Raw genomic sequence first — 117,590 nt, forward strand, 5'->3', positions numbered from 1 at the left:
TCATAGCTTTTCTTTCAAGGAGCAAGCGTCTTTTAATTTCATGGCTGCAGTCACCATCTGCAGTGATTTTGGAGCCCCAAAATTAAAAGTCTCTCACTGTTTCCATTGTTTCCCCATCTATTTGCCATGAAGTGATGGGACCAGATGCCATGATCTTAATTTTCTGAATGTTGAGTTTTAAGCCAACTTTTTCACTCTCCTCTTTCACCTTCATCAAGAGGCTCTTTGGTTTTCTTCATTTAACTGCTCACTTATAAATAAAATGAGGGCTTCCCTGGTGGCTCAGCTGGTAAAGAATCTGCCTCCAATGTGGGTTACCTGGGTTGGGAAGACCCCCTAAAAAACAGAACGGCTACCCATTCCAGTATTCTGGCTTGGAGAATTCCATGGACTGTATAGTCCATGGGGTCACAAAGAGTCGGACATTACTGAGTGACGTTCACTTTCACAACCTCCTGGGGACTGGAGATTAAGTTGAGTCACAGTGGCCAGTAAGCCAGTCAACCATGACTGTGTAATCAAGTAAAAACCAGACAGCAGGACTGAACAGAACGTCCTGGGCTGAGAACACAATGTGCTCGGAGGGAGACGTGCTGACGTCACAGAGCGGCAATACGGGAACTCTCTGCTCCCTCCCAGGCCTCACCTGTTATCCTTTGTAGTAAAACGGAAATCCGAAGTGGAGTGCTTTCCTGAGTTCCATGAATGGTTCTAGAGAATTATAAAATTTGAGGGGGCTGTGGAAACCTCATTATGTAACCAGCCAGAAGTGTGGGTGGCACGGGGGTCTCCCTTGAAGCTGACCTCTAATGTAAGGGCAGCTCTGGGGACACCAAGGCTTCTCTGGTGGCTCAGATGGTAAAGAATCTGCCTGCAATGCAGGAGACCTGGGTTCGACCCCTGGGTCGGGAAGATCCCCTAGAGGAGGGCAGGGCAACCCACTCCAGTATTCTTGCCTGGAGAATCCCATGGACAGAGGAACCTGGTGGGCTACAGTCCATGGAGTTGCAAAGAGTCAGACACGACTGAGTGACTAACACTGCTTTCTGGGAGACTGAGCCCTTAAACCTGTGGTGTCTGATGCCAGGTCCTGGGGGTTATCCTCAGAATTGAACTGCTCAAGACATGCCCAGTTGGAATTGATTGTTGACCTAAAACTAATATTCTGCCCCGTTATTTTTCCAGCAAAGATGAGTTTATTCTGAAGCATCAGAGAATTGGCAATACAGGATCTTGCAACTTGGGCAAGCCACATGCAGGTTCCCTCAGGGCAAGGGAAGTAGCTGCTTTTGTTGAGGGGGTGGGGCTGTGCTGGGTCTTTGTTGCAACACAAGGGATCTTAAGTGGTCCCGCGTAGGATCTAGTTCCCTGACCAGGATGGAACCCAGGCCCACTGCATTGGGAGAGCAGAGTTTCAACCACCGGGCCACCAGGAAGACCCCTCAGCTGCTTTTCTAAAGGAGTTGGGAGGACTATAGTAAATAAAGAGCACAGGGCTTTTCACTGGCTGAGTCCTTACCAGGAAGGAAGAGGAATCTTCTTCCTATTGGGATATCATCACAGGGTGTGAGAGCTTCCTGTCCTGCTCTCTCTACTTAATTGAGATTTGTTTATAAATTTTTTTATATAATAAAACTTAGATGAATAAACACACACAACCTTAAAACTTTATTCTATGCTTCTGAAGCTGGGCTGGCTGAAGCACAAGCTGGAATCAAGACTGCTGGGAGAAATATCAATAACCTCAGATATGCAGATGACACCACCCTTATGACAGAAAGTGAACAGCTAAAGAGCCTCTTGATGAAAGTGAAAGAGGGGGAAAAAAAAGAAAGTGAAAGAGGAGAGTGAAAAAGTTGGCTTAAAATTCAACATTCAGAAAACTAAGATCATGGCATCCAGTCACATCCCTTCATGGCAAATAGATGGGGACACAATGGAAACAATGAGAGACTTTATTTTGGGGGGCTCCAAAATCACTGCAGTCATAAAATTAAAAGGTGCTTGCTCCTTGGAAGAAAAGCTATAACCAACCTAGACAGCATATTAAAAAGCAGAGACATTATTTTGCCAACAAAGGTCCATCTAGTCAAAGCTATGGTTTTCCCAGTAGTCGTGTATGGATATGAGAGTTGGACTATAAAGCTGAGTGCCGAAGAATTGATGCTTTTTTTTTTTTACTTTTATTTGCATTTATTTTCTGCGGCATTTATTCCCGGGCCATAAGTTTTTGTTTCTTCAGTTTCTTCTGGGATATCTTTTTCTTCTGTGCAACTTCCTCTTCTGGTTTAGGAACAATCTGTTCTTTTTCAGTAAGGATCATCTCAATGTGGCAGGGAGAGCTCATGTAGGGGTTGATCCAACCGTGAGCTCTGTAAGTCCTGCGCCGCATCTTGGGGAATTTGTTCACTTGGATGTGCTCAGTGACCAGAGAATCTACATCTAAGCCCTTAAGTTCAGCATTACTCTCTGCATTTTTGAGCATATGTAGTAAAAATTCAGCGCTCTTTTTGGGCCACCGACCCTGCGTCCAGCCCCACTGTTTGGCCTGTGCACACCTACCAACTCCACCATTGTAACGACGGAATGGCACACATTGCTTCTTTAAAGTGACATCCTTCAGATACTTGGTGGCTTTTCGGATATGCATACCCTTTATGGCCTGGGCAGTCTCACGAGTGTTCTTAAAGTGAACACGAAGATTTGAACCTCTTGATTTGCATGATTTTGTGGGGTTTTCTGGGTCGAGTGAATAGCGCACCATTTTCAAGGGTCAGCTCAGGCCGCTTACCGGAAAGGGAGAATTGATGCTTTTGAGCTGTGGTGTTGGAGAAGGCTCTTGAGAGTCACTAGGACTGCAAGGAGATCCAACCAGTCCACCCTAAAGGAAATAAGTCATGAATACTCGTTGGATATTCATTGGATATTCCTGAATATTCATTGGATATTCATTGGAATATTCATTTAGCTGAAGCTGAAACTCCAATACTTTGGCCACCTGATGGGAAGAACTGACTCATTTGAAAAGACCCTGATGCTGGGAAAGATTGAAGGTGGGAGAAGAGGACGACAGAGGATGGGATGATTGGATGGCATCACTGACTTGATGGACATGAGTTTGAGTAAGCTCCTGGAGTTGGTGATGGACAGGGAAGCCTGGCGTGCTGCAGTCCATGGCGTCGCAAAGAGTCGGACACGACTGAGCGACTGAACTGAAATGAAATGAACTGAAGCTCAAGTCAGTGTATGACAAAAACCACTACAATATTGTGAAGTAATTAGCCTCCAACTAATAAAAAAAAAGAAAGAAATGAACTGAAGCTGGGACACCTCTCTGCACAGTCCCTCTCTGCAGCATACCTCTTGTGGAAGTTCCAACAGCTAGAGTTTTAATATGGATTAGGAAGGTCAGCTTTTGAAATTAAATCAGGGGCTTCCCTGGTGGCACAGTGGAAAGAATCTACCAATGCAGGGGACATGGGTTCAATCCCTGTTCCGGGAAGATCCCACGGGCCACGGAGCAATTAAGCCTGTACACCACAACTATTGAGCCACAACCACTGAAGCCTCTGTGCCCTAGAGCCTGTGCTCTGCAACGAGAGGCCACTGCCGTGAGAACTCCCTGCACCACAATGAAGAGCAGCCCCTGCTCACAGCAACGGGAGAAAGCCCATATGCAGCAACGAAGACCCAGTGCAGACCACATTTTTTTTAATTATTAATCAAAAAGAAATAACATCAAATACAGAGTAAGGAATCGCCCACCAATTGTGATAATGGGTATTTTACTTGTCAAATGTAAATCTTGATAATTTGATTTTACTGAAACAATATCATCACCACAACCAAAACATCCTCCGTAATTCCTGAGGTGGTTAGGCCCTTGGAGATCAAGGATCAGGCCTGATTTTTCTTTAAAGGGAGTAACTCTGTTTATGCACTCTGTGTGGGGACATATCAAACCTTCCTGTAAAAAGCCAGATAATAAGTAGTTTAGGATTTGTGGTCCACACAGGTCTCTTTCACATATTCTTGTTTGTTTAACCCTTTAAAAACTAAACCTGATTTAGCATGGTTCGCCCATCCCTAGTTCAGATCCTGATACCTTCATGAGTGCCTGCCTACTAAGTCGCTTCAGTCGCGTCCCATTCTTTGTAACCCTACCGACTATAGCCTGCCAGGCTCCTCTGTCCATGGGATTCTCCAGGCAAGAATACTGGAGTGGGTTGTCATCTTCCTGACCAAAGCCTTGAACCCACACCTCTCATACCTGCATGGGCAGGTGGGTTCTTTACACCACCAGGGAACCCCCTCTCCCCCTCCGAATACCACCTCTGAGGCCCAAAACAGCAAAATATGTCTCTAAAACCAGTGGTTCTCAACCCTGGTTAAGCATTCAAATTATCTAAAGAGATTTTTAAAGGAAAATTGGTATCAGCCCTGCATTTCCACCACTGATCCAGATTCTTACGTTGCTTTAATGTTCTCTGGATCAGGGATCCCCAGCCTCCAGGTCACAGGCCTGTCTGGGTCTGTGGACTGTGAGGAACCAGGCCGCACAGCCAGGGGCGACTAGCCAGGGAGTAAAAGCGGCTTCATCTGTATCTGCAGCCACGGCCTCCTATGGCTATTACCACCTGAGCTCTGCCTCCCGGCAGATCAGCAGCAGCATTCAGATTCTCATAGGAACACGAATCATACTGCCCTTGAATCATCCTAAACCATCCCCACCACCCTCTTCCTTGAAAAAATTGCTGCTGTTCCAGATGGTTCTCTGGACAGGCAGGGTTAAGAGCCCTAGTTACAAACAGTAACAGCTACCTCCACAAGTGGGAATTTCCCCCAAGGAAAACCGCCTTTCACTTTTCTATGCATTGTGGTTTAATTCATAATCTCAGTCTGGTTCCAGCTAGTTTTATAATAGGATCTGGACTTTTGTATAAACAAAATTACCTCATTAATGTTAACAACAGCTACCAGAGGGCCTCCCTGACGGCCCAGTGGTGGGGAGTCTGCCTGCCAACACAGGAGACAAAGATTCAATCCTTGGTCTGGGAGGACCCCACGTGCAGCCGGGCCCGCCTGTCCACAGCTACCGAAGCCCGCCTGCCCTAGAACCGGCACTCCACAAGAAGTCATTGCAATGAGAAGCACATGCCTGCAACTAGAGAGTAACCCCCTACTTGTCACAACTAAAGAAAGCTCGCATGCAGTATGGAAGATCCGGGGCAGCCAAAGATAATTAATTAAAAAATAATAATATTAGCTACTATATAATAATTGCTTATTTTGTTCCTGGACCAATGCAAGGAGCTTAAAATTATGATTAACAACCCTATGGGTACGAACACATTTTAACAGTTACAAAAGCAACTTTAGGGATGCTAAGAAAAGTCTAGCAATTATATCTGGAAGGTGCTACATCCAAATGTTTGGCTTCAAAACTCCTATGTACAACTACCACATTTCACTGTTTCTCTTAAGAAATAAATGAGAAATAAACCAGAAAATTGGTGGCAGGGACTTCCCCGGCAGTCCAGCAGCTAAGGCTCTGCGCCCCCAATTCAGGGGTCACAGGTTCGATCCCTGGTCAGGGAACTAAAATTCCACACACCACAACGAAGCCCTCACTCCACAATGAAGAGCCTTGCAGGTGCGATGAAGATCCAGTGCAGCCAAAATAATAATAATAATAAACTTTGGTGATAGCTTCAAAACAGCATATTCCCCTGCTTCTAGCTGTTAATTTTTCAGAAGTTTTGGGAGTCTAACTTCAAGACACTCTAATCCAGTTATTCCTCCCATAGGCAAGGGGAAAAAAAGTGCTACTTATGTCAAGTTTGCATATATTCATGTGCTATATTCATTCAAAAACTCTGAGTGCTTATGTTCCAGAAAGTACATTTCAACCCAGGGAACAAAACATACAAGTCACTGCTTTCATGGCTTTTGTACTCAACAACCAATCCAAGGGTTCATCTATAACTGAGAAATATGATCTAGAAATTAGAAATAACCATATAGATATCTATCCTATACAGTTATTGTGAAAATCAAACGTTAATTCTACACATAAACTGGTTACACGGTACGTCACACATAGTAAGTGTTCGATGTTACAATTAGTGTATCCAGCAAGAACTGAGTGACTTTGGGCTTCCTTGGTGGCTCAGAGGGTAAAGCGTCTGCCTGCAATGCGGGAGACCCAAGTTTGATCCCTGGGTCAGGAAGATCCCCTGGAGAAGGAAATGGCAACCCACTCCAGTATTCTTGCCTGGAGAATCCATGGATGGAGGAGCCTGGTAGGCTACAGTCCACGGGGTCGCAGAGTTGGACACGACTGAGAGACTTCACTAGGGATATAAAAACAAATACCACTGTAATTCTTCAGTTCCGTTCAGTCGTGTTGGACTCTTTGTGACTCCATGGACTGCAGCACACCAGGCTTCCATGACCAACTCCCAGAGCTTGCTCAAACTCATGTCCATCAAGTCTGTGATGCCATCCAACCATCTCATTCTCTGTCATCCCCTTCTCCTCCTGCCTTCAATCTTGCCCAGCATCGGGGGCTTTTCCAATGAGTCAGTTCTCCACATCAAGTGAGCAAAGTATACCAGCTTCGGCTTCAGCATCAGCCCTTCCAATGACTATTCAGTGTTGATTTCCTTTAAGACTGACAGGTTTGATCTTGCTGTCCAAGGGACTCTCAAGAGTCTCCTTTGATCTCCTTGCTGTCCAAAGGGCTCTCAAGAGTCTTCTCTAATTTGTAACAATGAGGACTTATTATCTTTGAGGTACCATATAAGCAGTTCATATGTAGAACTGCATTTGATTTTCACAACCTTACAGGATAGATATCTATACCATTATTTCTAATTTATAGATCTTATTCCTCTTTTATAGATGAACCCTGGATTTCTTAAACTCAATGGTAGGTTAAGTGCTGGTGAGGAACTCAGCATTGAGATAAAAAGATTCAGAGATGTAACCCCTGCAATGGGTCTTAAGGAAGGAAAACAATTTTGCCTCGTGATGCAGTAGTTATTCCAGCTAGCCCCGGCAGGGGAGAAGAGAGTGCTAAAGAAAGATTAAACCTAATAAAGCGACTAGATTGGGAAAGTTCCTGGAATCCATCGCAAAAATTTAGGCTCTTTCCTCCTATGCAGTACAAGTGATTTTTTTTCAGTTGCTTATCATATTGATAAGCAACAATATGAGGCATCATCTTTGTGCTCCAAGAAAAATTTTACAAAACCATAAGAGACCCACTATTCTACTTAGTGTTCAATGTTAGACCCAAAGTAAACCCCAATAAACAAGGCGAAACTACGGGAAAGACCAGGAAAGCAGCATAGCATCCTAGATGACAAACGATAAGAAACAGCCAAGAACGGGCTCAAAATGGAGGACAAGGCGGCGGAGAAAAGACTCCGCAAAAAACGCAGGGGTGGAGCGTGACGTAATTTGGAAGCCCCTCTAAACTCACACTCTTCCGTACTATTGGCTTGACGCTAACCCTTTTTCCTTTTCCATTGGCTCCCGGCACCGTCAATGTGTCAAAATAACCAGTCGCCTAGCCCCATGGGTAAAGTCCGCCCTCCCTTCCTGGGGGCGGGGCCATAAGAGCACACCAGGTCCAGTGCGCTTGCGCGAGCGCGCGCTCCGCCGGTTAAAAGCGGATCCCTGCTGGAGGCGGTGTCGCAGCGTATGAATATTGATTACGCATCGCCGCGCCGAGCGCCCGCCCCTCTCGGCTGTCCGACGCTCGCGGCTCGCGCTCGGGCTCGCGATGGGGAAGAAGTCCCGGGCGGTACCCGGCCGAAGGCCCATCCTGCAGCTCTCTCCGCCAGGTCCCCGGAGCAGCACGCCGAGCAGGGACCCAGAGCCGGAACCCGACGCCGAACCGGACTCGACGGCGGCAGCGGCGGCGTCCAGCCAGCCGGCCCCGGCAGCGGTGTCGACGACAACCGCGGTGACTGCCGCCGCGGCGGCCTCAGAGGACTCGCCCTCAGAAGGTAAAGCGTGCGCGAGGGCCCTGGCGCCGAGGTAGGGCCAGTCCGAAACTCGAGCTCGGGGGTTGCGGCCTAAGTCTGTCAGACTGGGCCTGCGAGGAACGAGAAGCCCGGGCGGGCGGCGTCCTCTGAGGCCTGCTGCGCGGAGCCTGCGGGCAGGACGGCTGTGGGCCCGGAGGGGCGGAAGAGGCCGCGGAGCCTTGTGCGCTCGGCTGAAGTCGACCCAGAGGCGCCATCTCGGGTGCAGGGCTTGGCCTGGGCCGCCCAGTCTCCTTCCTTACCGTCTGCTCTCGGTTTTGAATAACTTCACGGGGTAAATGGAGACGGTGCGTTTCCGCGTCCTAGCCTCGGTGACCGTGGAACCTGCCGTTTGCTACACGTCGTGTGCTTTTCGTTTCGTTTTTGTTGAAATTGAGAGAGACGCTTTAGAAGTCACTACTTCTGTTACGCCAGCTCAAGTGTAAGTCCCTCCAGGTTTCCGTAGCATTCCTGGAGAGGTGGAGCTCGTGGGTTCCTATTCACTGGTGTTTATTCCCAGAATGATACTTGGTTTAAGATGAACCAGACAGAATTACTTTAGGGGTCAGATGCCAGAAAAGCCCCGACCATTTCAGGTGCTAAAAAAGAATAATAATAAAGATCACTTTGGGGGAAAAAATGCTCTAGTTATGCCGTATGGTTAACCTGGAGAGAACTTAACGTGTGTGTGTATGTGTTTTAACTTTGGATTCAGATACTTTTTATATATGATGTTCACATTCTTAATGTTAACGCCACTGGGCAAAGTGAAGATTCTAGCTATGTTTCTCGCCTCTCAGTTATTTGGGTCAGTAGTGGGTTAGATCCACGTTGTTTGATGAAATCTAGACTTAGAGAAGTCAAGTCAGAGATTGTTTTGTCACCTGTGTAGTTTTTTCTCTGTTCGGTCATCTGTCTGTCGTTTGCTTTTGTTCGCTGTTTTAGATCCCGATGAACAGGAGGTGGTGGTGGAGGTTCCCAGAGTTGTTCAGAATCCTCCCAAACCAGTCATGACCACCAGGCCCACTGCTGTTAAAGCAACAGGTATAGTTGTGTTTTTTTTTCTATTCATTTTCTACAATATCTTTCTTTAGGATCAAATTGTGTTTGTATATGGTGTTTTGATGAATGTTTCAATGTTACAAATTTATACTCCCATTAAATGGAAATTTAACATCTTTGTGAGGGCTTGTAGTTGTATGTATACACTTTAACCACTGTAAAATTTGCTGTTCTTGTCTCTGTACCCAAATTAATTTCTACTACTTTTTCTACTAATGCTGTTTTCTTGACTTATTTTTTATTGAAGGATAATTGCTTTACAGAATTTTGCTGTTTTCTGTTAAACCTCAACATGAAACAGCCATAGGTTCACATATATGCCCTCCCTTTTGAACTTCCCTCCCATCTGCCTTCCCATCCCACCCCTCTAGGTTGGTGCAGAGCCCCTGTTTGGGTTTCCTGAGCCACACAGCAAATTTCTGTTTGCTGTCCATTTTACAGATGGTCATGTAAGTTTCCATGTTACTCTTTCCATACATCTCACCCTCTCCTCCCCTCTCATGTCCATAAGTCTATTTTGTATGTCTGTTTCTCCATTGTTGCCCTGTAAATAAATTCTTCAGTACCATTTTTCTAGAGTCCGTATATATGTGTTAGAATACTGTACGTATCTTTCTCTTTCTGACTCACTTCACTCTGTATAATAGGTTCTAGGTTCATCCACCTCATTAGAACTAACTCAAATGTGTTCCTTTTTTATAGCTGAGTAACATTCCATTGTGTGTGTATATATATATACCACAACTTCTTTATGCTATTTTCTAACTTGTTTTCTGGTTTCCCCAGTATTTTGGCACTCTTTAGGGAATGCTAACAATGTCTTTTTGTCCTTTTCTTTAACAGACTGCTTTGATTGGTACCTAGCAAATGTTTGCACAGCTGAAAATTGCTCTTACTGAATATTTTTTAAGCATGAAAGAATATGTGCAACAGTGGTTTTGTAGACAAACCTGGGTTCAAATCACCACTCTAGCAGTCATACTAAGACCTCATGACATCATTCATCTGTAAAACAGATCTTTCAGCCCTAAGTTGTTTTGATGATTAAATTGAATACCGTATAAATTTCTAACCCACAAGTGCTGAAAATGTTTGTTTTCTCTACTGTTTGTATATCTTGAGACATTAAAGTGTGTTTTCATACTAAATACTCTGTAATTGGTAATAACTTTGGTCTTCTGAATTTGAGGGACTTTTTGTACTATGTACCTGAAGTAATAGATGCTTGTTCCTCCCCATGCCCCATTTACCACTTAAAAAAAAAAGTGTGAATTAGAAAAGGTAACCTGGAAAAGGGAATGGCAGTCCCCTCCAGTATTCTTGCGTGGCGAATCCTGTGGACCCTGGGAGCCTGGTGGGCTACAGTCCATTGGGTCGCAAAGAGTTAGACATGACTGAGTGACTAGCACACACACAGGAAAGGTAAAACAGGTTGTGAAAGAAATTTCAGAACTAGGAGATACCATTACGTTTTCAAGAGTTTGGAAGAGGTTTTATGTATATAGTATGAAAAACTCTGAACTGAAGAGAAAAGACTAGATGGAGCCTTGGGTGAACCTATTGCTTATAAGACCCACTTTAAGCCTGGGTAATTACCCTGGCTGAATTTTGTTATCCAAATTCCCCTCAGCTCACCTGGCTGGAACCTTTTACCAAAGTATATAGAATTAAAGCCAATGTTTATTATTGTCTCTAAACTAAGAAGGGTTTCTATGTAAAAATATAAATTTCCCATCCTCTGCTTTCCCCCAGAAACCCATCAGTGCTGAATTCTAAGGTGCAGATTTTTTCTGTACAGAAATGTCTTAGGTAGTTTTTGCCCTTACCTGTTGTTCAGGAAGTGTGGAAAATTGACTGGTATCTACGCCTTCCCCCCCCCCCCCCATCACCAAATGAGATATAACATATTTAGAAACCGGAAAGGGGAGATGCTGTCTAATAAATATCCACTTAAAAATCTACCTAATCAGTTTAAAATAATATTTTGGAAATTGGTAGTGTAACAACTTAGCTATATACTGAAAAATAATGAAGGCATGATTTATGTGACTAAAGTATTGAATGTGAACTTTTGTATATAAATAAAGCAATTTTTATTCACACCTAGGTGAATCTATGAATTTGTTTATGGAATTATAACAAAGAAAATTAGATTTTATCTCCTGATAAATCTTTTCAGTTTCCAAAACACTGGAAAATTTAGTCCTGTTATTAACTGAAAAGTCAAGTTAAACTTAGTTCATGTGCCTATTATGATAAAATATATAAGGAGTATATGTGCTCACTTAATTGTAACATTAGAATAATATCAATCAACTAATAAAGTTTTAGGTTTTTTTTTTAAGAAGGGAATTGCATTGCCACATTACAGAGGCCATACTTGATATTTTCAGTTTTAGCTGTGATTTTTGTTTTCTTTGTTTTGGTTGTAGCATATTATGTCCTGTTTCAATTCATCACTTGTTTGAGAGGAGAAAGTCATTGAAAAGAGCTTTGTTTTCCACTTTGAAAAATCTCCTTGTTTCATTTACTAAACTCTAGTTGATTTACTTGTTTGAGATAGAGACCTAAATCAACAGATTCTAAAATCAGGATACATATTATGTGTTACTTTGACAGAGGGAGTACGTAGTTGAATAATTGAGCACATATTTTGAAAAGGATTAAAAAAAAAAGAAAAGGATGTCAAATTGCTATGCAGGTTGATTTTATTAGTTCTAAGTGCATAATTATTTTGTACCTCTCTTGGTTAACTGCAGATTTCTTAAGGTTCTATAAGTAAACTAAATATCTAAATAACCCTATTTTCTGTTGGATACTTCCTAGGACTTTGGCTTGTTACAAATGTTTTACCTTTTTGTTCCCAGGAGGTCTGTGCTTGCTTGGTGCCTATGCTGACAGTGATGATGAAGAGAATGATATTTCAGAAAAACCAGCACAGTCTAAGGAAGCAAATGGAAACCAGTCAACCGATATTGATAGTACATTGGCCAACTTCCTAGCGGTTAGAAGTGCTCTTTTTTTTTTTTCCATTTATTTTTATTAGTTGGAGGCTAATTACTTTACAGTATTGTGGTTTTTGCCATACATTGACATGAATCAGCCATGGATTTACATGTGTTCCCCATCCCGATCCCCCCTCCCACCTCCTTCCCCATCCCATCCCTCTGGGTCTTTTGTGTTTGAGTTTTTAGTTATTGAAGCCACTTTAGGATTTGTCAGTCTGCATCTCCCACTCCACTCTTCTTCCTTAGTCCCTCCCCATCTGTCTCACTTCTCCTTTTGTGCCAGTTGTAAGGAGGAAAATGGAGGAGAGGAGAGTTTTGACTTGAGAAGCCGAGACTCAAGCTTCTTGAGTCAAAACCGTGTACGCTGGAGGGTTGGTTTGTTTGTTTTCATTATTGCCATTTTTTGGGTTTCACGTCATTAATGCTTGTTGTTTTCACCCTGAAGGAAATTGATGCAATAACAGCTCCTCAGCCTGTGGCTCCCGGAGCAGCTTCTGCTCCACCCCCAACCCCACCCCGGCCAGAGCCAAAGGAGTCGTCACCTGCCCTTTCTTCCACTACGCCTAATGGGACGGACTCAACCCAGACAGCAGGGTGGCAGTATGATACCCAGTGTTCACTGGCAGGAGGTAAGCTTGTGTCTTTGAGTTTTAAAGAAACCTAAAGTGTGGTTCTTAAAGTTGTTAATAGGTATTGAGGTTCCCAAAGGTGAAAGCCTGTATACCTTAGCCCCAGACTTTAGAATTCTGGCTTTTTAAATACAGTACTTGGAAAATAACTAACTGCTCGATTATATTTTTATCAGAAGATGATTGTTTGCCTTTTAACTAGTGGCAGATTATACTCCGTAAATAATAAAAGTCTTCTGGGGTTTGTGATACATCTTTCAGCTGTCAAACTGCCTCTTAAATCATGTTTGCAGAGACAGCCCAGGAGGGAGCAGTCACCCCCAGGGGCCACTGGACAGCATCTGGGGGGGCTTGGTGGTCACAGTGGAGGGTGGCGGGAGGAGCATCGCTGCATCCAGCGGTAGGGCCGGGATGCTGCTGAGTGCTGCTCCGGACTGCCCGGTAACAGGGCTGAGGCTGAGAGACCCTGGGTGGATGGCTATGACTTGAGATACAAGGTCAGAATTGTGCCGAAGTACCTACTGCTCAACGTTTGTTTCACTTTCTTCCAGTTGGAATTGAGATGGGAGATTGGCAGGAGGTCTGGGATGAGAACACAGGATGCTATTATTATTGGAACACACAAACAAATGAAGTGACTTGGGAATTACCCCAGTATCTTGCCACTCAGGTACAAGGATTACAACATTACCAGCCCAGGTAAGAACAGATTTGAAAAAGAAGTTAACCTAGAAGGAAATCAGAGCCTTATCTTTTGCTGATTTTTGCCTTCTGTTGTTTTTGCTAAGTACATGTTTCTTTTAGTTCTGTAACAGGTGCTGAAGCTAGTTTTGTGGTAAATACTGACATGTATGCTAAGGAGAAGAATACTTCTGTTTCCAGTAGTAAAAGTGGACCAGTCATAGCCAAGCGAGAAGTTAAAAAGGTCAGTGTTACAGCTCACCTCTGATACTTATTTTCAAATCTGAAGAGCTTGAATTCTACTTTGTCACAGGTGTATTACCCTTCTGTTAATATTTTGCAACATAGATGCGAAACAGGATACATTTTGTTTCTTGATGTTTTACTTAATCTGTTTATGTTTATTGTGTGGTATTTATAGCAGTTCCCCAGTTCAGTGGTGGTTCTGGAGCTTTAGGGTGCATAGAGGTCCCTTGGGTCATTGTGAAGGAAATGGGAGCAGCTAAGCAGGCAGGGAGGGCTTCAGGGATTTGGGGATTCTACTTTTTTTTTTTTCCCCTACTTTTTTTTTTTAACTTTAATACAAAGATTGGCTACCTTAAAAATGGCTGATAGTGAAACGAGAATTTTTATAGCCTCATCAATAAGAAAAGTAAGTTGTATTATGCTGAGAGAGAGAGAGAAAGTGTGTGTGTGTGTTGAATTTTAATTTATCTTGAATTTTTAAATGATGGGAGGTGTATCCAAAAAAAATGCTTTTATAAAATAATCTGTACAACTCTAGAGGGAGGGAGGTACAGAAAATATCCCAGTGGAGGAAGTAAACACTTGAAATATAATCACACAGTTCATTTTTGAAATATTTCACTTACCTCTCAATCACCTTCACAGCATATTTGTGAAGTTATTTCATCATACAGAAGAGGAAGATGAAGATATATCCACTTATGTGTTGAACTAACAAAGTTAGGATTTTATTTTAATCTGCTTCTGTTTTTCAGTAGTCCTTTGACATACAGAGGAAAAAAGATATGTTTGAGTTCCACCCAGAACAATAATGCTGCCTTCCTAAAGTAACATTATTTCCATTACACACATGTAAGGAAAATGGTACAAACATGTACTAATCTGAGGGAAGTCAGTGGTTTTGAAGAATATCCAATGACTGAAAATTACAGTCATTTTTAGCATCAACAGTTAAAGTGTATATTCAGGTGAAATTTCTTTGAAAGTTAAGCGAGATTTTATTCTTTATAGGAAGTAAATGAAGGAATTCAGGCTCTCTCAAATAATGAGGAGGAAAAGAAAGGGGTGGCAGCATCACTGCTTGCTCCTCTGCTGCCTGAGGGAATAAAAGAGGAGGAAGAGAGGTGGAGAAGAAAGGTCATTTGTAAAGAAGCAGAGCCAGCTTCAGAAGAGCAAGAAGCCAGCGCAGCAGCAGAGCCGCAGGAAGCCCTGCTGGACAGTGCGGAGGACCCTGCCCAGGAGGATCTTTGCAGCGTCGTTCAGTCGGGAGAGAGTGAAGAGGAGGAAGAGCAAGACACCCTTGAGCTGGAGCTGGTTTTGGAAAGGAAAAAAGTAAGTCTTTGGTGTTTCTGTTAAATATTTTCTTCCTTGAGAACTGGCGTACTCTGGGAATATTGGCTCCATTTGTGCCATTGGCGGGGCAGGGGGGCTGTTTTTCTTGTCCTTTCATGTGGAGGTGTTTAAGCCTATGAAACTGAAACCTGAACCCTGGAGTCGATCTACTGATGCCCTGAGTGTGAAGCAGAGTCTCAACAGGTGGTGTAACAGTAATACAACTTCGAAGCGTCCCCGTTTTGAAAAATTTGAAGCTGTGGCGAGCGGCTGGGCTTCCCAGGTGGCCCGGTGGTAAAGAGTCTGCCTGCCAGTTCAGGAGACTCGGGTTTGATCCCTGGGTCGGGAGAATCGCCTGAAGTAGGACATGGCAACCCACTCCAGTATTCTTCCCTGGAAAATGCCATGGGCAAGAGGAGCGAGAGAATGTGGAGCTTAATGCTCAATCCTAATGGAGAGATGTATTAAGAGACACTTCTTGTCCACAGAGTACTTAAATTCCCAAAACTCATGGCTGTCATTCTTGCTACTCACAGAGAAATGTTGGTAAACAGTTGATGACACTCTGTTTTCATGTTCGTTGTAGGCAGAATTGCGAGCCTTGGAGGAAGGAGATGGTAGTGTGTCAGGGTCTAGTCCATGTTCTGACATAAGCCAGCCAGCATCTCAAGATGGAATGCGTAGACTTATGTCTAAAAGAGGAAAATGGAAGATGTTTGTTCGTGCAACCAGTCCAGAGTCTACCAGCCGGAGTTCTAGCAAAACTGGACGAGAGACTCCAGAAAATGGAGAAACTGGTAATTGGTGCTTTAATTAAACTGGAGAGTTGAAAGATTTAGAGGAGCAATCCTTCTTACCTTTTTTTGTTCCCTCTGGAGCAAATAGAAGGGTATAGCACTTCTACCCTTCTAGGGAAATATGGGGAAGGAAACTTCTGCGTTTTCCTGCTCCACCTCTAATGGAGCAGTAAGAATTCAAGAGGCTGGAATTCATTGGGTTGTGCAGTCACCGTTGATTGGAGATAACTTCTCCCTCAAAAACAAAAAAAATAAGATTGGGTCCCTCCTTCCCTTTTGTTTTAATCACTTGATACAGTTGTCTTTCTTTTAATTTTGTTTGTTTGTTTGTTTGTTTTTTGACTGCTTCCGGTCTCTGTCACATTATAGAGATCTTTCATTGTGGCACATGGGTGGTCTAGTTGCAGCCTGAGGACTTGGTCGCCCCCGGGGCATGTGAGATCCCAGTTCCCTGACCAGGGATGGAACTTCCCCCGAACCACTGGGGGTGTTCCCAGGCTGGCCAGTCTTTGGTTGGATGTGCAGGTCGTTTGGAACTATCCTGAGGACCCAAGTTATCTCCAGGGCAAGAGAGGAGAGAACCTGCTGCTTTCTTCAGTCTGTTACCAGAACTGACTAGTTTTAATCACCAGAATCTTAGTTGAGCATACCAAGCAGAAGATACCTTATAGGTTATGATTTTAAAATTATAAGAAACAAAAATATAGATAATAAATAAATGCAAACATCCTTGTTTGAATTTTTCTTTCCAGTGAATCATACAGAAGAATATAAAGCAGAATTCTAAAGGCCCCGTCTCCCTCCTTCGTCTTTTGACTATTCTCATTCTCTACTCTGAGGTCCATTTTCTGTATTATATTTTGTCTCCATATATTCTAGACTTTCTCTTTTATTTTTTATGTGCGTTTGTGATTGTGTGTGTACAGTGGGCATATGTAAATTTTGACATAGATGAGATTAACTATATTGTTAAACAACATGAAAATTGTTTTTCACTACTGAGTATTATAGATGTGTTCATTTAACTCTTCCCGCATTGATCGCCATTTGTATCCTCGTTTCACTGTTAAAAGTAATACTGCATTTATATTATCCCTAAAAAGTATAAGCCATTCAAATGTCCATCTAAAGAGTAGTGGATGAATTGTGATATATTTGAAATTGAATACAGAATAGCAGTCAAAAGTGAATGATCCATTGTTACATGCATCAACATGAATTATCATCAGAAACAATAATGTTGGATTTAAAAAGCCACAGAAGAATACATATGTTAGAATTTCCATGTGTGTAAATTGGAAAAGAAGCAAAACTATTGTGCTTCAGGATCTATCCATGATGAAAGTACAGGCGCTTATTAACATCATCAGGGAGTGTCTGGTGTGAGCATGATGGGAGAGGGCACAGGGAGCTTCACGGTGTCCTAATGGTCTTCTGTTAAGCTGGGTTATGGTGCTGGAGTGCTCATGTTCTTTATATTATACACTTTAGTGACGATACTTCACAATTAAAATCAAGCTTAGCAGACATCTTAGGACGTCTGTCTTTATGCAGTGCTAGGTTAAGGGGTATGTGCATTTTAATTTGATAAATCCTGCCCAATTGCCCTCCAAAATAATCATATCTTAGAGCTCTAGCAATTCTTTGAAATTGTTAAATTCATAAACCTGTCATCAAATGTAAGATATCTGATATATAAATAAACTAGAAACTAGTCAATGGGAGAGTAGAAAGATTTAGTTTTAGACAATTTGAAAATGCAGAAGGAATGTTAATGGTCAAATAAAAAGAACAAGGCCATTGTATCATAAGGTTTAGTACATGATACAAAATTTCAGACTTTTTATGAAAGCTGTTGAGAGTGGTGTTAAAGTCACATTTCTTCTTTAGATCAAAGATTAACCAAAGTTAAGAAAGGGTACTCAAATTTGTTCTTTTTCTTTTTATCTGTGATCCTCATGAGAGATTGATTTATACTGAGTATATGGATTAGTTTAATAACCAGGTGTTAAGCAAACATAACAGAGTTCATATCTTTTATGAACTTTTAGTCAATTTAAATATGTGGTAAACCTGTTCTCTTTTGGAGATTCCCACTGCCAACAGACTACACCAACCAAAGGAATAAGTAGGTCTAATAAAGGTTGTCTACAGGTGTTAACCAAGAAGGGAGTTACTTGGTAACTTAATATGCTGCTCTGATTTTGAAAGCCTATTTATCAAAACCCCCTTGATAAAGAATCCTCACATATTCCAGGTTTGATATCTAGCTTTCATAAGTAATTGAAGCCATGAGTTTTTGAAAGAGATGAGAAAAGGCGTTTGCCTGGTGATCCAGTGGTTAGCACTCTGCACTTCTGCTGCAGGGGCCGCCGGTTTGATCCTTGGTCAGGAAATTAACATGCCCCAGGCCACTAGGTGTGACCAAAAAATAAAAAGTTTAGGAAAGGTTAGTAGATGGAGAAAGGAAATGCAGAAACTTCTGGGTAATGTGATGAAACACATAAACCCTAAATGTAGATATATTTTAAGAAATGTGATTATAAAGCAGTGGTCCCCAACTCTTTTGGCCCCAGGGACTGGTTTGTGGAAGACAATTTTTTCTTGTACCCAGTTGGGGGCGGGGAGGGCAGGGAATGGTTTTGGGATGATTCAAACAAGTTATATTTATTGTGTACTTTATTACTATTAGCATCAGCTCCACCTCAGCTCGTCAGGCATTAGACCCTCAAGATAGGGGACCCCTGCTATAAAGGAATAATTTTTTTTTTGGCTTTATAAAGAGTAGGTTGGTAAGTCGTTAGGGCTTCCTTAACATGTGAGGAAACAGGCAAAGGAGATCACTAATAACCTTCAGACGTCTCTGCTTTAGGGGCAACACAGTATATTTGGGACTCAGTACTGGTCTGGTGGTTGGTTTGTTTTTGGTTTTTTTTTTACATTTTTTTTAAATATAGTTGATGTACAGTTTTGTGTCAGCCTCTCCTATTCAGGAAAGTGACTCAGTTATATACATGTAGATGTTCTTTTTTTTTTTCTTAATATTTTCCATTATGGTTTATCACAGGATATGGAATATAATCCCCTGCACTGTAGAGTAAGACCTTTTTGTTTATGGTCCTTTTTATTTATTTTCATTTATTTTTATTAGTTGGAGGCTAATTACTTTACAATATTGTAGTGGTTTTTGTCACACATTGACATGAATCAGCCATGGATTTACATGTATTCCCCATCCCAATCCCCCCTCCCGGTCCTTTTGATTTAATTTCACATATTTTCTCTTGCAGCAGTTGGTGTTGAAAATTCAGAAAAAATAGATGAAAACTCAGACAAAGAGATGGAAGCAGAAGAATCTCCAGAAAAATTAAAAGTACAGACAGTACCTAAAGTAGAAGAAGAACAGGACTTGAAAGTATGTACATTACTTAATGCAACTTGACAAATAATATTTTTAATTGGCCAACAATTTTAAAGAGGCTGACCACTTTTTTTTCTAGAAAGTAGTAAACTTTTCTTCTGGGAAGTAGTAAAAAAGTAATCTTTGCTGTCTTTAAATAGAAATCATGTATTTGGTTGAGTGAAAAGTTATATTTAAGGCTGAAATAAGGAGACTGACTTGATGTAGGGAAATCTAAAAATAAATTCTGAATGCTTAACTACTTATAAGTAAGTCTCCATTGGAAAGCAGTGGCTTATCAAATATAGGCCTGCATAGTTTGGAAGCATTAAAAGAAACTAAAGTCACAAATTTAAATAACAGATTTAACCTGCGTGAACTATTGGATTGGCCAAAAAATTCATTCAGATTTTTCTATAATAGCTTATGGAAAAACCAGAACGAACTTTGTGACCAACCCAATACTTGCCCTTACACGAAAGGCATGTTTGGTTCCATTTTCATTTCTGTTCCTAATGTCATGAGAAGAATTGGACCAAGTAAGTATGTGGCTCTTTAAGTATAGTCTTTTGGAAAAACCACTTTGCCTGTTGTTTTGACTTTAAAAAGTTTATCTAGTCACCAGCTAGTGTACAACTGTGCAAGTAGAATTGGGAGAATTGGTTTTGTTCAGTGTATGGCTAGTATAAAGCAGTAATGGATGAGTGATGGTTTGGATGATATGGAGGAGTTACGTCATTTAGGATCTCTTTTCAAATTCCATATTGTTTCAGGGTAGGTAGTGCATCCAGCTTCTCTAGACCTTGCATCATTATTTATCCTTTCTTTCTTCACATAATTTTTATGTGAATTATTTTACTATAAGTTAGGATTTTATGTTCTACATAACTAGTTGCACTATGTGAGAAAGGCCTAGTAGGCAGATCCATTTTTCTAGTATCAGTAATGAACAATGAAAGACTTTACTTAAAATATTCTGACTCTTGATTTTTCCTTTCTTTCTTTCCTGCATTACAGTTTCAGATTGGAGAACTGGCAAATACCCTGACAAGTAAATTTGAGTTTTTAGGCATTAATAGACAGTCCATCTCCAACTTTCATGTGCTGCTTTTACAAACTGAGGTAATTAAGCCATTCTTAATATTTAACAGTCAGGAAAAAAAAAAATAAACAGTGCTTGAATGAAATGCTTTTTGTGTGAGGAATCTGTCTTATTTATGTTTCAGTCCTAAATTTAAGTTATTAATCTTGATATATATTTGAACAGCTAACACAGGAAGCAAAACTGTCTTAGCCAAAGAAAAACATAATCATGGAAATAAATAACTGAGAGTTTGTGTGTAAGGATGACACTTAACTCCCTTCAATAGGCGTATATTCTAATTTTTTTTATAAGAAACTAAAATTCTATTCGTAATGATGAGACCCCCATAATATTTAGTGTACTTTTTAAGTATTAAAGCATTATAGACTTTTTCTTAATTTGGCCTCTCCCTGAGGCCTGTGGGATCTTAGTTCCCCGTCCATTGATCAAACCCAGGCCGAGGGGTCATAGCTGCTGAATTGCCGGGGAATTCCCGTAGACTTACTTAAAAAGCTCCGAATCCTGTGTGTGACCTGTGTACTTTACAGTAAGTAGCAGGTTAGGATTAGGCAAGGAATTCCTATAGGAAGTTGACTGATTTCCCTAAGAACTACATCTTTAATTCTGATTAATCATACGTGCATTCTCGGTTGTGTCTGACTCTCTGTGGCTCCATGGACTGTAGCCCGCCACCAGTCTCCTTTGGCCATGGACTTTTCCAGACAAGAATACTGCAGTGGGTTGCCATTTGCCTCTCCAGGGGAGCTTCCCGACCCAGGGATCAAACCCACGTTTTTTAAGTCTCCTGTGTTACCCTGCAGAACTTTTTTTTTCTTTTAACCACCAGCACCACCTGGGAAGCCCAGTTTATTTATTTATTACATTACTTGACTGAATCAAGTATCTACCCCAAACATAAAGTTACTGGGGAACCATTTTAATATAGTTCACAGGGAAAAACAAAACTACTGCTACTCATTTTCACAGATGTTGGAGCTTTGGCTGTATTGGGTCCCAGTCTCATTTTCCAGAACTCTACAGAGCAAACAAGACTTTTTATGAAATCAGGATGGGATTTCTCCTCCTCTTTGGTCCGTTCTCCTGCCAGAGTATATAGTCATGAACCAGAAGACTTAAGTCCCTTTTCCTCTTCCTTTTGACGTAAGAATAAGTCTCTAACCTACGCTGCTCTTTGATTTTAGACTCGGATTGCGGACTGGCGGGAAGGGGCTCTTAATGGAAACTACCTTAAACGAAAACTGCAGGATGCCGCAGAACAGCTAAAACAATATGAAATAAACGCCACTCCTAAAGGCTGGTCCTGCCACTGGGACAGGTACGCACTCTTCTCCCCTTTTCACCTTTCACCTTTGACATCTCAGACTTGATTTGTGATCACCACCACCTGACGACCTGACAGCCTGTCTGGAGCCTTGAGAGCAGCGGCCTTAGCGGCGCTGGGCAGGCAGAGCTCCGCGAGCACGCACAGAGCGTGGGCCAGCCACACGGCGGAGAGACAAACGCAGTGTTCACAGTGTGCCGTGTAACGGATTTTTTCCCAAGATCGGACCACGCTGGTTTTTACTCCAGAGCGTTGTTGCACGGAGTAGGGCGGGCTTGGGGGTTAAGCGCATGCGAGAGCTCTGTGCGCTTTACAGGACCTCTGGAAGCAACTACTCCTGATTAACCTCGGTGAAGTTAAGGAAAGCTTCGTGGCTGAAGATGTGAATGAAGAACAAGATTACTATCTTCTGCCAGCAGGTCAGATGAAAACATTTCTTTTTATATTTGGCTTTTCTTGATTTTTTTTTTTCGTTATTTGAAATCTTTGCTCTTTTATTTTTCAGCTCCCAGATCCTCTCCCTCTCTTTAGCTTTCACTGTGTTTGATATCAAGAGTATGAAATGTGAATTCCACGGTTCAAGAGGGGAAGAGTCACCTTTCGCAAACTTCGTTGTTCTCTTCTTTGGAAGGGAACTTAGTGTTCTAGGAGATTGAGTCCCTTCACTAATGAAACTTGAAAACCCTGTTAAGCATTGGCAAAAAAAAAAAAAAAAAAAAAAACAACATGTGAGAGGTGTTTTTCTAAGTCATCTGTTGGAGTAAGAGGGTTCAGGGCTGTATTCACAGAGCTGCTGGCAGTGCAAATAGCTTTGAATTATCCTTGGTTCTCCATCCTCAGTTGTCAAAGCTCTTTGTTGCCTTTGTGAATAGCAGTCCATTAAGAAGCGGTTCGTCCCTGTGAGAGCAGACTGCTGTCCTGGGACAGGACCAAATGGAAGTGTCTTTGTAGGAAAATGGGTCTTAAAACATGTGTTTTCTTTCTTGTAATTTAGGGATCATAGACGATATTTCTATGTAAACGAACAGTCGGGCGAGTCTCAGTGGGAGTTCCCAGATGGTGAGGAGGAAGAGGAAGAAAGCCAAGCCCAAGAAAGTAGAGACGAGACTCTTCCTAAGCAGAGCTTGAAAGACAAAACTGGCACTGATTCAAATTCTGCAGAATCTTCTGAGAATTCCACAGGTGGGACCATGTACCTGGTATTAACTGGAAAGAGATGATTGTAGAGGAGGAAAAAAAAGACTTGTATTAACATATAAAAGAAGAAAATATAGTCATGAATTTCCAGCTAAAAAAATTAGCACAGGGTTTATACTGAGAAACTAAAGGTAGTGTTAGTCGGAAATAAGCATATTATTGATACCATACTCTGCTACAAAATAAAATTATGAGCCAGTATATTGTGACTTTAAAATTCTATCCTATAACTATTCTGTCATGCCACAGACAGCTGTGGATTTCCAATAACAAGAATTCTGATTAATGGTAAGGAATTGGATATTTAAATTGTCAGTGTTTATGTGGAGTAATAAGGGATATGTTCTGCTTTTTTATAAAATATTTAGTCTGTTGACTTCGCAACCTCATGTTTCTACTCCACTAGTCTCCTAGGAAGTATGTTTGTTACAAACCAAAATGATGTGAATAAACACTGTGAAACTTAAGACCATTCTTGTTTCAGAGAAGCAAAATAATTGATCGTTGCAAGTCATCTATTCTAGTATAAAATAATCAAGATGGCTCAGTCCAGTTAAAGTACTCTTAAGGAACTTCAGTTTGGTTATACAAATTTTAAAAAGAAAGATTTAATAGTTTCTCGGTTACTCTGAGAATCTGAGGAGCCATCACTTGATTTACACATTATGGGAGAAGACACTTTTTTTTTCCTCTAAGTCCATCTTTCTTGGAATGACAAAACTAAGTAGAAAATGAAGCGTAGTCAGGTCAAGACTGTGGTGAACAAACAATCTTTTGATCTGAAAAACTTAGATATTTGTTTAAATGCTATCACATTAAGGTAAGAGTGTATGGAATGGTTTCTAAAGTCATAAACTTTGGGGAACTATATTTGCTATTATGTAATAACCTATGATGGAAAAGTATGAAAAATATGTATATAACTGATTAAGTCTTAAACCTTTGAGGATAAAAAGAAATTTTTTGTAAGATGGGGAATAAAGAGCCGTATTCTCATGTCCTCTGCCTATCAGAAATGATGTTTTTATAGTCTGCTGGCTCCCCAGTCCCAGTAGAAGAGTTCTGATTGTATGCCAGATGAAAACTGGGCATGTACCAGTGGTTTTGTTAACTTAAGTAACCTAAGAATCCTGAGAATCCCTATCAAGTCACTCAAGGTAAAAAGACATGAATGACAGCAGTGATAATTTTAGAACATAGGAAAAAAAGCAGTATTCTACTTCATATTTCAGGGGATATCTTGTAACAAGGTATACCTTTTCATGAAGAGATTTTCTTTAGATTACTTCTTCATTCTTTGGGTAGCAATGATAGATACATCTAGTAACTTGGTTTTCTTTTTTTACTTTTTAGTAGTTAGTGAACTGAAGAGATTTGATGGTGTTTCTGGCTTGGTGATTATTTTCTTGACCACTGTTTAATGTCCTTTTGTATGTATTCCAAAGCTGAATATTCCAGAATTGCCAGTGCTGAGTGTTGTGTGAATACATTAGAGTTAAATACTTTTTTCTCACTTTGTTGATGACACACACAGTTGGCTACTATATGGTCAAGGAAAATGCCACTGGTAAAATAGCTTATATTATTCTGTTGAATATATTCTCAGTCTCTTGATTAGGAACTACTAAAACCATATGAAAAACGTGATCTAAATAAAATCCAAGTCTTGTACTGAGGTCTTTGGAATTGGAGAGCAATGCCAATCGTTATTTTAAGCCTATAAACAAAGTTGATAATGTATGCTTTCTGTCAACCCAACAATGGTTAAAATCATCTTTTAATGTAGAAAAACTCCACTGAGGAGTAAGGAAGTTCACAGTTCTGCTAATTTTTAATCCTTGTTCATTGTTCTATGTTTGAACTTGACATTATATATCTAAGATAAGCCAATTTCAGGGTATCCAATATATTTGAGTGTTGGGCTTTTGTCAGGTTAAAGCAGGTTTCTGCTGCTTAACCAAAAAGTCTCCATGGACCTATTATTTGTATAATAGCTTCTTGATTTAAACTGATAAACTGCCCTCTTGCCTCAAAATACTAAGCAGTAATACTTTTGAGGGAAATATAGGAAAACAATAAAGGAAGCCTGCCTTTGTAAGAGAGCAAGATTGCCTTTCTGTTGATATAGAAATGAAGATGCATAGAAAAACATATGTTCTTGGGGAATTAAAAATTTGTATCCCCACAGGATTCTGTCTTTTAGCTTAATACTTTAAAAGTTTAGTGAAGTGTTAGTTGCTCAGTCTTGTCCGACTCTTCACGACCCCATGGATTGTATCCCGCCAGGCTTCTCTATCCATGGAATTCTCCAGGCAAGAATACTGGAGTGGGTTGCCATTCCCTTCTCCAGGGTCCTTCCTGATCCAGGGCTTGAACCTAGGTCTCCTGCACTGCAGGCCGATTCTGAGCTATCAGGGAAGCCTGAAAGCTATGTACGTACCATTTCAGTCTCTCCTTGGACTTCAGACTTGATGTTCTTGTAAATGGCAACTGCACCTACTGGGTTAGATTTAAAAATGAAGAGAGGCATTATGTAATACGACATCCATGGAGATTCAAACTAGCATTTCTTGGAAGTTTTTATATTTAAGCTAAAGAAGATAATTATCAATGTTAAAACACAGTTTTTATGTTTTGAATAAACTTAGTTTAGGATTCAAACATTAACTGTAAAAGTGCTCCTTGTGTGATCTAAATTTATCCAGTCTAGTGTGTTTCATATTTACGCAGAGTTCAGTTATTGCTGATTAAAACTTTGTTGAAGGTTGTAAACCACGTTGTTAATCTTAAACATACTGTATTTCCTTGATTTCCTCTACATAGCACTTTCACCATCATAAAAGTATCAGTGCTGCATTATGCTTCTACATGAGAAACCTACTAATATATAAATCTGACACATTTATTTACCTACCACATATTGTGGTTGGTTTAGTAAAAGGAAGTTTAATAAGCTATAACCCCCAGTGTTTATTACCTTAGTTCTTATGTAATCTTGATGTACTATAATGTAGTAGATTGCTTGCCCATACTCAGACTGTCTAAAAGTTAGTGTAAATATTTGTGTTAGATATGGCACAATGTAAAGGTTAATGAGACCTTTGAAGTCTTGTAGCTAGAAAACTGCAGTCTTGTTTTCTGGTGAATTTTTTCAGTTCCCTTTTCCTTGGTAGTAAGCAATTTCTTAATAATTAGAATAGTCATGTGAATCATGTTCTTGAAGTCTTTTACATAATGTATCTGTTCCATAAAAACTGAAGCTGGTCTAAAAGCCTAGTGGTTCACATTTGCTTTAGTTTTACATTGTTGAGTGCCAGTGTGGTGTATTTTGTGCAAAGTAAGGTAAAAGGCCTTATCTTTATTCTGGAGCCTTTTATGATAAGAGTCCTTATTTAATCTGCTGCTTTGACCATGACATTTGACAGGTGACAGCTTCTGGCCTCCGCTCCACGAGAGCAGTAGGGAGTTCCCTGGTGGCCCAGTGTTCAGGGTACTGGGCTCTTAACGGCTGCGGCCTGGGTTCAGTTCCTGGTGGAGAAACTGAGATCCTGCACGTAAGCCTTACAACGTTAGCAGAAAAAGTAACACTAGACTAGGGGGCAGACCTGGCCACAGAGAGGTATATTCTTGGGCAAGTCATTTCCCTCCTGGGTTTCATTACCTTTAAAGAGAGAGGGTTAAACTAGATGATTTCTCATGTCTCTTCTACTCCTAAATTCTATGATTTTTAGGGAGAAAATCCCCTTCAGCATTCCTGGGATATATATCTAATAGTCCCAAATAATGTGAAACTTCCCTATTGACGATAAAGAGGGATGGGGAAGGCTACAAGTAAGTATATCTTCCTATTTTCTCTAATCTTTAAAGCTTTTCCCGGCAGAGAAGGGACAGTAATTAACTATGACTTTTGCAGCTTTTGAGGAAAGCAAACCTTGCAACTCCTTAGCTCTCATTTATTCAGCAGCAATTTCAAATTCTCCACATCTTCACACAACTCTTTTCTGGGTTATATTTATTATTAATCATCATTTACCTTGCGGATTCATTCTAATTTCCCCTTTATCATCACTGAAATAAAAAATTACCCTTCCGGATTTGTTGCTGTGATTTAGCAAATGAGTAGTTCACACAAAGATGTGAAGGAATGATAGGGTTGACAGTATCACCTTGCAAATGGATTTTTTTAGGCTTAGTATAAACCCAGATTAATTGAAATGGGTAGAATTTGTGTGAGTGTTTTGAATGGGTGCTTCTCTAGGTAATCGTTAATCACTTACCTAGCTCACTAAAAGTAAAACATGTGGAATTAATATTGCAAATGCACATCATTCACTCACTTTTTCACTTTTGAGATAAAGAAGACCCAGAATACTGCCTTCTCTAGTTGTGTATCTTTGAAATAAAAAAAAAAACTTCCGGTTCAGATGATTTGAGTTTCTCTTTGAGTTAATGTGATGTGCCTCATTTACTCAGCCATAAATCTGGACCCAGAAAACAAGACTAGTGTAACACAGCTCGGGCAAGTGCTAACTGTAAAGTCTATGAATTTATCTTTCCTTAGAAGTCATTTTTTGAAGTGAGTTTAATATTTCAGTGACGTCAGTATAGAACAGATGTCTGGGGGACATGTGTCAGCGTCAGTTCATGGGAGATTTAGTCTTGCTGTTTCCCTGATTCCTGTTTGTTTTCATAGGTTCTCTTTGTAAAGAGTCCTTTTCCGGCCAAGTATCTTCTTCATCACTCATGCCACTCACTCCGTTCTGGACTGTCCTTCAGTCAAATGTGCCTGTGCTGCAGCCTCCGTTACCTCTGGAGATGCCGCCCCCTCCGCCGCCACCCCCCGAGTCCCCTCCTCCCCCCCCTCCTCCCCCTCCTCCGCCCGTGGAAGATGGTGAGATCCAGGAGGTGGAGATGGAAGACGAGGGGAGTGAGGAGCCGCCTGCTCCAGGCACGGAGGAGGACACTCCACTGAAACCCGCGGCACAGGCCACAGTCATCACCAGCCAGGTGAGTACCGCCGCTTGGCATTCAGAAGAGTTTGGGGCACTGGGGCATGCTTGATACGTTTTCTTTCAGAAGGAGTTACTTAACCAGAGCCTTTAGCCACTGACTCGAATCTCTTCATTTCAGAGTTCAGCCGATTCTACCATCTCTAGCTCTCCTTGCACTAAAGCGGTAAAGAGGAAAGCCGCAGAGATGAGCACCGTAGTGGTTCAACGGTCAGCTACCATTGGTAGCTCTCCAGTCCTGTACAGCCAGCCAGCTGTGGCTGCAGGTCAGCACTGTGCTTCAAGTGTGTTTCATCAGCATGTTTGTTTCCAGAACTAGATGTCATAAATTAAAGACTTCTCGTTGCAAAGACTGTTTATATGCCATTTCTTTCAGTTACTGAAAACCACTGTTAACAGTTTGACATACATCCTTCCAGATTATTTTCTGTGCATTTACATAACAGTGATTTTGATGTTAAGTACCTTAATGCTAAAACATTCAGAAATTGATGTTTTGCCACCAGAAAATGTGACTAGTTTTTGTTTTGGTTTTTCTGAAGGGGGAAGGTACATTAGAATCATTTTATAGATAATCTAACTCCCACTTTCCTTTTCCTTCTTTTGCTTGTTTTTGGCTTTGTCACAATATCCTTTTTATAAAAGTTTCATTTTATATTTTCTGTGTTAGGTCAACAGGCGGCAGGGGTTGGACACCAGACTGCAGGAGCTGGACACCAAGCAATAGCAGTTAGCCATCCAGCAACAGGAGTGGGCCATCAGGCCAGAGGAGTGAACCTGCAGTCAAATTACCTAGGCCTGGCGTCGGCTTCTGCACTGATGGGCTATGCTGAATGTTCTGTGCCGATGGCAGTGACCGCTCCCGCATTGCAGCCGGTCCAGGCCCGAGCTGCTGTGCCCACCACTGCCCTTATCGAACCACCTCCCCCTCCTCCTCCACCTCCTCCTCCACCTCCACCTCCACCAGCTCCCAAAATGCCACCACCGGAGAAGACGAAGAAAGGAAAGAAAGATAAGGTGGAGTACATAACTCTTAAAATTTTTATTTAAAAGTTTTGTTCTATTGAGGTGGTATTTAAAGTTTAAATTCAGTAGTGGCATTTAGTATGTCCACATTGTGGTGCAGCCACCCCCCTCCTGGTTACATAACATTTCCATCACTCCAGAAGAGAGCGCCTGTGCCCATCAGGCAGCCGCACCGCAGTGCCCCTCCCCTGGCCTCGGGGCTGCTGGGCGGCTTCCCACCTCCGCCGGGCTACCCGCTCTGCAGTGGTCAGTGTGCGGGCTCCAGCGTCCGGCTCCTTCACTCAGCACAGTGTCTTCCGGGCTCACCCGCGTTGTGACTTTTATCAGTGCTTTGTTCTTTTTATGGCTGAATAATGTTCTGCTGTGTGTGTGTACCACAGTTTGCTTATCCATCCATCCTTTGATGGACATTTGGGTTGTTTTATACCTCTTTGTTGTGTAAATATGTGTGTGAGTACATGCATTTTGAGTGCTTGTTCCGTTTCTTTTGGGTGGGGGCAGGGGTGTGTGTGTGTGTGTTTAGTAGAAGTGAAATTGCTGGAGCACATGGTAATTCTGTTGATAACTCTTGGAGGAACCATTCTCCTGCACTGACTGAGCCATTTTACATTACCACCAGCAGTGTTCAGGGACACTAATATCTCCAGGGACTCACCAACACTAGTTGCTTGCCATTTTCTGAAAGTTACCATACCAATCCTGGCAGGTATGAAGTGGTATCTCATAGTGGTTTTGATTTCTGTTTCTCTAGTGAGTAAGTATGTTCAGCCTCTTTCATTTGCATCCTTCATCAATGCACTCAGCATGAAGGTACAAAATCTTTTCGGGCCTTTTCTAGGCATATATGTTCCCTGGATATGGACTTGTATGTGGTTGTTTTCCTTTTTTTTCCCCCTCCATTCCTCTTGTTTATTTACTTTTAATTTCCCTAAGGATTTCACACTTCTTCTATGAGCTTTTTATGTTCTGTTGTATTCCTCTGCACAGAAGCTTTCGCCCCAACTGTCCAGATGACTTCTGTCCCCTGTGGTTTTTCACAGGCCGCAGCTCCTGCTACTGCCTTTCGTGGGTTCTAACCCGACATCCAAAATATACCACCATTCCTGGCTGACCTTGAAGTTGGACAACACTGAAACCAGTCCCTAAGGCAACCACAGTCTAGAACATTTCAGACATCCCACTTCCTTCCTTCCACCTGGAGGGAGGGAACTGAGAATTGGGCCATTTTGCTCCAGCCACACTGGGGAGAGCGTGGAACAAGGGCAAGCAAACATGCCACAAAGCTTCCTGCTGTTCTTACTGCAGGTTTTTCTCAACTGGCTGTTCTCTTAGTTGCTGCAGATCTTTGACTGGTTTCTAGAGTTCCCACAAAAACATTTTAGTCCGTTTCTTATTTGTTTATATAATATTTCCATGGGATAAGCAAGAGCTTGGCGCCTCATAGTCTGCCAGCTTTCTGACATCACCCTCTCGGACCCTCTGAATTCCCTAAATCACCTAAAGAAACTTTCTCATCAGCTTTTTCCTTCCCAGTGCTGCTGCTCCACTGTCTCAGCTGTCGTCTTTTGCTCCAGGGGTCAGTGGGGCAAAGTCTTTGCTTTACATGGTTCAAGGGACCTTCTTGAAGAAGTTTGACTTACACAAAAAATAAGAGTATTTCTGGATTGACCCACTTATCCAAGCCTGTACATGGTTCCAGAAATTATCTGAAAATGAAGTGTTAAAAAAATCAACAGTGACAGGGTAATGTCTTGAATAGATTGTTGTCCAACTAACTGTACCACATGCAGTTCTCCCAAGCCAGCATACTGTTGACCACCTACATGTCTTGTCTTTGTTTACCAGTCCCACTACTGTTCATTCTTTACGTAATCAAGGTTAGAATGTTCAGTGCTCAGGAATCATTTCTCTTGTGAAGCCTTCCTTACCGCTCATCCTTCCGTCTTCCAAGAGAGATAATCATCTCCACCTCCATTCATTCAGGTAATTTTTTAGACAGTCATGCTCTTACGGTCATATAAATAATAGCTTTTAAAATATATATTTACTTACTTATTTGGCTGCGTTGGTCTCAGTTGCAGCACATGAGATCTCCATTGTGGCGTGTGAGATCACTAGTTGTGGCACGCGGGCCCAGTTGCTCCACAGCATGTGGGATCAAACCTGTGTCCCCTGCATTGCACAGCAGATTCCCAACCACTGGACCATCAGGGAAGTCCCTAAATAATAGTTTTGAAAATCTGGTATTCTGCGTTAACATGTCGTTTTTATGGACTTACTTGAAAGCAGTGATTCATCTCTTTGGTGTTACAGGCAATTTTTTAAAATGCAAGATATGTACTTACTTGAAATACCTGATTTCAAGAATATCTGAGGCCTATATATTTTCTCAATCTTTTTGCTCAGGTTTTGTGTACCTTTTACTAGAGAAAAAGGACTTCTAGCCGTTTAATCTTTTCCTCTGACTTCAAGTTTCCCCTATTAAAAATGTGTTCAAACAGCCAGTGCAGCTCTGGATCCATGGTTTTGGACATGACAATGAATGCTTGACTTCTAAAACATAACTTACTTTCCCATGACAGATAGGAATCAAATACACTTCGAATTTACAAAATCGTATGGAAGTCAAAATGAAACCACAATGACTCTACCTAGATCTGTGTTGTTTCTAATCATATTTGCAGAAATATGGTGAGAGGTTGTACTGCAGTGAGCCCTCTATGCATAGTGACCATTATTCTCATTACTTTTTACTCAGTTGGTTGCATTCTAACCCAGAATAGGTTGTGTTTGGAGCTTACTGGAAGGGTGTGTATGCAGTGAGTCAGATTGAACCACAGGTGAAATAACAGAATGGAATGTGGGAAGGTGTGTGGAGCAGAAGGCTTAAGCATTTTACATGGGCATTTCCCAAAAGGTTAAAAACCTGTTATTGATAGTCAGAATAGGGTATTGATCCAGGGAGCCAAGTAATTTTAAAAGACTGAAAAGATTAAGCTTGTTTTCCTAACTCTTTTGGGTGGTTAATCACGGAGTGTGTTTGTTTTAACTGCAGGCTGGGAAAACAGCTTGGGCCACTGTCCGTAGACCTCTAAGAGCGCAGCACTCCCTCCTACCTGCCACTCGAGGGCCTGCTTGCCATACTTAGAGTGTGACTCGGCCAAGTCTTCAGAAACGCAGGGGGGACAATTAGTTTTTATCAGTGTCTAATATAATGTTCCTCTAAATTCAAAGAACTAATCACAAATATTAGGTTTATTTTGAATACATACTATCTGTCAAGTATTCTCTCAAGAGCTTCATATTCAGTAACTAACAAAATCTCTGCTTTTGTGGAGCTTTTCTGGTGGGCTTGGAGAGGGTAGGGGGTAACTGGGTTGTAGAAACAGATAAGCAAATATATGTTCAATGTTTAAAAATGTAATGAAGAAAAAGTGTCAGGACTGAAAGTGAGTGGGCTTTGGGAGGCGGTAGTGTTTCATATAGTGTGGTCAGAGAAGGCATCTTTGCTAGAGTGCCATTGATCAGAACTCTGAAGGTAGTGATAGAGCAAGCCATATTGTATATGTATCAAATATCACAAGGCTTTTTTCTTAACTGTGAGATTCTGTATTTATTATAGGCAATTTAGAAACTGAAGGTAAGCTAATAGGACAAAACTGAACTGTACATAGTATCTTCTCTTAGAACTGATCTGATAATTAATGTTTTAATATTCCTCTTTGCTTTTTTTCATATTTAGTAGTCACGTTTGACTCTGTTGCTGTTTCCAGAAAAGCTGATCATTTGTTTCTCAGCACTATGTTTCACTTGATGCCTACACTACGTCCATTTAAACTCGTAAAAGGGTACATTGTAATTCTGAGCAGATAAGAGCAAGAGTTTTTAATTCCATAGAAGAAGGCTAAAGAAAATTTTTCTGACCTGATTTCATAAAATACCCCATTTACAGAAGGAGGGGACACGTGTATACCTATGGCCAGTTCATGTTGACGTATGGCAGAAACCATCACAATGTAATTATCCTCTGACTAAAATAGTTTCTGCCTTGTTTTCTTAAGAAAAAAATATCCCATTTACAGTTATTTTTGGCAAAAATTTAGAATGGTATTTGTGTTTGGTTAATTTTGAAGTTCACGTACTCCTTAGAACTAAGGAAGAGATCTTGATCTCATGTGAGGGACTTGTTCTCTTGTTTTATGTATTATATTCCTTCTGACCTTTAACCTTTGTTACAGGCAAAGAAAAGTAAAACCAAAATGCCATCTCTGGTAAAGAAGTGGCAGAGCATCCAGCGTGAGTTAGATGAGGAGGAAAACTCTAGTTCCAGCGAAGAGGACCGAGAATCCACCGCACAGAAGCGCATTGAAGAGTGGAAACAGCAGCAGCTGGTCAGGTGAAGGGAGCGAGATCCCCGGTGGGCAGGTTGTGGTGCTCGTCGCTGCGACTTCAGAACCAGTGTGTTCTCCGAGTGTCGCTTCTGTTTTATTTCTTCCCGGTGCTGGGCCTCCTGCTGCAGCAGCGTTTCTGCAGCTGCGGGGCGTGCGGGCTCCTCGCGGCGGGTGCTCTGGTTGCAGCGCACGGGCTGCGGGGCGCGCAGGGCTTCTCCGCGGCAGGTGCTCTGGTTGCAGCGCACGGGCTGCGGGGCGTGCGGGCTCCTCGCGGCGGGTGCTCTGGTTGCAGCGCACGGGCTGCGGGGCGCGCAGGGCTTCTCCGCGGCAGGTGCTCTGGTTGCAGCGCACGGGCTGCGGGGCGTGCGGGCTCCTCGCGGCGGGTGCTCTGGTTGCAGCGCACGGGCTGCGGGGCGTGCGGGCTTCTCCGCGGCGGGTGCTCTGGTTGCAGCGCACGGGCTGCGGGGCGCGCAGGGCTCGGGCTGCAGCCCCGGGTCCAGAGCACAGCTCAGGGGCTGCGGTGCACAGGCCTACTTGCTCTGCACCGTGTGGGGTCTGCCCGGATCAGGGACTTGAGCTCCTGTCTTCTGCACTGGCAGGCAGATTCTTCATCACTGAGCAGCCACAGAAGCCCCCATGTTCTTAAAGTCATAGCCCTGGTTCCTTTACAGACTTACCCCAAGCAGTTTTTAATTCATAGAAATGTTTTTTTCCTATAAAAATTATAGTCTAGCTTTTTTAAAGACATCACAGTTGTAATACTTGGCACTAACTGTTCATCTTAGGCAAAAAACTGTCTTAACCCTGAGCACACAGGGGAAAATAGTCATCCCCATTTACCATGTTGCTCCAAGAGACCAACTTTTAATTTAATAAGAATTTAAATATAGCTGACCTAAGTTTCTATTCTTTATTTTCATGATTTTTGAAGGTGCACACACTGAATGAGCAACGTTCTTTTTTAGTGTGACCAGTCGCATCACCTGGAACACACTGATAGTGACGCCAGATTTCAGGTTCATCTCCGACAGGTTCCAGCGTATCATTACTTCTGCTTCTCGCACTTGCAACATCCATAAATGCAATACTTATAGAAATGTTTGAGGGAATTCCCTGGCAGTCCACTGGTCAGGATTTTGCACTTTCACTGCTGAGGGTCCAAGTTCAGTCCCTGGTCATGGAATGATCTCGCATGGTGTGGCAAAACAAGAAAAATTGAGAGACAGTAGCCATCTTTGCTTCATAATTCAAAACATTTTCATTTTTAGATCCATAAACACCAGTTGGAATAGCCATCCAGTGAAATTTTTGTTCCTAAGATATGTTTCTCTCTAGCCACTGCACACCTGTTTTTAGCATTTGTCCCGCTTATGAACTTGATCAAATAAGTTTTAGCATCAGTTCAGTCGCTCAGTCATGTCCGACTCTTTACAACCCCATGCGTTGCAGCACACCAGGCCTCCCTGTCCAACACCAACTCCTGGAGCTTACTCAAACTCATGTCCATCGAGTCAGTGATGTGATCAGCCATCTCATCCTCTGTCATCCCCTTCTCCTCCTGCCCCCAATCCCTCCCAGCATCAGGGTCTTTTCCAATGAATCAGCTCTTCGCATCAGGTGGCCAAAGTATTGGAGTTTCAGCTTCTGCATCAGTCCTTCCAATGAACACCCAGGACTGATCTCCTTTAGGATGGACAGGTTGGATCTCTTTGCAGTCCAAGGGACTCTCAAGAGTCTTCTACAATACCACAGTTCTAAAGCATCAATTCTTCGGCACTCAGCTTTCTTCACAGTCCAACTCTCACATCCATACATGACCACTGGAAAAACCATAGCCTTGAGTAGATGGACCTTTGTTGGCAAAGTAATGTCTCTGCTTTTTAATATGCTACCTAGGTTGGTAATAACTTTCCTTCCAAGGAGTAAGCATCTTTTAATTTCATGGCTGCAGTCACCATCTGCAGTGATTTTGGAGCCCAAAAAAATAAAGTCTGACACTGTTTCCACTGTTTCTCATGAAGTGATGGGACCAGATGCCGTGATCTTAGTTTTCTGAATGTTGAGCTTTAAGCCAACTTTTTCACTCTCCTCTTTCACTTTCATCAAGAGGCTTTTTAGTTCCTCTTCACTTTCTGCCATAACGGTGGTGTCATCTGCATATCTGAGGTTATTGATGTTTCTCCCAGCAATCTTGATTCCAGCTTGTGCTTCCTCCAGCCCAGCGTTTCTCATGATGTACTCTGCATATAAGTTAAATAAGTAGGGTGACAATATATAGCCTTGACGTACTCCTTTTCCTATTTGGAACCAGTCTGTTGGTTCATGTCCAGTTCTGTTGCTTCCTGACCTGCATACAGGTTTCTCAAGAGGCAGGTCAGGTGGTCTGGTATTCTCATCTCTTTCAGAATTTTCCACAGTTTATTGTGATCCACATAGTCAGAGGCTTTGGTATAGTCAATAAAGCAGAAATAGATGTTTTTCTGGAACTCTGTTGTTTTTTCGATGATCGAGCGGATGTTGGCAATTTGATCTCTGGTTCCTCTGCCTTTTCTAAAACCAACTTGAACATCTGTAAGTTCACGGTTCACGTATTGCTGAAACCTGGCTTGGAGAATTTTGAGCATTACTTTGCTAGCGTGTGAGATGAGTGCAATTGTGCGGTAGTTTGAGCATTCTTTGGGATTGCCTTTCTTAGGGATTGGAATGAAAACTGACTTTTCCAGTCCTGTGGCCACTGCTGAGTTTTCCAGATTTGCTGCATATTGAGTGCAGCACTTTCACAGCATCATCTTTCAGGATTTGAAACAGCTCAATTGGTTTTAGCATACAGCAGCATAAAATGTGAAAACTTACACAAACTTACACAAATACTGTATTTCCTTTTTGACCTATATATTGTTCACTCATTAATCTTGAATTTAAGAAAATTCATCTCGATTATGGTCTTCTTAACACTTGTAGCCTGAGATTTTACTTATCCAGGCAGTTTTTTTTTTTTTATCCAGTCAGTTTTATCATCACAATTTGAATGTACAGTGCTGCTATCTCTTTGTATTCATCTGAATTATATAATATTGGGAGCTGTCCAGGAGGAGACTATGAAGATGTTGTCTCCAGACTTTACTTCCTTGAAAGGTGATGTACATGATTTGGGGCAACACAGGAAGAAAACTGCAGGATGGTATTGATGATAATTTAGTTTTACTTTTGTATCATCTGTGTAGATGACTCCATTATTCTTGAGTTTTCTTACTATTTTAGTCCTTTTTAGTATTGCTGGGAATTGATTAATGATTAATTCCTACAGTGATGAAATAGCAAACTATTTCAAATGATGGGAAGTCACAAAGATCTTGTAATTTATCTTATTTTAGATTTATAAAAGGGTCTCATGCACTCATTTTGGTTATTGCAAGAGAGAATCTGAGTTTTGTTTTGTTTTTGCTGCTCCGCACAGCTGGCCGGCTTTTGGTTTCCTGACTGGGCCCTCCACAGGAAAGCGCAGAGAGTCCTGACTACTGTACAGCCAGGGAATTCCCAAGAATCTTGAGTTTGGTTTTTTTTTGTTTGTTTGTTTAAATCATAGCATACTATGTGGTTTACCTATGAACAGATAGCATATTGTTGTTTAATCCCTAAGTCGTGTCCAACTCTTACTACCCCATAGACTGTAGCCCGCCAGGTGAATCTTGAGTTCTAATCAGTTTTTTAAATAATTGAATTTTAATAAGCCGTGAGAGATCAATGGTAGGTAGAACTAATGAAAAGAGGATCTCAGAAACATTAGGTCTGCCCATCCCTGGTGGTATGTTGAGGGTTAAATATAATCTTCTTAGAGGTTAAGTAAATAAATCTAGGATAAAGACTCCTAACTCCTTGGAGCCAAGAAATACTTCTACAAGCATGTGTTATTTTCCTTCAGTGTAGCTTTAATGGTTACTGGGGAGACATAAAAATAAATATGCACTTACATATAAATAGAACTGTAGAGCAGAGTATTTTGATTGTGTTTGGTTGACCTATCAATTAAGAAATTTGATGAAAACTATTCTGGTACTCAGCTGAGAAATTTGAAACTTTTTCATGAAGATAGATATGATAGATCCAATTTTCAGGTTTAGTTAGTTTTTGTTTGCTAGGAAATGAACAGTTCCATCCTTTTTTTTTTTTCAGTGACATAATCTGTATGTTGTTTTCACAGTGGCATGGCAGAGAGAAATGCTAATTTTGAAGCTCTTCCTGAAGATTGGCGAGCAAGACTGAAGAGACGAAAAATGGCTCCAAACACATAGTTTTCTACTTTTTTGTTACTGTGTACTGGTTTTTTGTTTTTTTTTTTTTAATGTTCAGTTCAGAGTCTTAACCAGTTTTACTGTTGTCAGTAAACTATAAATGTTATGAGGGAGAGCATATGAATTTCCTGGGCAAGAGCATACAAAATTCCCACATTTGTGAAGTGTAGTTTTTCTGTTTTGCCAAAAGGTAAGGTGGTTGAACCATTTGACCTGGCTGCCTGTTTTCTTACACTGGCAACCTCAGCATGTTAGGTACATTATCCTCATCAGTCTGGATGTGTGGCTCAATGACACTTGTGTAGAGGACTCACTGATGAAAAGGGAAGGATTTTCCTGCCTAATAGAGGCTCTTGTAGTTCCTAGTGTGGCGCGCTCTCTCTCATTAACTTCTTCAGAACAAGTGCAATTAAGAAGGCAGCTCTGTACTCTACCTTGCTTAACTGGGATTATAGGAATTTCCTTCTGACCTCTTCCTCTTAGTCTGCCACCCCCGAAGTGCTGAGGTATACAAACTCGTTCATGTCGTGCTAACAGACAGCCACACTCTATAATTATAGAGTGTTTCTCACAAATTCTAGAACTGATAAAGATAGCTCAGTCATTGCACATACTAGGTGACATATATAAATTTCAGTATATAGCAGCAGCAGCAAGTGTTCCTGTCTCTGAGACTTCCCCCTCACACGTGGAAGTAAATGTAACGAGCCACTGTATGTATTGCTGTGTCTCCATTGCCGTACCTTGGTCCAAAGTTCACCTCCCATTTATATGTGAATGTATTCTCCATAAAATTCCAGTATTTAAAAAAGCAGTTTACTGTCCTGTACTTTCTATTATATCACAATCAGGTAAAAGTCACTTTAAACTGAAGAAAAAGCAAATTGTGTTTTAAAGCTGTTTGTATTTCTCCAGTTTCTGACCTTGTAAATTTGTATATATGCACTAATAAAGCCTTTTTTATACTTCTGATTGGTTATCCTTTTGCTCCTGTTTTGCCTGTTACTCCATGAAGATGTCACCAAGACTTTAAATCAGTCGTTTTTTCTAATCAAGTACGGTGTAAGGCAAACATTGAAGAAGCTCTCAGAAGAAAGAGTGTCAGGATCTTGAGCCCATTGCAGGGTGGGAGGATGGAGTTAGAAAAACAGGACTCTAGTACCAGAAAATACAGTGTGACTTAAGTTTTGAGCTTGTGGTCTATGATATTAGCTAGTATTTAGCCTACTTAAATCCTGGAAATGACAAAATGTGGTTAATATTCTGGGGGAAAAAAAAGGTGCTTTATACTCTCACTAGCTACAAGAGTTACATATACTCATAGTCCTGTATACTCATAGTCTGTCAAGTTAACCAAAGACAACAGTAGTTAAAGTTTTATTCCAGTATATTTATATGCAGCTAACTGCCTAATCAGTGTCATGTATACTTGTGTGTTGGTTTTTATTTATACAAAAATCGGGGTGACCATTTTGTATATAAATTGTTTTTCTTGTCATTTGCATAGAGCACATTTCTGGGAAAAAAAAGGCTATTGACCAGACGTTAAAGCTTTTGCTTTTAACTGCCCCAGATTTCTAGGAATTGTTGACAGGGACTAAGTGCTTTTGTCCCTATCCTGCCAGACCAGAAGCATTTTTTTGAATCTGACAATTTGATAGTCAAGGTGTGGGTTTTACTTTGTTTTCTTGTATTTTTCAACGCAGAAGGTAATTTTTCAATTCTAGCTATGGGATGGAGGAAATATATGGTGAAAGAGGAGAAGCAGCTCCTTTTGAGCAATACCCAACAGTTCTTAGAGCTGAGAAACAGCTTTTTTTTTTTTTTTTTTCCCTTTTTGGCTGCCCCATGGAGCATGCCTTAGCTACCAGGGATCCCACCTGTGCCCTGCAATGTAAGCGCGGTCTCTTATTAAATCACTGGACCGCCAAGGAAAGGAACAGTGAAGTATTAGTTGCTCAGTCGTGTCTGACTCTTGAGCCCCCATGGACTGCAGCATGCCAGGCTCCTCTCCATGGAATTCTATAGGCAAGAATGCTGGAGTGGGTTGCCATTTCCTTCCCAGGATCGCCAAGGAAGCCCCCATCAATGCAATTTCTAATCCCCAGAATCCGGGCTGCAATACTGTAATGAAAAGAGTAAGAATTCGGACTGCGATACTGTCATGAAAGAGTAACAAAGTAACAATCCGGGCTGCAATACTGTAATGAAAAGAGTAACAACAAACCTTTGGTACTGCAGTCTTCCACTTTCCCCTGGTTCCCCACTCCCTTCCTCGAAGGCGGGGCCTCGCTCCCGGAAGCGCCAAGCCGCCCCGCCTTCCCGCTTCCGGCTCGCGGTTGCTATGCTACCGGCGTCCCAGCTGAAAGCTGTGGCTCGGCGAGAGCTCCGCGAGCGCGTCCTCGGCCGGGTGCCCGGCGGGGCCTCTGCCTGCGGGTGGTGACCCCCCCGCCTCACTCAGGCTCCTCCGTCGCGGCCGGCTCCGCGCCCAACCCCTGCTGCCCCGGACAGTCCGGGGCGCCGAGGCGGTGGCAACCTTCCCTCTGGCCTCCCAGGAAATTGGGCCCCATCCCTCGACTCTCCGGGAAACTGCCCTCCACCACCTTCTCCCTGACTCGGAAACCCGGAAACCCTGAATTCCGTTTTCTGAGCCCCTGACCTTTCTTTTCCCACCCGCCCCGAGACGACTCCGCCGGACTCCCCTCCCCTTTTCTTTCACTCTCCAGCGGCGTTCTGGTGGTGGGCATCCCCCTCAATCCGGAGAAGAAGCATGGAGCCGGCAGGGGTCCTGGCGCCTCGGGAGGAGGAGGTCGGAAGACTGACCGCCCTCCCAGATTCCTCAGGTGCCCACCCGGGCCTCATGGCGGGCCCTGGTTTACCTGATAAGAGGTTGGGTTGGCAGGGAAGAGGGAGCGGTGCCGCGTGGGAGCTGCGGAGCGGAGGGAGGGGACGGGGGTGACTGTCGATAGGTGATTCCAGTTGTCCTGCTCTGGTTTATTTTAGCTCCTCCTATGTAATCAACTGCCCTTTTGGAAATTGGGCAGGGGCTGTTGCTGGATGCGGGTGTCACTGACTGTCTTCAGCATACCATGCAGAAGTAACATGTTCCCAGCATTGGACACAGAGCTAAAGCAGGAGGTCGGTAGCCACCCCTCTCCAGAAACCCAGTACTAGCTCAGAAGGCATATTCTGGTGGCACCTTTTTCTGGCTAGAGATCTTGATCCCAAAGGTAGAATAATTTGCACAAATGTCTTTCACATGGTTTGTTTTTAGAAGTTCTCAGGTGTGGCGTCTTCTGAGACCATGCTTGTGTACCTTTGTTAAGAGTCAGTATTACTCTTACAGGCTGTTATAATAATGATTATTATGAAAACATTTTCCTGATTGAGATGGTCTGTCCTTTCACAGACTCTTCCTGATCCCTATGAAGACTTTATGCGCTATCACCTCCAGTACTATGGCTACTATAAAGGTAATACCTCGTTCTGATCCAGCATCACCTTTCCTGGGTCATTGAAGTAAATTGTTGGGTCAACTTAGAGTTGTGCTTGGATAAACTGATGTCGAATTTTTTGAGCAGCGTTAATGAAAAGTACTTCCTTTCCCCACTGATATGCTCTGTCACTTCTGTTGAGTGTCCATTTATACAGAGGTCTGTCTGTCTGTCCTTGAACCAGTACCACCCTTTCTTAATGACATGACATGGCATTGAAACAGTCTTGATATGTGGAAAGAAATGTCCTCCCATATTGTCGTTTTCAGAAGTGTCTTGGCTAACCTTACCTTTTTATATAATTTTAGAATTGGCATGTGATGCTTTTAAATATATGGTATTGCATTTAATCTATAGATCAAACTTGACAAGAAATGAGAATTTTCCAATAGCACATTCTCCGATCTATTAATAGTATTTTCTAATTCTCTTAATTCGCTTAGGTCCTTCTTAATGTCTTCCAATAAGATTTATAAATTGTTTTCATGGAACTGTTTATGTGTATGCTTTTATAAGTGGTATCTTAAAATTTTGATGTTCTAACTTTGTTCTTGGTATTTAGAAATAAAATTTAGGTTTTTGTACTGGTTTTATTTCTGTCTTGTTAAACTTTCTTGTTACCTGTTTCATTTGGTAAGTGATCACTGACTTGTCGAAAACCGAATTCTCGGGCTGCCAGATTCAGCAGAGCCCTCAGACGAAGCACCCCCCGCTCTGAGTGCTTCACTCCCACTCCGAGGACTTGCCCTGACTCAGCCGTAGAACTGCTGATTTCTTTCTGCCTCCCCTGGCCCTTCCTTTCTGCTTCACCATATGCCTCTCCAGTCTTCTGAACATGAAATGGAGAAAATTATACATTTAACTCACATAAGTTGAAACGTGAAAGCTCTTTGGAAAATGGGTTGTAAAGGCCTGTGGTGTGGCAGGTGGTGACTAGAAGGAAGTTTCCTAGCAGTAATTGTTTGGTTGTTGACCTCGATGTTGGATGTGACGAACTAGCCTTCAGCATCTTTCACTAAACTGCCTGTTCTTAGCTCAGAGAGGCAGTTTACCAAACTCTGCTACACACCAGCATGTTTGGAAGAATAATCCTCGATACCTGTTGAGTGGCTCTTTTGGAAAAAGAGAGGATTTGACACCGAACCGCTTGCAAAAGGAGAAGCGTCTATGTGAGTAGTACTCAGTGTCATATGGCCCTGGAGCCCTTGGTGCCTTGAGCAGCTGCTCCCGGGGTGGGGGAGAACGTGGCCTAACATGGGAGAAGCCGGGGAGCATCCTTGGACACTGTTTCTGACATCACTCAGGAGTGTTCTATCTTAAAAAAAAAGAAAGTTTTTAAATGAAAAGAAAAACAACAAAACAAAATATTCTGTAGATGTGCTTTGGATTGTAGGTTTAAACTACTGTGCATTCTGCATGGTCTTCCTCCAAATTGTTGGAAAATTTGTTAAAACTGTTTGGTCAAGAGTAACATGTTGATTTTTTTCATGCAGTTTTGATGGATATATTTATTAAGGCTCTTTGCATAGGAGTGGTGGAAACCAATCCAAGCTAACTTAAGCAAAAACAATTTTTTACAGGGATTCCACAAGTTTTTTCTAGAATCCAAGGATAGGAACGCAGTTGAATTTCTCCCTCAATACATATCCAACCAAACATCAATTCACTTCCCTTTACTGCACGTCCTTCTCCCATGCCCCTTCCGCCCCTTCCGCACCCCAGCCACCATCATCTCACTATTGAAACAGCCTCATCATTGGTCTCTGGTTCCATGATGCCCTCTTCCAATCCACTTTCCACACAGCGGTGGTTTTTTTTTTTTTTTCCTGTTTATGTGCAAATCTGATTGTATCCCTTTTCTAGTTAAAAATCTTTGAATGATACAAGACCCAAAAGCCATAAAATAAAACACTGATAATTTTTACAGCAAAACCTTATGTTTAGAAAAAAGTTCCATTAGTAAAGGAAAATAACTGAAAAAAATGTTTGTGAGAAATATGTCAAAGGATTAATTTCCTTAACAAAATAACTTACAAGTCAATAAGCAAAAGATGACCAAATAGAAAAATGGACAAAGAGCACGAGCAAGGAGTTCGTAGAAAAGCAAACAGTCAATGCAACATGCACTCCCCACGTTGGGGGGTGGCTCAGTGGTCAAGAATCCCCCCGCAGTGCAGGAGACGCAGGAGATGCCGGTTTGATCCCTGGATCAGATCCCCTAGAGGAGGAAATGGCAGCCCACTGCAGTGTTCTTGCCTGGGACGCCCCATGGACACGGGAGTCTGGTGGGCTACAGCCCTAGGGTTGCAGAGGTGGACACGACTGAGCACACAGGCATGTCCAAGGATTCATTTCCTTAACAAAGTAACTCTTACAAGTCAATATAGAAAAGACGGCCAAAGGACATGAGCAAGGAGCTCATAGAGAAGCAAACACAGTCAGGAAGCTTTGTGAAAAGCTTCACCCCTAATTAAAGATACAAATCAGTATGTCAAAGTATCACTGTGTAAATTATGAGGCTTGGGCAAAAATATTTTTATGATTATACCTAGTAGAAGTCAGGAGATGGTAGAACACCCTCCCACACTGCTGTTAGGAATGTGAGTAGATAGACTTTAAAATTTTTATTTATTATTATTAATTTTTTTTGACTGTGCTGGATCTTCATTGCCTCACGGGCTTTTCTCTAGTTGCGGCAAGCGGGGGGTACTCTCAAGTTGCGGTGCATGAGCCTCTCCCTGTGGGGGTTTCTCTTGTTTCGGAGCGTGGGCTCCAGGGCGGGAGGTCACTGTGGCTTGCGGGCTCCGGAGCCCTGGCTCAACAGTTGCGGCCCACAGGCTTGCTTGTTCTGCAGCGTGTGGGGTCTCCCCAGAGCAGGGACGGAAGTGTGTCTCCTGCCTTTCCAGGCAGATCCTTTACCGGAGCGAGCAGGGAGGCCCCAGATGGACTATTTTAGGATGGCGGTTTGGCAATAGGAGGGAAAGGTGACGGTACTTAACCTTTGATCCGGCAGTTCCATTTTCAGGTTCAAATGTGTATCTTACATCTTTGTTCATCCTTCTGCTCGGAAGGCTCTTCCATTCTGTGTCCCAGAGCTCCTGGCAGGGAGTAGAAAGGCAAAGGTTGAGCAAAGAAGACTGTCAGGGCGGGGTGGTTCAGAAGCCAGCCAACCACCTACCTTCAGTTTCCTCCTGTCCCATCTACTGATGCTTGGAATAGCATTGATAAGAAACGGATGCCTGTCTTCATATAGTAAAAAACAAAACAAAACAAAAAACCATAAAATGCAAAGCCAGCTACAGAAGTAACACAACAATGCAAACGAATTTTAGTTACAGTAGAATTGGTAACCTGACACCTTGCCACCCCCACCCCTGTTTTGGTCATTGGAGTGAGGAAGATATTTTTTTTTTTTGTCTTTGTAGCAGAGCATTTATTGTGTTGTTTTTTAAACCAGAAAAGTACAAAGGAAGTAAAAAAGAAATGAGTTACAATATACTTGTTTCAAAAAGGAAAAAAGAAGGAAAGAAAGGAGAGAGAGAAAGAAAGAAAATATACATAAAGGTTAGAAAATTCAAACAGTAGAAAAAACACAAAAGGAAATTAAGAGCTCTCCCAGCCCCACCCTTAATATAGCCACTACTGTAATCATTTTTTTCAGGAAAAAATTTATACCCTCAAGTATCTATATATTTTTTTCTTTCTGATTGCTCATAGAGGATCCTTTATACTATCTTTACTTTGGCTTTTTTTTTTGTTTAATAATAGACGCTTTCCCTAGGAGAACAAAAAATATCTACCTCATTCTTTTTGAGAGCACCTACCTATTAATTAATACCTATTAATGAGTTTTCCATCTCATTAATATGTCATAATTATTTTAACTTCCCTTTTGATGGATGCTTTGGTTGTTTGCACATTTTTACTATTTGAGCATTACTGCAGGGAGTATCTCTACATATGTATTCTGGTATCAGAATATGTATTCTGAGCTTTTGTAAGAAAATCTATAAGGTAATTCCTAGCAGTGGGATTGCTGAATCAAGGGTTAGTGTGTTTTAAGTCTTACTGGACACTGCCAAATTTGCTTTCCAGAAAAATTCCACCAAATTTGCCTTGTTGTCCTCAAGTTCTGAGGGTAGTTGTTTACTTACACCCTTGGCAGGGTGAGTGTAAAACAGGTAAATGTTGTTCCTCTCTATTAGCTAAATAACTGATATCTTTGTGTCATTTTGATTTACATTTCTTTGAGTGAGATTGAGTAGCTTTACCATCTTTTCTAATGTTTGTTGCCTCCCCCAACTGCCACCATTAAACAGTGGGGGAAATGTTTAGACATAGAAACCGCAGGGACCCAAAGGTGGGGGGATGGAAAGGGATAGGGGAAAAAGGACAGAGGAAAGAAAGATCCCTAGGACAAACCAGGCCTCTTCCTTCCTCTTTCTAGGGCCTACCTGTCTACCTTCAACTGTGCACAGACAGATAGGAGCCGTGAGCAGAGGTATCGCACGTGCTTCCACACCAGGAAACGGAAACTCTTCTCCCTGCTCTCCCCACCAGAGCTGGGAGTTACCACCCCTGGAGCCTTTCCTTCCCCCTGCCCTTCCTCTGCATGCTTTCCCCCACTTCCTTCCCCTGCCCCTTCTCCTTGAAACCTTTCTCTTCCTCCCTTTTTTCCTCTTCTTTATCTCCTAAGAGCTCTTCTCCCTCTTCTACTCCTTCTTACTCCTCTTTCCATCCTCTCTGTTTCCTAAGTCTCTCTCTGTCCTTTGAATGGTTATAGCAAGAACTTGAAATTTAATTTGTAGATTGTTACACTGTAGTTATTAAAGCTTTATGTCCTCTTTTCCTAAAATGCTGGTGGTCTAATTGAAAGTTGGGTGTTTTTTTTTTTTGCTTCTCTCTAGATAAAAATAACATACATTAAGTAACTTTTATTTGTAACCCACTGTTGAAATGTCTTCAACCCATTAACTTTGATTTAAAAAGCAAAACAAAACAACAACAAAAACCAGTTTCTTCTGACTTACTCTAAAGCTTTACATGTAAGTACTTAATAGACGAGCAGAATTTTAGCTAAAGTGTTAGTGTTAGTGGCTCTGTCCTGTCCGACTCTTTGCGACCCCATGGACTGCAGCTCACCAGGCTCCTCTGTCCATGAGATTTTCCAGGCAAGGACACTGGAGTGGGGTGCCATTCCCTCCTCCAGGGGATCTTCCCAACCCAGGGATCAAACCCAGGCCTCCTACTCTGCAGGCAGATTCTTTACTGACTGAGCTACAAGGGAATTTTAGCTCAACATTTTATAACTTTGATGTTGTCAGCCTAAACTAAATCTCTTTGAAGGAGAAAGATGTCATAGGATTGCATATCTGATATGATATTTTAATACAATGCTTAAAATTCCTTAATTGTTACAGTTGAGCAGTAAAAGTTCCTCAAAAGGAAAAGGAAACGTTCACTCTTTACCTTTCCCTTTGGCAGATTCTCTTATGCTGAGGTCACCGTTTGTTAAGAGCAGACAGCTTCTTTACGATGACATTGGCAAAGTAAACCCGCGTCTTAGAGAACCCCAAGATCTCTTTGCTTTTTTCTCTGGAAACGCGCTGCTGCAGGCTCCAAGGTGGCCAATAGAATGTGAGGTCATCAAGGAGAGCATTCATCATATTGGTAATGTGACTTAAGTGTCATGACCTTGCTGTTCTGATAGTCTGTATTATAGTTTTAAGTTCTATGCATACTAAAGTACAAGGCAGGACAGATTCACTATCTGTTAGCTCACTCTGAAATGTTTAAGCTCTGAGAAACTGATCCACACTCCCCAAAGTCAAAAGTTACACTAATGTTTAAATTTATCCATAGGTATTTTACTCTTTTTGATGCAGTTGTAAATGAGAATGTTGTCTTAATTTTTCTTTCATTATTCGTGTATAGAAATGCAATGGAATTTTGTGTATTGATTTTGTATTTTGCAAAATACAAAATTTGTTAATAGTTCTAACAAGTTTTCTGAATTTGTTACTAGTTCTAACAGTTTTCTGATAGAGTCTTTAGGGCTTTCTATATATAATATATGTCAGTGATAGTTTTACTTCTTACCTTTGTAATTTAAAGAACTTTTATTTCTTTTTCTTGCCTGATTGCTCTGGCTAGGATTTCCAGTACTATGTTGAATAAAGTGGTCAGAGTAGGCATACTTGTTGTGCTCTTGATCTTAAAGGAAAAGCTTTCAGCTTTTCACTGTTGAGTATGATGTTAGCTGTGGGCTTGACATTCATGGCTTTTATTATTTTGAGGTGATCTGTCTATACCACCTTTCCTGAGAATTTTTGTCATAAAGGATGTTGAATTTTCTTCAGATGCTTTTTCTTCACATGTTGAAATAATCATATGATTTTTTTTCCATTTATTTTTATTAGTTGGAGGCTAATTACTTTACATCATTGCAGTGGTTTTTGTCATACACTGAAATGAATTAGCCATGGATTTACATGTATTCCCCATCCCGGTCCCCCCTCCCACCTCCCTCTCCACCCCATCCCTCTGGGTCTTCCCAGTGCACCAGGCCTGAGCACTTGTCTTATGCACCCAACCTGGGCTGGTGATCTGTTTCACCCTAGATAATATACATGTTTCGATGCTGTTCTCTTGAAACATCCCACCCTCACCTTCTCCCAGAGTCCACAAGTCTGTTCTATACATCGGAGTCTCTTCTTCTGTTTTGCATGTAGGGTTATCGTTACCATCTTTCTAAATTCCATATATATATGTGTTAGTATACTGTAATGATCTTTATCTTTCTGGCTTACTTCGCTCTGTATAATGGGCTCCAGTTTCATCCATCTCATTAGAAGTGATTCAAATGAATTCTTTTTAATGGCTGAGTAATATTCCATGGTGTATATGTACCACAGCTTCCTCATCCATTCGTCTGCTGATGGGCATCTAGGTTGCTTCCATAATCATATGATTTTTATCCTTTATTTTGTTACTGTGATTTGATCACACTGGCTGATTTGTGAATGTTGAACCATCCTTGCAACCCTGGAATAAATCCCACCTGATCATGGTGTGTGATTCTTTTATGTATTGTTGAATTCAATTGTGTCTTTATAGGCCCTTGGCTTTCATCAGTGGCTTCCTGTACTTAAAATGGCAGGAAGTTGCCCAAGTCCCATATGAGAAATCTTTCAGAGCTGAGTGTTAATGAAGAAACCTTGTTTCCTCTGAAGAAATTGGTATACTTGTTCCTTTATAGTAATAAGAAAAATGTAGCTGATCGTATTGTCCTGACTTGGAAGTTCAGGGACACATTTTGTAGAGTTGTTGCACCAACTTTCTGGCTTATTTTTAAGTCTTATACTTCTGTTGTATATGCTTTTTGTTAAAAATTTCTCCATAGTCTTTATAGAAAGAAGCAAGATATAATTAATTTACAAATACACGGGAAACTTAGGATTGGAATTTGATTTGATTCAACCAGACTAGCCATTTGAATAATCATTATTTTATATCAGTTATAATAAAGTACCTTTTATATTATTTCTTATTTTATACTTTTTCAATGCCTTCTTTCAGAATGGGTTCCACCTCAACCAGAATATTTCTATCAACCTACAGGAAATGAAAAGATACCAGAAATTGTAGGAGAAGAAAAAGGCACAATTGTCTATCAGTTAGATTCAGGTATTGTTATCACACCAAACAGTGAGTAATTAATCATGACCAAATTACAATAAACATATTTTCTATAATAAAAGTTATTTTTAAAAATCCATAGTTTAGTGGTAAACTGAGTGATAGCCCTGAAATTCATAACTGATCAGTTTTAAATGTTTAATCACTTTTTAAAAATGATAGTACCTTTTCTTAATACTTCTGAGTCCATTTCATATCTTCTTCTCTATTGTTCTTCCTGAAAATCAGATGTTGGATCTTTGGGGAATTTCTCATCTTTTCTCCACCTCCTATATTGTAGTGAGTACTTTGTAGTATGTGTATATGACTGTCATTTATGCTGTAGTTTCCTGCATTAATTTGCAGGCATCCTATTGGTAGAATTCATGTCTTTTATAAAAATGTGCTGGACACTGTACCCAAGAACAAGATACATATTCTTTTCAAGGGTACCTGGTAAATTCCCCAGGATATACCATACATAAGGTTATAAAGCGAGTCTTAGTGTGTTGAAAAGGACTGAAGTCATACAAAATATATTCTCTGACCACAGCAAAATTAAATTAGAAATCAACAGCAAAATGAAATCTGGGAAATCTACAAAATATTTGCAAATTAAATAACACATTTCTCTTAAGTAACCTACAGGTTAAAGAAAACATAAGCATTCAAAAATATTTTGAACTGATAGAAAATAAAACCACATATCAGAATTTATGAGATGTAGCTAAAGCATTGCATGGTCAGTTTACGACTTTAAAGCCTGTATTTAAAAAAAAGGAAGATTTCAAATCAATTACCTAAGCCTCCACCATAATAAGTTAGAAAAATAAGAGCAAACTACATCCAAAGTGAGCCAAAGGGGACTTCTCTGGTGATCCAGTGGTTAAGAGTCTGCCTACCAACGCAGGGGACATGGGTTTGACGGTCCAGGAAGATCCCGCATGCCACCGAATAACAGCCTGTGAGCCGCAACTGCTGAGCCTGTGGTCTGGAGCCCAGGCCCAGCAACGAGAGCCCCCACGGCAGTGAGAAGCCCGCCGCGCAGTGAAGAGCAGCCCCTGCTGACCGCAACTGGAGCAAGCCCGTGTGTGGCAGCAGACGTCCAGCACAGCCATAAGTGAATAAGAGTTTCTTTAAAGCAGCAGAAGGAAGGAAGTAATAAAGAGGGAAATGGAAGTCAGGGAAATAGAACAGTGACGTAGGAAATCAGACCAAGGGTTGGTGTTTTTGGAGACATCAACAAAATGGACAAAACTTTAGCCAGACCAACCAAGGAAAAAGGAGAGGAGACACAAATGATCAAAATTAGGAGTGAAAGGGGACACAGATACCAACTCTACAGAGATCAAAACAAGTACAAGGTAATGCTAAGCTAGCAAATTAACACAGACGGAGGAAAAGTTGCTGGGAAAAAAACAGGTATTATCAAAACCGCCTTAGGAAGAAGTAAAAAGTCTAAATAGATTATAACAAAGAAACTGAATCAGTAATTCAGAATCTTCCTGGGAAGAAATCCCTGGCACAGATGGCATAACAGGATTTATTTGAATTGTACCGAACATCTAAAGATGAAATAGCCCTAATTCTTCAAAAACTTTGGAAACAGAAGAAGGGGAAACATTTCCTACCTCTTCTTGTGAAGCCAGTATTCAAAGCCAGACAAAGGCATCACAAGAAAACTATAGGTCAGTATTCCTCATGAATATAAACGCAAAAATCCTCAACCAAATACCAGCAAACCAAATTCAGCAGCATATTGAAAGGACTGTACCCTGTGACCAGGAGAGACTTGTTAAAGGAAGCCGAGGGTGGTTCAACATAAGAAAATCGATGTGACAAACTACATTAATAGAACAAAGAGGAAAAAAGCTACACAGTCGTCTCAGTCAGCACAACAAAAAGCACTGGACAAAATCCAACCTTTCATGATAGCGTTCTGAAAACTGGAAATCGAGAATTTCCTCTGTTCAATATTCTTTACTGATATTGTATATTTATTGATAAGATATTTATGGAAAGGATGAATCAACTTCAAACTCACTAACACAGCCGTAACAACAGTAGAGACAGTAACAAGTGCTGGGGAGGATGTGAAGCAGATGGTAATAGTAACCTTGAAGGCAGAAAGGAGATGGCATGTTAAAGAACTGTGAATCAATAGATAGAAATGGTCAGAAGAGAAGTCACTTTTATTAAGAGGAGGAATATGTACGAAGTGCAATTAGTAGAAATGGAATGTCAGTCAATAAAATCATGGAGAGGGGGCTGAGAAACAGCAAGAGATAGGAAAGTGGAAGCTGCAATGGTTTACATTCCTACCACGAGAAAATCAAATGAGCGGCTGTCAGCAGCGAGGGCCCATCTGAGAGGTGGCTATACACCCTCTCCTCCCAGCTGCCTTGATTTTGGACTTTCATCTCACTGTTTTGGCAAAACTTACTATATTCAGTGAGGTAGAAAAGATAAAGCAAACTACCTAGCTCCACTTTATGGAACGTCTGAGGAGGAGTTTGGGAGACTAAAATCTGAGATCAGGGGACTTCCGAGGCAGTCCAGGGTTGAGACTTTCCTTCCAACGTAGGGCGTGCAGGTTCAATCTGTGGTTGGGAAGCTAAGCTCTCACGTGCTTCGTAGCCAAAACAGAAAACAGAAAAAACTATTGTAACAAATTAAATAAGGACTTTAAAAATGGTCCACATTAAAAAAAATTTTTTTTAATAAAATCTGAGATTGTAAGTCAGATGACTTGAGTTATAAATAATAGGGGATGTATCACTCCTAGGACCTCAAGAAATTCTTGGTATCATAAGCCTGTGTTACCGTGGAGCCTGTTTTACTTCTTTACTTGTAGTCATTTTCAGTAAACCAGATGACCGTGCATCCCCATTGCATCATGGGTTCTATCCAGATGTATTTCTACAGAGGGAGAAACCCTGGCACTGAGAGCTCCTTTTCCTGATACGACAGCTTTTGTGGATTGTCCTGTTAATACACATTTGTGGCAGCTGTCTTGATCTTGCCTTTGGACTCATCAAGTGGAGTTAAGCCCACCCTACTGGAGGAATGAGGAAACTGAAAACTGGGAAGATGGGGCTCCGGGGAGATTCTGGGGGTTTGTTAGGAGTCCTAGAGCAACCACATGCTATAAGAAAGTTGTGGGTTAAATAAGAAAGAGGTTTTGTTTTTGAGACATGTTACTGTGGGCTATGAATTCAATCATTTTTAATGTTACCTAAGAGACTCAAGAAAATATTGAAATCCCTATATTAACGACATCTGGTTGCTGGTCTGTACATTGATTGTGGTTCCTTGAAAAGATTGAACAACATGGAACTCCAGCTCTTTAAATGGATTATATGTACTCTTGCTGCTTTCCCTGCTTTTACTTCCTCTGTGCTTTTACTCCCATTTTATACTCACTTTCTTCTTTGCTTTCATTTATTATCCAAATTACTTACTCTCTAAGTCTCCACAGTGACAAGGTTTCATATAGAAGCAAAAGTCATAATGTGAATATATCTACTAATGAAGTAGAAGCAGGCCCTGTACATATTTCTATTTGTTTAACGCATGTATCTATCCTGCCCCGTGGTCAGGATCTTTGTTGATGTCAATCATTTGTTGATTGGTAGATATTGCTAACATCTGACACATAATGCAAGTATAGTAAAAAATGATTGCAAAGTGAAATTATCCACATAAGTGATGCAAGATTGTATGAAGTCTGTGAATGTTAAATAATTACTTGCTTCACTTGCAAAGCCATTGACTACTGAGAATATAGAAATTTCTTATTTAAATACCCCTTGTTGTTAAACTAAAATAGTGCTGAACACAGAGAAGCTTAATAAACATATACTGGATAAATGGATTCTGAGTTGAACTTGGACTAAATATATCTATCTCATCCACAGTGCCCACCGAAGATTCCTATTTTACCAGTTCCAGAGTGGGAGGCAAACGGGGAATTATCAAGGAACTCTCTGTCTCCTTACAAGGACCAGAAGATAATACTCTGCTGTTTGAATCAAGGTTTGAGAGTGGGAACCTGCAGAAAGCTGTCAGAGTGTGAGTAACAGAGAGGAATTTCCCAAAGGGATGAGGACTGAAGTGACTGAGATGTGTCTTCAGGAATCATGTTAAGGAGCCAGGAGTGTTTTTGTAAAAGAGAAAAGTGATTAGAGATGATGGTGAGGACAGTGAAGAAGAATGAAATAATTGTGACTCATATTTTCCTCCAGGAAAAAAAAATTATCCAAGCTTTTTTGTACTTCTAAAATAAATGAGTGCACATTTGAAATTTGCTTTATGGACCTGAAATAGACTGTTAGATATTTCTCCAGCAAGCATGCCCTTATTCAAGATCGACAGAGAATTGCAGTTCGGGGTCTGCAGCCACAGGGAGCCAGGAAAGCCCTGTAATGCAGGGAGGCAGAACACTCTAACTGAGAGGAGAAGGAAGTTGGGAGACGTTAGTAAACAGAAAGTTCGCAGCTTGTCATTGGCTGCGTCTTTACCAGGAAGGAGAGTTCTTCCTGTTGGGCTCCACTGTCATTGCAGGGCTTGAGAGCGCCCCCTTGTGGTCTCCCAATTCTGTTTAATTAGGGTTTCTGTTCGTTAACTTTACAGTCTTAATAAAAATGTTGTTGTTTAGTTGCTAGCCCACCAGGCTCCTCTGTCCACGGGATTCTCCAGGCAAGAAGACTGAAGTGGGTTGCCATTTCCTTCTTCAGGGATCTCCCCAACCCAGGGATCAAACCCACATCTCTTAAGTTAGCAGGTGGATTCTTTACCGCTGAACCACCAAGGAAGCTCCTTAACAAATACCTAACATAAAAAGTTGAAGTCCCATAATCATACCTCCCAGATGCAGCAGCTGTTTATATGTATTAATTTTTGTGTATATACATTAACTTTTTTCTCATGTTTTAAAAAACAGTACTCATACTGTTTTTTTTTTTAATACATACTGTTTTGCATGTTGGCTTTTTCCACTTAATAAATTTTAAATGTTTTCTTATGGCCGTACCACAGATGCATCTCCTTATTTTTAATAGCTCATATTGTCCTATCGTATGGATACTCTATACCTTATTCAGCTTTTCCCCAACTGATGGGAAATGAAGATGTTTACAATTTTTGGCTTAATGAATGAATACCCTTATGCATTCGCATTTTTAAATATTGATGGTGTTATGAGACAAATCCTAGACATAAAATGGTTGGGTCAGGGTTTGATCACTTCAATAATGCTAGATTTTGTCCAGTTGTCCTCCTAGCATGATTTCAGTCCCCATCAGCAGCATTGAGAGTGCCTGTTTCCCAGCTCTGATATGCCAATGAGATGGAGGCAGAAGGGACGGCTTATTTTAGTTCGTACTTCATGAGTTATGCTTGTGGATGAGTATCTTTCCATGATCTCTGGCATTTGTATGTTGTCTTCTGCAAGTTCACCAAGGTGAAAGCTTTCCAGAAATGTCCTCTCATCTTTAAATAAGTGAGGATCAGATACATAAAGACAGCACAGAGGACTTGCAGGTCTCTTCCACAGAGATGATATCCAGAAAGCAGCTAACATCCAGCACTGGCTCTGGCTTCACTGCTGGTTACTGCACTTCAGAGAGAGGTGCTGAAGTGCTTAGAAACTGCTATTGGATGCTCTTGAAAGATAGCAGGGAGCTCACGGTGCTCCCCAGCATGCTATGCAGCAGTGTCAGCTTTGAGGCTCTTCCTATCCTGCTCCGAATAAGTTTTCTTTCCCCAAGTTCCTGCTAGCCTGATACATGAATTGGAAAACTAGGGAGAATAGAAAATAAATGTTTGCTACAGCAGGCTTTTCTGTTGTAGCAAGATCTGTTTTTATCAGGAGAAAACAGTATTTGTTTTTTGAGGGGCGAGTGGAGTTACAGAGAGATGCTTCTGTGTTCTCTATTCCAGAAACACCTACGAGTATGAACTCACCCTGAGAACTGACCTCTACACAAACAAGCACACTCAGTGGTTTTATTTTCGAGTTCAGAACACCAGGAAAGACGTCACCTATCGCTTCACCATCGTCAACTTGCTGAAACCCAAGAGCCTCTACACTGTAGGGATGAAGCCGCTCATGTACTCCCAGTTGGATGCCAGCACCCGCAGCATTGGCTGGCGGAGAGAAGGGAAGGAAATCAAGTACTACCGGGACAGCACCGGGGACGGCCAGCAGCCCTCTTACTGTCTCACGTGGACCGTTCAGTTTCCACATGACCAGGACACTTGCTTCTTTGCACACTTCTACCCGTACACGTACACTGACTTGCAGCGCTTCCTCCTGTCGGTGGCAAACAGCCCCATCAAATCTCAGTTCTGCAAACTCCGGACCTTATGTAGGAGCCTCGCAGGAAACAACGTCTACCTGCTCACCATCACCAACCCAGCTCGGACCCCTCAAGAGGCAGCTGCGAAGAAAGCTGTGGTCTTGACTGCCCGCGTGCACCCTGGGGAAAGTAACGGCTCCTGGATTATGAAAGGCTTTTTGGACTTCATCCTGAGCAACTCCCCAGATGCTCAGCTCCTCAGAGATATCTTTATCTTCAAAGTGGTCCCCATGTTAAATCCAGATGGAGTGATCGTGGGGAATTATCGGTGTTCGCTGGCTGGAAGGGATTTGAACCGGCATTATAAAACCATTCTGAAGGAGTCTTTCCCCTGCATCTGGCACACCAGGAATATGATCAAGAGGTGAGGCTTCTCCCCGTTGGTCTCACACTGTCAGCACTGTCTGATGTGTGCGACCTTTTCTGGTGGCACAGGAGGCAGGACTGGTTTGGGGGGCAGTCTTTAATGTTCTCTCTGTAGCCATGTGGGTTTGGTAGTTTTCACATTTTAAAATCATGTCTTATCTTTGGATTGAAACTAAACATGCAGTATTTCACTAGAGGTGTTTCACCTAAGTGAAATGACTGAATGTAAAAGGTCAAAAGTCAGGGAGTTCGTAAGTCTTCGTGATGAGACTTGTATGATAAGAATAACAGTACTTGACCATTCGTCAGCTCTTGTGTACAACAGGCAGCATTCGCAGCGCTTCCCACCTGACCGGTTAGTCTCACGTTCGCCCTGTGAGGTGGGCACCGTCAGTGTCACCATTTTGTATGTGATGAGGAAGGGAAGGCCCGGAAAAGCTGAGAAACTTGCCCAAGGTCATACAGCTAGTTCTCTGGTTGCAGAGTCTGAATTCCTTGTTATCCTCTTATAAAGAAAGAATAATAAATCAATTTGCATTTTCTGAGCCAATGTAAAAGTAGTTGAAGACTAATGATACAATAGCACCCACCTTAAAGGAGCTTCCGTTTCACTGGACCTGAAATTGCAGCGCATAAGACTCACACGCCTTCTCGCCGTATCTGTGTGAACGGCTGAGAAGAGCTTTGGGTTGATAGACAGAATGGCTCAGAGTGTATATTGGCGTTGGGCAGGCCTGGCTGTGAGACCTGGTTTTACTACTGTGACCACGGAAGCCTCAGTTTTCTTGTCTGTAGAGTGGGGATAATAATACCTGCAAATGGTAACCCACTCCAGTACTCTTGCCTGGAGAATCCCATGGACGGAGGAGCCTGGTAGACTACAGTCCACGGGGTCGCAAAGAGTCGGACACGACTGAGCGACTTCACTTTCACTTTGGGTGGTTACTGTGAGGCTTAAATGAGATAGTGCATGTTATCTACTTAGCACAGTCCCCTGCATGTTAAAGATGTGGCATTGTTACCATCATCACCGAGAAGGTGACTGTGTTTGGAAGACTGAGTAGGTGTCCTGGTCATCCAGAGACAGGAGCTGAGTCTTAGAGGAACTAACCCCGGAATGTCAGAAACCACAGCTGTCTTTGGTTCTTTCCCCTGTCTGCCTGTCTCCACTGGTCTGCACCGGGCAGCGGGGGGTGGTGGGGGGAGCTTTCTTTCAGTGGATTTTCTCCTCTCCTTCACAAGGCCCACCCATCTCTGCTTTCCGTGGCTGGCAGGGCAGAGAGTGCTGGAGGCATGTTTCCATCAGGGATGGGGCTGGGGGTCCTTTGAAGGTCATTAGGGGCTAAAATTTTCTTAGGAGGGAAAGTATCAACAGACATGCTTAAGGAAGAGACTCCAAGGGATCCTTGACTATTTTCATGCTTTGTATACCCACTTGCCCTTTGTCTGCACCCCCATAGACTCCTTGAAGAAAGGGAGGTCCTCCTGTATTGTGATCTCCATGGCCACAGCCGGAAGAATAACATCTTCCTGTATGGTTGCGGTAACACTGATCGCCAGTTCTGGCTTCATGAGCGAGTCTTTCCTTTAATGTTAAGCAAAAATGCACCAGATAAGGTAAGCACGAAAGGTAATTTCCTGTCCACTGACTAAGGGAGAAAGATAACTCATCCATTCCTGTATGCAATGTCTGATTTGCCACTTTGTTGCTCTTCATTATCTTGGGTAAATCCCAGAAAGCTGGGCTTCCAAGACCTTAGAAGATTGTGGCTTTAAGAATGACACTGTATTATTCATTGTCCAATGAAAAGATAAATAAAATGTAGCATATCCACACAATGGAATGTTATTTGTCAGTAAAAAGAACTGAGCAGTGATAACACCAGGACTCAGATGAACCTTGAACACATTATGCTAAGTGAAAGAAGCCAGACACAAAAGGCCACATGTTATCTGATTCTGTCCTAGGAAATATTCAGAAAAGGCAAATCCATAGAGACAGAAGGTGGGTTACTGATTGCCTAGGGCTGATGCAGAGAGGGAGGGTGGCGTGGGGAGTGACAGCTAATGATGGGTCCTGGGTTTCTTTTGGGGAAATCAAAATATTCTAAATTTAGGTTGTGGTAATGGTTGCACAACTCTGTGAATATATTTAAGCCACTGAATTGTGTACTTTAAATGTGTGAATTGTATGGTATGTGAATAATATCTCCATAAAGATGATTTTTTTTTAAATTGCTATTGGCTGCTTTGCCCTGGGTGTAAGTTCAAACTCTTAACAGGTAGAATTCTCTACCATCTTTCATCCTGTGACTGGCAGTGGAAGAAGGGATTGAAAGACAAACAAAACGCTCATGTTATATGAGCCTCTACAGAAACATGTATGTAATACAAGATCACAAATAACTGTAAGACAGCAGAGAACTAATAAAAACAACTTAAATGTCTTCAGTAGTTGGTTGAGAAACAACTCTGTGACAGTTGTATCTGCGCTGATTTAGAAGTTGGTTTTCAACATCGTAAATAGAGTCACAAAGTGTAACTGGCATTGGAAAGAAGAAGCTAAATTGGGTTTAGAAAAGTATTTAAATGATACTGCAGATTTTTCTCCCATAAAGATAGAAGACAGGGACTTCCCTGGTGGTCCTGTGGTTGAAAGTCCACACTTCCACTGCAAGGGGCAAGGGTTTGATCCCTGATCAAGGATCTAGGATCCTGCATGCTTCCTGGTGCAGCCAAAATAAATAGAATAGGAATAAAAACGTCCCTTTAAAAATAATTAGTCCTGAAAAAATCAAACAAAAAAGATATAGGACAAAGGAATCCCCTGGGGGTCCAGTGGTTAGGACTTGGCTGTTTCACGGCTGTAGCCTGGGTTCAGTCCCTGGTCAGGGAACTAAGATCCCACAAGTTGTGCAGTGAGACTGGAAAAAAATATAAATAGGACAGATATTTTATATCTGTGACTTACTTGTTAAAAAAGAAAAAGGAAGCTTTTCTTCCTTTTGCGCTCTTTCCCTCCCTGCCTCCGCTCTTTCTTTTCTTCTTTTAATCTTCCTATTTTTTTCTAGGAATCTCTTTCTTTCTTCAAATGAAATTGCATCCAGAACCCAGTATCTAAAACTTGAACAAACTCTTTGGCCAGCCCAATATATGTTTACAAATTCCAAATGAGGAAAGAGTTGGAATGATCATGAAATACGATGGAGGCTATTGAACTCCAAGCTAGGGCCACATTAGTGTTAGGAGGTGGGGAGAGTCCGGGCAGAGGTTACAGGGTGAGGCATACACAAATCATAGATAGAGGATAAGGGTTCGAGATCCAAGGGTTCAAGGTGGGGAGGGTAGAGAATAAATCTCATGCTGGCTGGTACCTTGAATACTAAAGTAAGCCAGCATTCCCAAACAGGTTGTTCAAAGAACCCTGGTCTTACAGAATGTCCCTGCGGAAGGTGGGAAAGGAAAGGAAGAGTTCACAGGCCATGAAAATCAGAATCTACTCTCTCCCCTAGTGAGAGGCACAGTCCACAATGACACGTTAAATGAGAGGTCCTGCGGAGAAGGCCTGTTTAACTGGGTTAAACCTGCATCTCCCCGACCAACACGACCGCAGAACTCATTTTTCCCTCTGTAATATCTATGACAGCCCTTGGTATTTTATGGAGCATATGTTAGAAACCAATAGATACTTCCTTTTTTTTTTTAAACCATATTAGTGAAGTTTTATTTATTTATTTATTTATTTTTTAATTTTAGACATCTTACATTTGCCAGTTTATGATGAACAGAGGGTTTGGATTTCTCTTTAGTTTTCTTTTCACAGTTGTAACTTTAAAGTCCAAAAGTGCAAAGAAGGAACAGGACGAGTTGTGATGTGGCGGATGGGAATCCTAAACAGCTACACCATGGAGTCTACTTTTGGCGGGTCCACCCTGGGTAAGCTGTCTTTCGTAGATCACGGGCCGTTATGGCAAGAGGAAGCCAAGCCAAGCACTGGCGAGGTGAAATTCCGTTGAATGTTGGGGAGATAATTGAGCTAGAAGATTTTCTTGTCTGCACTTTAATGTTAAATTTGAGAACCCAAACTACGAGTGTGAAGTATGATATAGGTGTGTAAGTATCACACACATCATATAGCGTGCAGGATGGCACAGTGGGTGCTCGGGGCCTGGAGATACGGCAGGTCCGGGTCTGGGTTTCCGCCGCGTGCATGCTCAGTCACTCACGTCGTGCCTGACTCTGCGACTGCATGCACTGTAGCCCGCCAGGCTCCTCTGTCCCTGGGATTCTCCAGACAAGAATACTGGAGTGGGTTGCCATCTCCTCCTCCAGGGGATCTCCCCTACGCAGGGATCAAGCCCACGTCTCCTGCGGCTCCTGCTTTGGCGTGCAGGTTCTTTACCACGGAGCCGCCTGGGAAGCCCTTTGAATTTGCTTTAACTGGCAATAATATCAGTGCTTGTGAGATCGTGCACGTAAAGCATTTGGCCTAGTGCTTGTCACAAAGTGAAACCTCAGTACTTTAGGCATCGTGATTGTAAACGATCATTGTCAAAGGCTCTCCTGAAGTAGACTGAGAGAGACCCTGACCAGAAGCATACTATTCTAGAATCAGAGGGGGTGTTTTTAATGAGATGTTCATAAATTAGATTTGCATTTGCTCATGAAGACTTAATAAGAAGTCCTATGGATTTTTTTGTCCCCAGGCAATAAAAGAGACACTCACTTTACCACTGAGGATCTGAAATCCCTGGGTTATCATGTCTGTGACACCCTTCTCGATTTCTGTGATCCTGACCGAACCAAGGTAAAAATGGGCTTTCAAGACATGTGGTGATGTCACTGTGATCATTGTCACACAGGTCCAAAGTCAACCCAGCGGGGTTACAGGTGATCTTTATTTTCCTCCTCATATTTTTCTGAAGTTTTTGTAATCAAAGTAAGTAAGAAAAGCCCCAGTGTGCACACTCCCAGCCGACGGTACGACCTCATGCCTCCTCGGGAGCGGGGGCCACGCGCCCCTTCCGAGCAGCCACCTCCCCCCTCACTCTGGGCTTGCCTGTGGCGGCGCCGGTGCCAGCTTCCCTCCCTCCTGTTTGAGAAAAGTGGGTGTCCTTTCTCCTCTCCAGAACTGTTCCTGCCCTTGCTGCCCTGGCCAGCCTCCCCTGTGGTCTCCCTGAGGTCTTGCCTTATTAAATAACTCGTCTCTTTTCTGGGCCTGTTTTTTTTTTTCCCTTTTCTTCTTCCTCCCAACAGCAGATGTTCTCAAGCTGCCCCCATCCTAAAGCACAAGCAGAGACTTCCTTTGGCGTTGTTTTTCTGGGAGCTTATTTCTGTTTCCCTTTATTGTTCACCTTCTTGAAAGGGAGCCTGGACTCATGGTCCCTAACTCATCTCTCATGCCCCCTCGGAAATGTCCACCCTGGGAACACGTGACATGCACCACTCAGGATGCTGCTGTTCAATAAAAAAAAAAACACTTAAAGGAGAATTTGGCCTCAGCATAGAGCCTCTTAAATCAGATTTGCCAGAGGCCAAAATCTGAACAACCCCATTCTAACTTTTCCTTCTTTGTTACTCAAAAAAATGAAGCAAATCCAACCTTTGCATTGTTCAAGAAGTTTATTATTAGCTATAACCAAGGGAATGTCTAAAGCAGTGTTCATTGACATTCTTCTTTAAAAATGCTTCTGCCTGTTCCCACCACTCATGTAATTTATTGTTAACATGCCTTTAGTAGCAGAGGTTTTGGTTTACTCATCCTTAAGTCCCCAGAAATAAAGTGCCATTCAGCAGATTTATTATATGAATAAATAAATGAATAATCAAGAACAGCATTTTTTTTTTTCAATTCCATAGTTCATGCAGTGTCTGGCAGAGCTTAAAGAGCTCTTACAACAGGAAATCCATAAGAAATTCAAGGAACTTGGACAAGATATGGATTTAGAAAGAAGCTGGAGTGACATCTCTTTGTCTGACATTGAATCCAGGTAACAAACTTCATTTCAAAGAAAAACCAGAGAGGTTCTGTTTTTTTGAATTATTTTCTTGCTTGCTCTGTTGTGTTGGTTTTGAACCTCAGAGGCAAAGTATTGAATAAAATCATAGCACCCTTAGATACACTTTGTTCTTTCGACAACTAGGTATTAAGTGCCTGATCTTTGTTAGCCTCCCTTCTCGGCTCTGGAAAGGGTTAGAGAGCCCTGATTTGTGGCCCCAGAGTAGTTCTGCCAACTCAGTCTCCCAGAAGTCTCTTTAGGAACCTTAAAAACCAGACCATCAGGCCAGGGAGGGCGTCCCATTCACCATGTCACCTCTCCCACTCTCCCGGAAGCCTCTGCCTAACTCACAAGTTCCACTGCACCAAGGCCTCTTCACTTTCAGCCTCAAAAACAAAACGCCTCCTGCGTATCAATTGCTACATGTCGGGCCCAGTGGGGACTGACTCAAAAGCATCCTGACTGCATCCCAACAGGCTCAGCAGGGATACCCTGATGGATTTAGTGAGGAATTATTGAATCCAATCTGTCAGCCTCAGCACCAGCCTCCATGGGGCTCTCTCCATTCATGGCATCACACAGAACAGCGGGCTGCGTGTGCAAGCCTCGTGTGAGCTGTGTCTGTGTGCACACACCTGGTTTTAGACATCTTCTGGGGCGACTGCATCTAACACTTCTGTCCCCTTTGTTCATGTTTTGTGTTATCTCCAAAAGGGACTTCAGAGGCTATTCTCTAGCGGCCTCAAAGGCTGCTGCTCAGACTGGAAAAGCCTGTGAGAACAGGGAGCTGGGAGTTAGGAGAGAAGCGAGCGCTTTCTCCCCGCTGCTTTGCTGAGAGGAGCACGAACGGGCTGGGAACGCTGGCCTTTTCCCAGGAGGTCTGAGTTTTGTGCCTGAGACGTTTTCCATACACGGAGGATGTCTCACAGAGCACAGCTTGCAGTTCTCGCCAGCCACACCCCAGGGAAGGGGAAAACCAAGGACAGGATGAAGGGAGAAGGGATGGGGTATCTGAGTCCTCATTCAACCTAGCCTGTGAAGAAAGGAGAGGAGGACGGTTGGCGGGGGCGGGGGAGGCGGGGAACTTCAGATCAGTCTAGAGGTTCCTCTGAAACTTTCAAAGGAGGATTTGGGGCCTTAAGAGTAATGCTCCTAATCTGCACCTACAGATCTTTGGTTATTAAATGTATCTATTTGTATCTTCAACGCATTCTTAAAGAGTAACTAGTCACATCCCTGCTCTCTGAGCTGGTACTGACTAGACGGGTCATGCGCGCTGGAAAAAGCCCCTGCTTTCAGACAAACTACAGCCCCCTGCTGTTCTCTCCGGCTGCTGCCAGAGAATCCCACAGCCTCTCAGTCACTGCCAAGGGCAGCTTTGTCCATCTGGCCAGTATTTATTTTGCCACACGGGTCATCTCTGTTTCCTGTGCCTGATGCACTGCCTGGCATGCTGGAGGTGTTTGCAATGAAAGAGTGGATGGGCTTGTCTTGATTTCTTAGTAATTGAAATACACATTGCGGGCAAATAGCAGAGCAGGTGTCCTCACCCCATGCCCCTGTTCTGGTCAGTGTTACACATCCTAGACATTAATGACAAGTCTTTCCCTTTTCCTTTCCTTCTGGAAACAGCACCAGCGGTTCTGACAGCTCCCTCTCGGATGGCCTCCCTGCTCACCTTCTGAACATAGCAGATGAGGTGAGATTTCAGAGACTCTGACACCCAGGAAGTAGCAGCCTAAGAAAAGGCCTGATGCTCCTGAGCAGTTTGGAGGAGTTTTCAGCCGTCCCAAGATCTGCAGAAAATACAGCAATAGCGTCCTAACTGGTTACCCTGCCCTGGAGGCCTTCTTTCTGTCCTTTGTAACTTTCTTCTTTAAAACCTATAGAGGAAAAATGTGAGGGCTCCACATATATTCCAAAATTAACAAAAAGTGAGGGGGAAATGTTTAACTTAAAGTGAAAACCACGTTAAGAGATAGAAGTTGTTAAAAACGACCCACACATTTTAAAAAGTGTTGAAAAGTGTTTTTGTTTACATGATCTTAGGTAGTTTTCTGTATTTCTATATAGTAAGTGATATTTTTGCCCTGTCTATTCACAGACTTGTTTTTTACATAGATATTATAAGAGCTTTAGAGACAGCAAAATATTTGTTGTGGTTCACTATGCATTTGATTTCCTAGTTGCATTAAGAAAGATTCCTCCTAGGGTGAATTTAAGGCTATGTCAGATGAGCCAGCCATACCAGACTAGACCCTATAATTTCTTCAGCTGGGTTTACAGCAGCATCAGAATAAGCTTCACCACACCATGGGTACCTGGAAAATTAGTCCCAAGCTTCATTTGCTTAATTATTAAAGCTGCCTTGTGGTGACAGACAAACTGTATCAGTTCATCCCACAACCATCAGTCAGTATCATCTGTACTCACCAGTATGTGCTTTCACATTTATATCACAGATACTTGGTTATTGGTATAGGTGCCCCTTTGGCAGTATATCTATAATAGGGGGGTTTAGGCGTGTTAAGTGGGCAGGGGTCTCTAGTAATGAGGTAACTGAACTGGTTTTTGGTTCTCCAAACCAACAACAGTTCAACACATTGTGAGGGCCCGCATCCCGGGTTAGCAATGGTGTCTTGAGCATTGTGTGAGAAGAATACTCCCTATGGGTGGATGTCTCTCTGGAACCCTCAGTGGCTAATTTCTCTGTGCTTTCTGAAATAGTTGAATCAGAAGAAGATGATGTATAAGAAGAAAAAAAAGCCACTTAAGTCGAGAAAACAGCGAAACAAACAGTATCAGAAAAATACTTTGATGCTGGACTCAGAGATAACTGAAGACGCCCCAGTAAGAAAGCCCTGCTGCCTGTGTCTGCTGTCTGGTTAGAGCGTTCCGCAGTGGGTGTAGGACAGAGTTGAGGTTTCCTCTAAATCAGAAAGGGAATGGGAAATGGGACAGAGGGGCGTTTTCTATGTGGGTTTCAGAGCTCTTACCCAGGTCCTCAAAAGGAAAAGCTTTTGCACTGTAGTGTTGGAGAAGACTCTTGAGACTCCCTTGGACGGCACGGAGATCCAACCAGTCCATCCTAAAGGAGATCAGTCCTGGGTGTTCATTGGAAGGACTGATGCTGAAACTGAAACTCCAATACTTTGGCCACCTGATGTGAAGAGCTGATTCATTTGAAAAGACCCTGATGCTGGGAAAGATTGAGGGCAGGAGGAGAAGGGGATGACAGAGGATGAGATGGCTGGATGGCATCACCGACTCGATGGACATGAGTTTGAGTAAACTCCAGGAGTTGGTGATGGACAGGGAGGCCTAGCGTGCTGCAGTCCATGGGGTCGCAAAGAGTCGGACACGACTGACCTGGGTCCTCTGACATCCCTGAGCATATTTCAGCTTGGCCTTTCCATTGGCCTCTAGCACAGCAAGTGCAGGAGCCCACCAAGTCTGGATTTGCAAAGGAAGGAGGCAGTGCCGGAAAAGTGGTGGCAAGAGCCCGTCCAGAGTGGCTGGGTGGTGAGAGATCAGGCTTGGTACAGGCCAGGGCCACTTGGGCACCTCCTTCCTCACAGCCACACCCACACCGCACCCCCTGCCCTCTAAAGATGAAAATGCCTTCAGAGGCGGGAGATTTGCCCCTGGGTGAATCGGGTCTGTTGTGAGTAGATTAATTGTAACAGTGCAACTGAAAACTGTTCTTTTTGCAATCCTTCTAGGAAAGGGCAAGATTTCCTTCTCTGCAAAAACATCCTGCTTTTTTCAGAACTTCAGAGAATGCCAGTTCTTCAGTGATAAATAATGAAAAACCAAGGTTGAGTAAGGTATTATTTTTGCCTGACTTTTTTTTTAACTCATAGAAAAGTTATTAAAACTTTTTTTGGTAATATAAAGTGTACAATGTGATTTTATACACACACATGCAAGCACACAACATGCATATATACACTGAGAAAGGATTGTCACCATTTAGTTCAGTAACACACCCATCACCTCAAATATTTACTTTTTTTCCTGAAAACTCTTACGTCCTGGGCTCTCTGTTCTGTTCTGTTTTTAGTCTGTGTCACGCAGTTGCTCTGATTTTTCCGATTAGTGCGCTCCCCCACAGGGTGAAGAATGGCATCGCCCCCTGTCACCCTGACAGTGGGGCTGGGAGCAGGGGGACATGAGCATTGGTGGGGACACTGACACTGCCTTGGACTGGACACCACTGAAGCCTGATATCACGCATTGGTGAATTGTGACTTTTATACCCAATCTTAAGAGCAGGCTGCGGGCCGCTCCATCCATCCATTCAACAAGCTGTACTGTACAGCCACTGCCTGCAGGCCACCTACTGAACGCCGGGAGGGCAGCATTGAAGGAGACACCCTCCCTGCCCCGGGGACCCCGGAGTCTGCTGGGGGTTTTAACAAGCGAGCAGGAAGTTAACGTACGGGGTAGGATGCGGTAGGAAACAGAAGAAACAGATCCAACAACTCTTTAGTGCTTGGGAGCGTGGCTACGAAATCCTCGGTTCTTCTCTGTGTAAGTTAGGCTCGGGCGCAGTAGTATCCACAGAGCGTGCCGAGGCCGTCCTTGTGCGGAGCGCCGCCCCGCGGCTGAGGACGAGAGAAGGCGGGCCCGCAGCGGGACCGCGCGGAGCCCGAGCAGGGCGCAGCCACCCGCGTCCAGGGCCGAGGGCCCCTCTGCGGCCGGCGTGGCGGCGGCGGGAGCACGCGCTGTGCGGGCTGCCTTCACGTCACACCCCGGCCCGGGTGCCACCCGCCGCGGCGACCTGACCCCGGGGCTGCGCCCCCGCGTCTAACTTGTCGGGGCTGTGGTATCCACACCGTGAGGGTGTCGAGGATGCCCTACGTGAAACGTGTGACGTGCCCAGCACGTAGTAGGCATGCAGCGAGTATTAGTTTCCTTCTTTGAATTACTGTATTTGCATTCTGCCTCTCTTTCAAAGTGAGAGTACCATAACGAATCAGCATGTATGACTAGAAAGTCCTCTGTGTGTCTTACACAGTCACACACTTGTCCAAGTGGAGAACTTACTGAGAATATGTTCCTTTATTTTAGTCCCAGTTAAACGGAAGAGGCAAGAGCACCTCCCTGGACCCAACAAATATGACCTCCTTGATTTTGGCTAAGAATAAAGACAGAATACAGGTATTTCGCCTAATAAATGTGTATGTGTGTGTATATATATGCCCGTGGGCATATATAATATATATATTTTGTTTGGCATATATAATTTTGTTTTTCAAATGTATGATATGATTCGGAGGGGTGGTGATGCACAGTCCACACAGCATCGTCCTTGTGGATTTGCTCTGTTAAGGTGAGCATCTCAGGTGGTTTGCCTTCTCAGGCCACAAACGCCAGAGCAGCCGGGGCACAGCCCACAAGGCTCCTCAGGGCTGAGGAAGCTCACCCAGGGCCGAACACTTGCCACGGCGAAGTTCATCTTGTTTCAGTGAACACTTGTTAGGCAGCTATTATCTTGTAACTCCACGGCAACACTTCAGGTAAAAAGTGGTAGTGAATGCAGCGGTTCTCAACCCAGGAGATGTTAACAAATTGGGGTGGACCATCAGTTGTGAGGGGCATCTCACATCCAGTTATAGTGACCGTTCGGTACAGAGGTTTGTGAATGATTCGCTTTTTTAAAAGAATAAGTTTGAATGAATTCATATTTATCCCTGTCATAACATCTCTCTCGCTCATTTGTACCTGCGTATTCTTTCCTCATTGTTTAGTTGCTAAGTTGTACCCAACTCTTTGTGACCCCATGGACTGTTGCCCACCAGGCTCCTCTGTCCATGGGATTTCCCAGGCAAGAACACTGGAGTGGGTTGCATTTCCTACCCCAGGGGATCTTCCCGACCCAGGGATCGAACCTATGTCTCCTGTATTGGTAGGTGGGTTCTTTACCACTGAGCTGCCAGGGAAGCCCCATTCTTCCTTAGAGGGAGGAGAGAAAAGCAGAGAAACAGCCGGTGAACAGTGGTTTCAAATAACCCAGGCTATGTCTCTGGGAAAGTGCTGCTCACATGTGTCCAGGGGGAGCAAAAACTGGGGACCACTGGATTACTGTAGTTAGATGGCGCTGGTGGTAAAGAACCCGCCTGCCAATGCAAGAGACATAAGAGATGCGGGTTCGATCCCTGGTTCAGGAAGGTCCCCTGGAGGAGGCCATGGCAACCCACTCAAGTATTCTTGCCTGGAGAATCCCATGGACAGAGGAGCCTGGCGGGCTACAGTCCGTAGGCTTGCATAGTCGGACACGACTGAAGGCAGTTAGTATGCATACACACATAGGTACAGAATGGATGGCTTCTCAAGGTCAGATCACTGCCCTCTTCTCACGCCTGCTGCGTGGGGGTTCTGAGAATGATGCTCGCATTTACCCATCAGTATCGTGTGAAGATCCAACCCTGTGGGGCCCCCTGAGGACTGTGTAACGTGAGCCCTCCTTAGGGCCATGATCCCCTAGGAGGGGTAACAAGGTAGACAGCCCAGCCACCATGATATCAGGGAAACATAGCAGTGGGAAGAGAGGCGGAGATGAAGTCCAGTCACAGAGGGTTCTGTCCTGACACGCTGGTGACTGTCCCCTTTCCTCATACAGCATCCACTGCAAGGTGCCTGTCGGTGGCTGAAGCTGTATCCCTCCACTGAAACAGGCTGGTTAGGCTGCGACATGTAAATTGGGATTTACATGTCATTTAAACCCAGTAGAGTAGCTGAATGCCACCCAAGCCTTGACTTCTACTTCATTGTTCTTTAAATTTCTAGTTTCATGTTTCTGTAACAGAGATGTAGGCATTTAACCTCCATGGTATGTCAGATAAGAGTTTAAAAACTCTGGGCAGTCTCCAACCTTGTAAATCAGGTTCTCTTTCTTTGTGTAATGTTTCTAAACAGCTTATAAAATGCAATCCCTGAGCTTCTCGGAGCAATTAAGATATCACCCGTGGACCTTTCTTTGGCCATCTCAGGGACTAGGGTGAATGCTTGATTCACCTCTGCCCTGTAACAATGTCGGCTACTTTGGTATTTGAGGAGAAACTAAGCTACCTCTCACTAACTCCTTGTAACAGCAGCCCCAATCCTAACTATAACTTTAGGAATTGCAGCACAGAGTGATTCAACTCTTCTGTCTTGTTTGCACAGAAACAGAAGCCAGGATTTACAGTATCTTGCGATCCAAAGAAAAGCACCAACCCCAGCCAAGAGCCAGCTCCACCCGTGAAGCCAAGCTGGTCCAGGAGCAGATGTTCTGGCACACAGGGAAGCCACAGGACCGCCGTGGCATACCCATCCTTGCACATCTACACCTACCCGTAGAGCGCCCGGACCAGGCCACACAGGCTCTGCCTCGCTGTGCTTTGGGTTAGGTGCATTTTGTAACGAAGGGATTTGTGTGCTCGGGAACTTCATTCACTGGTTGTATTCTGTGTTGTGTGTCCATCATGCACCACCCTCACCCCAGGAGCTTACATTGTGTGCAGGATCTCAGGACGCATACCTCACGACTTAAATTATTTTTTCATGAAATGAAATTTTATTGTGATGTATCCAAAAGCTTCCCTTATAAGAAAATGAACTGTGTGCTCGTGAAACAACAACACAGATATACCTCAGTTTACATTTCTCTCTAAAAGTATGTGCAAAGAAGCTTTAAAAGAGCAGATTATTTTAAACGTACTCTTGGCAGTTTGCTATATTAAATAAAAAGTCTTGCGTCAGAACTTCCTAGTGACGAATGATCAGTCAGGTTGTGGTATATCAGGTTTGTTCAGGGTGAGGTGTCCCCACGCAGAGTAAAAAACTCATGTTATTACCTGGAAGTCAGTGTTGTGTATATTATGCTCCGCATGGTTATGTAAGTTTTTTAACCCATTGATTAAAATTCTTTCTGTCCCACAACTTATTCCCTTTGATTGGTGGTTAACTGTGTAATCTCGTGTGAATAGATACTTCAGATTTTCCGTCCTTGGCGGGCAGTAGGCCCCATCTGCCTACTACGGCCTGTCATGTCAACGTGCTGGAGTCGAGTTAAGAAGGGTCCTCCAGTTCATCTCAGGCTTCCTGTTTTGACTTTACCTGTTTCCTTTTATGTTGGGTTGAAAGCTTCCTAGTATGTTTCGTGTTATCACTTTTAAATCGTTTCAGCCACCACCACTACCTGGATGACTAGAGATTAGAACTTTGCTAGAATCCCAGACGCAGTGTCTTTCTCTGTTGTAATCAGTCGACTCTTGCGTTACTTGTTTGCATGTGTGTTGCTGGCAGCACTGGGTCTCCGTCGCAGCGCGTGGGCTGTCCCCGGCCGCAGAGAGCCGGGGCTGCTCTCTGGTGGGGGCAGCGGGCTGCTCATCGCGGGGGCTCCTTTTGCCGCGGAGAGCCGGGGCTGCTCTCTGGTGGGGGCAGCGGGCTCCTCATCGCGGGGGCTCCTTTTGCCGCGGAGAGCCGGGGCTTGCCGCGGAGCGTGGGCCCTGCGCGGGCTCAGTAGTCGTGGCACCTGGGTGTAGTTGTCCCGAGGCACGTGGAAACTTCCCAGACCAGGGACCGAACCCACGACCCCTGCATTGGCAGGTGGACTCTTAACCGCTGGACCACCAGGGAAGTCCAGGTGACTTTATTTTGAGAACAGTTCTAGGTTTACAGAGAAACTGAAGATTTTACTACCGAGAGTTCCCATATACTGCCCACCTCCCCAAAACCCCTCACACATACACTGTGTATGTGTTTTTAGGCAGACTGTCTGCCCTTGCTTTTTACATGGGAGTTTGCAAATGGCCTTCTTCTAGTCCACACCTTACCCCCTGAAACTGTTAGTCAACTAGTCAACATTCTATCTAGAAATCACCCCACCACAAACCCCACTTTTTGTTCCTAAAAGGATATCATTAAAGGACAAGTCCGAAGACAAACTGTTCAGGGCAAACCTTGTTCAAAAGTTGTTCAGAAATACTTGTTTTTGTTCCAGATAATTTTATTTGGAACAGATAAAATTAACTTTAAAAATTACTTTTAAAAAACTCTAAAAATTGGAGGAAATTAACTTTAAAACTTAATTTCTAGACGACTCTACACATGGACATCACCAGATGGTCAATACCAAAATCAGATTGATTATATTCTTTACAGCCAAAGATGGGGAATCTCTGTATAGTCAGCAAAAACAAGACCGGGAGCTGACTATGGCTCAGATCATGAATTCCTTATTGCCAAATTCAGACTTAAATTGAAGAAAATAGGGAAAGTCACTGGACCATTCCAAGTATGACCTAAATCAAATCTCTTAGAATTGTATTGTGGAAGTGACAAATAAATTCAAGGGATTAGGTCTAATAGAGTGCCTGAAGAACTATGGACAGAGGTTCATGACATTGTATAGGAAGCAGTAATCAAGACCATTCCCAAGAAAAAGAAATGCAAAAAGGCAAAATGGTTGTCTGAGGAGGCCTTACAAATAGCTGAGGAAAGAAGAGAAGCTAAAGGCAAAGGAGAAAAAGGAAAGATATGCTGATCTGAATACAGAGTTCCAAAGAATAGCAAGGAAAGATAAGAAAGCCTTCCTCAGTGATCAGTGCAAAGAAATAGAGGAAAACAAAAAAATGGGAAACACTAGAGATCTCTTCAAGAAAATTAGAGCTACCAAGGGAACATTTCATGCAAAGATGCGCTCAATAAAGGACAGAAATTGTATGGACCTAACAGAAGCAGAAGGTATTAAGAAGAGGCAGCAAGAACACACAGAAGAACTGTACAAAAAAGATCTTCACGACCCAGACGACCACAATGGTGTGACTACTCACCTAGAGTCAGACATCCTGGAATGCAAAGTCAAGTGGGCCTTGGGAATCATCACTATGAACAAAGCTAGTGGAGGTGATGGAAATCCAGTTGAGCTATTTCAAATCCTAAAAAATGATGCTGTGAAAGTGCTGCAGTCAATATGCCAGCAAATTTGGAAAACTCAGCAGTGGCCACAGGACTGGAAAAGGTCAGTTTTCATTCCAATCCCAAAGAAAGGCAATGCCAAAGAATGTTCAAGCTACTGCACAATTGCACTCATCTCACATGATAGCAAAGTAATGCTCAAAATTCTCTGAGCCAGGCTTCAACAGTACATGAACCATGAACTTCCAGATGTTCAAGCTGAATTTAGAAAAGGCAGAGGAACCAGAGATCAAATTTGCCAACATCCATTGGATCATCAAAAAAAAGAGTTCCAGAAAAACATCTACTTCTGCTTTATTGACTACACCAAAGCCTTTGACTGTGTGAATCACAACAAACTATGGGAAATTCTGAAAGAGATGGGAATACCAGACCACCTGACCTGCCTCCTAAGAAATCTGTATGCAGGTCAAGAAGCAACAGTTAGAACCGGACATGGAACAACAGACTGGTTCCAAATTGGGAAAGGAGTACGTCAAGGCTGTATATTGTCACTCTGCTTATTTAACTTATATGCAGAGTACGTCATGAGAAATGCCAGGCTGGATATAGCACAAGCTGGAATCAACATTGCTGGGAGAAATATCAATAAACTCAGATACTCAGATGACACCACCCTTATGGCAAAAAGCGAAGAACTAAAAGAGCCTCTTGATGAAAGTGAAAGAGAAGAGTGAAAAAGTTGGCTTAAAACTCAGCATTCCTAAAGCGAAGATCATGGCATCCAGTCCTATCACTTCATGGCAAATAGATGGGGAAACAATGGAAACAGTGAGAGACTTACTTTATTTTGGGGGGCTCCCAAACCACTGCAGATAGTGACTGCAGCCATGAAATTAAAAGACGCTTGCTCCTTGGAGGAAAAGCTATGACCCAACCTAGACAGCATATTAAAAAGCAGAGACATTACTTTGCCAACAGATGTCTGTCTAGTCAAGGCTATGGTTTTTCCATTAGTCATGTATGGATGTGAGAGTTGGACTATAAAGAAAGCTGAGCCCTGAAGAATTGATGCTTTTGAATTATAGTGTTGGAGAAGACTCTTGAGAGTCCCTTGGACAATAAGGAGATCAAACCAGTCCATCCTAAAGGAGATCAGTCCTGAATATTCATTGGAAGGACTGACGCTGAATCTAAGCTCCAATACTTTGGCCACCTGATGTGCAGAACTGACTCATAAGAAAAGACCCTAATGCTGGGAAAGATTGAAGGCAGGAGGAGGAGAAGGGGATGACAGAGGATGAGATGGTTGGATGGCATCACCGACTCAATGGACATGAGTTTGGGCAAGCTCTGGGAGTTGGTGATGGACAGAGAAGCCTGTCTATCTTCAGCATATACATTCCCTGCGGGGCAGGCTGGCATGCTGCAGTCCATGGAGTCGCAAAGAGTTGGACACGAGTGAGTGACTGAATTGAACAGACTGAATTTTAGAAAAGCACCCCTATATGATATTTTTGGAATAAAAAGTCAGAATACATGATCAGATTTTTAGAAGTGGTTTTTGAGAGTGAAAAGCTTCCTGAGAGCTGTGGTTTGGCTGCTAAGATACCAAAGCAGCAAAAAGGAGAGAATCCCAATGTCATCCAGGTACAGCTTCCACATCCAATAACTGTCCAAAGACCATGGCAGTTCAGTGCTGGGCCCCGCCCAGCCCACAGTCAGCTCCGGAAAGGAGTAGCTACTTGTTTTCTTTAGAAAAGAGGGGCAAATCTTCCTGCTTAGATTAAGAAAAAGCGCCCCACAGGGAATGTGCGTGCTGCAACATCTCAGCCTGTCGTTTCTCCTCCTGCTTTTGATAGGAAGCTGGGGGAGACGACCCCGGGGAGAAAGTGTGAGACGACAAGCAGGTGATAATCCTGTGTGAGCACGGTAAGGCTCAGGGCGCAGGAGAAGCACTCAAAGCATCTTGACCTCTTAAGAGTGCACCTTGAGAATGAAATGAGAGAAAAGTCGAAAAGTAGCGTTTTGGTTGGGTCAGAGAACAAGATCGACTTTACTGAACATAAAGGAGTGATCCTCCAATTTTAAAAAAAGGAGGAAAAGAAAATAAAAAATTTTAAAAAGGAGGGAAAAAAGCCTACACTGGACAGTTGTAAATAAAGGTGAAGGATATGGGGAAAAATAATAATGTGCTTTATACTTGGTTTTCTTTTTCATTATTTCATGCTTTTTGAGTATACTTTTTCTTTGTAAACTGAATGCATAGTCAGTAACTGGCAGTTTTTTTAAGATTTAAAATGGATATTAGGTGAACAGGTTTTCTTCAGAAGCCTCACTTTCTGGACCATGTGGTCACAACTGAGCTCCTGTTAGCGTCTGATGGCAGCGTGCCGCTTTTCTGGTTTTGAGACGTGACAACGTTGGGAGAAGTCTCGTGAGGTGAGGTCATCACAGTAACTGTTACTCCTTAGAAGGTTCCTGCTGGACCATTAAACACGGCAACTCTGTATAGACATAAGAGTTTCCTTGAAAGCAAGAATTCTAGGTGTTTTTCCCATTTGTCATTTTTAAAGAACAAGGACTCGGGAATTCTCTGGTGGTTCAGTGGTTAGGACTCGGAGTTCTCACTGCTAGGGTCCAAGTGCGATTCCTCATGGGGGAACTGTGAACCTGTAAGCCGTGTGGTGTGGCCCAAATAAAGTGCAAGAATTTGAGAAATCTGGCGCCCAGCCACTCTGAAACCACCCTTGATCACTGGTTTAACGATGTTGTCACCAAATTTTTTATTTTTTTCTGGCTGTGCAGCATGTGGAATCTTAGTTCCCCAACCAGGGATTGAGCCCGCGCCCCCTGCAGTGGAAGCACAGAGTCTTAACCCCTGGAGCAGCAGGGAAGTCCCTACTGTCAGCAGGTTGGACCCCAGCTATTGGCAAAAATGTCACACAAAAGGCTCTGCTTTGTGGAAATAGAGCTGCTAACTTCTGGTTTTCCAGGCTGCTCTCTCAGACTAGCTCTGTCTTAATTACCTAGAAGAGCAACGATGTTCCCAGAGCGCAGAGACTTGCACCTTCTGCACAGGATGCCTTTGAAGCTGCAAAGCCTCCTCTGTCCTTTGTAAATAATGAAGATGAACCTGTATGGCCTGGCTTGGCTTAACTGAACTATATCCCACCAGTGGTATCTCTATCCATTCCTAGTGGAATCTTCCTGGGGAAGATGAGCTCATCTCTGAATGCCTCCCGAGGTCTGACAACTTTACCCCTTTTCCTCACCTTGATGCCACCTGATCAGCTAAAAAGAAGCTTGGAATTTATTTTCCCCTTTAAGTGTGTTTCACCTTGACTCGGTGCAGCTGAGTCGTGCGGTCTCTGAGAAACAAGCTTTCTTGGGAAATTAGATTCAGAAAGGCATTATTCAATTAGTATGTTTGTAGACAAAGCCCTACTGACAAAGTGTGCACCACGTGTCCAGAGTAATTCTTGCTTTGGAAGGGTCAAAAGAAAGGAAGACCCTTCAGAATATAGAAAGAATGCTCCATGAAAATCCCAGCTTCCTGTTGGCGGTCCTCCCCTAAGACACAGTCTCTTCCCCCAGACTCTTTGATCAGAAAGAATGCAGTGAGCAGTGACTGAGGAAGCCCAGAGAGGGCAGTGATGTGTCAGACTCCATTCCTGTGCTCCAAGCCCACGTGGGAACAGACCGCCAGTAAGATGTACTGCTGTAGCTCTAGAATGTTGTCATGGGTTAGAGAGAGCTGCTAACTGAAATGTCAGATACCTGGGTTTGAGTCCCACCCAGGCTCGGGGCTGGAGGAGCACCATTGCTTAATATCTCTGGACCTTCGTTCTCTGACCTGAAAAGTGAAGTGACGGTCCAAGTGAAATGATCCCTAAGGTAACTTCATTTTTTACAAAATCACGATGGTTTGAATACTTCGCCCAGCTGTTGATCAGGGGTTGCAATAAGGTGCCTGAAACAACATCCGTCTTTGGCCTGGGCCAGCTAGACCCTCTCTCACGGCCTCTGGTCCTTGGGGAAACAAAGACACTTGGTTGCTCTAAGTAGATCCCCTCCCATCCTGTCCCCACCAAGTCTGGCACAAGCCAGCTTTCCCACAAGTCCCCTGAACCATTGGATTCGGTGATCAGAAGTCAGTAAACACTTTCTCAGCCACTCCCCTTCCTCTCTTTCTCTCTCTCTCTCTTCCTTCCCCATGCAGCCCAGAGCCCAGGGTGCATTACATCAACCACTCTCTTGGCAGCGCACCGGACTCCTCACCCTCCGTCCTTCTGCACATCCAGCTGGGAGGTCCCCAGCTCTGGCTCCTTCCAGCGCCGCCCCCTGCCCCCACCGGCCATCTGTCTCCTCTGCTCCTACACCCAGGCTGCCAACATGGTGCAGGAAGAATGGCATCGAGTGCACCGGGGCCCCTGCTCATGGGTCTCCTCCAGCCTCGGAAACTGAAGAGCTCTTTCCCTTCCTCCTCCGTGGCTATTTCACACCTCCTCCCTTTCCTCGAGTGCCCTGCCCCCTTCCAGCAGACAATCTTCTTTCTAAAGGAATTTTTAAAAATGCTATTATTTGCGCTGGGTCTTCACTGCTCTGCAGGCTTTCCCAGCTGCAGAGAGCGGGCCCCCGCTCAGCTGCAGCGCGTGGTCTTCTCACGGCGGTGGCTTCTTCGTGGGGCACAGGCTCTCGGGCGCTCAGCTGCAGCACCTGCGGCTCGCGGGCTCTGGAGCCACAGGCTCAGTAGCTCTGGCTCCCGGGCTTGGTTGCTCCGCAGCCTGTGGGATCTTCCCAGATCAGGGATCCCACTCGCTTCTCCTGCATTGGCAGGCAGCTTCCTTACGACCTTAGTCACCAGGGAAGCTCCGTCGCAAACAATCTTGTTAGAAAGAAGTGGTTAAAAAGCTAAGTGCTGGTGGCCGGTGGGAGGCGGGGGGGGGTAGGGAGAAAACGGCAAAGGAATTGTGAACCCTTTTTGCAGGTTTGTCTATGTACTCGCATTGGCAAAATGGTTCTGAAACTGTTTTTGATATATTATATGATTGGGCCAATCAATAAATGTGTTGATACTTTAAGAGTCAGAGTTTTCACTCTGGAAAAAGAAACATACAAATATTTAATGGAAGGAAACAAACAGATAAAAAAAAAAAAAACCTTGTGGAAATGGATTGGAATTGGAGATATCAGTGTACATTCATGATTTCTAAAATATGTATGGGTATGTATATTCACAAGTATATATTCAGCTGTGTCTGCTAGGAGGGTCCAAAACCAAACACACCTTGTTAGCAATAAGCGTATTTTGCACTGAGATTTGTTCTTCCATACCATTTCGCACTTAAAGCAATCAGGGTTCATTAGAGAAATGGCTGATTCCAGGGGCTAGTACATCACAAATACGAGATGAGCAGCCTGGAACATTTCGTTATGCCAAAATGTAAGACAGCACTTAAAAAATTAGTAATATTAGGAAGCATTTCACAAGAGAAAGGCGCCAGCTTGAAGAGGCTGCCACCAGCCAAATCTGGGTTATTAGGTGGTGGTAGTGGTGTCCAGTCAGTAAGTCGTGTCCCACTCTGCAGTCCCATGGACTGCAGCACGCCAGGCTCCCCTGTCCTTCACTGTCTCCCAGAGTTTGCTCAAATTCATGGCCATTGAGTCAGTCATGCTATCTAACCATCTCATCTTCTGCTGCCCTCTTCTCCTTTTCCCCCCAATCTTTCCCAGCATCACGGTTTTTTCCAATGAGTCAGCTCTTCACATCAGGTGGCTAAATTATTGGAGCTTCAACTTCAGCATCAGTCCTTCCAGTGAATATTCAGGACTGATTTCCTTTAGGATTGACTAGCTGGATCTCCTTGCAGTCCAAGGGACTCTCAAGAGTCTTCTCCAGCCCCACAATTTGAAAACATCAATTCTTTGGCACTCAGACTTCTTTATGGTCCAACTCTCCATACACAGCTTTGATAAGTACCTTTGTTGGCAAAGTGATATCTTTGTTTTTTAATATGCTGTCTAGGTTTGTCATAGCTTTTCTTCTGAGGAACAAAAGTCTTAATTTAATGGCTGCATTCACTGTCTGCAGTGATTTTGGAGCCAAAGAAAAGAAAGTGTCACTGTTTCCACTTTTTTCCTCATCCATTTGCCATGAAGTGATGGGACCAGATGCCATGATCTTATGTTTTTTGAATGTTGAGTTTTAAGCCAGCTTTTTCACTCTCCTCTTTCACCCTCATCAAGAGGCTCTTTAGTTCCTCTTCACTTTGTAGCATTAGAATGGTGTCATCTGCATATCTGAGGTTGTTAATATTTCTCCCAGCAATCTTGATTCCAGCTCAAGATTCACCCAGCCTGGCATTTCACTTGATATGCTCTGCATACAAGTTAAATAAATAGGGTGACAATATACTACCTTGGCATACTCCTTTTGCAATTTTAAACCAGTCCAAAGATTCTAACTGTTGCTTCTTGACCTGCATACAGGTTTCTCAGGAGGCAGGTAGGCTGGTCTGGTATTCCCATCTCTCTAAGAATTTTCCACAGTTTGTTGTGTGGGATATTAGGTACCAAAATGATTAAGGACATTTATAAATAATAACCCATTAGAAAAATCAGGAATCAATGATTTCATATTAATGAGAAAGGGAGAGAGAGAGAAGAGAAAGAAAGTATTGGGTTGCCAAAAAGTTTGTTCAAGTTTTTCCATATCTTACGGAAAAACCTGAATGGCAACAGAATGAATGCCAAGAGTCAACCAGTGAGTGCAGTTGGAGTGCTGGAAATGGGACCAACGTTTCACAACCACCGTAGGAAAATGGATCAGGCGAGAATCATCAATGGAGGCTAAATTTAGAAGGAAATGTGAGGAGCAGGATGTATGCATGGGTTCAAAGTGTCTCCACTGTTAAACCTGCTCTCCCATCCAAACTTTGGCAGAGTGGCTAAGATGAGCTCATTACAAGGCCTCTGATCATGGTGGTCCTCCTTGCAGGGGCCCATCTCTGACATGGCCCTTCTGCCCCATCAGCCTCCCTGTGATTCTCTAGGAACATTAACTGCCCCTCCCAGATCCCTGCATGCCATGCCCTCACCTCATTACTTAGCAAACACCTGTCACCTTCCAAGACCAAATCAAATAGTAACTTACCCTGCGAAACTGTTTTGATGCTGTTTCACAGGCAGAACGTGCCAGTCCTTCCTTCACCTCCTGGAGACTCTGACCTCTGCACCTGAAACACCTCACTGTACCAATTTGTTTACTCATTTGCCTTTCCCAACTACAATGATCTCAACCACAGCCCACAGGAGGAAAAACAAATTTCAAACAAAACAGTATTACTTCATACAGTCAGTCTAGATGTCAGGCAGCTCCAGGAGTGCTTGATTTATTCAGCAGCTCACTGGCACCATCAAAGATCCGGGCCTTAGCATCTTCCATCTGTCACCTTTGGTGCCAACTTTGTTCTCAAGTTAACTCTGCCCTATAGTTGTGTGGCTATACCAAATCCAGGCAAACCCGCAGTTCCAAAAACACCCAGTGAAAGAACCTCTGTCCCAGCATGTCTTTCTTTCTTTTTCTTTAAAAAAAATTTTTTTATTTACCTATTTATTTTCAGCTGCATTAGCTGAGCAACAAATAATTGATGCTTTTGAACTGTGATGCTGGAGAAGACTCTTGAGAGTCCCTTGGACAACAAGGAGATCCAACCAGTCCATCCTAAAGGAGATCAGTCCCGAATATTCATTGGAAGGACTGATGCTGAAGCTGAAACTCCCAATTCTTTGGCTACCTGATGTGAAGAGCTGACTCATTGGAAAAGACCCTGATGCTGGGAAAGATTGAAGGCGGGAGAAGGGGATGACAGAGGATGAGATGGTTGGATGGCACCACCAACTCAATGGACATGAGTTTGAGTGAGCTCCGGGGAGTTGGTGATGGACGGGGAAGCCTGGCGTGCTGCAGTCCATGGGGTCACAGAGTCAGACACGACTGGGAGACTGAACTGAGCTGACCTGAGCTCTTCGTTGCTGCGTGCAGGCTTTCTCTAGCTGCAGCGAGCGGGGGCTGCGTTCTAGTTGTGGCCTGAGGGCTCTAGAGCGTGGCCTCAGTAGTCGTGGTGTGCAGGGCTTATTTGCCTCAGAGCATGTGGAATCTTCCTAGTCCAGGGATTGAAACTGGGTCCCCTGCATTGGCAGGCAGATTCTTAACCACTGGACCACCAGGAAAGTCCTAAAATAACCATTTTATTTTGGACTAATTTTTAATTACAGAAAAGTCACAACTGTAGAGTTCCCTTACAACCCCTCCCTCGGTTCCAGTTCCCCCTAATGCTACCGCACATCACAACCAACAAAATACTGGTATGCTGCTATGACCTGAACTCCAGACTTCACTGGAATTTCACCAGTTTTCGCTTTAATGTCCTTTTCCTATTCCAGAATACAATCCAGACATTGCATTGCTTTTCTCTGCCCTACCTCCACAGTCTCCTCTGGTCTGTGACCCTTTTCCAGTCTTTCCTTATTTTTCATGATTTTGACAGTTTTGAAGAATACCAGTTAGGTGTTTTGTAGAATGGTTCCTCCAGTTGGGCTGATCTAAAGTTTTTCTTATAATTTGATTGGGGTTATCAGGTTTTGGGTTCCCTGGTAGCTCACGTGGTAAAGAATCCGCCTGCAATGCAGGAGATCCAGGTTCGATTCCTGGGTCTGGAAGATGCCCTGCAGAAGGGATAGGCTACCCGCTCCAGTATTCTTGGGCTTCCCTGGTGGCTCAGCGGGTAAAGAATCCACATGCAGGGCAGGAGACCTGGGTTCTATCCCTGGAGTGGGAAGATCCCCTGGGGAAGGGAAAGGCTACCCACTCCAGTACTCTGGTCTGGAGAATTCTGTGGACTATACAGTCCACAGGGTGGCACAGAGTCGGACAGGACTGAGAGACTTTCACTTTCACTTTCATGGGTTTTTAGAAAGGATGCCATAGAGGCGAAGTGCCCTTCTCATCATGTTATGTCAGGAGCACTTGCTGCCCACCTGACATCACTGGTGATGGCTAGGAAAGCCTTCCCAAAAGCCCTGGAGAGGATTTCCCGTCATGCCTTTTTTTAAGAAAAATGTTTATTTACTGGGCTGCTTTAGGTCTTAGTTGCAGCATATGGGATCCTCACTGTGGCCTGTGGGATTTAGTTCCCTGACCAGGGATCAAACCCTGGCCTCCTGCATTGGGAGCTCAGAGTCTCAGCCACTGGATCACTAGGGTAGTCCCCTTCATGTCTTTTATTACTGTAAAAAAATATAGGTGTATTACAGAAAATTAAGGAATCAGTTAAGCAATAATAAGGAAATAAAAACACAATATCACTGTCACCCAGAGATGATCATAGTTAACAAATTATTTTTATTCTTTTCAAATCTTTTGTAAAAATGTTTTTTTGTTAAATAAGATCATATTCTACACACTGCTTTATAACCTACTTTCAAAACATAGTTTTAAATTATTTTTAAAAAGACATAATTGAATCGATCTACCAGTATTAAAAAATCTGCATAATGAAAGATCATACCTTCTCTCAGAAAAATTAATGACAACAACAAAAATAAGGCATGCCTTAGTGAAGTTATTGAAATTCAAGGTGAAAGTAAGGCATCCAGGTAGAAAGATTAAAATGTTAATATGCATTATTTAATATGCATATATAATAAATATATATAATCTATTTTCCATACTCCTTTTTTGAAAAATCTACTAGAAAATGAACTTGAGTCAACCAAGAGGTGAATAGAAACAACTTCACCAAAAGAACTCAGAGAATATAAAAGCCATATTATTTTATTCTAGTCTTGCAACTTTAAAAAATGTGACTGCCTTTTATTATAAAATGGAATGAAAATATTATAAACCTAGCAATATGTTTTTGGCCAAATGGCTTGTGGAATCTTAGTCCCCCAACCAGGGACTGAACCTGTGCCCCCAGGAGTGAAAGCGCAGAGTCCTAACTACTGGACTGTCAGGGAATTCCCAAACCTAGAAATATGTTAATTATATTTATAATAATAGTTGAGAGAGAAGGAGTAAACGTGAAAAGTACTGTGATGATGCTGATTTCATAAAAAGAAATGTAAAGTTGATAAATCAAGTGCTAAGTATATTTAAAGATATAAATATGAACACTAAGGGTACTATGTGTGAACACAATAATATAATTGTGTTATATTGTATATATATTGTATATTGTGAAATACAAGAATACAATTATATGGGACCTGGAAGTAAGAAAGATAATGGAGATGGGGAAGGGAAAACAATGAATATAAATTTATTTCATATACATACAACAGAACCTTTCAAATATACCTATGCACACTCAAAAAGAAATAGTTCATATAATAAAAGCTTATTTTGAAGCTATCCACAAAAACCTATTTTTAAAGTTATAAACACTTTTTTAATATTGAAAAAAATTATAAAACTTAATAATATAACTATGACCAAAAGTATTATCATATCAAGAAATGTAAATTGGCTAATTTGTCTATTAAAAGAAAATTTCAATCCGTGAATTTGATCAGCCATTCAGATATCAAGCATTTCTCTCAAGCAAATCTTTTGTCAAAAAATAATCAAAACCAAAATTTCTAACTACTGAAGGACATATTAGAATATGTGAGCTAAAGCAGAGTTCGAAAGGAAATTCACTCTTAAATTCTTACGGTAATGAACACAAAAGGCAGCAACGAATGAGGCAAGGGTAACAATGAATAGTGGGCAGAATTCTAAAGGTCTCTGTGGTACTTCCCTGGCAGTTCAGTCGTTAAGACTCTGCACTTCCATTCCAGGCGGAACAGGTTTGACCCCTGGTCGAAGGAAGCAAGATCCCACACGCCATGTGGCCCAAAGAAAAAGTCTCCCCCAAGATCCCCATCTTCTGCTTATTTAATCAAACACTAATCTAGGTACTGCTATAAAAGGGTTTTGCAGATGGAATTAAGGTTATTAATCAGCTGACATTAAAATAGGGAGGTTATGCTGGATTATCCAGGTAGGTCAAGTATAATCACATGAAATCTTAAATTAGAAGAGGAAAAAAGAAGACTTCATCAGAGAGATGGGGTAGAATAAGAGGCAGAAGAGATCAGTAGACAGAAGTGGACGTGTTGGTCACTCAGGTGTCCAACTCTTTGTGACCCCATCAACTGCAGCCCCACAGGCTCCTCTGTCCATGGCATTCTCCAGGTAAGAATACTGGAGTGGGTTGCCATTCCCTTCTCCGGGGAATTTCCAGACTCAGGGATGGAACCCAAGTCTCCTGCATTGCAGGCAAATCCTTTACCATCTGAGCCACCAGGGAAGCCCTAGCAGACAGGAGACCAGAGATTTCTGAAGGATGAGAAAGACTGGATCCCTCATTGCCAGTTTATGAAGATGAAGTCAGGGAATGTCAGCAGTCTCCAGAAGCTGAGACAAACCCTTGGCCAACAGTGAACAAGGAAATGGGAACGTGTCCTATGACCATGTGGAACTGAATTTGAATTCTGCCAACAACCTGAATGAGCCTGGAAGTAACTTCTCCCCAAGAGCTTCTAGATAAGGACCCGGTGGGTCAATGACTTGATTTCAACCTTGTGGGACCCACAGCTGATATCTGCCACTCCTACTGGACTTCTGACCTGCAGAACTGTCAGATAACAAACTGTATCATTTTACATCACCAAATCTGTGGCGATTCATTATGGTAACAATAGACAATGAATACAGCATCTAACTGAAAGAATTAGAACAACTAAATGAAGTCAAAGAAAGCAGATGGAAGGAATTACTGCAGTTAGTAATAGACATGATTAACTGGGAGACCAACAGAAAGCAGTCTGTGTGTCTGAGAGCTGGCTGAACTGTAACGAACCCTCATAACCTGGCAGGGAGTTCAGCGTGTTTCCTTAATTTCATGAGCCTTACTGCACCAGCGGCCAAGGACGGGCAAAACTGTAGAGGACAAAATGCATATTCTTACACAAGAAAAGCCTGTATAAACAGGCAAGCTTGGCTCTAAAAATAGCCATGTTGGTCATCTCTAAAGCAAGCCCAACGTAGGCTGCAGAAACATTTTTTCTCTCTTTGCTGTGAGAAGAATTCTAAGTGCCACTCACTCTGCTATATGGTCTTCTGTCTTTCTGAGCTGCACGTATGGGCTCTGATTCTAGCAAGTTGATTTAACTCTCTTCTTTCTAGCTTTTCTGTCTCCTGTATTAAAACTTTTGTTTTTGGACTTCCCTGGTGATCCGGTGGCTAAGACTCACATTCCCAATGCAGGGGGCCCAGGTTCAATCCCTAGTCAGGGGACTAGATCCCACATGCCACAACTAAGATCTGGCACAGCCAAATAAACATTAAAAAAAAAAATTTTGTTTTTCTATTTATCTGCCAGTCTCAAGAGCTTTCATTTGCCCTCACTGAGATATTCCAAGAGTATACTGATCATTGGGGAGAAAAAAAAGAGCAATGAAAGAGTTAAAATGTTGGAAAACCTAATCAGGAAAAAAAAAAGAGCATATAAAGGCACCAAAGAAACGATGATTCCAATGGGAAATAACCACAGATTCTGCATATACTAAGAAGAAATCACACACAGATGGACTTCTATGTGAAATAGAAACAGACTCGCTGACCTAGAGAACAGACTCGTGGTTGCCAGGAGAGGGAGAGTAAGGAAGGGTTGGGTTGGGAGTTAGGGAACAACAGATGCAAAATATTACATTTAGGATGGATAAACAACAAGATCCTGTTGTATAGCACAGGGAATTATATTCAGTATCCTATAATAAACCATAATGGAAAAGAATATGAAAAGGAAAGAAGTTCCATGGCTAATTCATTTCAATGTATGACAAAAACCACTGCAATGTTGTAAAGTAATTAGCCTCCAACTAATAAAAATAAATGGAAAAAAATAAAATAAAATAAATGTGGCTTTCAAAAAAAAGAAAAGGAAAAAAGTTGTAGGAACTGAAAAAAAAAAAAAAAGAATCATAAGAGGCTACTTTGCTTAGCTCCATGTGATTGAATTTGAAACATGGATGAAATAATTTTCTAGACAATACAAATTATCAAAAGAGATGGAAAATTAGAACAAAGTACTTTAAAAGAAACAAGGAATGTTGTCAGAAAGCAACTCCCCCCCCAAAAAAAAAGCACCAAGTCCAGAGAGTTTCATAGGGTTACTCTACCAAAACTTTAAGAACTGTTATTTTAAATGTTGTAGAGGATTAAAGAATGTGTGCTGTGTGTGTGCTTAGTCTTCAGTCGTGTCCAACTCTTTCGCGACCCCATGGACTGTAGCCCATCAGGCTCTTCTCTCCGTGGGGATGCTCCAGGCAAGAATACTGGAGTGAGTTGCCGTGCCCTCCTCCAGGGGATCATCCCAATCCAGGGATCGAACCCAGGTCTACCCGAACTGCAGGCAGATTCTTTACTGACTGAGCCACAAGGGAAGCCCTAAAAAAGAATACCTGAAAAAAAAAATACTATATTGTATAACATCGATGCCAAATGACAATACCAGCACACACAAAGAAAACTACAGACAAACCATACTTATGAGTATCAATTGTATCAAATTCTAAAATCCCAAATAAAATACTATCAAATTGAATCTAAGAGAATTTAAAAGAATAACACACCTTTGACTAAGCCAGGATTTCTCAACAGCTGCATTATTGCTGTGTCCAGATATTGCCAAATATCCCCCAAGGGACAAAATCACACCTTGTTGAGAATCACTGGTCCCAGCCAACCACTGGGTCAGCAGGTGGCAGGTGACCCACTTCTGCCCAGTGATTTATGAGCAGTCTACCAGGGGAGGAATCTGGGGAAAGTTTTCTTTCTCCAAAAAGAGAGGCATAGGAAAAGAACTCCCTCTTGTCTTTCTCTGACTGTGTCAGTGCTGGAGAGAGAGCAAGATCATCTTCGGGGAGAGGATGGTTCCTCTTTGAAGGGGGAGGAGCAGGGCTGGAAAGCCATCCTGCAGGTGAGGGTAGTCTTGGGAAAGAAGCAGGATGGCATCTCTGCTGTCCCATTCACCCCTTTCATAAGCCCAGGATCGTCTTCTGCTAAAGTCCTACGGATTCAGAGATCTTCACCTGCGTGGAATACTGGAGCTCCTCAGCCTCCTGATTTTGTCAGATGGGGGAATTCAAGCCTGGTGAAGGGCATGCACCCAAGGTCATAAAAGAAATGTTATTAATAAGGTCAGCACTTCTGGGTTTCTGACTCCTAGTCAAGTGGGCTTCCCATTTATTGTCTGTTCCCCATTGAAAAGCCAACAGAGAGAATTCCCTGGTGATCCAGTGGGAAGGACATTGACACACTCACTATCCAGTAAATTCCAGAGGTTTCCACTGGAATAATTATTCTGACGAACACTTCCTGAGCACCTGTGTGCCTGGCACTGAGAGTGGGGCAGTGAACAAAGAAGCCAAGACCCCTGCCCTCCTAGAAGAGCTCGTGTGTTAGTATTTGGTGGGAAGGGACAAGTTTTTAAATTAATTATGTAATTCTTTAGAAGGTGATAAAGGCTAGAGAAAAAAATAAAGCAGAGAGGGGTAATAGGGAAATGTCAGGTAGCTTTTGAAATTTATCACAGTGAGCCAGCGCAGGAGGGTTTATTCACCCCGACTTACACAAAGTGTTTAAATGACTCGCCCAAGATTGTCAACTAGCAAAGTGGAAGAAGAGGATGTGGAAAATGGGAAAAAAGGGACCGGAGTTCTGATTGCTCTCAAACTGCCTTCCACCCCAGGAGTCTTTTACCCGGCAAATTCCCAAATCTTTCTCTGGGTTTCATTCATTATTTTTTTTTTCATTCATTATTATTACAGATCTCTCAGCAGCTTTTGACATGACTCACTTCCTTTCTTTTCCAAACCTTTGACTTCAGTGACTCTTCTGTTCTAGGTCTGTTCCTTTCCCAATTATCTCTGCCTCCTTTCACTTTTTCCTCTCACCACCTGAATATGGGTCACCAAATATGGTCTCCATATTGAACTGCATTGGGAACACCATTTATTTACTTATTTTATTTATTTATCTTACTTTTTGGCTGCACCCTCCGGCATGTGGGGTCTTAGTTCCCCGACCAGGGATTGAACCTTGCACCCCTTGCATTGGAAGTGTGGGGTCTTAACCATGAACCCCTGGGCAAGTCCAACACCACTCATTTAAATCATAGTCCTTGAGAATGGCATTCTTTGGAGTTGTGCAGTGCACAGCTTGGGGAGCTCTATACGCCAGCTCAGCTGTATACTTTTGCACTTCTCTTATTTATGCCACTGACTTTAGTTCCCTCTCTACAGGTTCTTCCCAAAATTTCATGGGTGGCTTCTACCCTACTTGAACAGCCTGCACCACCCCTACTCAACCACACACTCACACTCTTGCAAGAGTCTCTGTACCTCTTAGGGCCCACAGACATCATTGAGGCAAACACGCATTCTTGGCACCACTAATGCACAAATCCACGAATGAAGAGTCCACTCAATGGGGTAGGGGTAAAGTAGGGGCAGGGGACTAAGGGTACAAACTTTTATGTATAAAATAAGTAAACTATAAGGATATATTGTACAACACAGGGAATAGAGCCAGTATTTTATAATATTGGGCTGGCCAAAAAGCTTGCCCAGCCCAATAACTATTCATACAAATAAAGTATGAAAGTGAAAAGTGAAAGTTGCTCAGTAGAGTCCGACTCTTTGCGACCCCATGGACTGTAGCTTGCCAGGCTCCTCTGTCCATGGAATTCTCCAGGCAAGAATACTGAAGTGGGTTGCCATTCCCTTCTCCAGGAGATCTTCCCAAGCCAGGGATCGAACCCATGTCTCCCACATTGCAGGTAGATTGTTTACCAGCTGAGCTACCAGGGAAACCAGAAAAGTACAACCTTTAAAAGTTGTGAATCACCATGTTGTACACTTGTAACATATAATACTGTACATCAACTACACTTCAAGAAAATCAGAAAAAAAGTCCTCTTGCTAAATGGTCTCTATGGTTAGACATCAAACATCCTTTGGTTAGACAGTGCTGTTAAGACATCAATCGTTTTGATGTTGAAACAGTTTCTGGATTTAATTAGAATCAACTTGTGTGTTATAACTCAAAAAGTCACAATTTGATATTATATTTTCATGTGCCAAGTTGTGTAGGCATGTCATTTCATTCAGTTCTCACAACAACGGAATGAAGTAGATAATACTATACTCATTTTTCTAAGGTTCAAAGACATCATGTGATCAGCCTAAGGTCACACAGTTAATAATTGGTGGAGGTGAAATTTGGACCATAGGTTTCCAAGTCCATTCTCCCTCCCACTCTGTAAACTGCCTCCCTCGCACCGTGCTGAGTACAGAACAATATTAATTAAAACTAACATTTGGATTTCAATATACAGTTTTTAAAAATCTTATCCTATGCACAATTTCATTTAAGTCTCCACAATAATCCTGAGAGGCAGGTAGTAGTTTTAGATTTATATACAAAAATTGAAAATAGAAGAAGATAAAATGACTTTCCAATCATTTTGATATAAAGGAGAACCACGACTGAAATTCAAGTCTCCTCTTCCTTCTCTGCGCCAGGTTCTAAGTGTTGTTTGATTTAGAAAGTATGAGCTGGGACTGAAAGGTTGAGGACAATGCTGTTTTTCTTTTTTCCCCTCATAACCTGTGGCCTGGTAGTCACTGAAGTAATTGTTTGTTTATGCAATAAATATTTATTGAGCATTTCATATGTGAAATGATAGACAAGGATCAAAAACTGTCCTGGCTCCTGAACTCACTGGGGGTCTATATTCTGGTGGAGGAGATTAAAAGATAAATTCCAGATAAGTATAAGTATTACAACATGCTGTGGTAGGAATAAAGGGGCGGGGGGTTAAATTTAAATAGAGGTCAGAGAAGGCCCTTCGGAGAAGTTAACATTGAATGAATGAGTACATGAATAGCAACCCCCTGATGGGTTCATTATTCAAACTCCTCTAGGTTTTGCTGGTCATTAGATTGTTTATTTATAGTTGGACTATAAAGAAAGCTAAGCCCTGAAGAATTGATGCTTTTGAACTGTGGTGTTGGAGAAGACTCTTGAGAGTCCCCTGGACTGCAAGCAAGGAGATCCAACCAGTCCATCCTAAAGGAAAGCAGTCCTGAATATTCATTGGAAGGACTGATGCGGAAACTGAAACGCCAATACTTTGGCCACCTGATGCAAAGAACTGACTCACTGGAAAAGACCCTGATGTTGGGGAAGACTGAAGGCAGGAGAACGGGACGACAGAGGATGAGATGGTTGGATGGCATCACCGATGCGATGGACATGGGTTTGAGTAAACTCCGGGAGTTGGCGATGGACAGGGAAGCCTGGCGTGCTGCAGTCCATGGGGTTGCAGAGTCGGACACGACTGAGCGACTGAACTGAACTAAGATTATTTATGATTCTGACGCTGAATATTCTTTGGACCTTACATTGCTGATCCCAAAAGCTCAAGTGCAGAGGCAAGAGTATCGAAGAATCTGTTAAAATTCCTTTCATTCATCTGACCTTGCTTTTGCCGACAGGGTCAGGCCCCATTGCCACGCCCATTCTTCCCCACCCGGAAGCTCTCTGCATGCGCAAGCGCAGGAGAAATGGCCGGTTCCTAGTGGAGGGCGGGGAATCCCAGCACAGGACGCGTGCGCCCGGGCCCGTAAGCCCCGCCCCCGACTTCTGCGCCGGCTCGCGAGCGCCTGCCGTTTCTGAGGGCGGGGCGGTGGGCGGGGACTGAGCGGGGAGGCGCGCGCCGGAGTGTGCGTGCGCGCGCGCGCGCGCCGCGGGCGGGCCAGTGAAGCCGGCGGCCCTGGCACGTGACCCGGGACCGGCTCGGTCGCTTGGTGGCTCGGTCTGTCTGTCTGTCCGTCCGCGGGTGCCATCATGGCGGACGCGGCCAGTCAGGTGCTCCTGGGCTCCGGTCTCACCATCCTGTCCCAGCCGCTCATGTACGTGAAGGTGCTCATCCAGGTATGAGTCGTCGCCATTCCTTCCCCCGTTCGGCGCCCTGTTTGGTGGCCGCTGCCCAGGGCGCCCGAGGACCGGCTCCCGCCTTCCGGGCCTTCAGTCTCCTGAGATGCTGCTGCTCCTTCTTTGCTGCTCGCGCCTTCCTTCCCCGCAGGGACGACTCCGTCCGCGGAGCTCCCACTGCCCGTGGGCCTTCCCGAAGTCTCGCCTTCTAGCCGAGCCGTGAGGCCCGCTCCTTTCCCGGTAGCCCAGCTGCCGCCCTGCCCTGCCCTGCCCTGCCCTGCCCGCTGGCTCCCGTGAACTTTGTTTTCTCTTCCCTGAGATCGATCCTGACCGGGCGCCGCCAAGGTCTTCCCAACCTTTCCCCCCTCCGCTCCTCTGAAATGAGCGTTCTTCTCTTGTCCCCCGCCGCAAACGCAAGATGTGAAATCTGTTAAAGACAAATTTGAGATTTAAGGGGAGCCCACGTTTTGTTAGCTTTTGTTTCCCCTTCTTCTTCTTCCTCTTCTTCTTTTTTTTTTTTGGCTACTATTATTGCTGCTTTTCTGTTCCGAGATTTTAGCACCAGATACCCAGAGAAACACAAGGAGCTCATTCAGAAGTGATAATCAAGTGGTTGCTGAGTCAAATTTCGGAAGGATGCACTGAGCTCTCTCCAGCAGCAGCCCATGTGGCTCATGACAGTGAAAATCCCATCTGTCAGAGCTGGACATCAGTTCAGCCGAAAGTTTTGTTAGAGAGTTTTAAGTGTATATATTAGTTTCTAATCGTCTGTGAAATAATTCTTAAGGGGTGTTTTCTATTCACAGGCAGGTATGCCAGGTTTTAACTGATGATAGTGTTTTCAATTGCCTTTCTAGATTTCCCTGGACAGGTCTTTAATTTTTGAAACTTTGTTGAGTGTTGAGGTCATTACATCATGCATGGTACCAAGGATAGAAGCCCTGTCCCCACCACCCACCTTTCTGTCAAAAAGAGGCATGACACTGGGGAAGTCCCCATTTCTTATTTTTCAGTTTATGATACTCATTCATACAACATGTTGACTCATGAGGATTCAGAACCTATAAATAAAAAACTATTGTAAAATGAGTTATTTAAATTAAGAACAGTGGAACTTCCCTGGTGATCCAGTGGCTAAGTCTTGGAGACCCCCACCCGACCCACTTGGGGAATCCCTGATCAGGCAACTAGATCCTGCATGCCACAACAAAGATTGCCGACTGCTGCTGCTGAGACCTGGCACAGCCAAGTAAATAAATATTTTTTTAAAATTAAGAACAAAGGGAATTCTCTGGAGGTCCATGCTTTTACTGCCAAGGGCCGAGGTTCAGTCCCTGATCAGGGAACTAAGATCCCCACCAGCTGCATAATGTGGTCAAAAAATACAAAAAGAACAAATTTTTGAAATGTACTCTGACATCTAAAACAGAGTTGGCACATTTTTAGCTAGGTAGTATCTGAGATGAAAGCATTTTGCCATAAATCTGGTATAAGCCCATTACTCAGTCATTATCCAGGAGGCAGGGTTTTCTAGTGACAATCAGAACTGTTGCCTCAGAAACTCCTTAATAAAAAAAAAAAAAGAAACTCCTTAATCCTGATTGCACAACATCCTTGTGTTGCCAAGTGTCTCGGGGGTTTTGGTGAAATTCCCAAATACTCAGTTTTAAAAATAGTTGCACTGTGAGCCTTTCTGGAGTTCTTCAATTGAATAGGTTGAGAATCACAGCAATAGAGAGTCAAGACCATGTCCAACAGCATTCATTAACTCGAGGATCTCTTTGGCACTAAAGACTCTGAACATATTGTAGAGATAACATGATGAAACTAACTCTAAAATGGCCTTCATTAGATTTTTCATGACTGTCTGCTCCTCTAATACAGATTTAGTTTATAATTGTTTCCCAAATGAATTATCAAGCTGTATCTGCGTTTGCCTTTGAGTGGTTTGTCTTGCTAGCCAAATATGAAGTTGACACTGGCTTAGTCAATCACTTTGTCCAAATATTTTTAAAAAAAAAAGCTAGATTTTCTTTAGAAAATACTTTTGTGCATCCTCAGTAAACTGTAGCTTTCTTAACACAAAAGTTCCCTTATTCTGTTTTCAGTTTAATACTAGTCTATCTCAGCTACATGGGTGTTTTTTTTATAGAATGTGAACCGAAAGAAAACTTGGAGTTTATTGAAACCAGTCTTAACCAAGTGCCAAAGTTGAAAACAAAACAAGACAAAAAACAAGAACAGGGGTGATAACTTCATTACTGTCTTAGAAAACATACACTGCATTTTAACTTGTGTTAAAGTTGTAATTCTAAATTTGTTCTTTATTCAAGACCTTGCAACCCAGGCATTCCTAGGAATGTCGCCTAATATTGATACATCCTCTTATTTTCAAAGGTGGGATATGAGCCTCTCGCTCCAACAGTAGGACGAAATATTTTTGGGCGGCAAGTCTGTCAGCTTCCTGGGCTCTTTTGTTATGGTGAGTGTTTTCTGATTTATTTAGAATTGGGTGACATTGGCAAGTGTGACAGGCAGGAGTCACTGAAGAAAATGTATCGAAAGCATGTTTTCTTGAAATTTCTTTGTGACCATTTCTTTGAGCTAGAATGTAAATCTCTGATTTGTGTTCTTAGCTCAGCACATTGCGAGCATTGATGGGAAGCGTGGATTGTTCACAGGCTTAACTCCAAGACTGTGTTCAGGAGTCCTTGGAACTGTGGTCCATGGTAAAGTTTTACAGGTAATAAGAAAATCCATCTTCCCATAGATTTAGATTACCTTTTAACTACAGTTTGTCCTACAGATTAAGAGCAATTGCAAAGATATATTTATATCCATGGCCTTTCTTCCTCTTGAAAAACATGTACTTGAAATACTCATTCTTAATTCTTTCCTGGGAAGCAAGGAGAATTTGTCTAAAATGAAGTAATTGATTTTGATCTACACAAGCTTCCTCTGGACCAGGTGTTCTGAGTAGAAATTAAGTGCACTTATTTGAGCTCCTGAATAGCTTATTTGGGGCTTCCTTCATTAGTAAAGAATCTGCATGCAATGGGGGAGATGGGACAGGAGCCTCAGGTTCAACCCCTGGGTTGGGAAGATCCCCTGGAAAAGGAAATGGCAACCCACGCCAGTATTGCCTGGAAAATCCCATGGACAGAGGAGCCTGGTGGGCTACAGTCCATGGGGTTGCAGTCAAACTTGACTTAAAGACTAAGCATTCATGCCTAACTCATCTTATTTCTTCAAAAGACGAAGGAAACTGGTTAAAACATACATTTCTGATTTTATTTTCCTCTTATTCCTAGTGTTACTCCTAGTAAAATATTTTCTGTGACAAACTTTTTTTTTAAACTTAACAAGATAAGCGTTAAAGTCAGGATAGTGTTTATTTATGGGAAGAGGAAGGGAGACCACGCGTGGGATACGAGGGTAATGGAAATGATTTTCACTGATCTGGACCATGGCTATGTGGATATTTCCCATTTAATTATTTATTCCACTGTGCATTTGTGTTTTGTGCACTCTTTCTTTTTGTGTTATACTGCGTAAATTTGAATGCTTGTTTTTAAAGAAAACCTCACCCAAGTGTGTGCATTGACTACAAGGGTAGTGGTTACTTTTGAGAAGAGGGAAGGAAATGAAGGTTGGAACTTTAGCTATATCTGTGGCAGTTTATTTTACAAAGGCAAGAAATTTTAATCAGAAAGGTCAAAATGTTAACGTCTGTTTAAGCTTAGAAGGTGCTGCAGAGGCAATGAATCGTTTCCTTAATTATTCTGTGTGTTTGAGTTGTTTCATAAAGTGTTTTTAAAAACATCACGATTACATTTCTTTCATAGTTACCCTTTTGTTTTACTGGCTTCTTTTAGCTTTAAATCCTTTGACTGTACTTGTTTCAGTTGCACCAGTTACAGTGTAGGTCAGCAGAGTTGCCTCTTGGTATATTTGTAGAGGTGTTGTACATACAAATCCTGTACCGTTTAGAACAGTTCAATATGAGTAGGATTGAGAATATAAAATTAATAGGTTTTCTTGTTCATTATTCTGTCTCCCACTGGCGCCAAAGATATATTACCTTCTGTGCTCTAGTTCTTAAAAGTATAGCAGTATTTGCTAACCAAATCTATGTAGTATTTTCAACCTATATATCAGATGTGTTCAATTCCAAATGTTTACAAACTGTTTATTTCAAGCAGTACTCGGTACAGTCCTCCATGCACTTTTTAAAGTAGGCTTTAACAGTTCCCCAGTTCTACTGGATTAAAATGTGTTATCGTTTGATGAGCAAATCAAGATTTTGTTGAACAGTTTCATGCTGATTAGCTTGGGTTTTAAATTCTCTTCAGACTTTGTTGAATTGATTTGGAGAGGTTTTCCAGTTAGTTCCTCTTGTGGAAGCAGTTTTGTTATTCATTATACTTACTCTTGTCATCATGCCCGTGGACTGATGAGCCACTATTTTGGGTGGCCCATGGGTCAGGGTCACCCAAAATGGTATTCCATTATTCTGGCCTGGAGAATTCCATGCACTGCATAATCCATGGGGTCGCAGAGAGTCACAGCTGAGTGACTTTGACGTGGGTCAGAGTGATGGAGTGTTAATGGGCTGATATTTTTGGTGGGTTACTACTCTGTTTTCCAGCCACACCACTATCTGGTGCAGTGAAAGTGTTGCTGTTACCTAAGTGAGGTTTAGATTTTTTTTTTTAAATCTATGCTTCAGACATCATGTGGAATCTTAGTTCTTCAACCAGGAAAAACCCATGCCTCTTGGAGTGGAAGCGAAGAGTCTTCACCACTGGACCTCCAGGGAAGTTTTCACATGGGAAAACAGTTGTCATCTAGTTCAAAGAGGTTAATGTGTAGACTTAGAGCAAGAGTGGAATTACTCTTGTAATTACTCTTGAATTGCTCAAGTTCCTTTATGTAAAGGAAAAGTTAGACCAGTGAGGTAGCCAGGTACCCAGAGCATGTGTTCACACGGAGCCAAGTGAGCAGAACAGGGCCTTGGTGCTACACTTCGAACCAAAGCAGTTTACACGGTCAAGAAGAAAGACCAGTTTAGGACTGACGAGACTGTTTCAGACTTTGTTAGAAAGAGTTCTGTATATCTGAACAAGAATTAAATTGAAATCTGTTCAGGATAATGTAGAAGAGACGATTGAAAATTTTATTAACAGTGAAAACCAAAGTCTAGAAATGAGTGAGAATTTTTAAAGATGCCTGAAACTGTTAGAATTAATTTCTGGCCAAAGATCTGGAATTTGGCCAAAAACCATCATTTCACTTTGTGATGTTTGTTCTCTTCCCTCTGATTTTCTTTTTAAGAAATGCAGTTCTTTTTGCAAAAGACAAGTGTCTATTTTTTAAACCTCATTGTGTCTAGGAAGTCAGTTGTCTGGTTCTTATATTTCACCTAGCCCATCTTGTTTCCCACAAATAATATTTCCTCTTCCAATGCAGCCTAAGCTCTGGCAGTTTCATGTATCTTTGCCGGAGTTAAGAAGGCATCTTCTCTCTTGTTTGGCTCAGAAACAGTCAAATTCAAAAGGAAGAGTGAGGCAGGTTTAGCTATTGGGACTTAGTGCCCATTCTCTGTTCTTTGTACAGGGAAGGAAAGCATCTTGCCCTAATTTGGTATTGGACCTGAGTTTTTCCGTGGCCTTAGTCCTCTGACTGTGTGCTAAGTTGTTTCAGTTGTGTGTGATTCTTTGCGACCCCATGGACTGTAGCCTGTTAGACACCTCTGTCCATGGGATTCTCCAGGCAAGAAAATAGGGAGTGGGTTGCCATGCCCTCCTCCAGTGGATCCTCCTGACTCAGGGATCAAACCTGTGTCTCTTAGGGCTTCTAAATTGACAGGCAGGTTCTTTACTACTAACACCGCCTGGGAAGCACTGTTTTTACCAGTTTATTTTGTTAGTGTGTGTTCAAAAAATAATGTTCTTGGAGTTTTGTTTTCCTTTTTCTTTTTAAATATTTATTTTAAAAATAAATAAAAAATAAAAATAAATAAATATTTATTTAATTTATTCGGCTGCACCTAGTCTTAGGTGGGGCGTGTGGGATCTTTTACTAGCAGCATGCGAGCTCTTAGTTGGAGCGGGAGGATCTAGTTCCCTGATTAGGACCCGGGTCCTGTACTGGGAGCGTGGAATCTTAACCACTGGACCACCTGGGAAGTCCCTTCTTTTTCTTCTCTTAAATACGAGTTTTTTTATGAGTTGCCCAATCAGTGTGTTAAACTTAGCAACAGGATCGTCTTAAAGACACTTGTGTTAATGTTAATATTTCCAAGTGTTAATTAGAAGTTAATGGGAAATTTACAGCCCCCGCCCCCCCCAAAATCAACCATTTTAATTTCTGCGCATCAATAGGGTTTTCCTTTTATGTCCTGTCTCAGTGACACTGTGATAGACCTAAGCATTCTTTTCTTTTCTCTTCCTTTGTAGCATTACCAGGAATGTGACAAGGCTGAGGTATGTTGAAGCCAATGTGTATGCTTGAGCCCATTTTCCCTGCGAGCCTCTGCTGCTCTTTGTCCTCTTTAGGAAAAGGGACAAGCAGTCAGCTTTCCTTTCATTGTGGAGATTGTTTTTATACAGGGTGGCCACCGGTTTGACCAGTTCTGTTGAAAACCATCACGATAGTGGTCTTTCATTTTGATTTCCAGGAGTCAGGATCTGGAAATGTACAGAAAGAAGTTTCATCTTCCTTTGACCGGGTTATCAAGGAGGTGAGATGATTATGATCTGTCTAAATCAGAGCGGAGTGGCAGTTATGGAATCAGGATCATCAGGCCTGTATGTTCAGTGTTCCAAGGCAAATTAAACCTTCGATTTAATATGGGCTTTACTGCATGAAGAATAGAAAGAGAGAAAAAAGCATTGCTTGCTGTTTGGAGTGTATGCATTTCAAGGAAACATTTTGCCCACTCATTTCATCGTTAATATTGAAGAGGTTTCTATTGAAACTTCTTATAATAGAGTTGAAAATCTCTGGCCTGGAAGTGTTAACATATAGTAATATAGTAGCCGAGGCCCTGCATGTGTTGGACATTGTATATCTAGAAATGCTTTTACAACATTATTCTGACTTTGAAATACCCTCTTCATTCACTTCCCACCCCTGTCTTCTGCCATTGGAGTTGGTTGCATGCCTAACTTAATAATACTCTTTTATTTCTTAGTCTTGACATTATCTAATTGTCTCTAGTAAGGTCATGATTTTCAGTAAAAGCTGCCTTCAGGAACATGTATCATGACTTTCTGGATGGCATAGTGGTAGAGAACCCACCTGCTGGTGCAGGAGCCTCAAGAGATCCAGTTCAATCCCTGAATCGGGAAGATCCCTTGGAGAAGGAGATGGCAACCCACTCCAGTATCCTTGCCTGGGAAACACCATGGACAGAGGAGCCTGCTGGGCTACAGTCCCTGGGGTCACAAAGAGTCGGACACGGCTGAGCAGTGACTGAGCAAGGAGCACAGAGATACATGTGTTAATATGTGTTTTATATTTTCTTAACTTCATTTAGTTCATCCTGTGGCTCTTAGAACTACCATTAGAGTAGAGGTGAGGGATCTCTTAACTAAGTGCAAAAATGAATGACAGACCTTCTGTATTTACAACCTACCTCCATGTATTGTGATTGAGTTTTTTTACTAACCTCTTTACAGAATCCTGGATAAGAAAGATAAACTGAGATAAATATAGGAGCTGCAGGATACTGCGCAGTTAGTTACAGGGTTGTGGTTGAAAAACCAAACCAGAATTGTTCTGCTGTCCTCAAGATGTCGGTGAGATTGAATAGAGCCTGACATTTGCCCAGTGTAGATATCAGAGTCTCTGAGATCACTCACAGTGAGAGAGCCACTTAACAGTCTAAATACAGTCCTCACAGTTCACCCCAGCTAGGTCAGCACCCCTCCTGCGTTTCAAGCCCAGACCGCCAGGGACGTCCCTTTCCCGGTTTCTTTGCTTTTGTTGTTCTTCGAGATGATGATAGAAATCTGCTTTACTGAGAAATTTTGAGACATAACGTTGAAATCCCCGAGTGAAAGCTGTGCTGGAATGATATCGTGTCGTATTGCATCCTCTTCGGGCTACTCATGCTGAGTCCGGGAAGGGCAGGAGCCCTGTGTCGCCCACTGTCACTCTGCAGTGTCCGCCCGCGTGACTTCTCACAGGAACCTTAAGTGTCACGTATTCAGGTTTCACAAGTGTGTGTGTTGATTGTTTCTAGACAACTCGGGAGATGATGGCTCGTTCTGCTGCGACTCTCATCACACATCCCTTCCATGGTAGGTTTGCAGTGGACAACTGAAATTCGACTTTTTCTCTCTCTCTGTATCATGATGTCTGCTGTCTACTTCCATAAGTTGACATGAGAGTTCACTAAAGTGCCTTGCCTGTGTGCTTTTGCTTTGCTTGTTTTGGTTTTTATCCAGTTTATCCAGATACCAAAAGTGTCTATAGATGAGCAAAACTTCTTTTTTTTTTCAGGGCTATTAAAGTTTATCTGGATGTAGCTTAAAAATCTTTCCTCTGTATTCTTTAGTGATCACTCTGAGATCTATGGTACAATTCATTGGCAGAGAATCCAAGTACTGGTAAGTATTTCTGTTTTCAAGTCTTCAAGGAGATCTGTTGATGCCAAATATTTTACATGTCTGTGATGCCTTAGAGGTTGCAAAGCAGATTCATATATCTTATATCATTTGACCTACACACACACACACACACACCCCCACTGAAGCCAGAATTCGCCCTGACTCCATGTGACTACACCCTGAGGTAGCAGTACCTCCCCTTGTGTTTCTGGGTTCATCTGTCTTTGCGGAATGAGGGAGGCAGAAAGGGGAGGGGTGGGGTGTAAATTTCGCCTTGTCCAGGGTGGTAACTGATCCTTGTAACCTGAATGCACTTCACCTTTCCTCCTCCTAAACCTAGTGGGCTTTGCGACTCCATAGCAACCATCTATCGGGAAGAGGGCATCCTCGGATTTTTTGCGTGAGTAAATTACTGATTTGTGGGTGTGATTTTTGTGTGAGTAGGAAGCTTTAATGAGAACGAGGACATGACTCCTTGTTTCAGCCTCAGGGAAAATGTGCTCTCTGGGTTTATTTCATGTTAAACTCTGTTTTGGCCCCTCTGACTTAAATGGTCTTGTAAGAGATCCCAAACTTTTGCTCTGCGCATCTGAAATGGTTGAAAGGAGAGGTTTTTTTAATAAATAAATTCATTTCAAGTTTCTACCCTCATGGTAAGTTCTCGGTTGCTATATAGTTGATAAAATGAGGAAAGTTCAGTTTGGAAAAGTGGAAAACTATCTAATAGGTATCTTTCTTATCCTCAGAGTATGTTTGTGTACTGTGTTCTTTCCCTTGAATTTACTTTAGAAGAACTTAGGCTACTACCTTAGTTCTGTTAATGACAAAAACTGCATTATTAACTAAATGGTCCTTGTTAATTTTCAGTGTTTCTACATCGTTGATTTTTGTTTGAGTATCATAAATATTCTGGAAAATAGACAAGATAGCTATTATTATTCTCATTTTAGAGATTAAAAAAAACAAAAGTGATGCTCTGGGAAGTTCATTTGCTGATAAGTAGTAGAAGTGGCATTTAATCCTTGGTCTTCAGTCTGTGAGGTAACATTTGTCCAATCGTTGCACACTGCCTCGCCTAGCTTACCTAGGCCGGAAGTGTGTTTTCTGATGCCTCTCACCTGTGTCCATGTTTGGGCCATTTTCATTTTGTCATTTTTCTCATCTTTTGCATGGCCAAATTTGGATATCAAGTAGTCTAGCAATAGTCATACTTAAGTCTCTTCTCTGAAGTAGGCAAATCATTGGCCTCCCTGATTATGGTTATTAATAGTAAGTTGAGCCATTGGCCACAGCTTAGAGGTATGTAGCGTTTAAAGCTCTCATTTTAAACATGAGAGTGCAAGTCAAGAGATTAGCCTCAAGAGCAGTTGTGTTAATTAGACCGGGCTTCCCTGGCGGCTCTGCTGGTAAAGAGCAGTTGTGTTAATTAGAATGAACTGGTTATGTTCTGGTATTCGGTTCCTTTCAGTTCCCTAGAATGTTTCAGAATCTTTTATTTATTTATTTTTTAATTGAAGGATAAATAGTTATATGATTTATATAAATAAATATAAATGAGTGAATTATCTTTCAACCGATCACATCTCTTGGTTCTTCTTTTCATTGTTTCTTCACGCAGGGGTCTCATTCCTCGCCTCCTTGGTGACATCATTTCCTTGTGGCTCTGTAACTCACTGGCCTACCTCGTCAATACCTATGCACTGGATAGTGGGGTAGGTTGGGCTCTTGATGAGATAACACTGGTGCTGACTTCCCAGTGCCCACCTGGCAGCTAGGTTAGCTTTACAGTAAGATGGCAGTTGGTTAAATGAGACTCCCCATTATATAGCTAAACATTAACAGTTCGATTTTTGAAGGCTAATGGAATGATCTATGCTGTTTACCATAGAGAGAGGCACCTGGAAAGGGTGTGGCAGGGTGAGCCTAAGAGTCTACAAGGAGATAGCTTCTTTATTGATACCTAATGTTAGAGGACACCGTGAAGCAGGATAGTTCTATCGTATATTCAGGTGTTTCATCTAATTGGAAGTGCTCAGGGGACTCTTATATTGGGCTTTCTGGAAACTTCAGCCTGGGCCGGGGTGGGGTGAGAAATCAGCTTTCCCTAAAAGTCATGTTTCTGCAGCCTCAGCAGCTGTAGACCTCTTTGAACACAAGAGAGTTCCATAGCATGGTGGAAACGAGAACACACCCAGGCCAGAGGTAGGACCAAAAATCCATGCGCTTGGTTACTTGAATATAGAGACTGATCTTCCCCACAGCATCTGGGACGCAGCTGGGTGTGTATAGAAGGAGTGATTTGGCCCTCAGAGTACCAACAACGTGGTTTCCGGGGGTTCACTTCCTGGTGCTTTTGAAATCCTGAGGCCATTATATTAGTTCCTAGAAGCCATCCTAGATTTTCTTTCTTTAGCCATCCTAGTCTTGTATGAACTTGCATATTAATGTTGAGTCAGGGTGATCATTTTGACCACTGCCTTTTTATGCTCCTACCCAGTCTTTTATGTTTTCATCCTATAAATTAATTTTCAGGTTGTCAAAGAACTTGAATTCAGAAATAGACTGTTTTGATATGGGGGAGGGCACAATTAGATGTTAATATCAGCTTAATTTTCTCACTTGTTGTAATAAAGGCTTTCTTCCTGTTATAGGTTTCCACCATGAATGAAATGAAGAGTTATTCCCAAGCTGTCACAGGAGTAAGTTTTTAAACATCCTTTTAACCTTTTAGTAGTAGTTTTGTTTTCTTTGAACCTGCATCACAGTAAGAGTAGTAACAAGCCCACATAGTTTGGTGTTGGCCAGCTTTCACAGGGGGTCAGTGGGCATTTCTCAGCACAGACTGCCCCTGCTTCCTCCTGTGTCCTGCTGAATGGATGCTGAAAACGCCAGTGTCTTTAATCATGTGGAGTCTTCTAGTGGTTGACTTTTGAAGTAGCTTCCATTGTCTTTGGAAAGATGTTTATGTTTTCTTGTTTTCTTCAGGGCTGTTCTGAAATGCTTATTGTACTTAGTTTTAAATGTTGAAGTTCAGCTGTATTTGAATGAGGCTCAGTCACAGAGTAAGAGTCTTCTGACCGTTGGTTAAAAGGTTGCATGGTAAGGGGAGAAATATCTCCAGACCCAAAAGTGTGTAATTTAGTCTTAACCTGGGATATAGAGAAAGCAAAAGCAGTGTTGGCATGTTTGAGCACAGTGGCGCTAGGACTGAGGGTGAGGAAGGAGAAAAATGAGAGAGACTAGGAATAATTTAATAACTTAGCTGTTTCTTCCCTCTTTACAGTTTTTTGCCAGTATGTTGACCTATCCCTTTGTGCTTGTCTCTAATCTTATGGCTGTCAACAACTGTGGGTAAGTGCCTTGCATTTCTTATCCTAGTAGTTGGTTGCCTGTATGCCTGACAGGCAGAGCAGTCCTAGTAGACATTTGGTGAGGATAAGTACAGGTGATGCTATGAATAGATTTCCTAATTTTTTTCTGTCTGCCCCATACACCAGCAATGCCATCAATTTATATTATAAGCAGTCTCTTCATATCCTGTTTTGAAATAGAGAAGGGCACAAATAATATTTCTCAAGTGCTTATAAATAGCGTGTACTTGCCCAGTAGTCTAGGTTCTTTTCTGAAAATAGTGGAATAATGATCAGATTACTTTCACATCTTTCCTTTATACTAAATCCTTATCCTCTCTTATGAACGTTATGAAAGGTATGTTAGGGATTGAATGGCAACCTGTACCTGTTTTTCATCAGGGCTTCATGGAAAAAGTGTTTTAAAGTAAGAAAAGTAGAAAATTTGGTTGAAAATGGAAAGTTTCTTCACCTTTCATGTATTGACTGGGAAGGAGGGGCGGGGCGGGGGGTAGACACCACTGATTTCTAGGTGCCAGGTGACTACCAGGTTGGACAGAAGTTTTAACCTCTTGATTTAATTCTGTTCCACTAGGGTACCCATCACAGTATGACATTAGACATGTCACTGTTTTCAAACAAGGTATCAAATTGGTAGCTGTGTAGCATTTTGAGCACAGTTACCGTATTCTGTTTGTTTTGTGGTTTGTGGATCGGCTGCCACATTGTAGCCCAGAGCATGCTTGAAGGATGAGTTAAGTGTGGTGTTCTCATTTGCAGTTTTTTAGAGAAGTGGCTTCGCTGGTGGCTCAGTCCGTAGAGTCTACCCACAATGCGGGAGACCTGGGTTTGATCCCTGGGTAGGGAAGATCCCCTAGAGAAGGAAATGGAACCCACTCCAGTATTCTTGCCTGGAGAATCCCGTGGACAGAGGAGCCTGGTGGACTATAGTCCCTGGGGTCACAAAGAGTCAGACATGACTGAGTGCCTGGCTTTCACTCTCAGAGAAGACAGGCTTTACACGTGAGTGAGAGCAGGGGGTCACCAGTCTCACTCCACCGTCCACGGTCATGTTCGGAGTCTTTTGAACACCACATAGTTTTAAATGCTCTTTAATCATATAATTACTATGTTCTAGAATTTCACTTGTCCACTAATTAAAACCTCGATGTTTTAGAAAATACATAAAGTTTCTCTTTATGATTCGAAACCTAAATGTAAGAAAGTGGGATCTGTTTTGGATTCTCGGTTGTTCCCCTGTGCCAATAGAATTTGTTTCTACAGAACTGCTAAAATTGCTTCTCAAGGAACCTTCCAGGCAGAATATTTTGACCAAGATCTATTGAGCTCTTGAGAGAAGGTTTTATAAATATTGACTTCGGTAACTAATCTCTCTTTCTATTTCAGGCTTGCTGGTGGATGCCCTCCCTATGCCCCAATATATTCTTCTTGGATAGATTGCTGGTGCATGCTACAGAAAGAGGTACTTCTCTCCCTCCCTCCCTCCTTCTCCCCTCGTATTTTGTTTTGTTTTGTTTTTGCTTGTTTTCTTAGAGGTCTCTGGGATCCCAGGTTAATTCTTGTAGGTTATCCTTTAGTTACCAGTTAATATATCCTTTTTAGTGGTCCATATGTCACTCTGGCATAGTTGTAAAATATGCTGCTTAGAATTATCAGAAAAAAAAAAAGAAATCATCAGGAGAGGTAATGAAGAAGGAAGAATTCCTGGATGTGATCTGGAACCTGTTTGAGTGGTTACATTCAAATTATAAATAAGGCCTGTGCAGTCAGTTATTCTGGTTATTAAAATGATGCCCTTGATTTCAGATTACTTTTCCAACTTTTCCAAGATTCATCTTCTTGTAACTTTTCAGAATATATTCTGAAATATACTTTCTAATATATTTAGAAAAGCTGAGAAATAGTTGCTTGTTTATGACATTATTTGTCACAGTGATGTCAACAGAGCTGTTTTTACTTCTGTAGTCACATTAGTGGATGCGGTGTCCAGATTCCAGTTTTTTGTGTTTTTTTTTGCTATGGGGTAACCAAAAATTCTTTTTTTATTTTTATTTTTCAACCAAAAATTCTTGATCAGTCTAGGCAGAGCTTTAATAGGAACCAAAATAATGAGTGGCTGTGTGCTAAATTTAACATGGAATCACTTAAAGTGGCCATCAGTTGAAAGCTGTTTTTGAGTGGGAAGCACTTTGTAAAGGACTGTGGAGGGAAGTGTATGAGGAAGCTCTTTGTTGCATGCTCTTATAGCACTGGTGACACCGATGAGAAAGGCCTTTGTTCCCAGGGCTCAGGCCTCCCAGCCTGAACTCTGAATGCAGAGGCCTCAGTTGGGGGGCTTTTGCTCAGTGGGCCCAGCAAGCCCCTCTGTGAGCCCAGGCCAGGATGCTTGGATGGTTGCCAGACAGACCTAACATGAACATTCAACCCTCTGCTATAGAAAGAAACCAAATAGAAAATTATTAGGGTATCAGACACTTTACAGTTGATCCTTTAAGTGCTTGAGACAACAGCGAATGTTTATTGATCATTCACTGTATACGAGGCCTCATGCTGAGAGTTCTCCAGGTTTCAGCTCATGCAACCCTCAAAATAACCTAGTGAGGAGAGATACTGTACTGTACCATTCCACCTCACATATGAAGAAACTGGGACTTTGAACAGTTAAATAATGCCAGTTGTGTAACCCACGATCACACAGCCTGTATTTGGGAGAGCAGGATCTACGTGCAGGCTGTCTAAGTTAAGAGTCTGCTCAATTAAACTCACAACATGACTACTTGAATTATAAGATTTTATAAGTACTCCCTAGACGTCTGACCATTTCATTCAAAACAAATAAAAACTGACATGGGGACTTCCCCAGTGGTCCAGAGGTTGACTCCTCACTTATACTGCAAGGGGCATGGGTTCCAAGCCTGATCAGGAAACTAAGATTCCACATGCGTGCAGCCAAGAAAAAAAAATGCAAATACAGGCTGGCGCTTACTACGTGTTAGGACTGTTCATGACACTTGATAAGAATTGACGCACTTGATAGCCCAGCTAACTAGCAAATAGCAGAGCCAGAAACTGGACTGGGAATATCTGTCTAAATAGATAAGAGATACTTGCCTTTATCCACGTGTCAAAATGGTAGGTAGTTGCTCAGAGGCTCAGCTTGTGTCAGAGATGGCACGTTGCTGCCCCATAGTGATAGTCTGGTCATTTTCGTCATTTCGTTTCTCAGAAATATGTCCAGTTGGATGTCTCTGCTGCTTTGGACTAGCTGACCTCGTTTTCACACTAGATTTTATTTGTATTTATTTTATTTTTCTTTCAGGGAAATATGAGCCGAGGAAATAGCTTGTTTTTCCGGAAGGTCCCTTTTGGGAAGACTTACTGTTGTGACCTGAGAATGTTAATTTGAAGATGTGGGGCAGGGACAGTGACATTTCTATAGTCCCAGACGCACAGAATTATGGGAGAGAATGTTGATTTCTATACGGTGTGGCGCGCTTTTTTAATAATCATTTAATCTTGGGAAAATGGAGGTGTTTGGTGTCTGCCTTTTTTGTTCTTTTTCCCAGCACATGATTTACTACTGATACTCCCCCATGAAATGGGACATTTTTACTCCAGGTTATTTTACTTAAAATAAGAAGTTGCATTTACTTAAAGGTACCGGCAAGTTGTCATGCAATTTAAGTCTTAATTTAAGGCTTTGTAAAATGAAGAGAGTACAGTCCCATGAGCAAAGAGAAATAATTCTGTAAAACTTAAGAAAATGAATAAGGCAAATGATACTGGAAGTTATAAGCTACCTTTTCTTTGGTAGACCTTAAAACTCAGCAGCATCCACTGGAGTCTGCCTCCCAGCATATTCTTCTTAGCACGTTTAATTAACACTGTCTCTCATACCTCAAAGAAAGGACAGCACACAGCTAACCTACCCTAGAAAAGCTGTACGCTGTTATCGCAGAGCAGTAAATTGTGTTGCCAACAGGAAAAAAGGACAGTTACAGAGAATAAGCAGGATTTGGAAAGGAAGTGTAATGGCTCCTTTTTCACCCCTCAAAGAAATTCTTAATGTCATATGAAATATGAAAAGCAAATACTGTAGCATTAGCCTTGACAGTCCCTAAATCACATCATTATACAGTTCTAACTGTATATAATCTTTTGTTCCGTTTTTTATTTTGTTTGCATTTTGTCATTGCAGACGGTGAGTAGTTTGTTTTTCATTCCTCATGACACCCTTGGATGGTGAGCTTGTAACCTCATGTCTGACTGCTGACCAGCTCGCATGTCACTCTCAGTTAGGCATGTTAGCATTCATAGTAGGGGGAAAATCACTTTAGAAGGAAATAAATTTCCACTCAAATATAAAGCTCTTATTTTACTCAGGCCTTTTCCAAGCAGGTTAAAATGCTCTTAAAATGAGAAAACATTTGGTTTTACTTATTTAAATAATCCACTGGGTTGTTGCCAAATGAGTAAATGCTTCATTTGCTGTTTCTCAGAAGAATTCTCTACTTCCCGTCAAAGCAGCAGCACCCACAGTGTTAGACTGTGCATGCAGGGTCTTCTCTCCTCACCCCCACACCCTGAGTTTAAGAATACAGCCTGAAGCTCGTGAGTAGCTTACCTTGAAATGTCTTTGATGTCTCTTTGTTTCAAAAAGTAATGTAAATTTTATATTCTATTCAATATTATCTGCATTTGTTTTAATATTAAAATGTTTTGCATTACCTACTTTTTTTCCCCCCCCAAAAAAATCTTCAAGTAAAGATGATCTAGGAAACTGCCATGTTTATGACCCTGTGGCTTCTGTCCTCACACACGCCTGCCTAGTTGGGAAGCTTGTCTGACTATGAGAACCAGTCTGCCTCCAGAGGGCGCCAAGGCTCCGGTTTTTGCCTATGAAAGTTGGGCTGTGGAAAAATTTCACCGAGGCCTGGGTTTAATCAACATACTGGCTGATCCATCTCACTGCATCCAGGCTCTAAATCCGATAAGGGTACTACACCTCTGCTTTTTGTTCGGTCGTGTCCAACTCCCTGTGACCCCATGGACTGTAGCCCCCTCGGCTCCTCTTGTCCATGGGATTTTTCATGCAAGAGGACCACATCTGTGGTCCTCCATGAAAATTTTATAAGCCGTGAACATATTCAGAAGTTTATTCCAGGGCTAGTAAATACAGGTAGGTAGGTCCTCTTAAGATACACACAGAAGAAACAATGAACTGACTCATAGGTAAATCATGTAAACCTAGATAAGGATTATCTCTGTAGGCTGTACTTGGGAAGCTGGTACAGGTGGTTTGCCTTGGCTGAGCTGAGCTAAGTTGCCAGGAACTGCTCCCTCTGGGGAGTGTGCTGGTCACTGAAGCTTGGCTGAAGGAGAGAATGTGGGGTTTCCTGGAACTTTGGGTGCTTTAAAAGTACCAGGCTATACAGACAACTTCAGGATGAAAGAAACTTTAAACCTAGTCCTGTATCCCAGCTTCTTATGTTACCTGAACATACCATAGTTTTGCTATATGATTTCCTCCTCTGGAAATGTCGTCCTTTCCCTCTCCCCCTTGGAGTGTTCCCTGTATGGTAAAATTCAGTTCTAGGGTCATCTCTTTCTGAAGTCTCTCTTAAGTCCTCCCAACTGGACAAGATCTTTGCCTTCAAACTCTCCTCCCCCAAGGCTTGTAATGATATTGCCAACTAAACTGACAGAAGAGAGACCACACCCCACAGAGTTCAGGGCTTACCCAGCAGTGGCATCACTTCTCTCTGATCTGAAAATCTGTGGGAAAAAATTATATTTATCCCTTCAAAACAGGCCCACTGAAACAGCAGCCTCCCTGGGCTTTATAGGAAAAGTGTAGCTGGTGAAGTGAGAGTGCATGAAGTTGGTCAGTTTAAGGTGCCGTGTGTGGCAGAGAAGGGAAACGAGAACAGTGGTAGTGACTGGCGTACCTGTCATGTAAGCTTGACTTCTCATAATCTTTGGTACAGTAGGTGTGTCTACTTTAGAAATAAAGAAAATGAGACCCAAGTAGCTATTCAGAATTATATAGCTAGTATGTTTCAGAGCCAAGTTCAAACCTGAGTCCAATTGCAAGGTGTGTTTGCTGCTTCATAGAAGCAATGAAATGCTGAGAAAAAGTAGCCAGTGAACCGCATGGTGAGGGATTCATGCGTCTGAGGAAAAGTGCCCTCCCTTTTAGTCAAATCACTGAACCAAAGAAAAAAGCCTTCTGCAGAATAGTGTAAAATGGTCTTTAGTCAGAAGAGAACCTGGTGTTTTGCCTCTGCAGAATGATAAATAGGTGAAGCAACTGAAGATAGAAATGATGACCATTTCTTTTCTAGGCTATTGGGATTTATACAGATGGAACACTTACTGTATGGGAAGGATTTATTCCTATAAGCACATCAGTTCAGTGTATTGGAACTCCTACTCCATTTGAAGGATAACAGTTTTTGAAAGTGGTTTATTTACATGTCAGCTCCTCACTGGATTCTTTTTTTTTTTTCCCCTTGGCTCATGGGATCTTCGTTCTGTAACTAGAGATTAAACCTGGACCCTCAGCAGTGAAGGCATGGAGTCATAACCGGACCACCAGGGAATTCCTTCAGTGGATTCTTCTGGAACATACTTGCCTGTTGAATGGGTTCATTCATGCTGCCTCCCTAGGTGCCATAGTAATTTGTATCTTTGTACTTTTGGGGTGGTGTTTTGTTTTGTTTTTTCTTTTTTATTCTTTCTTTTGTTTTTTGTTTTGGTGGAGCCATGCAACTCTGGGATCTTAGTTCCCCAACCAAGGATCAAACCTGCACCCTCGGCAGTGGAAGCACAAAGTTCTAATCACTGGAGTGCCAGAGAATTCCTCAGGAGCTTGTTCTTGAATGTAGACAAAGATGTGTGTCTTATCTCCTCTGGAGAGATTTTTTATTTTTAGGGTTAAGGATGTCACATGTGACATCTCATTTTTTGTCCCTCTATTGATCCCTCATTTTATTGTCTCATCAGACTTGAGAGAATCAGAATCTTGAGCTCTGATTTTTGTCCTAGAGAGAGTTGCAAATGAAAGGTCCTTTTGCCACGAACACCCCCCCCCCCCAAAAAAGAAATCTTTTGAGAAGAATATCTTGGCTAGTAGCAGCAATTAATTTTCTAAAGCAACTGTTTCCCTTCCCACCAACTTTGTCCATATGAGTCAGCTTCCTCCTCTGTTTGCTGCCTTGCCAAGCTGTCTTGGGGGGAGGCAGGTCTTCCAAACACACTGTCGTAAGAGGAAATGTTGAAAAGCCCATGTGCCTTGCTCACATAAGTGGATTCCTCTGCAGTCGAGGCCGCAGTCTCCTGTCTGGGATCAATTAGCCACATTTTGTCTTAAAAACCACAGTTGTTCTGGAACCAACTTACTACCACCCCGAAAAAGAATGTTTCCAAATATATTCAGATTAGTCCAAAATGGCTGAAGAACAGTGCTTTGGAAAAGGGGGAGAAACAAAAATGTGACCTGGAGGAGTTTTTGCAGACTCGCCAACTGCCGGAGATGGGGAGTAAGTAGTGAAGCAAACCGCCCCCTCCAATATCCAAGAAGCCCCCTGGGACAAGAACCTTTTCTGGCACTAGTTTTTGCCTCCATCAGGCAGCCAGAAGAATGGACTGACTGTTCCTGGTAATGTCACATTTCCACGGAAAAATCTATTAGGCTTTGCAGTTTCTAGTTCCAGCCTGAGTAGTACGAAGAGCCAGAGGTGAGATAAGGACAAGAAGTGCACCCACCGACTTTCCGCCCTGCCTGCGGCCCTGCCCCGCTGGCGCCCCGGAGGCTGGTGGGTGTCCTCTGGCTGGAAGGGAACGGGGAGGGTGAAGACGGCGACGGCAGAGCCGCCCTGAGCCGCAGGCAGCTCCCTGCCTCCCGGCCCAGCGCCTCGCCCTTGCTCCCTGAGGGGCCCAAGGGGCCACACCGAGAGGCTGCGAGCGCAGCCCTGGGGCACTCCGTGGGGAGCCCTGCTCGGGGCGGTGGGGAGTTCAGTCGGTCTCAGTGTCCCCCTTGGCCTTCCTCTGCAGAGGGAATGGCGTAGTCTGACGAGAGCCTCAGGACTCAGGAAGCTGGGAGGGTTAAATAGAGCCATGTGCAGAAAACCAAGGCCTGGGATTTCCCTGCCAGTCCAGTGGTTAAAACTCCATGCTTCCAGTGCAGGGGGCGCTGGTTTGATCCCTGGTCAGGGAACTAAGGCCCCACACTCCATTTTTTCTCTTTGAGGCCAAAGAAAAAAAATCTAACCCTGGTACACTTGCAGTGATGCCTGTCAGACAGGCAGAATGTGCTAGAAGTTGAAACCAAGCTCCCTGGGATCCACAAGAGAAAAAGCTCATGTCCCGTTGCAGGCAGAGCTCGGGGAAGGCTTCATGGAGGAGTGGACTTGGAGCTGGTCCTCCGAGGGCAGGTTGGCAGGAGGGGAGCAATTCCCACCTCTGTCACTTAGCAGCCCTGTGACCTGGGACTAGTTATTTGATTGTATTAAGCTTCCAGCTCCTCATGTCTAAAATGAGGGTTATGCTCCTCTTACTGGAGCAAAGATTTGACCTCAGTGTCACAGTAACTTTTTGGAATGTGGTAGCTGTTGTGGTTATTTAAGATTTAGAAGGTAAGGTGATATTGTACAAGTACAGATAATTTGGGCAAAGCCACAGAACTAGTGAAGGCTGAGAGTTGAGGGAAAGTGGAATTGCATCTCCGTTGACAGTCCTCACATTTCTTCAGTGCTGTTTTTCTGCTCTATTGCAAGCACCCAGGACAGTCCCTAACACGCAGTCCTCAGTAAATGTTTGTTCACGATCTTCAGATTCAATGACCTTTCAGCCCATCTCCCCGAGCCTGCGCTGGTGCTCGAATTCTCAGACTTTACTCCACGCTTCCTGATCACCCTGTTTCCCAAGCTGAAAGCCTGGAGATAATGCCGAGCCCTGTCCACCCTCCCTCTTCTCAGAAGTCGGGGCTGGATTCTCAGAAGTGCCTTGAGTTTGTCACCCTCCCTTTGTCCCCACTGCCTTGCTGCGTCATCTCCGCGGCGGCCTTCCAGCTTGTCTTCCCGCCACCAGCGCGGGACAGCAGGCAGTAAAGCTGGAGCTCGGTGGCGTGATCCGGTTATGGAGAAAAGGGGCCTCTGCCTGTGCAGGCTTTCGGCAAGGGACCAGAGACTTTCTGACGTAAGTTTCCTAAGACGTACTGCCCCAGCATCCTTGAATCCCCGCACCTGACCCACGTCAGGCGGGCGCTTCTCCTCCTCCAGCCTCCTCTGCTCTGCGCCTCTGTACCTGGCTCGCAGCTGCTCTTTGGGTCTGTCTCTTCCGCTGGAGTCTTGTGCAGGAGGGGCCAAGCCGGGAGATGAGGATATTTATAAATAGAAAGTGGGTGTAGAGTTCTGCAGTTGCAAATGTTTTTTAAAAAGGCTAATTTCATCTCTCCTCCACCATTTGAGCTTTCAAATTCCTGTCCACCTCCTCATCTTTCATTTTTTCCCGAAAGTTTCTGCACTCTCCTTGGACAAGGCCATGATCAACTTGGAAACCACGGTGGTTAAGAGTGTCGCCTGGAAAGAGGTGCCCCTATAGACAGCGGTACGGAGTAAAAGCTGTTGAGATAGTGTAAGGTGGTGGTGGTGGTTTAGTCACTAAGTTGGGTTCGACTTTTGTGAACCCATGGGCTGTAGCCTACCAGGCCCCTCTGTCCATGGGATTCTCCAGGCAAGAATACTGGAGTGGGTTGCCGTTCCTTCTCCAGGGGATCTTCCCGACCCAGGGATTGAGCCTGTGTCTCCTGCATTGGCAGGTAGGTTCTTTACCACTGAGGGAAGCCATCAGGGAAGCCCTACTTACCACCTAATAATAGAGCGTTTATTGGTGGCCTATGGCATGATCTGCCCATACATCCATTAGCTTCAACCCATAAAGCAGCCATATAAACCAAAAAAAAAATCCCGTTTTATTGATAGAAAAGTGAAGTTCAGGTTTAACTGGTTTGCCCAAGACTAATAAATGACAAAGCCAGGATCCAGATCTGGGCCTGCAAGCCTGGAGAATTTCTAATATGTCATGCACATATACTGAGTTCTGTTTTGCCACATAAAAATAGGGGAACTGATTTAAACAAGGAGGTAAAGTGAAATGATGAGAGAGAACTTGTGATTTTATAACCATGTAGAGATATATATATATCATTGTATATAATGGTTGCATACTCACAAGCCCAACAAACTTGCTTAGTGAAGAGATGGGATTTAGATACTTCCCCAGCAGTCCAGTGGTGAAGATGCCTCGAGTCCAATGCAAGGAGTGCAGTTTCAGTCTTTGGTCAGGGAACTAAGATCCCACATAGCTCCAGTGCAGCCAAAAAAAAAAAGGAAAGAAATTTATTGGCTCAAACAACAAAAATGGCCAGTGGTTAATCTGTTGGAGGCAAACAAAGGCCTCAGGACTCTCACGGGCCCGTATCCCTTGGGCCCGCCTCTGGCTGGTTTCCCTCAGACAGGCTCACTCCACTCGGCAACTAGGTGATAGATAGCAGCTTCACTCACGTGGTCATAGAGCTTGTAATATCAAGAGTGAAGATCTCTTAGGGAAGTTCCATCTGTAAACCGTTCCATTCGGTATGTCTCGGGGATGGGGTGCACTACTGGCCACGTCTGAGCCAGCCTCACTGAATCCATGAACAGTCGGCCCTCCGTATCTGCAGACTCCAGGGTCTGAGGGTTGTGGGGGTGTGCGTCATCACAGGAGGGCTCACCAGGCACAGACACACCCTGCAGCGTGTCCAGAAGACCCAGCTCGGCCAGAGAGGGGAAAGAAGCGGCGCAGTCCGCCAGGAACGTCAGCTGTGAAAACCAGGAGCCTGAGGTCAGCACGGGCGGGTGTGTGTGTGTCTGTGTGTGTGTGTGTGGTTACCTCAGTCACCCATCAACTCCATAATATCGCCGTTATTCAAGTGAGAAAAATGGAAACTCAGAGATACAAAGAATTTGCTAGGAAGGGACAGAGCTAGAATTCAGATCTGGGTATGCTTGACTCCGAATCCTGCGTGCTTCCCACGCAGCAGAATGCCAGCCTGGAGGAGCCTCTGGGCGAGACTGACAGGTGAGCGCTCGCCAGCCACGAGCCCTCCGGAGCCCCCTTCCGCCGCCCGCCGCCGGCCTGCACAGCTTCCTGCTGAACCTCTCTTGCCGACCATCAGCAGCCAGTGCCTCTCCCAGCGGGAGGGCGCTCCTACTGAGAGCGGCTGGCCCAGCCCTATCTCTGACCGCGGGAGAGAACCGCCGGGCGCTGCCCGTGACGCAGGATCCACAGGACAGGTGAAGGAAGGAGGGGGGGCGTGTCGGCCATGGAATGAGTGGGTGAGACAATAAATAAAAAATAATACCAGAAAATGAGAGAAAACTCAGGATCTCACGTTTAGAGATTTAAATGGAATGTGGCACCAGAGAGAGAGGAGGCTCTGCAGTAGAAAATGAGGACAGCCCATCTTCCCTGATGGTGCAGATGATAAACAATCTGCCGGCAATGCAAGAGATCCAGGCTCAGTCCCTGGGTGGGGAAGATCCCCTGGAGAAGGGCATGGCCACCCACTCCAGTATTCTTGCCTGGAGAGTCCCATGGACAGAGGAGCCTGGCGGGCTGCAATCCATGGAGTCGAAAAGAGTCGGACACAACTGAATGACTAACACTTTGATCTGCAGAAAATCCTCGGACAGGAAAAGGGGGAAACCCAAAGAAACCAGCAGAGCTGTGCAGAGAGCTCCCTGACAGGCTCACAAACCCAAAGGCAGGTATAAGAGGAGGAAAGTTGAAGTCCTTGACAAGCTGAGACTTGAAAGAGTGCAGACAGTAAAAGACATTCTTGGTTACATTCAGAGAAAGAGGAATAAAGAGAGGATGGGGATGAAGATGTCAGATTAGCAGTTGTTGGAAAGAAAAATACTCAACCCCAATTTTCTTCACTCTTCATCGAAGAAGAGCATTTCTAAACTGGAGTGAGGCAAGAAAATGTGGGATAGAGGAAACTGAAACTCCAGAGAAAAGACAGTAAGTATGTCAAGGCTGTATATTGTCGCCCTGCTTATTTAACTTATATGCAGAGTACATCATGAGACACGCTGGGCTAGAAGAAGCACAGGCTGGAATCAAGATTGCCGGGAGAAATAGCAATAACCTCAGATATGCAGATGACACCACCCTAATGGCAGAAAGTGAAGAGCAACTAAAAACCCTCTTGATGAAAGTGAAAGAGGAGAGTGAAAAAGTTGGCTTAAAGCTTAACATTCAGAAAACTAAGATCATGGCATCTGGTTCCAGCACCTCATGGGAAATAGATGGGGAGACAGTGGAAACAGTGTCAGACTTTATTTTGGGGGGCTCCAAAATCACTGCAGATGGTGACTGCAGCCATGAAATTAAAAGACGCTTACTCCTTGGAAGGAAAGTTATCACCAACCTGGATAGCATATTAAAAAGCAGAGACATCACAGAAATAAAAAAGAGACATTACTTTGCCAACAAAGGTCCGTCTGGTCAAGGCTATGGTTTTTCCAGTGGTCATGTCTGAATGTGAGAGTTGGACTGTGAAGAAAACTGAGCGCTGAAAAATTGATGCTTTTGAACTGTGGTGTTGGAGAAGACTCTTGAGAGTCCTTTGACTGCAAGGAGATCCAACCAGTCCATCCTGAAGGAGATAAGTCCTGGGTGTTTATTGGAAGGTTCACTGATGCTGAAGCTGAAACTCCAATACTTTAGCCACCTGATGGGAAGAGTTGACTCATTGGAAAAGACCCTGATGCTGGGACGGATTGGGGGCAGGAGGAGAAGGGGACGACAGAGGATGAGATGGCTGGATGGCATCACTGACTCAGTGGGCATGGGATTGAGTAAACTCCAGGAGTTTGTGATGGACAGGGAGGCCTGGCGTGCTGCAATTCATGGGGTCGCAAAGAGTCGGACACGACTGAGCGACTGAACTGAACGGACTGTAACCTAGGCACCCATTTAAAATAAAGTTGCAAGACTTCCTGGTGGGGCAGTGGCTTGGACTTTGCACTCCCAACACAGGGGGCACAGGTTCAGTTCCCTGTTCATGGAAGTGAGATCCCACATGCTGTGTGATGCAGCCAAAAAAACATGAGTTGCAAATTCCAAGGTGTTACACCTTTGCAGAGAAGATCCTGGAACCCTTGCCAATGTACGGGAGAAAGCCATGCAGAAAGGAAAGGGGCCCCAGTGCCCGAAGGCTGTGAATGTCCTGGTGTTAACAAAAGAGAAAAGGGTAGATTCTGGAAACTAGGTGAAACAGTTCAGGTGAATCCCTAAACTTATTCTAGAATATAATGAACTGGATTTATATAATTAAACTGAGTTTGAGAAGACCTAGAAAAAGAAAGTGAAGAGCAACTAAAGAGCCTCTTGTTGAAGATGAAAAAGGAGAGTGAAAAAGCTGGCTGAAAACTCAGCATTCAAAAAACAGATCATGGCATCCAGTCCCATCACTTATGACAAATAAATGGGGAAAAAATGGAAACAGTGACAGACTTTATTTCCTTGGGTTCCAAAATCACTGCAGATGGTGACTGCAGCCATGAAATTAAAAGACACTCCTTGGAAGAAAACCTATGACAAACCTAGACATATATTAAAAAGCAGAGACATCACTTTGCTGACAAAGGTGGTTATAGTCAAAGCTATGGTTTTTCCAGTGGTCATGTATAGATGTGAGAGTTGGACCATAAGGCTGCACCAGAGAATTGAATTGTGGGTTGTGGTTCTGGAGAAGGCTCTTGAGAGTCCCTTGGACTGCAAGGAGATCCAACCTGTCCATCCTAAAGGAAATCAGTCCTGAATATTCATTGGAAGGATTGATGCTGAAGTTGAAGCAATACTTTGGCCTCCTGATGTGAAGAGATGACTCATTGGAAAAGACCCTGATGCTGGGAAAGACTGAAGGCAAAAGGAGAAGAGGGTGGCAGAGGATGAGGTGGTTGGATAGCATCACTGACTCAATGGACATGAATTTGAGCAAACTCTGGGAGATAGTGGAGGACAAAGAAGCCGGACTTGCTATAGTCCATGGGGTCGCAAAGAGTCGGACACAACTTAGTGACTGAACAACAAGAAATGAAAAGAATTGGTACCTTCACTAAAAACAAGGTAATACCAACAGGAATCCAGTTTGTTATTTATTTGGAAAGCCACTAGAAACATTTCCTTGGACATACTGTACCCTGTTTCCAGTTAGACATCAAATGTCTTTCAATTGAGGAGACAACCAGGAAAACAGTGACTACTCCTAGATTGCCCAGTCTGGTGGACTTCTAGCCCATTTAACCACTGTGCTACTCCCCTCAAGTTGGTTATTCAACTGATGTAAATCCGAGGAGAAGCCTTAAATTTCATGCTTGTAGATTCTGCATTTGGTGAGCTCAGTGGTTAATTGTGTCTGTCACACTGGAAATGCAGATGGCACCACTATTGGGAGGAAAAGTAATATTTGGATGTCAGAATCAAGACCCTGAAATATCTTGAAACAGTGGGCTGAAACTAACAGGGTGAATTTGAAAGAAGTGGAAAGACTGCGTCAGCTCCGCTAGCACAGGATGAAGGCAGCTTGGCTTGACGGTGCGTATGAGAAAGGCTGAGGGCTCTCAGCTGACCTCAGGTTGAATAGGAGCCAGCAGGAGCCCAGCAGCCGCTTAAAGAGAGTGACTCCCCCTGCCGTTTAACGTTAGGGACAGAAAGGTGAGACAGGTAAACGTCTGTCTTTCTCCTGTAACCATTCCTCTTGCCTGGAGGCAGATGCCGTTAATGGTTTCTAGAAGATTCTCTCAGAGGTATTCTATGCACAAAAAAAGCAAATGCATACTTAAAAAAAAAATAGAAATGGTAGCATACTGTACACTTTATTTCCTTAAAACAATATTTATTTCATAATTCATGAACCTGTTTGATTTATTACTCAAAGATATAGACCCAATGTATACTCAGAAATGGTCATAAGGATCTCTCTCGCCTAATAAACTATTACTTTATACATTAGAATTACAAAAAGTTATTATAATAATTCACAGTATAGCTATAACACTTCCAGCATGGTGACCTGAACTTAAAGCAATTCTCAAGTAAGTCTTGAATACAAAATGCATAACATTTAACATTTTCCAATATATTGCAATGGATTGGTCCTAAACTCCTCTTCTTGTTTAAGTGGAAACTCAGGGGAACTCTTTCAGGAAAGTGTCAGTGGAAAAATGGAATTCTGGATTAAAAAAAATAAATTTTTAGGAAATTTGAGTCAGAGGAGAAAAGAGGTCATCTTTTGGGAAAGCAAAAGAGGTAAAATTATTTCCTTCCATGAAACTGTCTTCTCTCCATTTATAACAAGGTATGACTTTGAGGGCCAAGTACAGCCGGAGCAGACTTATGGAAAAAAAGCGTGATGAGTAGTCTAGTCTGTACTAGAGTTAAGATTTTACACGACAACAACAAAATAATGTGTTCAAACAATACACATGAGGATTTTAGAGCAAAAGACTTAACCATTCATTCAACAGATATTTAGTGTGGAAGTCATATTCTAGAGTGTATAGATGAAAGATACGTTAGAAATGATAAATGCCACGAATAAACAGAAAATAGCAAGTGGTTTGCTTTTTTTTTTTTTCTTTTTAGGGGTGATGGGATTAGGACTGGGTTGTAGACAAGTTGTTAGGAAATATCATCTCATTTGGTGATACTCAAGCTAAGACATAAAGGAGATGAAAGACTCTCATGTAGAAAGCCAAAAATAAAAAGACAGCCAAGAGTTGAATGATAATGTTTTAGACTGGGGAGCGAATGTGAGGAAGAAAAGAAAAGGTACATGTAGAATGAAGCTGCTATAATCCATGATTTGTGGAGGGGATGCATAAAGCATCTTTGAAAGACTTCAGATGACCACAGCTTGACTGGACTTTATATCAGCTACATACCAATCACCTCAAAACAAATGTACACCTTGTTTTTTCCACTTAATAGTAGATCTTAGAGATTATTTCATATCAGTATGCAAAATGACTCCTCATTCTTCTATAAACAGTTATTAGTATTCTATGTCTCAGAAATTATTGGATGGGTCCTCTATTGTTATTGCAAACAATGCTGCTCTGAATAACATGTCATTTCAGATGTGGGTATATATCAGAATAACAGCTTTTCAGGAAAT

The 117,590-nt window shown here is 42.8% G+C and overlaps 3 protein-coding genes across 9 annotated transcripts; all 3 read left to right on the forward strand.

The window, feature by feature from the left end:
- Positions 1-7,761: 7,761 nt before the first annotated feature.
- FNBP4 (formin binding protein 4) lies at positions 7,762-38,498 on the forward strand. Its single transcript, XM_020870631.2, has 17 exons — positions 7,762-8,015; positions 8,976-9,074; positions 11,960-12,096; positions 12,546-12,729; positions 13,281-13,428; positions 13,534-13,654; positions 14,668-14,988; positions 15,575-15,785; positions 19,076-19,200; positions 20,203-20,307; positions 21,472-21,605; positions 22,606-22,793; positions 27,502-27,815; positions 27,939-28,083; positions 28,488-28,834; positions 33,082-33,239; positions 37,436-38,498. Exons 1-17 carry the CDS (start codon positions 7,790-7,792, stop codon positions 37,524-37,526), a joined length of 3,054 nt encoding a protein of 1,017 aa, XP_020726290.2. The 5' UTR covers positions 7,762-7,789; the 3' UTR covers positions 37,527-38,498.
- A 1,361-nt stretch (positions 38,499-39,859) lies between these two features.
- AGBL2 (AGBL carboxypeptidase 2) lies at positions 39,860-69,347 on the forward strand. 6 transcript variants are annotated; one of them, XM_070472993.1, is made up of 19 exons: positions 39,860-40,369; positions 40,530-40,664; positions 40,936-40,999; positions 42,055-42,189; positions 45,468-45,521; positions 46,505-46,690; positions 48,599-48,706; positions 48,947-48,997; positions 52,615-52,768; positions 54,638-55,420; positions 56,883-57,039; positions 59,232-59,358; positions 60,129-60,229; positions 61,282-61,412; positions 63,054-63,120; positions 64,149-64,271; positions 65,144-65,248; positions 66,495-66,584; positions 68,592-69,347. In XM_070472993.1, the coding sequence occupies exons 2-19, from the start codon at positions 40,584-40,586 to the stop codon at positions 68,763-68,765; spliced, it is 2,691 nt and encodes an 896-aa protein (XP_070329094.1). In that variant the 5' UTR covers positions 39,860-40,369; positions 40,530-40,583; the 3' UTR covers positions 68,766-69,347. The 6 variants fall into 6 exon arrangements, with proteins under 6 accessions (XP_070329094.1, XP_020726310.2, XP_070329095.1 ...); XM_020870651.2 differs by lacking the exon at positions 48,947-48,997; XM_070472994.1 differs by lacking the exon at positions 45,468-45,521.
- Positions 69,348-89,189: 19,842 nt separating this feature from the next.
- Positions 89,190-104,891, forward strand: MTCH2 (mitochondrial carrier 2). Of its 2 annotated transcripts, XM_020870681.2 has the most exons (13): positions 89,191-89,376; positions 91,774-91,858; positions 92,013-92,119; positions 95,835-95,861; positions 96,056-96,118; positions 97,625-97,682; positions 97,940-97,991; positions 98,332-98,391; positions 99,610-99,703; positions 100,643-100,690; positions 101,275-101,342; positions 102,749-102,824; positions 104,682-104,891. In XM_020870681.2, exons 1-13 carry the CDS (start codon positions 89,290-89,292, stop codon positions 104,766-104,768), a joined length of 912 nt encoding a protein of 303 aa, XP_020726340.1. In that variant the 5' UTR covers positions 89,191-89,289; the 3' UTR covers positions 104,769-104,891. The 2 variants fall into 2 exon arrangements, with proteins under 2 accessions (XP_020726344.1, XP_020726340.1); XM_020870685.2 differs by lacking the exon at positions 95,835-95,861 and having other exon boundaries at positions 89,190-89,376.
- The last annotated feature ends 12,699 nt before the right edge of the window (positions 104,892-117,590 follow it).

Source organism: Odocoileus virginianus, chromosome 10, assembly GCF_023699985.2.
Source record: "Odocoileus virginianus isolate 20LAN1187 ecotype Illinois chromosome 10, Ovbor_1.2, whole genome shotgun sequence".
NCBI classification, from domain to species: domain Eukaryota; kingdom Metazoa; phylum Chordata; class Mammalia; order Artiodactyla; family Cervidae; genus Odocoileus; species Odocoileus virginianus.

Excerpts from the sequence above, each read along its gene's own strand:
- MTCH2 (XM_020870681.2), top strand. The coding sequence starts at position 89,290 with ATGGCGGACGCGGCCAGTCAGGTGCTCCTGGGCTCCGGTCTCACCATC. Across the intron at positions 95,862-96,055 it reads AGGAATGTGACAAGGCTGAG|GAGTCAGGATCTGGAAATGT; the intron begins GTATGTTGAAGC and ends TTTGATTTCCAG. Across the intron at positions 102,825-104,681 it reads GGTGCATGCTACAGAAAGAG|GGAAATATGAGCCGAGGAAA; the intron begins GTACTTCTCTCC and ends TTTTTCTTTCAG.
- AGBL2 (XM_070472993.1), top strand. The coding sequence starts at position 40,584 with ATGCGGGTGTCACTGACTGTCTTCAGCATACCATGCAGAAGTAACATG. Across the intron at positions 52,769-54,637 it reads CTGCAGAAAGCTGTCAGAGT|AAACACCTACGAGTATGAAC; the intron begins GTGAGTAACAGA and ends TCTCTATTCCAG. Across the intron at positions 64,272-65,143 it reads AGATAACTGAAGACGCCCCA|GAAAGGGCAAGATTTCCTTC; the intron begins GTAAGAAAGCCC and ends CAATCCTTCTAG.
- FNBP4 (XM_020870631.2), top strand. The coding sequence starts at position 7,790 with ATGGGGAAGAAGTCCCGGGCGGTACCCGGCCGAAGGCCCATCCTGCAG. Across the intron at positions 20,308-21,471 it reads TGCTGCTTTTACAAACTGAG|ACTCGGATTGCGGACTGGCG; the intron begins GTAATTAAGCCA and ends CTTTGATTTTAG. Across the intron at positions 28,084-28,487 it reads CCAGCCAGCTGTGGCTGCAG|GTCAACAGGCGGCAGGGGTT; the intron begins GTCAGCACTGTG and ends TTTCTGTGTTAG.